This window comes from Diuraphis noxia, unplaced genomic scaffold (genome assembly GCF_037042655.1).
Source record: "Diuraphis noxia isolate RWA-SAM2 unplaced genomic scaffold, SU_Dnox_SAM2 contig0001, whole genome shotgun sequence".
In the NCBI taxonomy this organism is placed as follows: domain Eukaryota; kingdom Metazoa; phylum Arthropoda; class Insecta; order Hemiptera; family Aphididae; genus Diuraphis; species Diuraphis noxia.
Window position 1 is genome coordinate 83,439,739 of NW_028301711.1, and position 116,586 is coordinate 83,556,324.

The 116,586-nt window shown below is 28.9% G+C and overlaps 3 protein-coding genes and 2 pseudogenes across 4 annotated transcripts; 2 read left to right on the plus strand and 3 right to left on the minus strand.

The window, feature by feature from the left end:
* Positions 1 to 4,830: 4,830 nt before the first annotated feature.
* On the plus strand, positions 4,831 to 70,710 carry Hdc (histidine decarboxylase). 2 transcript variants are annotated; one of them, XM_089216416.1, is made up of 19 exons: positions 4,875 to 4,950; positions 17,375 to 17,438; positions 17,514 to 17,950; positions 26,612 to 26,686; positions 26,973 to 27,145; positions 27,269 to 27,382; positions 27,455 to 27,577; positions 40,607 to 40,741; positions 41,208 to 41,351; positions 55,137 to 55,203; positions 55,290 to 55,452; positions 60,167 to 60,237; positions 60,787 to 60,806; positions 60,882 to 60,980; positions 61,083 to 61,266; positions 63,277 to 63,429; positions 69,468 to 69,623; positions 69,694 to 69,843; positions 70,038 to 70,710. In XM_089216416.1, exons 3-19 carry the CDS (start codon positions 17,869 to 17,871, stop codon positions 70,175 to 70,177), a joined length of 2,049 nt encoding a protein of 682 aa, XP_089072542.1. In that variant the 5' UTR covers positions 4,875 to 4,950; positions 17,375 to 17,438; positions 17,514 to 17,868; the 3' UTR covers positions 70,178 to 70,710. The 2 variants fall into 2 exon arrangements, with proteins under 2 accessions (XP_015372399.1, XP_089072542.1); XM_015516913.2 differs by lacking the exons at positions 17,375 to 17,438; positions 17,514 to 17,950 and having other exon boundaries at positions 4,831 to 4,950.
* On the minus strand, positions 30,107 to 33,538 carry LOC149062129 (uncharacterized; annotated as a pseudogene).
* LOC149062130 (uncharacterized) lies at positions 51,748 to 53,569 on the minus strand. The gene has a single exon (XM_089221515.1). It carries the CDS (start codon positions 53,551 to 53,553, stop codon positions 51,748 to 51,750), a length of 1,806 nt encoding a protein of 601 aa, XP_089077641.1. The 5' UTR covers positions 53,554 to 53,569.
* Positions 70,711 to 94,358: 23,648 nt separating the features above from the next.
* LOC149062131 (uncharacterized) lies at positions 94,359 to 95,245 on the plus strand. Its single transcript, XM_089215227.1, has one exon. It carries the CDS (start codon positions 94,409 to 94,411, stop codon positions 95,243 to 95,245), a length of 837 nt encoding a protein of 278 aa, XP_089071353.1. The 5' UTR covers positions 94,359 to 94,408.
* A 683-nt stretch (positions 95,246 to 95,928) lies between these two features.
* On the minus strand, positions 95,929 to 99,413 carry LOC107167729 (solute carrier family 25 member 48-like; annotated as a pseudogene).
* Positions 99,414 to 116,586: the final 17,173 nt, after the last annotated feature.

Consider the following 116,586-nt stretch of genomic DNA (forward strand, 5'->3'; position numbering starts at 1 on the left):
TTACGTAATAATATGCTATTTTTAACTATAATCATGAAGATTTTTACAAACAATATCACCACAATCGATAGTCACCATAATCATAGATTAAATATACTATTACCTATATTTAATTTATGTCCAACCGATGAATTTTATGTATTTTTGTTTTTCGCCGCACATCTCAATATCGCATTGAGTATTTGTCATTTGAGTGTTAAACAGCTTACAAGTTAAATTTAACAACTGGAAAAGATTATGTCTCCTTAGAGGATCTAAAAACCTGTAGTGTCGTGAATGTCTACCCAAATATGTAAAAACTTCTACAGGTGGCCTTAAATTTACCAATAAGTTTAGCCACATGTGACTTGTAAGCGCTCTTTTTCTACAATGCACTGAATAAAAACTTGGATGCGATCTATAATGGTTGAAAATAGATTCAATGACCTTTCTATTATCAATATTGAAAAATATTTGGCAAAACAGATCAATAATACTGATATAGTTAATGCTTTTTCTAATAAAAACCTATGTATTGTGCTGAAATAAATATAGAAGTACACTTATTATGTTATATACTTGGCATCTTAGTTTTAACATCTTATATTAAATTGGTATAATTCGATTAATTTAATAACTTAATAATAAAATAAATTTAATGCTATTTTTGTTTAGAATAAAATGTTCAAGGTACCTATGGCACATTATTATTTTTGTACTTTATTAAGGTTAAATTGTTTAGTATGTCAAACTTTGTAAATTGTCTTGTTGAAATAAATAATTACAAGCGACTCTAGTACAGTAGTGCCTATATAGGTACAATGAGAAATAAAATGCTCAGCACCCCCCCAGTAATTTCACCAAATTTCCGCCTATGCAAAAACTGTTATGTAAAAATATCCAGATTTTGGTATAGATAATATTAAAGATAAGTAATAACACAAAGAAGTTTACCAAAATGTATATGTATGTATTACAAGTCGCTTTAGCCATACCAATCAACATAGTAACCTGTAAAAGGTCGCTTTCTTTTATATGATAAATAAAAATTTGAATGTGGAATAGCATCATGAGTGTATGACATTTCAAACCTGTCACTATTAAAAATTTAAAAAATCGAACAAGGTATCAACTAATAGATGGAACTGAAAATAGTAGGTATAATTTACTCCTGACCATACTCACGTAAGTATTAGTTTGTTTTGATGAAGTATAAAAAATGTTTAATGTAAATGTATACTTTTTACATTTTCTAATACGATTTTTTCACAATTTCTTCATTAAGCTATCATTAGTTATAACTTATAAGTTACCTATACCTAACTTATAACTTATAAGTCAACATATTATACTAATAAATAAAATATAAATATAAAATGCAATATTTACATTTTTTGAATTTCATTTAACTTTAAATGGTTTGACATCAGACATTTTGAAAAACATATACTAATAATAAAATACCATGTGACCTATGAATGTCACATATATAGTACACATGTCTCGAGACATAACAAAAGTTTCGGGTGCATGAATATTATTCATCCAGCACTTGCTTCAATGTGTCCTCTACTCGCCTCAACTTGATGACACTCGACAATCATTCGGTCTTACAAAGTCTCACAACCATGAAAACTGGTTGTTATCTTGTCAGCCGCAATATAGCACTATAGTTTATTCTCGATGAATATTGAATAATTTTCAACTATTAACAAATATTCTACGTATACATAAAAATGACAGATTGCAGAAATAAATTACCGAATTGGCACTTCAATCAAGATTTTTAATAAATATTTTTTTACAACACTACCGCCAATGTACCGTATGATGACGATCAAATTGCCATCATTTCAAGTTGGAAATTCATAGAATAGAAAAGTTTCCATGTGTATCTAAAATTAAACATTTGTATACAAGATTCCACTTTTAAAAAAGCTAACCAGAAAATCAAATTCATTTTTTCCGAGTATTTAAAGTCAGACATTCACTCATGAATCAACAAATTCTCATACAACAGGGGTTTTTTTTGTCATTAAAAAACTAGGTACTAACTAGATATTAACTGTAGGGATTAATAGTTGAAATTAATTAATAATAAAAAAAGCGGGTAAGTCGTGTATGTCGCTCTGCTGTACAGTAGGTTAGGTGGGTTACTGTAATGGATGGAATTAAATTTGAATCCAATGATATTATATCATTGTATACAAAAAACGATTCTGAGCGATAACGGTTTATCTGTCTAGGATATATTATAGATTATTAAAAATTTTCAAATCTTAGATTTAAAAAGAAAAATTTTTATGAATTTCTAGTTTGAAATAATTTGCGAATTTTCGTGATTCTTACATATGTTGTCAAAATTCAAACTTTGAATGCTTAAAAAAAAAATTGTGACTATGTATTCCTTTTATTTTGCAACTGCTATTGTAAAAATATGTTAGGAGCCTTGTATTAAATTTTCAAATCTTAGATATAAAAAGAAAATTTTTTATGAATATCTAGCTTAAAATAATTTCTGTATTTTCGTGATTTTTACATAATATGTTGTAAAAATTCAAACTTTGAATGCTTATAAAAAAAATTGTGACTATGTATTTCTTTTATTTTTCAACTTCTATTGTAAAAATATATTAGGAGCCTTGTATTAAATTTTCAAATCTTAGATATAAAAAGAAAATTTTTTATGAATTTCTAGCTTAAAATAATTTCTGTATTTTCGTGATTTTTACATAATATGTTGTCAAAACTCAAACTTTGAATGCTTGAAAAAAAATCTGTGACTATTTATTCCTTTTATTTTGCAACTGCTATTGTAAAAATATGTTAGGAGCCTTGTATTAAATTTTCAAATCTTAGAATTAAAAAGGAAAACTTTTATGAATTTCTATCTAAGATAATTTGAACATTGCCGTAATTTTTACGTATTTAGTCAAAATTTGAATTTTAAATGCTTATAAAAAAAAAAATGTGACTCTATATTTCTTTTATTTTTCAATTGCTATTGTAAAAATATATAATGAGCCTTGTATTAAATTTTCAAATCTTAGATATAAAAGGAAAATTTTTTATGAATTTCTAGCATAAAATAATTTACGAATTTTCGTGATTTTTACATAATATGTTGTAAAAATTCAAACTTTAAATCGTGCCTACGAATTTTTAATATTTTTTAACTTCTATTGTTACAATGTGTTAGAAGCCTTGTATTAAATTTTCAAGCTTTTCTACCGAACAAATAAATTTTAATCGATATTTATAGAAAAAAAAACTAAAAAAGTTGAAAAATTAAAATGTCAGTAAACAGCTCAAAACATTTTGAAAATTTTATCAAATATATAAAACGCCTATATAAACATTCAGTCAAAATTTCAAGTATCTGCGGTAATTTGTTTTAGAGTTACACTAAAATAAGGAAATCGCTAAAAGTGAAAATCCAATGTTGTCAAAATTTAAATTTCAAATGCTCATAAAAATTTAATTTGAATTTCCGGTGGAATTTTTATTTGTGATAAAGATTGAAAAACTTGTAAGGAATCTTGTATTAAATCTTAGATTTAAAAAGAAAATTTTTTATGAATTTCTAGCTTAAAATAATTTGTGAATTTTCGTGATTTTTACGTATTTTGTCGAAATTCAAACTTTGAATGCCTATAAAAAAAAACTGTGACTATGAATTTCTCTTATTTTTCAACTGCTATTGTAACAATATGTTAAGAGCTTTGTATTAAATTTTCAAGCTTTTCTGCCTAACAAATAAATTTTTATCGATATTAATTTAAAAAAAACTAATAATGATCGAAAATTTGAAATGCCTATGAATAGTTCAACTTAAGTCGAAATTTTTTGAAAATTGCATGGTGGATAGAATATACTTATATAAAGAAAATTGCATGTATCTATGGTCATTTGTTTTAAAGTTACATCAAAAACCAAAATCGATTTTGTCAAAAAATGAGTGTGCGTAAAATTTCCCGTTTTTCCCTTAATTTTTAGTTTGTTTTTCTCAATTATTTAGAAAAGTATTGTGAATTTTTTACTTTTGACCCCCCAAAGTACCAACTAGATTCACTTTCTGATCGAACGAGGTACTGAATTCAAAAATCGAAGCATTTTTACTGCCCCAAAACGTGATGACAGACACAAAAAAAAAAAAAAAAAAAAAACACACACAACATGGTAAAATCAATATATTCATCGCTCCGCTCAGAATCTAAAATAAAATATTGCTTGAAATTTTCTTCAAATGTTTATTTTATCACTTCTATGCATGATTTAATTTTCAAAATATTTTGATTCGTTGTAAGTTGCTTATAGACATCTATAATTTTAAATTTTATAATTTATGAATATTAATAATATTTTATTCTCTGCGTCAAAAACGTTGAAAATGTAATACAAAGATCTTTATAAGTTATTATTCCTGTAACCAAAAAGCAATTGATAAACACTAAATATATCCATCAGCAAGATTTTTTTGTATTATTGATGTTCAAATGTTGACAAGAATTATCAAAATTTTCAAATTATATTGGAAGTAGTCGAAAATAAGAATATAGCTAAGAATTAAAATTTTAAAGAAAAAATGTAAACAATTATTTTTTAAAGAAATTATAAATTCAAATTTAGATGAAATTACAATTAAAACCAAGAATAATGATTGTAGTTGTTTTTTAGTAGCTTAAAAATATTATTCACGGATGCTTGAAACTTTTAAAGTATATTTTTTATATTTTATACACGGTGTATATTATTATAAAATGATCAAGTTGAAACTCAATACTGGTAGATACACTCCTACAAGCGAGCTATACACCAACAAGAGCGCTAATAAAAAGTCATGCGCCAAACTTTCGACAGTGAGCACCACTATTATAGCTGGCGGACAGTAGTTTTGGACATTCTTCTTCAACGTGTGCTCAAAAGAAGTCTTGTCGGTATAAGAATACATCGTCTTACAGCGTCTCAGAGGTAATTATTATAATAATTTTAAATTAATACATTTTATTATAACCTTCAACACATTTACGGTGGTCTTTCATTGTTCAAGCGATTATAACCGTCCGTAGATTTTTATTATATGTTTTTTTTTTTTTTATATAATATCATAAATATGGCTGGAAATGAAATGCCCCAAAAACTAATATAATGCCCTAAAAATTCAAAATAACAACAAGTCCTGAACACAAAAAATATTTATTATTTAATTTTTAAAAACGTTTTGTAGGACACTCACTTTTAAGTTGTCTACGTGAACTATTAATGCAAAGAAAAAACTATTCTCATTTAGTTTTTCAATGTAACTCATTATCTTAATTTTTACAACGTACGGATCCATTAAAAAAAATTACAATCAATAATAGTCGATTAGGTAAAAACCTTGTTAGCAAGTTATAAATTGTATTTTTAAAGTAATAATATTTAAATAAAATTCAAAAAATTAACTTAAAATTGAAAGTTGTGAGCCTATGTAAAATAAAATCTTAATTCAAAATGAAATAAAATAAAAATATATATTCTATGAATGAGCTTCGCATATTTTAAGCTTTGGAAAACAATGCAAAGTACATCGAAAGCTCAATCTTAACGTAATCTTAATCTTAACAGCTATGATTTTCAGCATGTTTATAAAATCGAGAGTAGGTACCCATAAACGCCTATAGTTTTTTTATTACATTTATTAAATATTTATAGGATTTTAATGATGACTGAAAAAGTAATGTGATAAACGAGCTGGTAAACATTGTATGCAATTATGTATATTATTCTCCGTGATTAAAGTAAATTAAATATCTATTGGTTATTAAACGATTTTTTTTATCTTGTACATATAAATTTAAGATATAAGTCATATAAGTCATATAAGATTTATATTTTTTTTCAAATACTGCATCTCAACATTTAAACAAAGTTGAAAATATGGATAGAGTCCACGTATAAACAAAATATAAATATAAAATTATGTTATACACCATATTATTTACCTTTCAAACATTTTTTTTTAAGAATATTCTTTGTTTCATAGGTAGCTAATTACGATTGCTTAAATTATTGTTACTTACACTTGTACCTAATATTCATATCATTTTTGAGTTATGAAAAAATTGAAATTATTAAATTATTAAAATAAAATACCTAAATATATTATTGTATTCCGATCAAATGACTTTCAAAAGTAAAAAGTGATTTGGAGTTTATTGAAATGTAATGAACAACTCTTATTAGTTATTTCTATGTTTTTTTTTTTAACATAATAGAGTTCCAAGGATTTTATGAAAATTTATTTTACCGAAGAATAATAAAAGTCCCTGTATAGCGTATATCCGTATAGGTGACGACGGTAATTGCGACTTATGATAAGAAATCATACAGTTTCTCATTACATTACCTATATTAGTATGTACTGTATTGTATTATATGGCTTGAATTTCGTCCACCCTCTTCCAAATATCTCTTGTATCGGATATCGTTAATATTATTAGTTTATGATAATATAGCTGATTAGTTCTTGTAAAAAACGTTAATTTTTTAGTATCTATTATCGATTTCCGAATGAAACTTTTTTTAAACTGATAATATGAATTTAAAATGGAAATAACAATAAAAATATCACAATATTAGTATCTTCATCAATATTATCGTTTCTTCAAAGATGATATTTTGATAGATTATTTTATTTGTGATCTCGAAGCCTAAATTATGCGAATAAAAATATCCTTGAGTGGCCATAATAAAAGGCTAAATATCACATTTCTTATTTCTCCAGAAACCGTCATGGTTATACATTTAAAATAATTAATTAATTTCCGAGCAGTGAAATAAAATGTATTTAAATGGAAACTTAAATTTCATATGAAATCTAATGTTGAAGGTATTGTAGTCTGAACCGGAGGAAATTTCTATGATAACTCAACACATGCATTTGCACTCATTATACTTTTGGAAAAGTCAAACACTTACACTACTTACTTTTGAGTGTGTAAATTATTTTTTTACATAATTAGATAAAATACAATTATGAATAAAAATAAAAATATTTAGTAAAAGTGTGTTAAATCATTGATTTGAAAAATTATAATGGGCGGTGAAGGTCTACCATATAATTAAAATGTTACATATTTTACGTTTCTTCGGATAGGTATTAGTGATATTCAAGATATTCAACATCACTAATAATTAACAATGTATTAATAAATAATGTAGATAATTCATATAGGAAAATATAATATATAGTAAATGTAACTTAATTCTAGAATACACTTAATTGTATATTATATTGGCAACCTTAGCTTCCTCTAGATTAAAATACTCAATACCTTATTTATTTTTTACTTATTAATTTATTATTAATGCCCTATTTTTTCACTGGTTATTATTTTTTTTTTTTTGATAAATGTTTGCACATCATTTAATGAAAATAGATTTCAATTTTCAAGGTTTTTAAATAATATTGTTAATAAAACAAATGATTATAATCTTCAATTATTATTCTATTACAATGGTACGATTTTTAACATTTTATACTACACTGTCATAAATAAAATATTATGGAAAATATTATTTTTTAATAAAAAAAAATAAAATTACAAAAATGAATTAATGGATTAATAAATGACATTTATAACCTATCTATACAAACACAGAATATACATGTCCACATAGCTCAAGGCAACAAATATTTTTATATGTTTGATAAAATAATTATGTCGATATTCAAAGTTCTAGTCAGATTCTTAGATACATAATATATATATTCATGAATTTATTCTTATGTAAACTAATGTGCACTGATGTTATTGATAGCCTAACCCCGAATGACGTGAAAACGAATCGCGCGTATGTTTACCCACTATTTTTGTTGTATTTTTGTTTTAAGATAACTTAGTATGTAGGTACATGCACAAATAGTATTTTAGTTTGTAAAAATACAATAACATAATTGAAAATCATGTGTCTAGGAACACAATTATAATATACAAGTTATACTACACAACATCATCTACACTCACTTGAAATACTTATTGGGTATTATTAAGTAAAAGTCTCAAATAATAATAAAAACAATGACCGTAACACTGTAGAGGGATATTATGTAAATAAATGTATAGGTATAAATATATATTTTATTTTTATTTTTTAAGAATTTCGTTTATGTAAATGGATATATTACGTATATTTATGAAAGTTTACTACCTATTGATTTTATATATCAAATTACACGTTAAGTTTTATGGTTTCAAAGTTATGTTATTTACGTACGACTTGTATGTATCTATAACAATTTCACTGGTTTCGTTTAGTCAAGGTATAAAATAAATAGAAAACATTTAATTCTGTGATTACTACACGTCATATACATATTATATATTATAATTTGTTGACTAATTAATTAGCTTTAAAACATAAAAAAAAAATTATTTGATAAAACAGTTTAAAAACCATTGATTTATGGTTTTTAGCTATATCATTTAGGTAATTTTGTAATGCATTGCTTCTTTCTTTATCTTTATTTCGGTATATACCTACCTAATATCTGATCAATCATTATAATTATTAACTAAATATATAATTGATATACCAACGTACTATTTTAACTATAGGTACTCAATATTATGTGTGATGTATCTATGAGACGTAGTAATATAATGTACAAAAATTACTATCGTATGTAAACAAAAAACAATGTAAACTTATTGTTACAAACAAATATTATGTATTTATATTCAATGTATAAAAGAATAAACTTGAAAAAATAATAAATAATATAATTATATGATTACATATGACCAGATTGCGTTATAAATGGGTACTTACCATGCGAAAAATGCGCATCATTATACTTTCGTTAAATACGAGTTGTACATAGTTGTCAGTAATACACATAAACCAACCAATATTTAACATTCAATACACACATATATAGTTACTTAATTATTAATGAAAATTAAAGCAGATTAATGAATAATATTATTTTTCAATTTTCAATTATTATGGACTCCTATAACAAAAATAACATTTTTTTATTAAAATTGTGCATATTATTATATTATATTTTCGATATTTTTAAATTTATATAAAAACAACTTAAGAGTATGATCTTATTATATGGCGTATTCAAGCTTTTTAACTGAGAAACAAATTTAAAATGCCTTTAAAACAGTAATTAAAAATTAATCTATTTACATGATATTTAAAAAAAATTAACAATAGGTAATAATAGTATTTCATTTTTCGTTCATGTCAAAACATGATTATTCTAAAAATTAGCTATTTTACATACAATTCATAGAATAAAGCAATTTGCTTTGTAATATTGCCTATTTAAGATAATGTTTATATTCAGTTATTTATAAATTATAACTAATAAATATTAATAACAATCTTAAAAATAATAATTTTAAAAAAGTCTATGAAAAATACACGTAATATTATTATTTATACATAATTGTCTTAATTTGAATAATCTAATCAGTAATCAAAATGAGTAAAATAGGGAAAGAGGTTTATAATATTATCAAAAAACGTATGTAAATACAAAGAAAAAATTATACTGCTGTGAAAAAATAAAATATCCATCAATATCACAATGATAACAATTTCTATCATTCCGCTCAAGATCAAATTGCACATAGGTATTTTATATAAATCGAAACATTAAATTAAATTTTATACCTTCTATATTTTCATTAATACACTCTTATATTTTAAGCTAAGTTACCTAATAGTTTACATTTTTATAAAAACTTAATAACTTATTACGTTTAGTTAAAAAGTTGAATGGTCTTTCTTTCTTTTTTTTTTTTAATTGCGATAAATACATCGTCAAATTTATAATAAGCAATAAGTAATAACGAGTACCTATTTAATAAGAGTCAAATAATAATATAATGTCTACAGTATGTCTTAATACTAGAAGATTAGATACATATATTTCATACTCTTGTGCAAACGTGTAGTCATTTAATCTCTTTCATACAATTGAATCGTTTTCGAGTAAATTGTATCCATCTTAATACGGAATAACACACAAAACATTTTAGTTAGCAAAATAGTAACAGTAATAAATATCTAATTTTTCATGATTCTAATATCATAATATAATAAGTATACTGTATACACAATATGCATATAAAAAATTATAAGATAATAAAAATATATAATTCATGTAAGTAATAAGTAGGTTTAGTCTTGTTTAGATAAATAGATAAATAACGTTTTATTGAACTACGTAATTTACAAAACGTAAACAAATGACAAACGTAAAATATATTCTGTGACACATTAACTAGGATATCACTATATTAGTTATATCTTAAATATAAAATAAATTTACATGCAAATATCAGATACGTATAAATGTAGGTATAATACGCGTAATGTTAACAGAAAATTAAGGTAAACAAATCTTTATACACAGACACCTCAGAAAGATGTCTGATAAATAACAATCATAAAAAGTAATTGAGTGTTATTTGTCACTATATAGCTTTTTATATGTATTTTTATTAGAATTTATCGAACAAGGTACCAGGTGATGTCGGCACTTAACAAATTACAAATACTTATCTTAAACTAATCGTATAAGTGTTTTCATCAAACATTACATCGTTTGTTTCTTAAAACACAAAAATTTATCACCAAGTACATTTTTGCTGTATTATCAAGATAGTTAAAATTATGTAATTACTGAATTAAATTGGTTGTCAAATAAATAAAGAAATAAACTTAATTGCTTTACAACGATTTAGCAGCAGAAAATCATACAACCCTAAATAAGAGGAATGCATTTAAGTAGATGTATTTATTATTTATCAAATTATATTTGACTGTTCACTGTTTATTTGTGAATATTTATTAACTTAAATTGAGACTTCCTTTCTTATACAATATGTAATTGTCAATAATAATTAACAATTAGTATTACGTTTATGATTATACAATAATGTATTATGTATTATATTTATGACTTCATCAGAGAGAAGCAGAATGCTAGATACTTAAAAATTAGGTACTAGTACTATGTAGTAGATATGAGTATTTACCTATAGAGTCTATGATATTCAATACTAATAATGTCTACAATACTAGATATTCGATAGTCCCTCATGTTATTTTTTAAATTAAAACAAAAAGGCCAACCATTTCGATAATGTTTATTTTTTAGTATACATGTGGCTATAAATGCGTTTTATGTAAACAATCAAAATAAAACCATAATCATTAATATTTAATTATTATAATACCTATATTTATATCAGGGATAACATTATAATTGTGATTAACTTTGAGCCAATACCATCTCAGTAAATAGGTTCGTATTTTTATAGAAAATAGCAGTGGCGGCGCGTGAACAATTTTATAGGGTAGACAACAAGACAAACAAAGATATGGTGTTATATAAAATTTATTTAAAAATTAGATTATCATAAAAAAAGTAAATTACATAAAATAATTATATTTGAATATAATTTAAATCAATTCGCCGATTTTGTTTTGTTGCGAACACATGTTTATAAATGTTGGATCTTTTGATAATTCACCTAACATTTTTTTTCTATAGCTAAAGTGGACAAAGATGAAAGCCTATCATTTGTCATTGAATTTCTTAAAAAGGATTTGATACGTTTTATAGTACTCATGGATCTTTCACCTGAGGCAGTTGTTGCAGGAATAGGTAGTTAATACTAATTGAATAAGTTTCGTGACTTCTTGATATACTTCTTGAAGCTCATCTAAAATAATATTTATAATTATAATTTATTTGAAAAATTAGTAGAAATGTTTAAGAAATGTTATAGGTTCTTACTTTTAAATATATAATCAATAAATTCCAAAGGAGCGAAATATTTCAATGGATCTGCATATATTATGTAAAGCTCATTTTTTAGACGATCTTTATCAAAAATATCTGGATAGTATTTAAAAAGTTGTCTTAATTTTTCTTCTGGAAAATGAACTTTATATGATGCAAACATTTTTTCATTTATTATTTCAACAAACTCTAGTTTTTCAAAATCTTTAAATCTAATATTTATTTGAACAATTAATGAATCAATAATTTCAAACGTAAGTCGACGTAAAGTAACTTGTTCCTCATTTGTATAATTTAATTCTGTGTTTAATTCAACGGAACATTTTATGATATCGTGTATTGAAGTTTCATTTCTTAAATCTTTTAACCGCGAAGTAAGACTTTTAATTTCGTTAACACAATATTTAATATCAGTAGTTGATTTGTTTTGTAGAATACAAAATGTGCGATCAGTAAATATAAATATTTTACTAAAAAGTACCAATAATTGAACAAATTTTCGATTATTCATAATACTCAATATACCAGATGCAGTACAAACAGAAGTAGAATCCCAGCCAGGGTCATCAACTACATGAGATACGGCATTTTTTAGTTCATTGAAATGAGTTTTTATAGTTAAAGCAGCTCTTGAATGATAATTCCAACGTGTATTGCATTGGTTTGGTAATTTAAATCCTTGCTCTCTTAATAAGACACTTCTTTTAGAAGATCTACTAAAAAATGTGTGGAACATAGTGAGGTTTGCTATGAATAATTTAACATCTTTTATTGTTTTTGCGCCATGAAGAAGAACTAAATTCAATTGATGAGCGTAACAATGTATAAAAATAGCCATTGGATAAATATTTTGTATAATTGACTGCACCCCATTTTTTTTCACCATCCATAACAGAAGCACCATCATATGTTTGACACACAACTTTTTGACCAATATTCCACTTAGAAAGTTCATTTAGAATTACTTCGGATAAGCCGGCTGCAGTCTTATTTTTGGAAACATCAAAAAATCCTATAAATCTTTCTTCGATTTTATTGTCAATAATATAACGAAAAATTAAACTCATTTGAGATTGGCATGATACATCCGTATAGTTTCATCGGCTTGTATTGATATAAAATTTGTAATTTGCATTTCTTTTAAAATATGAGAATTTAATACCGTAGTTACGCAATGGATCAAGTAATTTTGTATGTCGTGTGAAGTTCCTTTAAAAACAGAATTTGTCAAAAAGTGTTCTCTTATAAATTGCTCTTCTTTAGAAAGTAAATCTAAAATTTCACAATAATTTCGTTTATTTAAAGAACCTTCATTCTCGCGATGTCCGCGGAATGCCAATTCTTGTTTCCCTAAAAAACAAACTACATCGATTAAACGAGCTAATATCTTTCTGTTTATGTCCACTTGTTTATTATGATTAATTGCAGTTAACCGACGACCCTCAGATATTGAGTGTTCAATCCTATTTTTACCCAGAATATGAAAACTTTTTTTGTTAGTTAGGTGTGTTTTTGAAATTTGGTGTTTTTCAGCTTTGCGAACTAAGTTTTTAATATTAGGAATACCATTTATACTCCACTCATCCTCTCCTCTGAACAAGATACATATGTAACAGTATCATTTCTTTCTTTCAATGCTTCCCGCTAACCAGTTAAATTTTGAATACCAAGACGATTGAAATTTTCTTAAAGTTTTTGCTTCTTTATATTCTATTGATAAATGTGGCGTTGGGCTCTTACCTTTTAAATTGTATTTTTCTTCATACGAAAAAGAACCAAGACCTTTATTTAAAATAATATCTGACATATTAAGTTTTAAATGTATATCACTCCATTAAGAAAAAATTATTAACATTAAACATGTGCTATTAACCACAGTCGGAATGTAATTAAATTATTAAAATATTACGTTGAGACATGTCTCTTCCATACATATAATTTTGGTAATATCACACTACGTCCCCCGTTTACCTTGTCATACGCCCGTCATCAATAGTGAGACACAATTCAATATGTCTCGTCCGATTTGACGGCGACAACGGAGCGATTACGGTATAGATAAGATATAAATAAAATTTTACTATATATATTTAATCATACTCGCTACTCACACAGACACTTTAGAGACGAATCAGTGTTAATAACATTTTATTTATAAAATTATGAAGAAATAAAATACATATATAGTAGGTATCATATTATAATAAACAACTAATTTTTAAAATTAAATTGTTTGATATTTTTGGGTAGACAATGTCTCATTGTCTACCCTAACGCGCTGCCACTGGAAAATAGCATTAGATTAATCAAACTTTTTTATAATTTAATTGAGTGAATAAAATCTAATATTATAAATTAACATTATTTTGAAAAGTATTGTGAATTTTTAATTTTGACCTCTAAGTCTAACTATTCTATTTAAAATTTTACCAAGTACAAAATATATCCAGTTTGGTAATTGAAACCATTTTCAAATTTGAATATAATAACATTTTTTTACTAAACGTGAGAATAAAAAAATCAGTATCGCTCTGCTGACTGTTGTACAGTAGTTTACAAGTAGTTTACTGCAATGGTTATTATTAGATTTAAATCCAATGATATATTATAATTGTATATGAAAAACGATTCTGAGCGGAGAAGTTTTGTCAGTCTATGTCTCTATGATACTTTACAATTGTATACTATATTAATTATGTTGCTATTATTTAAAAAAAGCGGGAAAGTGGTATCGCTCTGCTGTACATTAGGGGTGGACCTCTGACTAGGGTAGGTTAGATTTGAATGCAATGATAGGAATCATTGTATACGAAAAACGATTCTGAACGGAGATGATTTGTCAGTCTAGGATATATTATATTTAAATATTGTCATATATTAAATATATTATATTCTATTTTGAAACAAATATTGTGACTATGAATTTATTTTATTTTTCAACAGCTATTGTAACAATATGTTAAGAGCCTTTTATTAAATTTTCAAGATTTTCTACCCAAAACTACATTTTTATCGATTTTCATTTAAAAAAAACTAATAATGATTGAAAATTGCTTATACATATGAATAGTTCAACTTAAGTTAAACATTTTTAAAAATTTCATGGTGGATAGAATATACTTATATAAACATTCGGTGAATATTTCATGTATCAATGATCATTTGTTTTGTAGTTACATCAAAAATCAAAATCGATTTTGTCGAAAACTGATTGTACGGAAAATGTCCTGTTTTTCCCTTAATTTTTAGTTTGTTTTTCCCGATTATTTAGAAAAATATTAAGAATTTTTTACTTTTGATCCCCCAAAGTATCAACTAGATTCACTTTCTGTTTTAACAAGGTACTGAAGTTAAATGTCGAAACATTTTTACTGCCCCAAAACTTAATGACAATCAAAAAAAAAAAATATATATGGTTTTAACGAATTTTTGTCAATATTTGAACTTCGACAGGTGTTTTCGACAGATTTCGTAGAATCCTCGCCGTAGAATTGTTGCAATACAAATGTTTATAAAAATGTAATTTGACTTTCCGGTAGACATTTGTATTTGATAAAAGTAAACCAACTCATGAAGAATCATGTATTGAATTTTGAAATTAAAAAGATTTTAAATATATTATCAAGTAAAGAAAATGACGGTATAAACACATTCTGTGAAAATGTCATGTGTCTATGGTAATTTGTTTTAGAGTTATATCTAAAATAGATTTTGAGTAAAAATTTCCGTTTTTTTCCTTAATTTTTTGTTTGTTTTCCCGGTGTTTTGGAAATTTCAAAATATTGACCTCTTCAATGCACCAACTAGATTCACTTTCCAGCCGGAAAAGCTACTAAGTTGAAAATCTAAGCATTAGTTCCACAACTTATCGTATACACTCACAAAAAAAATTGATAATATTAAAAATTGAAAAAAACAAAATGAAAACAAACATCATTGTAAAATAAATACATTCATCGCTAATGTATATGCTTAGAATCTAATTTAAATGTTGTTTATTAATCATTGTAAAATCAATATATTATTTGGATAGTAGCACTCAAAATTTAAAACTTTATACCTATTTAATTCTATTCATAGCATGTCATTAACTGCAGTAATAAAATGCAACTTTTCTGGTTTGAAAGTGAATCTAGTTGATCAAAGTTTAAAATCTCTGTAATTTTCAAAAGGAAAAACAAAAAACGAGAATGCAAAATCGGTTATTGATAAAATCAATTTTAGATTTTGGTGTAACTCTAAAACAAATTACCTTAGATACATGACATTTTCACCGAAGGTTTCTATACTTGATAACATTTTCAAAATATATCAAATATTTTAAAAATATTAATATACATTTGAAAATTACAATTTTTTTCATTTAATTTTCTATTAAGGTCAATAAAAATTTATCCGTGGGGTAAAACAGCTTCAAAATTTAATACAAGGCTCCTAATATATTGTTACAATGGTAATTAAAAAATACTAAAATACATAGTCACAATTTTTTAATAAGCATTTAAAGTTCGAATTTTTACAGAATACGTAAAAATCACGAGCATTTTAAATTTATTTTGAGTTAAAGTTCATAAAATTTATCTTTTTAAAACTAAGATTTGAAAATTCAATACAAGATTCTTTATAAATTTGTCTACTTTTATCTAATAAAAAATGTCTACCGGAAAGTCAAATTAAATGTTCATGAGCATTTGAATTACAACATAGGATATTTGCTTGAATTCTCTTGAACCAATATCCTTATTTTGTTGTTATTCAAAAACTAATAACTTTAGAAACGTGAAATTTTTAGCATATGTTTATTTTATCAATTCCTATTCTTGATAACATTTTAAAAATATTTTGATTCTTTTTAAGTTATTTACAAACATTTGAAATTTCCGTTATTTTAGTTTTTTTTTCCATAAATGTCAATTAAATTGTATTCATTGGGACAAAAAACTCGGAAATTTCATAAAAGGTTCTCCATTAGATGATATAATAGTCGTTGGAAAATATTAAAAATACATATACCTATGCACGTTTTTATTTTTATAACCGTTTAAAATTCAAATTTCGATAAAATTTACAAATTATTTATTTGTTGAAAATTTTTAAAATGTTCATGTAGCTGAGGATTACAAATTTAAAGTAAGGTTTCTCATAAGTAGTTAATTCTATACAAACGCAGTTTTTATACTAGTTATTTTAAGTTCGAGTTTGGATAAAATTACATATTAAATAACCAAGAATAACAAATTTAGCTATATTGTTGTAATTTAAAATAAACTACCTAAACTGTATAGGTAGTATATTATATTCTTATTTTAATAGTTAATGCCATTAATGAGTTATATTCATACTTTATAGTATATTTTACGAGATATTATATATATTATGAATGTCTCAGTGAGCCGAGTACATAATGAATACAATTTTAATAATGTACACGGGTTTATGGTTTTCATTAGTACAACTTAAAAACAAAAACATGAAAGTATTAAGCAACTTGTAAGCAACTTACCTAAACTATCCATAAATTTTTTTGAAAAGAAATCTGTGATTTTCTGACTGGCTCTTTTATTAGAATTATTTTTTTTGCAGTTAAAGTATTAAACATTAAGAGAGAATAATAAATTGGCTAATGAGTAACTGGTGTTAAAATCAGGTGACGAAATTACGTTATTGACCCTAATTTTGTTTTTGTTTGCTTATCAGTCATCATATTCTATAAATTACTTAGGCCGGGTTCACATTGGCGAGCGACGGGCAACAGCGACGAGCGATGAGCAACAAGGAATTTCCTAAAATATATTTAATACATAGTTCCAAAGGGAAGTGTTTATAATGGTCTAAAGCGATGGGCGACGGCGACCGGCGATGCTCGAGCGACGCACTTAATATTAATCATGTTTAATATTTGTCATCATTTTCAGAGCGATATGCACTTTATTTTCATATGCAACGTGAAACCGTTCAATTGTTGTAACTTATTTTTTTCATTTAACTTTACAATTATACAATGAGTCAGTATAAATTTACTTCTGCGCAAAGGGAAAGTCTCATTTCCGAAGTTCGGTTGAGACCAATTTTGTGGGATGATCGACTACAAGATTATAAAAACGCAGAAAAAAACAAAAAAAATATGGGCTGAAGTGGGTTCAATTTGTGGTTTGACAGGTAAGTAACTAGTTATAGTAGTTAGCAATACATTTCTGCTAAGTATTTTATAAAATCTAGAGATATAATTTAATATTATATAATATTATATATAGATATATAAATTATAGACATAGGCGTGCGCAGACTTTTGGTTCCGGAGGTGCACACTAAACATTAGGGCCCACAATAATTTTGAAAATAATTATAGATACAGACAAATGATTTAAAGATATTAAATGCAATAAAAATATTTTTTTTTATTATTATTCGTTCTAAAACAAATTACATAAAACATAACAATACATAAATATATAGAGATATACAATCTTTAATCTTATGATAATCGACGTTTAAAAGGTATATCATTTTTGAATTCGTCAATAATTTCATTAAAATCTAATTTACATGCTAGTTCTTGTTCTGTGAATATTAGTAGTAATGATTCTAGTCTATCTTGGCACAAAGTACATCTGAGTTTATTTTTTACAATGCTTAATTTGGAAAATACCCTTTCACATATGCAACTTGTTACTGGTATTATGGTAAACATTTTTAATACTAAATACATATTGTTAAAAATGTCTAACCGTCCACTCTCTTTTAACCAATCTAACCACACATAAATAGATTCACTGGATGTACCAATTGGTACATCAGGCATATGTTTGAGAATTTTAATTTCAGTTTCCAGTTCATCGATTGATATATTGAATAATTTAGATAAAATATTTGAAAAACTGTTATTTAATTCTAACTTTAATAAATTTCCCACAGCACTAATAAGTCTGTTATTGGGTGTACTAGAATGTTCACAAATTGAATCAATCAGGATTAAATTGAGACAATGTGCATAACAGTGAACATAAAGAATTTTATTATTTTTTTCCTTGCACTTCGCTTGAACACCTCCTACATGACCTGACATTGATGATGCACCATCAAAACAAACTGCCAAAACAGATGACCAATCTTTATTGATCATCCCTAACACCATGTTAATAGAATCAAAAATAGACTGTCCTGTAACTGTAGTCATTTTTTTTAGAGCAGCAAATGTTTCAACCGGTCTATTTAACTCCTCATTAAAATAGCGCACAACAACAGACAATTGCTCAGAGTGGCCAACATCGCTTGTTTCGTCTGCCATCAATGATATAAAAGAGTTATCAAAATTAGATTTAATTTTTTTTATCATAACATATATACATATATATACATATATACATAACCTATGATGAAATTAGGTCATTTTGAATGCGATTACTCAAATACTGTGCATTTTTTGGGCCATTTAATAAATGTGTTTTTAAAACATCATCATACCTAGCTAACAAATCTACTATTTCTCTAAATAAGCCTTTCTGGTTACTTGAAAAACTCTCGTCATGTCCTCGAAACGGTTTACCAGCTTTACCAAGAAGAAGCACAATATCAATAAGTCGTCTCATGATATTTCTATTTTTAACACTCTCTTCTTCATTTGTTTTTAACACTACTCTTTGTGCAGAATTTAATTTACAATCAATTGATTTTGAATTAATAAAATTTTGGCATGAAGTGGTAGCATTTTGATGAACTTTTGATAGCTGATGTTTTTTTAAACGCTCATAACCACGGTACCAAGACTTAAAACCACTTACGGCAAAACAAGAATCTACATGACTACCATTATAATCATTTCCATTAAAACATCTACAATAAAAGCAAAAGGCAGCATCTATACTAGGACTATACTCTAACCACTTATAACTATTATACCAATTTTTGTTGAATGATCGTTGTTTATTTTTATTTATTATCTGAGGAAATTCGTTCAGTAATGGTTGAAACGGACCTTGTTTAAGGATTCTAGCGATGGCTTGGAAGAGGAAAAACAGAATCATTTATATCACATGTATTTATAACTGTAATAAAATATTTATATTAAAACAGATAAAAAAATCTATTACTAATTCAGTAATACCTGAAGACTTTTCAGGTGAGCCTCTAAACATTTCATTATTATCTTTATTGGATATTACTAACTCTTCATGTACAATATCGTCAGTATCGATGATATTATGTCCATATTTTATAGAACAGGCTAAAAACAAATAATATTAAGAATTTAAACTATAAAATAAAATATGAAAAATATAGGTACCTGGAGACTTTTCAGATGAATATATGAACTTATCATTATCCTCAAGTTCAAGTAGTACAGTATTGATGATATTTTCAATGAACGACTCATCTGGCTCTTTTTTGATGAAAAAACTAAGTTTTTTTGTTTTGAATCATTGTCAACTTTCATTAACTTTAATTTTTCGTTGGCTTTGCTCTTTTGGTATCCGTTTTTTATTGTTTTAGAACTCATTTTAAATTATAATTTATAAGTAAAGCTTCATTAAAGTTAAAACTAAGTGCCTAATTTAGGTAACACAAACAATACAAATACAACACTCATTACTCAAGACTCAACAATACAACCAAACGTTAAAATATCGGCACTGAAAATGTATAGTAAGAATTGATTATTGAGAATATACTGTGAACAATGAATACTGCCGACAGTGCCGACTGCCCACAAGCATAAACGCAAACCGTTGTATGTAATTTTGTCATTGGATGTTAAAAATAGACTATCGTGTATTGACGTTAAAATATCATAACAGCCTGTAAACCAACATGATGCTAGATCCATTTTTACCCGTATTCGGAAAACGTTTACTATCACAGTGACACATTGGCGGGGTACGGTACGTGGGGTCGGCTTGTTTACCACGCCACATATTTATGTACCCCGTTATCAGTAGATCACTTAACTAACAATAGTAATAATATTAGGTATTATATATATATATATATATATATATATATATATATTATTATAAAACACACGATTTTGTTCGATAAAAGTATAGAACTTCTTATCTTTTCGAAGAAATAAAACCACTACTGTTTTATAATAATTGGATTTTTCAAGATTTAAAATGTACACTTAATTAATAATCAGGGCTCTTGTCGTTTTTGGTGAAGGGTCCGGGGATGCCTGTGCGCACGCCTATGATTATAGATAGCTAAAAGCTAGTATTTTTTGTTATTCGAATACATAACCTATACGGCTATACTCCACATACGTACATCCAACATTTATCTTTTATGAATATGTAATTAATATTTTTACTTTCTGGTTTTAGAATATTATTTTTGCATTACTAAAAATACAAATTTGAACACGAATATACATGAAAACAAAATTATAATTATAACTTGTAAGTTGTAATACGAGTTATAAAGTACAAAACTATAAAATATAAATACAAGTTAAGAACATAAAACTAAATAGTTATTTTTATCGGGGACCTAAAATAAAAATTAGTACAACAATACCTATTTATTTTTAAAGTAATAATATTATATTGACTTATATAGTATAATAAAGATAAAAAAACTGATAATTTAAACTGTAGACAAATGTATTGTTAATATTAAAATATTAAATTATCAAAAATGAAATGATGTATCCTTAAATATTAATTAAAATATAAAATTAGACAAGTATAAACTAATTTTCATTGGCTAATAATAAATATGCGTATATAATTATTTAAATATTTTATTTTGTTTTATTTATTAAGGTATATTAATGTCCAATAAAAAAATTTGTGAATCTTTCTCTCACTTCTTTCGCTCGTTGTGAATAATTTGGGTTTCTTCCTTCAAAATGATTTTCTATCCCGTTTTGCTGACTTCCTTGATTTTGGGTTACGTGGTAATAGTCAATATCATTATCCCCATCTTTTGTCCTTATCAAATTATGTAAAATACAAATACATTTTATTATTACTGCAGCTCTCTTTGAATCAACCTCAATATCTTTTCCTAGAATTCTCCATTTTGCTCTCATTATTCCAAATACGCATTCTATGCATTTTCTGGCTGCCGATAATCTAATATTAAAATTTTCTTTAATTGGATTCAAATTACGACTGGGATAAGGTCTTAATAAATAAGATTTTAATGGATAAGCTTCATCTCCAATAAACACAAATGGTGCTTTAATGTTTTTTCCTGGTAGATTTTGGTTCGGTGGTATATTTAAACTATTTAATTCCAAATGTTTAAATAACGATGAAGCGGCAAATATCCCATCATCGCTTTGTACCGGAATTAGCAGGACATTTAATTTGACAATGTTTGCCATCAATAGAGCCCAAACAATTCGGAAAATTCCACCGTTTGTAATAATCAGTTGCTATTTTTTTTCAATGTTCTTCTGTGGGGACTGGCATGAACTCTTCAACCAACTCTTCCCAAATGACTTTGCACGTTTCATGAACTATCCCAGACACTGTTGTTACTCCCATTCTCATAGTTACTGCCATATTTCTAAATGATAGACCAGTTGATAAATACCTAAAAATATCAACGAGTATATTACTTATAAATAGGGCTAGGAAGTGGTTACATTTGCTGTAACTTCAAAATTAAAAACTGAAAGAACATGAAATTTTCACCAAATGTTTCTATTAGAAGCTCAAATATTTTCAAAATACTTTGAAAGTGATACCATCTATAGATATTTGATATTCAGTGCAAATAATAAAATATGAAAATATTTTTTAGTAAAATATTTATATTTATAAAAATTGTAAGAAAAAAATAAGATTTTTCTATTATAAACGTATACGCATATTTAATACCTATTAAATGCATTAAGTTCCAAGTCTTATACTTATAAATTATATACAGGGTGTCACAAAGAGATCTGATATTCTGACAAATGAAATAACTTTTGTTCTAATCAATATTTTTTAAAAATTTCTTTTAAATATAATCCATAGACACTTGCGCTACATTTTTAGAATACATTTTTTATTTTTTAGTTTTTAATACTGAAAATAAAAAACTTAAAAATTGATAAAAAAATGTTTTCGAAATATTCATATAGCCAATTTGTAAATTTGATTTTTAGAAAAATTTATATGGTAAAAACACTTATTTAAGTTAAACGGATGATTTTTTTTAAATTTTTTAAATATCAATATTTTTGTTAAGTAAATTACGATATAGTTTATGTTAGAAACATTTTAATTTCAAATAATATAAAGTTTTTTAAAAATATTTTATAAGAAAATTTTTAAATAGGTGCATGTTAAAATATAATTATTTTTTTTTATTGCATTTTTTTTTAATAATATGTGATGTATAAACTATAAATTACTATAATTAACTATAATTTACTTAACGAAAATAATATTGATATTTAAAAAATTGTAAAAAATCAGCCATTTGACTTAAATAAGTGTTTTTACCATATAAATTTTTCTAAAAATCAGATTTACAAATTGGCTATATTGAATATTTCGAAAAAAATTTTTATCAATTTTTAAGTTTTTTATTTTCAGCATTAAAAAATAAAAAATAAAAATTTTTCTAAAATTAAAAGAAATTTTTTTTAAATATTGATTACAACAAAAGTTATTTCATTTGTCAGATCTCTGTGGGACACTCTGTATAGTCCGGATCTATTTCTATAAACAAATTTGAATATTTTTTTTATTATAATATTTTTACTACTTAATAAATTTTTACCAAGTTTTTTTGTAAAAATAATAATAGGTGAAATGGCCAAGTCTAAATGGAAAAATAGTAAAGATACTTTTAGAAGGGGATTGCAGAAAGAACCGAAAAATCGTTCCGGGGCCAAATGCGATGACAACTTCGAATGGAAATCGAAGTGGCCCTTTTTCAAAATGATGCTATTCTGCAGAGAATTGCCAACTTCTACATCGGGAAATCTACCAGATCTAGAAAATGATTTGTAAAATGGCATACATCAAAATACAAGTTGGGTCGACGATACTGATGTTGAAGTTGATGTGAACTCGGAACACGCTGAATACTCTGAAAGATCACCAGCTACCTTGGACAATGAACATTTAGCTAATAATATTTTGAAACAGAAAATGAAAAAATCTCATAAAATCGACGAATCGAATATACACTCGTTTTTGGCTTTGGAACAAAAAAAAATTCAAATTTTGGAAAATGCACAAAAAAATGAAAATCAGTTGATCAATGATCCAGACTACCATTTTCTGATAAGTTTACTTTCGTATTTTAAGGATTTGAAGGCTCTGGAAAAATTAGATTTAATGCATAATATTCAAAGCATAGTAATTGACGCACATCGTCGAAAACTTATGTTTTCTAATTCAGTTCAAAGTACAATTTTTACGAATAATATACCAGTTGAAAGTCAAAATTATCTTCCACCTATGACATTGACTTCTCAAGAAAGACCACATCATATGAGTAATGACTACCATATTTCTATGCCTTTGATAACACAAGGAAATCAATACAAAAGTTATAATATTCAAACTTCTACATTATCAAGCTCACAAGACATGTAACGTGAAAATGAAGACTTCCAACTGAATTCCAACAATATTCAACGCTACTAATTTTGAACTTATTTTATATTATTATAATAATAATAATTATTATTATTAAGTATTTCCTGACCATAAGTTCTGGTTTTGATTTTATTTAGTTTATTTAAAACATTTTATGATGTTCAGTTTTATGTACAAGTATTATATAACCTAATTTTACCTATTCTTAAATGATTAATTGAGTTTGTTTTTTAATTAAAAGGTTAAATAATATAAAATATAGTGTTTATTATTTACTTTCAGAGCCGGTTTGAGTAAACTGTTTTTGGTGCACTGTACCACCAATATACAGGGTGGGGCAAATCAAACAGTGCAGTTTTGTTAGGTTGGTACTTCACGTGTGGTGGGGATATTACGATTATGGTGGTTTCATTTCGTCGGGCAGTCCATGCCGTTTTTAGTCATTACCATGGTTTGGTCTGGTGAACATCGTGGCTTTGCCGTCCGCACGTTTTTTGAAAATGGCCGATCGTTCGTCGCAACTCAGCGAGCGTTCCGGCTGCAGTTTAACCTTGCGCGTCATGATCCCGTCCCTCACCGTAATGTTATCGCGAATTGGGTGCGTACATTTGAAGAAACTGGATCTACACTAAGACTTAGAGGTTCAGGAAGACCCAAAACGGCAAGAACACCCGAAAATTTGATAAGAGTGAGTGAAGCTATTGTGCAGTCGCCTACGCGTTCTGCCCGGAAACATTCCATTGCATTGGGCATTTCTAATCGGTCAGTAAGGAGGATTTTGCACCAAGATTTATTCTTCCACCCCTACAAAATTATGATTGTCCAAGAGTTGAGTCCACTCGACTATGAAAATCGCATGAATTGCTCACAAGAAATGTTGAACCGGATCCATGCGAGGTCAACATTTTTCAGTAGTGACGAGGCTCACTTTCATCTCAGTGGGGCGTTGAATAAGCAAAATTTTCGCTATTGGGCAGAAAATAATCCACGGCAAATTCATGAGAGACCTCTTCACTCTCCAAAAGTGACCGTGTGGTGTGCGATTTCAAAATTTGGTGTGATTGGGCCTTATTTTTTTGAGGAGAATGGACAAACCGTAACTGTCAACGCTGAACGTTACGTTTCCATGTTGGACAATTTTTTTGAACCTCAATTGGAAGAGTTAATGGAAGAAACAAATATGGGGGACATCTGGTTCCAACAGGACGGGGCTACAGCGCATACTGCTCGAGTTTCAATGACGAAGCTGCGACAGATGTTCCCTACACATCTCGTCTCTCTGAGGGGTGATTTGAGATGGCCTGCGCGCTCACCAGACTTGAGCATTTGTGATTTTTTCTTGTGGGGCTACCTGAAGGAAAAGGTTTTTAAACATCGTCCTCACACCTTGGAAGAACTCAAAGACCGAATTAGGGAGGAAATTGGCGCTATACCGGTCGAAATGTGTCAAAATGCAGTAGAAAATTTCAGAAATCGCCTTCACCAATGTATCGCTGCTGGCGGCCATCATCTTTCTGATGTCATTTTTAAAACTTGATACATAAAACGGCATAATGTAATGAAAAAAATTAAATAAATATAATTTCTGTAAGTTGCGTAGTTTTTTCTTAATAGCCTTTCAAAACTGCACTGTCTGTTTCGCCTCACCCTGTATTAGTGGTGGGTGGTTAATTTTAGTTGAGCATAATATTATGCTGATTGATTTATTTGCATGTTTAAGATGAACTAAAAACTATTTATTATTGTATTTGGATCATAAAATCTGTTGAAATGTAAATAAATAAAAATAAAATATATAAATACAGTGTATCTTTGAATATTTAAAACATAAGTAAATATTCATCAAACTTAAAAAGGGGTTACCCCGCAAAATGTTTGTCCACTACTCCGCTTGTCTAAACTTAAAATACTTATAACTCATAAACTACTCGTTCAAAATTCGATTTTTACGTATCAAAATACTTAGAAAAATATTCTGCTTTGGAATATGAAATTAAAACTCTAGATTGTCATTCAAAAAAGTGAAAAACTTAAAAAATTATAAGGATAAAAATATAAAAAAAACATATTTTTTTAATAAAAACGTTGTTTTTTCAACAACATGAAACTTTGTAAAAAAATAATTTCAAAAAAATTGATACTTTTTGAAATAATGAGTGGTTCATGATAAAAAAATCACTCTGTATATTAAATCATATGCTTGACCATATAGAACATTCCGCCTTAACCAATTTTCAAATAATAATTAATTTGTCTTGTCTTGTTGATTTTCTAGAAAAATTAATTTTGATAAAGCCTAATTCAAAACACTTATCTGCACAAATGGATTTCGACGAATATAGAATGAGAGGTAAATATAATTTATTTAAGTATTAGTGTTTCATTAAACATTATAAATATTTAATAGTTTTTTCACACAAATACTATGGTATATAAAACATTTTAATTTGTTTTCATTATTTCATTCGACTGGTGAAATAGATCTTTGAGACTTCTTCAAAAATACTATATTGTAATATCGTTTAATATTTACTCTATTTTTTAACCATAGAAGAAATCACGTATGATCTGATTGCTGGCAAATTTAAAATCAATCATTTATTTGAATTGTGTTTAACCGTATCAAATGATTATAGGAAAAATAATGATAGACTATATAGCAGATTATTTAGAAAATATACGGGAAAGGCGTGTCTACCCAAACGTGCATCCGGGATACTTGAGGAACTTAACACCTGACTGTGCTCCCCTCGAACCAGAATCGTGGGACCACATAATGGACGACGTCGAGAACATCATTATGCCTGGGGTAAGCTCATGAGACTAAAATAATAATAATGATGATGATAAAATGACTTTGCAAAGGTACAATGCCTATCGTATACCAATTTTTGTGTATCGTGCATATAGTGTATTAAAATAAATTATATAGATCACGCACTGGCAATCACCTCAGATGCACGCGTATTTTCCCGCCTTGAATTCGTTCCCATCGCTACTAGGGGATATGCTGGCGGATGCAATTAACTGTCTGGGATTCACATGGGTAAAATCACTGCCTCCGAGAATGATAAAAAAAAATGTAGATACAATTAACTGATACCTGTACCTACTGTAGGCTAGCAGCCCCGCTTGCACGGAGTTGGAAATCTTAGTGATGAATTGGCTGGGAAAGATGATCGGACTGCCTGAAGCGTTTTTACATACCCACAACGAGAGCAAAGGAGGAGGCGTCATTCAGGTAAGGACTATTGATACAGCATAGGTACATACATAATACATATTACATATTATGTTAGAGCTGGCGCCTACCGTGTGCCATGTATTTTTGACTTGTCTAGACGAATACGAGTCTTATGTATTATAATCTCATATATGACGAATTCCTGTATTGTATAAGTTGGTATTTACCGATAGCTTATTGACATAATACAATTAAATGGGAATCGGATATTACGGCATGGCTATTTCGGGGCGTGGATATCTTGGCGCCGCGCGCCGCAGGTATATTAATATACTATTTTAAATATGATAAAAGTTTAAAAATATAAAATAAAATAAATTATTTTATTTTAATATAATATAATTATTTAAATATTACAATTATTTTAAAAATACAAAATAATAATCAAGTTTTATAAATATAATTAATAATACATGGTTAAATATAATATATTATAATATAATATAATATTATTATGATTTGAAAATTATCTAAAAAAAAATATGATAATAAATTTAGTAAGGAAAAAGTAATTTAAGTAAAAATGAAATAATAAAATGGTTAGTTAAACCTAAATAATTATCTTACGAAGATTTTAAGCTAGTAAATCAACTACAATATCAAGGTCAAGCTAATGAAATTATCATTTTAACTGATATAGAAAAATCAGCGTCAATATTGTACCGGATTGTGAGATTTAATACAACAACTTGTTTTTTTAAATTTTTCAATAAATGAAATAAGCCCCCATATATTTTAACCCTTTCACTGCCAGAAGTTTTTTATTCTGTAACACGTCACTGTTATCTGTTGCGTCTAGTGGCCCATTGACCAGTAGTCTTGTATTTCCAATTTTTTGTTTCTGGCCATCAACATTGTTATTGCTAAGAACACAAACATTTCTTCACAATCTACATCCATCCATTGATTGACTCTAATAAAATGAGACAAACATTTTATAATAACTAGTAAAATGTAGGTGTAACTTATAATAATATAGAATATATTTCATCTATTCAGGCCATATTTTGAAAAAGTATATCTCTTGTATATATATATATAATTTATTAAATTTCTATAATGGAAATGTAACAAAATAAAATGTAATAATTCTAATTCATAGTCTAATTACAAATTTATAATGTAATTTGCAATATTTTTTATAATAATACAATAACATTTTATTTTGTCTGAATAATATTTTTTAAATATTTACTTAGAGCCAGGTGTAACATTGTCAAATTTCTAGCAGTATCGATTGGTCTCAAAAGCAACCTTCCCCAATAAGCTCGGGGTAACAAATGCCTCAAAAAAATCTAAAATACATGACTGATCTGATAGTTCGAATTCTGCTTTGTTTATACCACTCTAAGAGTAAAATAAATAATATAAAATGTAAATGTTATACACGAATAGATCCTTAGAAGGATCAAAATCGTAAATTTTAGGTACAAAGTTTCCACGTTTTTTCCAAACAAAATTTTGTGCAGATGGTTTATTCTTTTTCTCGGGAGCAGTTGGTACAAATTGATGGACACTAGGCATACATTTGGGTTCTAAATCTAATAAATATATAAACTGTAAAATTATTATTTGTCGAGGATGAAATAATTATGTAGAATAAATAAATTACCTTGAAGTTCTGGTTCAACATCATCATCAAGAAAATCATCATCAGAATCTAAATCGTGTAAGATTTCATCAAGACTTTCTGCAATTTGGGCGTAGGAAAGCATTAATATTGTCAAATAAAAAACTATTATAACAATACTTGCGCACGAACTTTGTACGAAAATTATTCAAGATAACATTCATAATGAATAATAATTATTTAAGACCCCCATACACATCAAACAAATTTGCGCAACCTCTGTGTTTGTGCAAATACGATGTTTGTACAAAATGTTAACACACACGTTCCAATATCTTGTGCAAACTTCAGTTCAATCTTTGATTTTGTCAAAATATATTCATTAGTAAAAAGTAAAAAGTATATTTTACAAGAATATGTGAATATGTCTGACACCGATGATACTTGTGCTGCGATAGTGATTGCTTGTTTGATGGAAAAGAAAAAAGTAAAGCCAAAAAAAGCAGAGGGTGTGGATGAAGGAATGGCTGAAGAAGAGGAATCAATTTAGCCATGAACAATTAGTAACAGAGCTTAGAATAAGTTCAGCTGTTGACTATGGAAATTATCTACGAATGGATGCAGATACGTTTAATGAGCTATTAGAAAAGATAAGACCTTTAATTGAGAAACAATTTACATCTATGAGGGAACCAATTATGGCAGAACAAAGACTATTGTCCATTTTGAGATACCTTGTAAGCGATGACTCCTTTGAAGAGCTGAAATTCCAAACTGCCATCGCAGCTCTAACTCTTGGAAAAATAATTCTTGAGACCTGCGAAGCTTTGATTTACGTTTTGAATGGATGTTTCAAGGTAAGTGTTATTGGTTATATATTGTTTTCAACTGTTATAAAATGATTACATATATAGTATTATTAAATTTATAATAATAGTTATAAAAGTATTGAATATTTATTGATATTGGTTATCGTTAAATAGATCATTAATTGTATATCCTTCTGATGTGGAGGGTTGAGTTGCGACTGGAACTGTTGGATATTGCAATGCATGTGATTGTTGTTGTGGACTATACTCTATTCAGAATAAGAAACACAGCGGCGGCCGACTACTGCGCATGGGCGTGGTTTCATTCAAAACACATTACTAGAACAACGCCGCCGGCTAGAGCGTCGAATTAGTCTATTGTCGACCAGCATTGTGAGACAATAACTTAAAATATACTGTTGTACAATATTTTGATCTGTCATTGCGAGTCAACCGGTGGTTGTACCTGTACGTCGGCATGGCGCGTCGGTCGTCGTCGGTTCAGCAGACGAACAGATGTTTGATTAATTGGGGGTAACAATAGGCGTTGCCTGACTGCTGCCGACGAAAACTGGTCGCCGCCGACTGTGTTTCTAATTTTGAATAGAGTATAGGTGTAAATGATTGTAAGTATGGGTAGGGCGGTCCTGAATAATGTGAAGATGATCATTGGTGATGATCCTCAGCAAGAGGGTCTATAATAGTATGGATGCTGAATGTGACCTGTTGTATGTGTACTGATTGGTACTGGTGAATGATTTATGGTAATAGAGTTTCTATGTAGTTTGCCCAGTCGTCCTTCATAAATAATGTCGTCAATGAATTTTTTGTGTACAATTGCTTTCATTTTGTTGAACTCTATGCCCCACGCCTTTGCCAAGACTTGTGAAACGGAGGTGGGTTTTTGGAGACGTTGACAAGCCAGCGTAATAGTTTAGTCCTTTTAGTTTCTTCATCTGTGGGTGCCTTTCTTTTGGACACGAATTTTTTCTTTGGTGATGTATTCTGTGGTATTATCTGAAAAAATCAAATATCATTAAACATAGTATGTCATTAATCATAATTAATGACTGAAAAAAAATGAACGTATATGCAACGTAAACAATTTGCAAATTTCAAACGTTTAAAAGTTATCTAATAACGTATGTTTTTTTAGATTCTGAACGAAGCGACGAATGTATTGTTTAACAATGACATGTATTTTTTTTTGTGTCTATTATCGCCTTTTAAACATTAAAAATGCTTAGATTGTCTTCAAACATTTTTTTTTCTGATAGGAAAGTGATTCTAGTTGGTATGCGGGAGGGGGGGGGGGTGTGAAAAGAAATGTACGATTATAATTAGTTTTTTTTTTTTGGATTAATGTCGATAAAATAATGTTTGCTCAATCAAAAACTTTAAAAAAGGTGGTCAAGTGGGTGTCACTCTGCTGTACAGTAAATTACAAGTAGGTTACTGTATAATGGATGGTATTAAATTTGAATCCAATGATATAACATCATTGTATAAGAAAAACGATTCTGCGTAAAAATTACCGTTTTTCCTTAATTTTTAGTTTGTTTTTCCTAGAGCTTTTGAAAAATATTGTGAATTTTAAAAAATGGCCTCCCGAATGCACCAACTAGATTCACTTTCTCATCGAGCAAGATACTGAAGTTGAAAATCGAAGCATTATTTCGACTACTTATCGTGTACAGTGTACACAGACACAAAAAAAAATAAAAAATACACACATCATTATAAAATCAATACATTCATCGCTCCGCTCAGAATCTAAAATGTAATACAAGGTTCCGTTTCTTTAAACTATATTATAATGTTAATAATATTTTGTAATTGAAGGTACGAACAAATGAAAATGATTAGAAGGCTATATCAAAAGAATTTTAGAAAAGGTGTAACATTCCACATTGCATAGGTGAAATTGATGGTAAACACATTACCATCCGAAAACCACCAGGAACAGGCTCCTATTATTTCAACTACAAATCATCATTCAGCATTGTGTTAATGGTAATAGTGAATGCTAATTATGAATTCATAATGGTAGATGTTGAAACCGACGGAAGGGTCTATGACGCAGGAGTGTTTTTTTAATACTCAGTTCTATAAGCGACTTGTAAAAAATGAGCTATACATTCCTCAGACTGATAATTTACCTAATAGTGAAATAAAACAGCCATAAGTTTTGCTAGCAGATAATGCATTTTCTCTTATGGATAACTTAATGAAACCATTTAGTAGAAAAAACCTGACCACAGAAAAAGCTATATTCAATTATAGACTATCTCGTGCTAGACGTATTGTGGAAAATGCATTCGGAATATTATCATCCCGATTCCGAATATTGCTGAAAGAAATTAATTTATGTCCAGAAAAAGCCACTCTGATTGTTCTAACATGCACTCATTTACATAATTATTTACGAATGAAAAAAGTCGAGTCTTACAACTAAGGAAGTTTTGATGTTGAAGATACAACGACAGGAGAGAGATGGTAAACGCAAACTGGAAATCAGATCAAAGGTTACTTCCTCTACAACAACTTTAAGGGCGAAATATCCCTGTATCATCAAAGAAATACGCTTAAACTTCTCACACTATTTCAATAGTGAGCAAGGAGCTGTACCATGGTAGAACGACAGCATAGAGCAGCTACTTACATATGTCATTAACATAGTATTAGGTTTTGTAATATCTCTGTATTTTTTTGTTAAATTATTTGTATAATTATTAATTTGCTACACGATTTTTAATTATGTTTTAATTCACTGTGAACAATTAAGGGTTTAATAAACATACAATAAAATGCTTTGTTATTTTTATTAATTCTATAAATAAAACCCTTTAATTGTTTAAAACACTGCAACAAAATATCCATTATATTAATTTAATAATATTATTAGTGTCGCCGAGTACCTACTATTTATTTAATCTAATTGAATCATTTATTATTATAATCACTAAAATATCAATTATAATAAATTATCTTTTAATCATATTCCTAGCACGGCAGCCCTGCCACATACTATTTATTTTATTTAATCTAATAATTTATTATCGTAATCTCTAAAAATAGATCGTTGTCACTATTTAGAAACAATAAATACTAAAAATAGCAATGGGCCGTGGCCATCAACAGTGGAATAAAATATGATATTATACTTACCGCTTCATCGTTGCTTTCCTCCACTACATCGACAACTTCATCAATACATTCTAATGAGGAAGTTCCTTGCATTTGACTCCCTTGGTCCCTCAAAAAATCAATTTCATGGAAATAACACAAACTTGGTTCATAAATATCATCAGTTCCTGCACCTGATTTTTGACTGGCCTTAACTTTTTTCAATTCTCTACGGTATAATGTACGAAGATAATCTATTTTGGCACGCTCTAGGTCGCTATTCGCATTAGGATCAATTTCTTTAATTTTTTCGACTATTTTTTCGTACACCACATCTTTCATAATTCTATTCAAATAAACATCGCTTTTAATTTTCCACAATTCAAGAAACGTATGATATAGGTCGGTAAATTCAAGCCAAAATGTCTTATTGTCATCAATTTTAGTTGCCATAGTTCAAAAATAAATTTTACATTTTAGTGAATCCTATATAATATAATAATCCTAATAATAATTATAATTTAAAAACAAATTATATAATATAGATAAATATTTTATTATAATTATATTATATTAATTATTATTATTAGTAAAGTAAGTATAATAATTAATAATTAATATTACCTATTTCATACGTTTCCAATTGTTTGGAGGTTTTTGACAGTCGATGCTTGTCAAATACTGCCATACACGTACAACCGATTGTCAATCGTGAAGTGTTTGCGCAAAAAAATTAGAACTCGACCGATTTGTTTAAACAAATTTGCGCAACTAATCAAACCGGCGTGGTTACCTAACCGGCGTATACACGCTTAAAATGTTTGCACAAACACAGAGGTTGCGAAAATTTGTTTGACGTGTTTGGTGTACCTAAATAAATAAATACCTAAATACCTAAACAATAAATTTAATAGAATAATATAAATAGAACGACGGAGAATTGTTTATAATATTTCCATAGATTTAAATGATATGTGACTGTTGATAGTGCGTCACACGTGCGCGCAAAAATATTTTACCACATTTTGGGATGCACTACTTTCAATAAAAATTGAAATTTACCATAACAACCAGAAAAATGAAGGTAGAAACGAGATTTTGGTATCATTAAATTTGTGATCGCCGCGGACGCGTGGTTATCACATAACTTGTTCCCCATATCTCGAGCCGTGAACTTTGTACTTTTGTACCTCATCGTATATTATAATGTCGTACCAATTATTTAATTCTTTTGTCATATTATCGTATCACAGCTGTCGTGAATTATTTTTATGTTTTCCCTTGAGCTGTCGGCTTCGACGCCAACGGCGAACGAGAGTAACGCGCTCTATGCTCCCGACTTTTTACCGGTACGCACGCCCGTCGGTCGAGCATTCTTTGGTTACCGTACCAAACCGTAAGTCGACGCGTTCCCTTCGTGACGAAACTCATGCGTAGCGTTTAAGCTATACCGTTAGCCCTTTTTGGTTCTATAACTTTGTCTCTTTTTGTCGAGAATAAAAGCCAATCGGCTCTACCTAACAAATAGAGCTTGTGTTATTTTTTCCTTCCTGAGGAGTCGAATAGTTGTCGTGCCTGTTCAGACGTGCTGACTGTAAATAGTTCTTCATAACATGCATTTCTGATTGAACAATTTTAGTTTTTACATCCAATAAATACTAGAAAATAAACAATTACAATTTTCTTTCATTAGAAATAGAATAATAAGAATAATTTACAACATATAACATTTTGAATCTACGTGTCATATTATGTATTAATTCAATAATATTAAATTTTGACAGCAAGTTTTTATTATGATATTACCTTATAATAATTAATAAATAATTTACTCTTTTTTAAATCTAATTTTATAAAATTATCTACAGCTTCAGCCATTTGAAGACTTTCAGTTGAAAACCTTTTCTTTAAATTGACAATTATACAATCCAATATTTTAAAATAGCCATTTACACAATAGTATTTTTCAACTGATGTACTTACTATTTGTTTCAGTACTATTAAATGATTTTGCGGCTGTAGCAGTTATAAGAATGAAATCTTCAAAAATATTGGGTTCACGTCTTATTCGCTTAGATGCTAATAATAAACATATTTAATAACAGTGTCGGTCTAATATTCCAAAGGACCATGGATCAGTTTTTTTAAGGGGCCCCCAAAAAATGTACACTATATTTTGTTGAAACAACATATTAAGATACTTCTTTAAGTATATTATGTGCTTTACATTTTTACCAATACGGATCATAATATATAATATACGAGTATATCATAATCATGATTTATGAGTTAACTTAAATATAAAAGCAATTTTTTTAATTCATTAGATGAATAAGCTATTGTCTCTATCAATTTTTGAATATAAATAGCTATATTTTTTTCTATAGCCATCAACATTAATGGGATCAGGTGATTTTGGTAAAGCGTTGAGCGAAGTTTTGTTTTTATACATTTAAGCTTTGAAAATATCTTTTCACAAGTCGTTTGTGTTGATGGCATCAACAAAGCAAACTTATTATGACAAATAAATTTGACTGGCATGATAATTCTCGTACAATTAAAAATGCGCAGTGAATACATTTGTAACATTTCTTGAAATTTACTGATTTTGATATTTCATCATTATCTATGGTTAAAAATGTTAATAAAGTGGTAAATTTGGCGTTAGGTTAGGTTAGGTCGACTACTTTATCAATTTCAACTACGTTCAGTTGATAAAGGTTTATCATTACTCCACCACCTAATTGCACCGATTTTTTGGAGTCAATAAAGTTTATCGTGACCAGTTTTACACTAGTAATAGATGTTCAAGTTTCCATTCATTTGTGGGAATCTAATAAAAAAACAGCGGATTGCTCTACTAATCCAAATATGTCTTCAGCCAAATTAATATCATTACTACATTCACTCATTATCAAATTTAATACATGCCCCATACAGTGTGTGTATACAACATTTGGATTTACACTTATTAAATGAGCCTGTAAACCATTATAAATACCTTTCATGTTGGCGGCACCATCCAATGAATTTAACATTAATCCTAGTTTTTTTGTTTCTTCTTTTAATAAGTTAAAAAGGCCAATACCACTAGAGTTATGGCAAACAACCAAACTTAATAGTCGTTCTTGCACAACACCGTTGAAAATATACCGGACACATATTGCTAATTAATCCATAACACTTACATCCAGAGTTCTATTAATCATTATAGTAAACTTAATACACTCTTTAATTTCTTTAACAATATTGTACCTTGAATTGCTACTCCAATTGGTATAATAAATTATGTTATTATTTATAAAAATTTTGGACATAAATGTAATCATAGATCCACGACCTTTTTTAGTCTTAGGTTTTTCACTACGAGTTATTGACATTTTAACATGTTGATTTAAAATAGTATCATATTTTGAAATTAACATGACTAGTTCCAAAAAATTACCATGGTTTACTTAAATATTTTTCAAAGAATTTGCTGCTTCATGTTTACCTCGATATGGGATGCCTTGACAACCAATAAAAATAACAATATCTATTTCAAGTACTTGTCTTCGATTTTGTACTTCTTAAGACCATTTTCCTAAGACATCACGATTGTTAATGCACTCAATATCTTTATTTAATTGAAAACATGCTGCAGTACATGATGAATTCTGATGAAATATTGAATTTTCATGTTTCACTATATCACGATAATGGCATTTTTGTAATCAGATTCATACCCACTTATTTTTCTCCAAAATTAACTGACTTTCCATAAGCCGTACAATTAGAACTATATAAACAATTTCTTTCTATACAGTAAGATATCAATTTTCTTTGAAACACTTCGCCATTTGGCGACTCTTTATAATGAACTCTTTTAAAATTAAGGTTACCTTTAGTAGTCATTATAGGTTGTATTGGATGCGTAGAGAAGAAATTATTTTTATAGCAATGAAATCATTTCTTGAAGGGTGAATAACATTTATAATATTAAAATTTTCATCGGTGTAATCTGCATTGTTTTCATTAAAATCATTGTTATCCATACTAATATGTTCAGGCATTTCATCAGTTTTAGTATCTATTAACAAAATTATTTATTATAATTTCAAATTTGAAGTAAATTGTTTTAATAAGTAGGTACTAAAGGTACTTACCATTGTTTTCATTAAAAACATTGGAATCCATACTAGTATTTCCAGGCATTTCATCAGTTTTAATATCTATTAATAAAATTATTTATTACAGTTTTAGTTTTCAATTTTCAATATTAATTTGCTTCGGCATCTGTCTACCACCCACACCTCCCCACAATATTCATCTAGGTCCAAGATAGGTATGTATCATGACAAACCAAATTATATAAACTTAGCAAGTAATTTATAATTATATTTTATATATAGTGCAGATTAAGATTAAGTATAATTTTAAGTTTACATTGTTTTATTATCCCATGAATGTTAATTGTGAAATATATTTAAATTTGAGTTTTTTTTATTTGCTAACTTCACCAACTTTGATTTGTTATTTGTAATACTGTTTTTAACACTTAAAATTACTTTAGAATATCTACATAATATATATTATTTAGAAGTTATGTTAAAGTTCTTATCTGTATACCTACTAAAGATTGCAATTACCTACCTTTATTTACCTAATTCATTAATTTTGTTTTTAAATTCAACATTTAAATTTGGATCTGGATTTGCTCTATTTACTTGTGTTTAGATATTCTTTTAGTACTCAAGTTTATATCTATAATTATTGACACCTCCTATTACAAATGTCAAATATTAACATAATTCTTTTCATATATATATATATATATATATATATATATATATATATATCATATAATAATATACTTTATTTTAGTATACTTACTTTTGCAAGCAAAACTAATTTTTGAAATTCAGTATCACAATTTAATCTGACATTTTTCTCTCAAATCAATTTGTTTTTTTTGTAGCAACTTACACAATGGTAATCCAAAAGAAAAAAACAACTGGAAAAATATCTTACTATAAAATAAAATAAATTATATTTATTAATTGCTATTTACTTGTAGCTTTTAATAGTATATTGGCTTCCGTTGCAGTGGAATTATTCCAATTAGAAATATTTTCTAATGTTTCAACTACAAATGAAAATAGTTCAATGAAATCTGTTACCGCATTATAACGCTGCACCCATCGTGTAGCACATAATCTTTTTAAAGTTTTAACCTTAGGATCCTCATTATTATTTTCAATGTTGGTTAAAATAACATTTTAACGTTTTGGTGTATTAAAGAAAACATAGTATTTTTCGATAATACCTAAGCAGTTTCTAATTGGTTTAATTTCACTTGCAGTTGATAATGCTGATTTCATGGAGTGTGCTGCACAGTGCACATATATACAGTGTGATTACGATAATTGGAAACACTCAAAACTATGTGTAGGCTTCATATATTTCAATTCTGCTTTTTCGGCTAACTAATAAACATTATTATACACATTTTCAAATAATTAGGCTATTTTTTTGACAGTTAATTTTGCGCATGCGCACAAAAATTTTTTTTTAATAGCATGATCGATTTTTGACCACAAATTATTTTTTTTGGTATTTTTTTAATGAATTTTAGTGGTTGAATTTCTTTTCTAAGTCAAAAAATGACCGGGTTATAGCAATTTGGTTTTATGTTATTTGCATGGGTATAATAGATTATAAAATACGTAGTTTGTAATAAATAATAATAATCTGTTATGCCCATGCAAATAACATAAAATCTAATTGCTATAACTCGGTCATTTTTTGATTTAGAAAAGAAATTCAACCACTAAAATTCATTAAAAAATACCAAAAAAAAATAATTTGTAGTCAAAAATGAATCATGATATTTAAAAAAAAAAATTGTTGTGCGCATGTTCAAAATTAACTGTCAAACAAATAGTCTAATTATTTGAAAATGGACATACAGTAGAACCTCATTAATCGGGACTAATTGGGGCTCTAGGTTGTCCGAATTAATGAAAGTCCGGATTAAACAAAATAACCAAAAATCGTAAATTATAAACTTATAAAAATGTTATTGCATATTTTATCCATCATCAAGGGATTGATCTAGTGGCAACCGCATTCTCTTCACAACACTTGTTTCTTTTTCTACATTAAATTTCAGAATAAATTTTCTTATCTCGTCTTTTTTCTTTCTTATGTCTGAGACGGTTTGTAATTGCAGACTTAAGCTGATAAATAATTAAATACCTATCTGTATTCAGTCTTTATACTTGTTGGTTCTTTTTTTAAATATATTTTTAAAAATTCATCAGATTACAAAGCAGAAAATGTGTGGTATGCTAATGCAGAATGATATCGAAATACCTATCATTTAATTAGAATTATAACAATATAATAACATGTATTCACAGGGAAATAAAATTAAAATGAAAAAAATATTAAAATGTAAGGAATTAAAACATTAATATATTCAATAATTTTTCCAACTATCAAATACTTCAGTAACTAAATATTTTAAAGGTTGATTTCCTATTCCACCGGTTTTTTGCAAATTCAACACAATGCTTACAAAAAGCTATTACTTTTAACCACCCTTAACTTCCAAATAAATAAGCCAATTTAATTCGTTAAGCTGAAATTTTAAACCTCTTTTTTGGTTTTTTTCATTTAATGGAAATACGTAATTATGATTTGGTAACCATAAATTGGTAATTACCTACAGATTTTTAACAAAAAATAATAAAAAAAATTACAATGTAATTTATATTATATTATGATATGTTGGTAGGTATTAACTATACATAGTTCAGACTAAATCCTACATAAGGCATTAGCCTTACGGAAAAGCTTACGGTATTTTTTTCTTCGTCTGATAACAAATCACGTCTAATAAACAAAGCCTTTAAATCTTGCGTGCGCATTCCCACTTTTTCCTATGTATTAGGTTCTCCGATCTTAACGCTTTGGTATATGCAACCAATGAGAAGCGGAGAACGTAACACATAGTAAAAAGTGGGAAATATGCGGATAAGAATGTTGCTGACATACCTATTTATTTTGTCATGAATGTACCTAGATACTTGGTGTCAGCGCGCGTTCATAGTACCTACTATCTAGGTATTCGTTCTACGAAATGTAAATCTTGAAGTTACATTTTTATTATTATATAATGTTTAGGAATGGTGGATTTTCCCATTATCGGATTAATAACCATCTATAATCTATTCAAAATTATGTACAAGGTGCAGAGTGTGGCAAGGCACCCAATGTTTATTAATAAATCAAAATTAAAATGAATAGGACCATTTATTTTGAAATCATGCTTATCGTTAACGGTAAATATTTATAACCTGGTAATATTTAAGTATACACAACTTACTAAACATTTTTTTTTTTTAGTTTAGTAATAATTAGGTATAAGACAATATATAAATACAGCTCATGGGGGGAATAGGGCTATCCCCCATATCCCCCCATAATTACGCCCCTGATTCCATTATCAACCTAACCGCTTTCATTATTTTCTTTCAGACTACATCAAGTGAAGCTACATTTGTTTGCTTGTTAGCTGCCAGGACTCAAGCGATCCGTCGGATACAGGAGATAAATCCAGAACTAGAAGATGTAGAAATAAACAGTAGACTAGTTGCTTACTGTTCAGATCAGGTACCTAAATGTCCTAAATCGCCTGCTATGGTTATATTCTTTATTTTAAATCGGAAGGATGTTTAAAATATTAAACTTTATTATACTACAGTAGGTAGTCAGTGAAAATTTAATTTTTGGGGTATTTTTTGAATTTAAATTAAATAGATGAAAATATTTTCGGTTAGCATTTATATTTATTTAAACAAATGATGTAGTGTCAATCGACTGCAGACAATTAATGTTATCAATGTGCAATGTGTTGTTTTGATCAAAATTTATTAAAATTCACTGAATATTTATACTATATATTGTAATTAATTACTATTTCATCAAGTTATTTAAATAGGTTTAAATATCTATTAGATATTTATCTAATCTAACACCATGCCAAATCAAATTGCGTAGTAGCAATAATTATTTTAAAGTATACACATTCTACATACTTACACATACTTGACAACTTGTCAAAATGTATTTGTTACAGGCTCATTCATCAGTTGAAAAAGCGGGTCTCATTGGGCTCGTTAAAATGCGATTTATCGAAAGTGATGATTCTTTATCACTAAGGGGAGCTCAAGTAATGGAAGCTATAGCCACTGATAAAAAACAAAATTTGATACCATTTTTTGTAAGTATAAGCACAAAAAAATGTAATATAGACACTCGATCAGCTGATAGGGTCACTGTTTCCCGGTATCCCGTCATTTAGTCGCGGTCATTTGGGCGCATATACTTATATATTATATATTCTAAATAATAATAATAATTTTAGTTTATTATTATATGTTTATATTTTATTTATTACATACCAGTTATTTCAGTTTATTATTGTATATTATACATATATTTTTATTTATAAAATACACAAAAAAAAAATAAAATAAAGCGATAAAATTTTATTATTTATAAAAATAAAAATTATGAGCAACACCTTTCAAAACCTCGCGTATTGTATTATTATTTACATTTTTACATTTCCGCATTAATCTAATAGATGAATCATTAAATTTTTTTTTACATGGTACATGTCCAACAATTATTTGTTTTATTATCATTTTATTTAAACTTTCTTATTTTTTTAATGACTTAATAAATTTCCAAATAATTGGTTGTGTATGACTTATCATTGCTGGAAATCCATTATGCCAGCCCTCTATCTTATTGTTTGTCCTAGGTAAACTTTCTTGTAACCTATTATAACAGTTCCAAATTTCAATGGAAAATAATGGAGTTCGACGATTACCTCTCCTATACAAAATGCCAATCCACGTTTCTTAGAAGTGGCATTTCTTCGTTTTCAATATAATATTATGTGCTTTCTAATAATAATTCAAAAGATTCTATTACTTTATCGACAGGTACAAATGCAAAAGCAAATTGTACATCGTCACTATATTGTTTCGCAAGACCATGGTATTGTATTTGTCTCCAAACAGCTTGATTTAAGTGAAAGAAGCATCCATGAATCTTCGTATTGGGAAATGCGTTTTTAATTGCATTCATCACTGCATCTTCGTAGTCTACCATAAAATATTTGGTGACCCGTCAAAATATCTTCATTAAAAATATATCCATAAAAATTACCTTCAATACAAAATATCTCTATAAATAAATAAATAATTTTTATTTATATTATTTCACTTCATAATCATAAAAAATTATGTTTTAAAATGTAATGTTTTAAGTAAAGAAGGGTTGGAGTTTCATCGAAGTTTTTCACAACGTTCAATATCATTTCATCGTGGTTCTTATATATATATTTTTTTTTTGATTAGGCTCTCCAGAAATTAATTTTTCTAACCGAACCTGTAAAATATATATATTTAATTTTAAATATAATTTATTATATTCAATATTTTAAATTTGTATGATACAAATATACAATACCTCTTGTAAAGCTTGTTTTAAAAATGCTTTGTCAAAATCTATTATGATAGAATAATGGTTTAAATTCGGGTTATTATGTTTTAGCATATTTTGTAACATTTCGTTATATGAATTGGTCGTTCTGCTTTGTATACAATTGAGAAAATAATTTCGGAACTGCTCGAAATGTTCCATCTGCCATTCAATTTTTAAATGTATGAAGTGTATCCAAATGCTTGAAATAATTTTATATATGTTATTACTTTTTTGTCCGATAATAAAACGTATACGTATAGTTTAGTATACTTAAGGTATTATATCACTATGAAATACTGAATGAATGGTTTAAAATTGGTAAAATAAGTTTGGACAGGATGAAAATGTTCCAACAGAAAACCAATGTTCTGAATATTTTAATAAATTTAAATTTCTCTCAGTCGAAAATAATATAATCCAGTCTTCTTATACACCACAATCACTACTGTTGTACAACAACAAATTGTTTTAGTCTAAAATTAAACAGAATTGATCTGGAATTTCAAAATTTAATGTTTGTGGATTTGCAGGAACAACTTCAAAAATACAACCCGATGTATTGTTATTTTTTAAACATTTTGGATTCGGCATTTAATCTGCCATTTCAGATGGTAACTAAAATAATATAATAATATATTATAATATTTATAATATAAATATCACAAAATCAAAATTATTGAAATAGTTTGTTAACCCTGATAAGTGTATCTAGCTCGCAGCATATTATTGCACTATCGTCTCGATCGATAACGTGAAAAATAAGAAAACAAACAATAAAACTACTCACACGAAACAATCTAATGAAACAACATTCCACTGTTATATATTTAATTTAATTTAACCTAATTTATACCTCTAAAATATATTAAAACTATATTTAATTACCGTTGAAGATGTCTCTGTTAATATACTTCGTGTAGGCATAATAAAATTGTCGTGATCGTATTTTCTTTAATTTTATTGATAGTTTTTTACTTCGATTTTTGCCCTATTTTATACATAGTTAAGTTCCTTGTATTTTATGACGCTATCTATTTAATAAATAGGTATATAATAAATAATCCATTAGAATACCAATACTAAACAATTTTAAATTTTACCTTGCATTGTATGAGCACGGCTAGTACAATTTTTAGACTCGTTACATCTCCAAATAATTTTATCACCAATAGTTGTTTCTCGTTTATGAATAAAACCACCATGAATTAAAAGATCATGCCTTCGTTGACTTTTTATAAATTGTAAAGACATCATTTTTATAATTTGTAAAATATAATTATAAAATAAAAATAAATGATAAAGTAGGCATTACACCACTACCACTAAATTATAAAAATAATATAGCATTACCTATTATATATTATATTATATTATTAAATATACCTACCCAAAAAAAGACTAGGCACATAATCTATTTTATCTAATATTATGATATAATATATTATATTTTGAAATACATTAATATATTAAAATTAAAATTGCATTTAAATATATATGCGACAAAATGACGCGCTGCTGAATGTAGCATGCATCCAATTGTCGTGGCCCCAAATGACTGCAACGAAATGATGAATATACCCGTTTCCTTATGATATGAAGTATTTTACTCTAAAATATGAACCGTTTCCGTAATCTGATAGAATATTGGCAATGTGTATTTCTATTTGTTACGAAATGTAAACGGAAAAAACGCAATGGCCAATCGGCATTTTATAATAATATATTGCTCTGTGATAATATTGATATGATTTATTTAAGTGATAACGTATGCCACGTTCCCCTTGAGGCCGTGTCAAGGCCTCAGCAAATCATATGAATTATATTATTATTATTATTATTGTGTATAGATACTATATACTATATACTATATACTATATACTATATACTAAATGCTCAATAGTAGTTATAACGTATTTGTCGTTAATGACTCAAGTATCAACTATTAAGAATATCATAATTAGGTAACTAATTTAATGACGTCGTGTACTCGACGAGTACTACTCGTGCATTTATAAATAAAGATAATTTACTGAAAAAAAAAACATAAATTAATAATTTAGGAACATCGCACGAATCAGCTATTTAAAAATATCTTTGAATTGCCACCTCAACGTTTAAACAATATTGTTTAAATCTTAAAAGGTGGTTGCCCATTCGGCCTATTCTCTCAACGGCTCCCATTTTTCAAAAAGGTCAATCTTCAAACGGCTCCCGTCAGCGTATTTACATATCCCACTTGATTTGAGCACCATAGTGCTAAATTCAGGTACGATTTGGAAACCAATAAATTAAATACATTCCCTACTGGTATTCAGCACTCTTATTTTATTGTCAATAATCTTTTAACTACATTATAAACTTAATAAGTATTTTACTGAAAATTTTCAATGAGTTACTTTAGAACAATGATAACTGATTTAAGAAAAAAAAATTGTTCACAAATTGTTACTTTTATTAGGTACCTAGGTATATTTTAACAGTATTTGATTGTCAAACATTATTTTTTCTTCTTCTTTATTTGTGTTTATGTATAGGTAACTAATAACAGTAATAACTATTGTATAATATTTTAGTAATCTAATTACTTAATGCTATTTTAATTATTCATAAGTATTTAGTACAGCAATGGTTTGAAATAAATAAATTCAAACAAAATTAATTATTATTATTATAGTTGAATTATTAGGTTTTGTTATTGAAATTAATAGTTTATTTTAAAAAGATATTTATGGGTTAACTTAATAAGTTAAAAAGAATTAAATATATTTACTTTTATTTTTTCTAATATATATATATATATAACAATAGGTTATATCATCATTGTATAATAATAAAATAAATAGGTATATCATAGATATATGAGGTTGGGTAAGTTACATTATATGGTTATAAACAAAATACTGAAAAATTAAATATATTTAATGAGTTTTTGCGTTTGGAGTATTTTCATCAATATTTATTGCCAAGCATCTTTTCTTTTTCCTTTTAACTTGAAAGTTTGCTTCTGTTTTTGAAGGACGGCCAGCTTGTATGCGTTTAGCACCGCTTGAAATAATAGACTTGCGTCTAGAACGTGATGTAGGTTGTGTTCCAATAATTTTTCCATGTCGTTTACGGACTAAATGTTTTGAAAATTCAGATAATTGTTCAACTGAAGTAATGCGACTCAAGTAATTATTTATATTTTTAAAATTTTTAATGACAAATTTATCATTTTTATTTTTTTCCACTAAACATTTAATATTGTCCATATTAGCTTGAAATTGTTGAATTTCTGAATCAATTATGACCCCAAGTGTCTCATCAACCTCTGAAGTACTCGTTTTCTGAAAACTACTGTTACATGCTTCATTGCCTTCGTTCATAGAGCTTATAAATTCAGATCTTGCTTCAGTTAAATTCAATTGTTCTTGTATAATATGATCCTCATGTTCTTTATTCATTTTATTAAAAAAGCTGTGATCAAATTCTTCACCTACAGCTAGTATCCCAAGTTGAATTCGATCTGAAGTAGTTAAAACTGGACAATTTACTGTTGAATAACCATTTAAATGCACAGCACAAATGTGTTTGCAAAATGACCCACATTGACCTGCTGGACAATCACAAAACTCATAATCATCTTTTATGAAAACCGTATATTTATAGTTGCTATCTACTGAAGATGTTACATTAAATGATTTTTCATCAATTTGAGATACCATAAGATCATGTGCCTTGGTGCAAAATGATTTGTATAGTAGTTCTGGTTTTGAAACTCTATATGAAGAAAATTTAATCAAACGTCTCTTATGATAATTTTCTAAAACATCAAAAACAAAATCAACTAAGGCAGCAGCATTAAACGCTTTGCATCGTTCTAACACAATATCTTTGAATATCCTAATGGATGCTTCTACTATGTTGTTAGTATTATGTCCATGAATTTGTAAGTTTTTTCGGTAACAAACTGCCCATTCTTCCATTCTACTTTTTAATTTACTCATATGATTTGCAAATAATCTGTTGTCGTTGTCACACAATTCATTCATTGTATTATTAGCATTTTCTTCACTATACTCAAATACAATATTTCTAAATTTTACCATTAAACTTTGTCTTTCATTTTTTTCAACGCCGTGCTTACTTTCACATAGCCATCGCCATAAGGCTTGGCACAAATGAAACGCACAAAGTAGTAATGTTGACTTTGGAAAAACTATTTTCAGTGCTTGACGTTCAGCTATACTGTCATCAGTCATAAAAACCAAAGGCTGTTGTTCTCCACAAAATGCTATTTCACCCAAACATTTTTTTAATAAATTAAATGCTTGTATATAACTTTCCGATGTTGAATATTTATGGATAACCACTCCAAGAGGAATACCACCAACTTTGGACACACCAAAAAAGAAAGTAACACATGATCCTTCTTGATCACAAGATCCGCTTGAATCAACGAAAACTATATTTTTTGAGAATGGCATAGTATGTGCTCTAAGCATCAAAGGTGTTACAATAGCTATGCATAAAGGGTTTTCTTCAATATCTAATCTGCCTCCAGCTTCCAAATACAATTGCTTTTTGTCATTCAGTACAGTAATAAGTCCTTTATCAGAACGGTCTCCATAATTTAGTGCTCTGTAATAATTGTTTTTTATTTTTATTAGTTATTATGATTATTTGAGAAAACCTACCAGTATAGGATACAAGGGCAAACCCACAACTTTTTTGGGAGGAAAAAATGAAATAATTTTTAGGTAGTTATGCAGAATAATAATAAAAATTTACCTCCAGTTGTCATAAAGCTTATACACCTGCCTTTCAGTTGGGTTATTATGAGCATCAGCCAATATTTTAATACATTCCATACTATTAGATGCATTGGCTGTAAGTTTGACTTCATGATAATTTTTAGATACTGAGGGGGTCATACCATCTGAAAAGTAGTTGCTAAATTCTTTTGAAACATCTTCAGTCACCCTCAAGTAACTGAAAGCCTCGGCATTATGTATTTTGTGACTATGTACATATGAAATCTAAAAAATAATGTTGTATGTAAAACAAAGTTGGTAAATTGATTTACAGTTGGCATTAATTGTTAAAAAAACATGTATCAGATCCTAAATAATATAAGTTATTGTTTAAAGAGAAATAGTAAGAAAGTTCATGATTAAATTAGAAGTTATGCATAAATTAATTTTACTTAATTAATAAAAACAATTTTAAATACCTACTATAATTAAATTAAATTGTGTATTAAATTATAATATTTTCTAATATTTATTAGAAAAAATAAAAAACCACTGTTAATTTCAAAAATAAACCTATTAATGCAACAAAAATTAATTTTGTTTGAATTTATTGAATTCAAACCATTGCTATAGTTACGAATAATTAAAATAACATTAGGTAATAAGATTTATAAAATATTATATAAGTAACAGTTATTGGTTACCTATACATAAACACAATTAAAGAAGAAAAAATAAATAATAATGTTTAGCAATCAAATTACTGTTAAAATATATCTACCTACCTAATAAAAGTAAAAATATGTGAATACATTTTTTTTTCTTAAATCAGTCATCATTATTCTAAAGTAACTCATTAAATATATTTTAATATTTATATTCATATTTGTCAAATCTAACTAACCCAACATTAAGATTATATTATAGGTAAAAAAATAAAAATGGAAAACAACAGTGTAGGTACCTACCTAAGCTGTAAGCATTGCACTATAAAAACAAGAAAGCACATAGCCCATAAGTAACACATTGACACTTACTTTTATTTCAGTATTTAATCCTTGTCTTATATATTTATCTTTTTTTCTTGTATCGACAGTATCTTTCTTCACAATCATTTTGATGATAGCATTGCAATTCATATTTCTTAGTCGAGTTCTGTTGCTATTACTTAAATTCAATAAAGTTTTATTTCTCGAAGAGTGTTGACACACAAAGTCTTTGCGATACAAATATCTTTGTTTCTTTGGATAAGTAGATTTAACAATCCAATTCGTTTTAGTTTCTAGAGAATATTTCTGAATCCATTCATCACAAGAAATACTATAAGATTCATGACTGTACTCCAGTTTGGTTTTCAAAAATATTTCAGAAACTGTTTTACTTATAACCTGACAGTAATTGTCAAATTGAAAATTTGCCATCTTGTAAATTACTTATTAAGCATATAAATTTATAATGAAGTTAAAAATTAAAAACTTAAAACAGTAAAATAATGATTAGTTAAAAGATTATTTTTGTTTGTAATGGTCGAGCCCTAATAGTAAATACTAAAGGCTAATAAAAAAAAAAAAGATTATTGATAACATGATAACATTATGAAAATGCATGAAAATATATGTATAAAATATTTGTATGACCGTGCTAAAAATAGATTTATTCAAACAAAATATGATAATTCATTGATAAAGATATTATAAACATGATAACATTATGATTTATGATATAAACGAAAAAGAAAAGATGCTTGACAATAAATATTGATGAAAATACTCCAAACGCAAAAACTCATTAAATATATTTAATTTTTCAGTATTTTGTTTATAACCATATAATGTAACTTACCCAACCTCATATATCTATGATATACCTATTTATTTTATTATTATACAATGATGATATAACCTATTGTTATATATATATATATATTAGAAAAAATAAAAGTAAATATATTTAATTCTTTTTAACTTATTAAGTTAACCCATAAATGTCTTTTTAAAATAAACTATTAATTTCAATAACAAAACCTAATAATTCAACTATAATAATAATAATTAATTTTGTTTGAATTTATTTATTTCAAACCATTGCTGTACTAAATACTTATGAATAATTAAAATAGCATTAAGTAATTAGATTACTAAAATATTATACAATAGTTATTACTGTTATTAGTTACCTATACATAAACACAAATAAAGAAGAAGAAAAAATAATGTTTGACAATCAAATACTGTTAAAATATACCTAGGTACCTAATAAAAGTAACAATTTGTGAACAATTTTTTTTTCTTAAATCAGTTATCATTGTTCTAAAGTAACTCATTGAAAATTTTCAGTAAAATACTTATTAAGTTTATAATGTAGTTAAAAGATTATTGACAATAAAATAAGAGTGCTGAATACCAGTAGGGAATGTATTTAATTTATTGGTTTCCAAATCATACCTGAATTTAGCACTATGGTGCTCAAATCAAGTGGGATATGTAAATACGCCTCCCGTCAAAAAAGGTCTAACGAACAGGAAAATTTCTAAACGGCTTTGACGGTTTTTTACAGTACTGTACTTTTTTTAGGACTGTCTCAAAAGAGGTGTGTTAAAAATGTCTTCTGTACAGTATACAGTGTTTATTGTAAATTATTAAATAAAAGGCACAATTTTTTTTTACATAGCCCAAGTGTGCTATTTTATTCGACAAAAATTCGTTAATGATTTTTTCGGTGTAGTAAAATGATTTCGAGCTTCTATTTACGTTTCAAATTGTATATTGGTTAGTATGTCATTATGTCAATAACCTTAAAAATATTTTGATGAGTAATATTGAATTCTTTGTTAAATTTACTGTGGAACGCTTCACATCCATTTGTGGTATGTAATAATTTAAACCTATTTTTAGTATGTAGGTTGTTTTGTAAGACAGGAGTGCATATGTCCAATAATTATTCTAGAGTTAACTATTATACAGTTATACCAGTTTGTACATTTAGTTTCGACGGTAGGTATTCGTTTGGGAATTTACCTGTTCGTAAGATCTTTTTTGACGTTAGCCGTTTGGAAACAATAAACTGGAGTCGATTGGGATCAGAAGTCTTAAAAGTGAAAGTCAATCAAGTAATAGCAGCTAACGGGCAATAAAGATTGTGTTTCTTGAACCGTTCGAGAATCTAAGACTTAATAATAAATTTTACGTGTCACTGTGTCTGCGTGTTGCTTTAAATAGGCTTGAAAGCAATGTTAAACTTCAACACTTGTATTTTTAATTGAATAATTATTTTATTATAATATGACTTATATCCAAATAGTTATCTATTGTATTATTATATATTTAACAAACAAGTGTATATGTTACGTATAAAGGAGGAAGTCGGGCGTTGTGCTCAATGTCTGATTTTCAAGGGCAAAGTTGGAATAAGTTAACATTACCCGGGCATTGTATACAGTGTCCAATTAGATTTTGGCTCCGTATATTAAATATATAAAAAATTAAATAAAACATGTAACAGAGTACTTAAAAAAGTTGTATTTCACAGACTTTATCTCTTACAGTTTTTCAGCCTAGAGCTTTTATTAAGTCTTCTTTTGATTTTAAAGTATAAATACAAAATATGAACACAGAGAATACTTTTCAATTTTATAAGAGTTCAAATTCACATTAATTTTTAAACTAATGGAGCTGAGCTAAACGTGATCTACTGAGCGTAAATTTTCCATGTTACGCACTTGTAAGACGGAGACAACACATGAGGATATGCTCTGGCGTTCTCTTAAGGGGCCTCACTATACCATATATTTAAGGAGCAAGATTTAGGCAATTTCCAATCTTTTCGTCGCCGCCCGGGATCTATGTGTTAGTCGTTAATGAATATTAGTGTGCGTGTGGCTCAATGCGGGTACCGCTTCCTTCCGCACCATCCACCAAATAGACGTAATCATTATCGTAAATCGTAATCGTTATCGCAATATTGCATATCGAATAGTTATCGGAAATTATGTTTTCTCGTACGAAAAGTAGTTGCAAATAGTCTGCAGTGTGTAACGTAATTATAGTATTATTTATTAGGTAGGTTATAGTAGGAAAAAAATGATTCTACCCTTTTTTACTATAAAGTATTTAACTCCGCAAGTCTCGCCCAAGCCTCGGTTACCTTTAAACTTACGATCAAAATATATGGAACATAATATAGGTTGTACATTAAAAAAAAATATGGCTGAAAAGGGAAAAAACGAAGCATAAACATCTGCTTTATTAATTTTATTATAAGCATTATAAATTATTACATTATTATTTATTTTGTAATAAAAACACATCTTAAATTTTTGATAAAGGTATTTTTATAATACATAATAGAATAATAATTGTGATAAAATAGTATTAAATTATTTAGATAAAACTATAACAAAATATGTACAATGTGAAATAGTATATAATTCAAAGAAGTATTAGTGTAGTTTATCCCCTTTTTTCCTTTCTTCGTTTTTGCTTCCATAATATAACTAGGGTTTCTTATTGACATACTTCTGGTATGTCTGGGATCAACCAATTCAGGAAGAAGACAGTTGAAGAAAAACATTTTTAGTTTTGGAAACATTTTGTTATCCCAAAATATATCATCGCGTTCTATTGTTTCATATTTTATACCTTTATTTGTCCAATATGCTATTATACCAAATCTTCGGCCAGTGACGTGTAGTTGTTCCTGTACCTGGTAGTAATATTTGTGGTTGGTATTTATTCCTATGATATCTTTATTTTTATTGATTTTCCATAGTGTAATTTTTCTTTGAAATATTCCTTCTTCGGGCGTTATATTTGCTGCTGATAAAGGACATTTGAGTTCAACTAGTGTATCATCGCCGATTAAACCATCAGGCGTTGCTCCTAAAAAATAATCCTTGGAATCTATAAATAAACCACATTTTGATATTTGCACACCTAAAACTTTTTCCAATTCCAATCTAGCTTCTTCTTCGTGTTCACGCCCATACTCCATTGCTTTACAGTCTATATCAGATTTATATAGCATACTTTTAACTACACTATCACATGATGTGTCACTGCGTAAGCAAATAATGCGTCCAAAATTCGAAGCAGTAATAACATTTCTTCTGTAATCAAGCCATTCTTTAGATCCCGATTGTTCAATAGTTTCTCTTTCAATAATTTTCCGATTAGCTGACATTTCTTTTAATAATTGTAAAACGTTATTTTTTTCTTCTTCGTATTGTTCTTCTGTCATATCTGGTTTTTGAGAGTTTTCGCCATACGATGGATCTATGTTATCACTTCGAAATTTTAATTTTTTTCTATAAGTTTTATGTCTTACTTCATTTTGTCGATTTTGTTTATTTTGACGTTTCAATTCCAACTTCATTGATAGACATTTTGTGCCAGGGCTACGCTTGAGTAAAGCTTTATGTAATAAATAAAGCGGGCGTTTTGTATTTTTAATTACTGTAGCTGCAGAAACACGGCCTTGGTATGATCTATTCATGGCAAAATTAACTCTTTTTCCTCCGATTAATTTAGCGATAATACCGTTCAACGATTCGACGACGTTACTATCAACATTGTGCATTAGACTGCGGCTATGTCTGGCCAAATAACGAACAGGTTGCATTAAATTATAATAAAATAGTGAATCTGTAGCTTTAATTTTTTCTAAATAATTAATGGTATTTTCTTTGTTGCAAAAATAAGACGAGCATTTATTATGTTGTCCAAAAATGTGATCAATTGAGTTCAAAATATCATTTCGTAAATCATTATCGTTATCTTTATTTTTTATTATATATTGTATCGCTGAAACTATTCCTTTACGCAATCTTAAAATATTATTTTGTAGTAATTTTCTATTTTCCAATTTCCCTGCTTGTTTTTTTGTAGCGATTTCCCTCATTTTCTTACAAAAATTCCTTAATAAATGATTTTTACATTCAATTTTTTCAACGGTACGATTTTTGTAAGGTCGTGCTTCCAAAATTTGTTTATAAACACTACTATCGCCGTCAGCAATTAACTTGTGGTATCTAATCCCATACATACTTTCACTTTCTCTAAATCCGTTAACAATAACTGCAGCCTCCATTGATGAGGATCCATCAGACGATTTCCAATTTTTATAGCACTCGTGAATTTTAACTTTGTCTCCAATTTTCATTCTAGCACAAGTTGAGCAAAATTTATTTTTTACACCCATATACAATACTTTTTTTGTACGGTATCCAACGATTGCAGCCTAAAAATATATATGATTCAGAAGGGATTCTATTTTTGTAAATAATAATAAAATATAAAATAATAATAATAATTTAATATTTATTTTTATTTTTTAAAAACTTACTGTATTGCATCTGTATTATTTTTTTGGTTCGTGGTATGACAGCCTCTTACAGCATTAATGAAACCTTTGTGTTTTTTTCTTTTAGATAATGGAATTTTAGTTTTTACTTTATACTTGGAATTCATTTTTCTAATTACAATAATTATTTAGTCTTTACAGAAAGAAAGCTAAATAGTGACTAAAATACTAAATAATAAATTCAAAGCGATCGGAAATTATAAATTTATAAAATAAGTACCTATTAGAATTCAAGAAAATAATAATAGCATCTTAATGTGTATAAATTATTATCAGGGCACGGATTTTATAGTTTTTGCTAATATTGTTATAGAATAGTTAGAATACTAAGAATTATACGTATCTAATCATATTACATTGTGTCATTATACAGGTTCATTATTAGATGTATGCGTGGCACGGAGGTAGCGGTACGGAGGGGCTACGTCGCACGCACTCGCACGCGCATTTCAATACGTAATATTGTCATCACGAAAATTTTTTTTTTTTCACTCTAACATACGATTCTAATTCTAACGATGCGTCGCAACGGTTACCTCGATTTGCATTCTGACAAAATATTCTTTTTTTTCACAACATGTAAAAGGGATCGACCTAAGCACATTTTTAAAATTTTACTTGGTTGGTTAAATAATTAAGCTTGAAGATTTGCAATTGTTTTAATTTTTTACAATATTTATTGTAATTAAAATTAAAAAAACTTAAAAATGTATCGAGGTCATTCCCTCGTACATATTGTGGAGAATCCGAATATTTTTCCAGAATGAGAATCGTGATAATTGTCGACACGCATCGTTAGAATTAGAAACAGTAGTTTTTGAAAAAAAACATGTGGTGACGAGGCCCCTTAACTAATAACATACTACGTGACATCTGCGTCGTGATAATAAACATTAGAAAATATTGAATATTTTTGATTCCTTTTTGAAATATTATCTAGATAGCCATTATGTTCGAGTTTTATATACTATGTGATCACTTTATTGTTAAGATTATGGATAGGTTCGTATTATCGGCCACTGTCATGTTGTCGTGTACGAATAAAATATCTAAGTATAGCTTTTTAGTGATATTGTTACATATAAATGCAATTTGATATACATTTTTGCAGCGAGCTGTATTTAATTTACTTTGCCCACTTGAATCTGGGCAAGGTACACTTTGACCGTGCAATCCAGAACATTACCCGGACAATGTATGAACAATTTGAGTAGGTATTAAAATGATGATTCTTACATAGCCCAAAATATTTGTGTACAGTGCCCGGATTTCCTACTTTACTCGTATAATATATAACAAATAAATAGGTAACTATATAAATAGGTATGATATGTGTTAGATTTATATGAAATTGTCTGCTATGATATCTAATATAACCTACAGCATAATAATACAAACTTTCATATGGTGGTGCTTTACAGCTATGTGCGACGTTGGGTACAACTGGAGCTTGTGCGTTTGACAAACTTGAAGAACTTGGACCGATATGTAATTATTATTCATAATAAATTTAAATTTCTAATTGTTGTAAACTTTTCTGGATCTCTTGTAATTTGATAAATAACTTATTTTAGGCCACGCGGAAGACATGTGGTTTCATGTTGACGCAGCGTACGCTGGTACAGCGTTCATTTGTCCGGAATTTCGTCATTGGCTATCGGGTGTCGCATACGCCGACTCGATTGCATTCAACCCAAGCAAATGGATGATGGTTCATTTTGATTGCACGGCTATGTGGTAAATGCTCTTACAGTGGTGACAACAGTCAAAAGCTTATACATATACACTTACGTATTGATTACTTCGTCACTTAATATGGGGAATGATATAAAATATAATATTTGACGGCGGTCTAGCACACAGATGTAGCAAGAAATATTTACCAAACTGTTCAGGACAAAAGTATTTGAAAATTTAATATCAATAAATCTGGAAATGACCAATAATTTTTGATTTACTTCAATAATTTTCTATTAGTTTTCTAGTCTTAACTAGGGCCCGAATTTATATGCTCTAAAAACCTAAGAAATATCCACTCAAAAATATGCATTTATACTCTTGTTTTGTAGGAATATGCCCGATAAAATAAAAAATATGCAAACAAATCGATTAAAAAAGTATTTTATTTACATTTATATAGGTATTTACATAAAATTATATTATTTTTATATTATATTTTTTTGAAGTTATTTGAACATATTTTTATTTCAATCTGAGAAATTAATATTAAAAATATTCGTCTAAAATATTTAACTTAACATAAATAAATACATACCAAAAGCATTCGCATTACATTGTAATACGAATGTTTTTTTTTCAGATTTTCGAATGTGAAAGTTCGTCGATTATTAGCCAGTACATTTTTGAACCTCGAAAAACTTCTTTCTACGTCGACGGATGTGACAGGAGCATATTTAAAAAGAGATACGTCGCTGGGACTGAATATTTTTTCTATATTATCCAAAGTTCCATTTATTCCGTCAGTACAAGCAGAGATTTTTTTCAAGGTTTCATAGCCATTAGTTTTCTTTATAACAGCTTGAAATTTTTCTTGAATTGCTTTTCCGACGTTTCCTGGTATTTTGGAAATATTATTTTCAACACTTTTCAGGAAATCAATTCAATCGTTTAAAGATGTATTTTTTTGTAATAGAGTGATGATTTAGGAGAAAAAATTAAAGTGCGATTTTATAAAAGCAAGATTTATAGGTAAATTTGAATCTTGAATTAAATTTTGGTTAATTTATATGGAAACCGACTCATTTTTATTAAACGTATTTACTACGTGACTAAAATCTTGAAAATGATTAGAATAATACATAGCAGTGTCTAACCAAGTACCCCACCTACTAATTATTGGTTGAGGTGGTAATGGAGTATCAGGTAACTTAGTTTTAAACAATAATACACGTGACGATGCTTTCAGAAAAATTTTTTCCACATTAAAAATTAAATTATCTACCTTTGGAAAATATTTACATATCTCTTCAGCGATACGATGTAGTCCATGAGCCAGGCATGTTAAATTATCCATATTTATATAAAATATATCTAGAGATTTGACTGCTTTGGCCATGTATGGTGCAGCATCAGTGATAAAAAGCAAAACATCATCTCTGCGTAACCCATCCAGCCAAAGTAAAATTAAAGAATTATCGAATAACTTATAAATCGTTTGATGATTTGCTTTATCTAATATATCACATTGGGTATATTATGACCTTCAACGTCTGTAGTTTCATTGATACTTTCCATATTTTTTGGTTCAAAATATCATTGCGGATGTTGATGGTTTGGTCGTATACATATAGTTTTTTCTTAATGTTGACTCATTTAGAATAGTTTCTTTAGTGTATTTTTCTAGGAATTCACGAAATCACTTGTTATTTAATTTATTAAAAGGTATATCGGCTGAAATTATTGTATTTCACAGGTCTTGAAAAAAATAATATTTTGAAGTTGCATATTTTGAAATTAATATTTGATGTTTTCTAGTAAATTCGTATGTGTAACTGTACTTTTGTGTTTTATATTTGACAAATGTTGGATGACTGTAAAACGTCTTTCGCCATTTACTTTTACATTACATTTTAAACAGAACAAAAATAAGCAATCTGTAAAAAAAATATATTTATATATTTTGCAACAAATTTGTTAAAATTTTATATTTCAGATCTACTGACTTTAACTCAAACTTGTAGCTTACCTAGCAATTTTTTGGACAATTCAAAAAAAAAACATGCAAATGTATAAAAATCCAGGCCCTAATTATGTCTTATAACATATTTGAACTCAACTATTGCATGAATAATATACTTAGTTTTATACATATCATATGTACTTACCACATTTTGTTTTTAGTATAATTTACAGTTGTAACACATTATTATTGCAAAAATAATAAAACAATTAAATTGAGACTTCCTATATTTTTAACAATCAATTAAAAGAAAATTTTCAATATTGTTAAAAAATGTTTTACAAAAACATTTTTGGAATAATTTTATAAAAATTTAATTCATCATTTATTCTATTGGACGATGTAGCCTTTTGGCTGATGGTAGTTCATCGAAGAAACTTTTATAATCAGATGAAATTATTTTAAGTTCTAGTAAAGTGTTTAAATCTTTTCTTGTCTTTATTGATAGATTGATTGATTGGGTACTTACAACATAATAAACCAACGGAACTTCAATCTTTTTCTTAACTGCAGTTTTTTTTTACTTTGTGTCTTGTAATCCATATTTATACTGCATAATATTAGGTTCACTTTTATCAAACATTATCCATTTAACTTTTTCTTTTTCAGTATTTACAGTAGTATTAACTAGTTTCTCTAAGTTATAAAAATCATCATGGTTCAAAGTTGTTACTTTATATGGACATGAATGTCTTCTTACACACGAAAATAATAAAGCACATTATAATTATTTATAATTTTTTCTTTCCTTTTAACTCATTCTATGGTTGCATGCTGAGTCTGCTTCAAGATACGAGTGTCCAGGTTTCATAAACTTTAAATCAATTATCAATGTTTTCATCCTAGTGTTTACTGCATACAAAACAGCAGTCATAATATTTTTATTTCGATTTTTTTCCAACACATGTGTCTGAAAACATGGGCAACAGTTTTGGGCAATTGAGAATTTCTATGCAACAAAATAATAACCATCCTTATGATGTCCATTGAAAATTGAAAAATTTTAACATTTATATTACATTTGTTGTATACTGATTATCACCAATAAATGGAAGAGATAAATAGCCTGTAAATCAAATGTTAAGGATCTAAATGAATTTACTCCATCAATAACTGCTTTTTGTTTTTCAGTACACTTAATTTCTAAACTCTCTTTTTCAATTTATTGTATTATGTCTAGTCCAATCTTTTTCTAAATCTTGGTTATCAGTAGCCCCATAATATGTATTGCTATGAAAATGCTGGTGCTTTTTCGGTACAAAAGTTCTAATTTAAATTCAAATGCATGAAAGACTTTTTGATAGATAAAAAAAGATCCAGTTGTCATATTGTTTTCGATTTGTTCTTTATACAAACGGTATAGGGTTGACAAATTTAATTCAGATAATAAGTATAACTTAGAAGAATCACGTCTACAGTTATGTAATTCTTCAACAGTTGGAAAACTGCTCATGTAATTTTTAACTATATTTAAATTTTCTTGGGAGGTGTAATTTGAAGGCTTATTTTTCTTTTATCTTCATAATTTGTTCCAATGCTTTCCATACAGGTTTCATCTACTTTATGGGATATAGAAAATATTGCATAAAATAATTTTAAACACACCCTTCTTCATTCATTAATTAATACTTTAATAAATACCTTATTGAAACTGTTTATTGTTAGTTAGTGTTGATTTATCTGTACATTATAAGCTACCAATATTCTTGACAATGAATCTCTCGAATATGATATGGGAAGTGGAAATTACATTTGTCCTTATTTTAACATATTTTATAAATTTAACAGTGTTATAATTATAAATTACATATTTAAAAATAACATTAAAATAAATAGTTATAATTTTACCAGCATATGACACAAGCAACTGGTTTAAGCGCTTTTTTTCATATTGCTTGCCTTTACGGTTAAAATATTCTTTTCCAGAAAATATTTTTGTTTAGTTCCACTCCTCTTCCAAAGATTAGTATTTGCTTTTCTTTTTCTTTTCTTTTTTTCCCTTGAACTTCAGTTAGGTCATTATCTTAAATGTAATATTTAAGTATAAACATTTTGTTAAGACTAAAATTTATAAATTATTAAGATAATTAAACTTAATTTAAACAATGTATCAATTCTATTTTGTTTTTAATATTTACGTTTGTTGCACATCCATTCACCATCTCTTACATTTTAAACCATCAGCAATAACAATAAAATATTAAAAATTTTACAATTTACATACCTATTTCTTACTCCAAAATAATTTGAGAAATTCTAACTTCAGACTAAAAATCGTATGTGAATTCATACTCAACTTTTTTTAAATTACTCTTATATCAATTTATGAGGAACCTTCAAAACATTTTCTAGCTTTTAGATATTTAAATTTAATTACTATTTTAGAAATTATATACTAATTTTAGTAGTATTTTATCTACAATAGTTTAAAAACTAGCAAAAATCAAAATTTTCTTGTGCCGATAAATTACTCAAAAGATAAAAATAAATTAGAATCCAAAATAATTTGTAATATTATTTTTATTAAATGAAAAAATATCATGTAGGTAATATTGTGACTTACCAATATTTATGTTAAACGATTCTAATATATTAGAAAAGCAAATTATGTATAGTAGTTTTCATTTTAGAATTATAAAAAATGTTGTATTCATAATAATAATGCATAAAACTATACCATGTGTCACAAATAACCCCAATTCACCACATGCATGATACATACGGCATAATTTATGTTTTTATTTTTGTTAGGGTCAAAAACAGTGAATGTCTTCATCGTACATTCAACGTCGATCCATTATATTTACAGCATGAAAATTCAGGTGTGTATAGAGTAAACAATTTATTTTTCGTATCACTCTAAATCAGAGTATATATATATATATATATATATATATATATATGTGTGTGTGTGTGAGTGTGTGTGTGTATCTAATATATAATGTAGGGGTGGATATGTAGCGATAGTATTTTTTCTACTTGTAACTACCTAAATATTTTTAAAAGGCCAATAAAATAAAATAGTCGTTTGCATTCGAACTGCAATTTATCATAAGAACAAAAAAAAAAATATGTGGTTTAGAATTTTAGATGTTTAATTTCTTCTGGCCTTACATTGGTGTAACAAGAAGTAAGATTTAAAGTGCTTTAACCTAGATCTTGAAAGTCAAATCACTTAATGCGATTTTGTATTTTATTTTTATAATTCTTATGCGTATTTAAAGATAAAAATTATTATGGCCTATATGGAGTAAGGGATTTAGGTACCTATGCCTATCTAATATTCAATAGTTTAACACCTAATTAAGTATATAATACAATATTCAAAAGATATTAAAAATAAAATCTTAACTTGCAACTATCATTTTTAGGCCTCGCTATCGACTATATGGTATGTATTTTTAAATTATTATATTATTTATTATTATATTGAATGCTCTCAACAAAATAATTTTTGTTTTTGAAGCATTGGCAAATACCATTGAGTAAACGATTTAGAGCTTTGAAACTTTGGTTTGTAATTCGTTGTTTTGGAATAAAAGGTCTTCAAAAACATATAAGAGGAGTAAGTATCATGTTGTATCTATGTACAAGTATACAAATAACAAAAATGTTTTTATGGAAATTGAACAAATACATGAAATAGATAATAAATGTTTTATATTAGGGTGTACAGTTGGCAAACAAATTTGAACTTCTAGTGTTGAATGATAAAAGATTCGAAATACCTGCAGCTAGACACTTAGGCCTAGTCGTTTTTCGTTTACGTGGAGAAAATCATTTAACTGAAAGACTGTTAAAGCGCTTAAATTCTAGAGGAAGAATTCATTGTGTTCCTGCATCACTTAAAGGTAATACATTCTATTGTTGTAAATTGAATACGTAACTATTTCTGAGGATCGCAATTTCAAATTGTAATTAATCATTTAAATTTGTTTTGAATTTCAAACAAACTAAATCAATTTAAGTATGCTACGTTTACTTATTACGTCAGACCAAAACTATTTTCTGAAATCATAAGAATTGAATGTAGCGATTTACCTACTTATATTAGTGACAGAGACGTATTCAGAAATTTGGCGCCCGGGTGCCAATGTTTTTCCGCCCCCCCCCACACAAATTTTTTTTTGACTTTTTCAACCTACCGAGCGCGTTGGAGCTTACTTTCCGGTGACAACCCGTTATTGTTATCCTTTTTAGAACAAAAGTTAGAAAAAATCTATTGCGGATGGTTGTTCAATCCACTTATAATTTACTCGAATATCCTCAAGAAAATATTGATTAAATAATTTTTCTAAGTTTGTCAAATGCTCGTTAACTAATTCAGAAGCAAGTATTGCAAGTAAGTTTGAAGTTGAAAAATTATAAAATGTTTTGCGTTTATAACTAAGGATTAAAAATACAACACTAAATTTTCCATAAGTTTTTCTTCAAGTAGCCATAGAGAAAACTTGAAGCATCATTATAGGAACAATTTTAAGTGCGTTTGAATTTTAAATTTTTACGAATTAGATTTTAAATATTTGTTATTGTTCAAAAAGTATAAAGTCGTAGATACTTGAAAATTTTATCAGTTATTTAGATTGGCATTTTCTTTACATGATTTAATTTTCAAAATATTTTGACTTTTTTTGAGATATTTATAGACGACTGAAATTTCAATTTGTCTGAAAATTTTTTTTTTAATTTTTTGTGTTTATAACTAAGGATTAAAAATACAACACTAAGTTTCCCATAAGTTTTCCTTTAAATATCTATAGAGAAAACGAACATTTTATGAAAATAAGAAAATCGTTGAATCAGACTTCAGTATTTTACAAGTGAATTTCTAACTTCACATACACAAAAAGAATAACTTTGACTTTTCAATAAACTTTTTTAGATGTAGAAAAGCTTAAGGGGAATCGTGTATAAGAATTTTAGAGCTAAAAAATACACAGAAAATTTGTTACGAATTTCTCACTCGAAATAATTTGCTAATTTCATAATTGAAATTTTAACTTCAGACGCTCATAAAATGATTGTAAACTTACGCTGAACTTTTTTTAAACTATCATTAACAACAACTCACGGTTTTTTTTGAATTAATAATAACTAAAATAATAAAAAATAATAACTTGAATTACATTTAAACATTTTTTTATTGAAAATAGTTTTAAAAATATACATATTATTACTATTTATTACAATATATTACAAACTAATAAAACTTGAAAATATCTTATGTTCATAAATAATTCAAAAAGAATCGCAATATTCCAAATATTGTATAATAATTAGAATTTGTTTACATAAATAATTAGTGAAAATTGCATGTGTATCTAAAATTATTTTTTTTGAGTTACACTAAAAAATAAAATCACAAGCTTTTCAAAAACAGGTTTGATTTAAAAATTTGTTTTTCTTAACGTTTTGTTCGTTTTTCCTGATACTTTTGAAAAATATTAGGATTTTTTTACTTTTTACTCTTCAAAGCACCAACTAGATTCACTTTACTTCTAAAACTTGTTGCTGAAGAAAAATCGAATCATTTTTACTGTCCCAAAAAATGATGAAACAAAAAAAATTTAAAAAAAAAACACAAATTATAAAATCAAAACAATTATTGATCCGTGCAGAATCTAAAATAATAAATTATAAAAATATATTTTGTGTTAATCTTTTTTCTTTTTAATTTACTATTTGTGGATGGATTGAAATATTCAGTTAAAATAAAAAGAAAATATCAGTTATTTTTTTGTCTATTTAATTCAAAACATTTACAGTTAAAAAAAGAAAAAATAACTTTTAACTTGTTATATTTTTCTATTTTAAGTTAACTTAATTGTTTATGTAAATATTATATAAGTTTATTTTTATAGGCAAATATGTTATACGTTTTACTGTAACGTCACAATATACTACGATTTCGGACATCACAAGAGATTGGGCTGAAATTAAAGCGACAGCTACTGAAATCATCAATGACGATAAAGCAGACTCTACCTACAATAAATCAAAAGTTTCATTGGCTGGTAAACCTGGGATTTAATTAAATACATATTATTTTATTTAGTAATAGAAATAATACTGATTGAAGTGCTAAGTTTCATAATCCCATACACATTTATATAGAGGTCATATACGGCATCTGATTATTTTATAGTTTAATTCGGTTAGACACTAGAGACCTTTAATCATTTTACAAAATAAAAATCATCTATAGAATCGAAGTGATTTACGATTGGCTAACCGATTATACAGTAGGTATAAAAAACTCTGCCTGGTTCTAGAATAAACAGTTAATTGAGCTCAAAAATGGCGGGTCTTCTTTTGTATATCCACTTAAAAAAAATCTATAAGAAAATTAGCGGCTGTAGTCGATGGTGCACACCACGATGAGCCTAAATCCGTTTTATACAAGTTAGACTTAATATATAAACTACTTGTTAAAGAAAAATATTATTAAAATTCATATTCCAAATAAATAAACTGTAAATATAGTTTTATAGGTATATATTATATCAGTATGAATTCATAAACAACCAACATCATATTATAGTAGTTAAAAGTAAGTCGTAATCAAAGAGCAAATCTAATATAGCTACTACAACATATTATATACTTAAGGAAATTGTTTTAATAACATTGTGTTAAACATAGGTAAGTAGTTAGCTTACTATACTTACAAATAATAATTGATGATTATTAAATGCTTTAGTTATTATTATTTTTCCACACTGTTGTACCTATAATATTTCATTTCCATGCATTATAGAATATTATAAATGATACTTACTAAAATTTAAATGCGTATCACTCGTTAGTCTAAATTGTCAGTATCAATATTTTCTTAGTGAATACATACATTATACATATTTACCCAACCATACTACAATGTTGTCTTCTTCTGGAGGTGACAATAATATACCTCCAAATCGTAAACCACCTTATCCAGAACTGGTTAGCATTCAAGCACGAGAATAATGCAAAACAGATTTTTCCAAACGTCGATTATCGATAATCCGCCACAATTACATTTAGCTGAATTTGAGTTGAATTCCGAATCAAAAATTGTTATACTATAGTGGTGTCCGGGATTTTTATAGATACTATACTAAATGAGTCCCGGTTTATTTTAGGTACTACACTAGTTGGGTCCAAATTTTATTTTTTATTTTTCGTTAAGTACTACACTAATAACATTTTCCATCAATTTCAACATAATATATAGATAGGACTGTCTAATGTCTATGATCTATTTAGACTAAAGATATGGTTAAAAATATTATTTTTCGATTTACCTTTTTTTGTTTCTTTGCCGTTAAAAATATGAATTATTAGAATTGTACAACACATGTTATAATAAAAATGTAAGTGCGTTATTAAAAAAAAAAAAACATATTACAAATGAATGTTATAAATAAATTACAAAAAAAATCTATAGCATAAATAAATAAAATATTGTTAAAAAACCACAAATGATGATAAAAATGTAAAAGACATTAATTTTACAAAATCTAATCAATTATTTAATCCTGCATATTTTCAATTCTTTTTGTCATTAATACATTATTATTTTTGTAAAATGTGGTTTTTTTTTCATTATTTCCGAAATTCATATTTCAATATATGTTTCAATTTGTACGTTTTTAAAAACATTTATGAACTGGTAAATATTTGGTAAATACAGTGGTCGCCGCTTATAGTGATCAGTGATCAATTTGTTATCGTATATGTTTATCAATTTATCATTTATTAATTATTACAATAAAAGCAGCTACGATTATTTTCTATTAATAGTTTTCTAGGAAAATAATTTAATGATTATTTCGGTATTACTATAAACCTATCCATGGGTTGTAAATATTATTTCAGTTCCGACTAATACATCCGTGTTGACAGTATTTCTGTACTTTTGTACTACTTGTGTGTTTAGATTATACATTTTTATTTTTATTTCATTATGTCAAACGCTAAACAATCTGCGACATATCGTTTAAGAAGTTTTGTGTCAGAATATGGTACTTATGTATTTAAAACTGATGAACTATTCTATGTTGCAAGTTATGTGAAGTAAAGATTAACAGTGATAGAAAATTTGTAGTGACTCAACCTGTTAACACTGAAAAACACAAACGAGCGGCTATTAGAAAAAACAAAAAGAACACTGATGTTCAACAGCTAGTAATTATTTCTCCAAAAAATGTTTATTTTCACACGATTTGTGTAAAGCTTTATTGTCAGCAAATATACCTCTTTACAAAATAAGTAACCCTGAATTAAAATTATTTTTGTAAAAGTATACATTAAGAGAAAATCCGAGTGACTCGGCACTACGCAAAACTTACTTCAATGATATATATATATGAAGAAACTATGAAAAATATAAGGAAAGAAATTAAAGGAAATAAAATATGGGTGTCAGGAAACAACGTAGATGATCTGTGGAATGAGATTGAAAAATCGGTCAAAACGTTGGTTACAGAAGTCCTGGGATTTGAAGAAAGAAGAACAAGGAAAAAATGGTTAGATGAAAAATGTAAAGAAGCAAGTAAGAAAAAGATTTTGCACGAACAAAAAATGTTACAAGACCCAAGTTAGGAGAATAAAAGATAACTAGCAATTAAGCAACGAGAAATCAAACAAATCTTTAGAAGAAAGAAAAAAGCATAGGAAAACTCTAGACTTGAAGTAAAAGAAAACAGTTACAAGATCAATGTATAACTCTTTTTTGAAAAAGCTAATGAGATCATGGTTGGATTTAAGGCAAAATCAATAATTATAATGGATGGAGAGGGATTACTAATTATTGATATGAAAAAGGTAGCAAATGAATTTAAGAATATGTTTGATAAAATGCTGAATCAACCTTTTCAGGTAGACATGGAAGAAAACCTCAGCACAGCCGAACAAAGATTAGAAGGACCCACAATAGAAGTGGAAAGGGCAGTAGATATTTTGAAAAATGGGGAGGTGCCAGGGGAAGATGCAATTGTTGCTGAACTACTGAAAGAAGAAGGAAAAAAACTAATAAAACAGCTAAAATGGCTAGTAGATAATATTTGAAAACAAGAAAAGATACCAACAAGATGGCACGTGTCATTGTTATGCCCGATTTAGAAGATGGGAGACGCTATGGTTTGCCAGAATTACAGAGGATATCCCTACTAATCACATCTTACAAAATAGTATCGAACATAATATTGAACCGAATTAAACCATACTCAAGGGACATAATAGGAGAATATCAGTAAGAATTTATGCCAGGGAAATCTACAGTTAAATACATACATTCAGAAAATAGTAGAGAAAAGCCACGAGTACAACATAGATGTGTACCTACTATTTGTTGATTTCAAGCATGCGTATGACTCCATATATCGATATAGGCTCTGGAAAGCAATGATTCAGTTTGGAATCCTTGCAAAACTGGCGAGAATGATAAAGGCATGCATGCAGCACTCTAAATGTAAAGTTAAGTTTAACGGAGAGTTATCTGATGATTTTTCAGTAGAAACAGGTCTTAGACAGGGAGATGCTTTGTTCCCTACAATATTTAACATAACCCTAGAGTTAGTAGTGAGAGAAGTTCTTGTTGATGCCGTGGGTCTGAGCCCTATGCCCTATTCTCCTATAGAAGGACATCAAATAACACTAGCAGCATATGCTGGACGACGTAATAATTATTGGAGAAACCGAAGAAGATATATTACGGACGGCAGAAAAACTAATAAGTAAGGGGAAAGATATTGGTCTACAAGTTAATGAGCAAAAATCGAAGTATTTAATAATATCACAAAGAGAACATGTACAAGATTCGTTAGTAGTTGGAGACTTTACCTTCGAAAGGGTATCAACTTTAAATAACTAGGAGTAAATATCAACCAACAAGCAAATAGCCACGAAGAAATTAACAGGAGAATTACGGCAGGAAATAAGTGCTATTTTGCGCTTTTACCATTATTCAAGTCAAAATTACTTTCCAGAAATACAAAATTAAGATTTTATAATGTGATTATTAGACCTATAGTCTTATATGCCTGTGGAGCATGGGCATCAACAAATTTGGACGAAAAAGACTGCTACTATTTGAAAGAAAAATATTGCGTAGAATTTATGGGCCCCAAAAAAACACGAAAACACGAAGAACTAATGAAGAGTTGAGGGCAATATGCAATGAAACAAATATAGTAGGAATTCTTAAAAACAGACGGATAAGCTGGGATGGACACGTTTGGATAGCGGAGGGCCAAACAGTGCATAATATCACATTATGGAAACCAGACAAGAAACGACCGAGAGGAAATTCGGTTAGGTTAATAATTTAGTTATTAATTTAGTTAACCTAACCAAGACAACGATGGTCTGAAGAGTCAGAGACAACCTCAAGCTCCTGGGAACACGAGAGGGAGAACAACTGGCGAAGAATAGAGAAGTATGGAGAGATGTAGTAGAAGCGACGATGTACCTACAAGGCCCGGAATAAGCAAAAAAAAAAAATATATATATATATATTTTTTTTTTTAAATATAATAGGAAAAGCATCTATATAATATATTATCTAATTATTTACAAAATATATCATTTTATTTAACAACTGCATTTAGCATAATTATAGATTGTTCAGAAAATATTAAATCCATGAAAACAAATAAATATTTTTATAAAGTCAAAAAAATGCAATCGCGTTGTGTCAAAAATAAAAAACAATTTTTTTATGAAATTGGTATAGACATAGAGGTTAATTTAAATAATAAATCACAGCTGATCAAAGTTTTAAAATTAATCCATACTTTGTCATTTGTTTGATTCACTTATGAATGTTATAAATCACAGGTTTGAAGATTTTTCAAATACTGGTCAGAAATTTGAATGTTTTGATCTGAAAAGTATTTTTTTGAAAAAAAATAATGACAAATCTGTTTATGGACTTAAAAAACTCTCTGAAATTTACAAAATTTATATTGATAAAGATGATATTAAATTAGAATATGAATCATTTAAATGAGGACTGTGAAAATATTTCAACAAATGATGTTTTGAAATTGATGATAATTAATGATATGATTTGATTATAGGTACCAATTATTTATCTACTTTGTATACGATTTTTATACACTTCCTGTGAGTAAAGCTACAGTTGAAAAAAATTTTAGTCGTCTCAAATTAATTAAGACGTTACTTTGCTCTAATATAACTGAAGACAAATTGTAAAACCTTGTGATATTTGTTATTGAAAAATTTTCAGCTTAAAAAAATAAGTTTAGTAGTCTTTGAAACTTTTTGCAAAGATAAAAAAACTATTTTAATTTAAATAATGGGATAAATACCTAAACTTTCAGTATTTATGCATTTTTAAACTATATCTAGTACAAAAGATTTCTAATCTAATTTTTATAGGTATCCTCTAGAATTGTCTTGACCCACAGTTTCCTAACGCTGGATGCTCCCCTGCATAGACTAATTGCCCTTAAAACAGAATTTGAATTTTATGGTCAATATACGTTGTACTTCTTAAATTTTATGGAGTGTACCAATTGCGCTCTTAATATTTTACTGTTATAATTTTACGCTTGTATTCAAATTTGCCTACCAGCTACTTTTAGATATGAAAATGTTGTTCGATAGAATTTCATCAGTATAGACACAAACAATCTACACACCAAAATGCTTGAAAATTAATAACTTATGCAGTGGCGTCCGCATAGGGGGGGGGGGGGCTAACGGACTGAAGACCCCCCCCTCCATTGCCCTCATAAGTATTACTTAAAAAAAATGTATCAAACTTCAACTTCTTATCGGTTTCTTGTGCTATTTCTCCAATCTATGCCTATATAGTATCCGATGATAGCCAAAGTAATTTATTTTGAATAGCCTTAACTCTTAAATTAGAATTCAATTAGAATTTTGAAATAATCTTATACACTCAGTAAAAAATTACTAAATTCAATCAAATTTAATGTCTTTATATACAAACTCTTTTCAATAATATGTTTAAGATTTTTAAGTTAACATGTAAAAAAAATAACCATTTTACTTGTTAATTTTTTTTATTTGTATAATACTATAGAGACGCGTAATTGGAATAATAACTTCGGTGCCAGTTTGCTATTAGCAAATTCACCTATGTCACCAAAAGTAGTAAACGGGAGCTTTGCCGCATTGTTTGATAACGGAGACGATTGGTCACGGAAACTATTAAGAAGTGAAATGAAAGACAGCTCTTGTAAATATAGTAGTACTGAAATTCTTGTTAATAAGAACAATAATATTATTTTTCATTTGTATTTTACAAGCAATGAGAAGAAGAATTCGCGGGATTCTGATGTCAGGAAAACAGTTTTCTTTGGATTCGCGTATGGATCTTGTCCAAGGAATGGTTCCAACTGCATCGAAAAAGGCTATTATGTCGGAGTGCACCACAAATCTATCGGAAGAAACATCAGGTGATGCCTAAATCCGAGGAAACTAATATTACATATATATTTATGACGAGTGTATATTACAAATCGTTTGAGAATTACAAATTTTAAAGCTAGATTAGGAATTATTATTTAATTAAATTCCATTGTATAATTTTGATGTACTTAGATTTAGAAAATTTTAAATTTATTTTCAAACTTTGATTTTTGATATATAGAAAATAAAAATACTGAGAGTGATGAAAAAGAAAAAAACGGAGAACCGAAAAATCAAAAATCTCGTATTTTTCGTCTTCCACAACATGAAACCAACCTAACTCCTTTGATTGAAGGCAACAACGCAGATCTTATAGATTAGTAAAGTCACAATATTATGGTAAATTATTTCAATATTTATTTCTAGCTGTCACTACTTTTTATTCGGATAAATAGGTATCTATAAAAAAAATTTAAAGTTTTTAAAAATAATAGCATTATTTGTTGTAGAATATTAGGTATATATATTATTCCATTTTTTACAAATAACATACAATACAAATTTCTAAATTATATTATTTAATTTAGTATTTATCAGCTATTCAATTACAATATAAACTTAAAATTGCTATTTAACAACTTTCGTTTAAATTTTATCACCTAGGTATATTTTTTGCGCATGGTTTTTAGATATTACGTAATTAAAATCGAAATGATTTCAAATAAAAAAATTCAAATTTATTTAATAATCAAACCCTATTATTAAGAATACATTTTATTGTATTAAACTATAAATACTAACTATGATTATAAATTCGTAACTATTGTAGTTTTATGCCTATGTTCACTAATCAATGCACTAAACAGTTATTGTCAACGTTAATTTATTTGTATTAAACAAATAATAGCCACGTATAAAATATATATAAATATATAATTAATCTACAAAAAATACAATAGTCATTACCTATTTAATATAATTTAATAAAAATGTTCAATATTATTATTATTTTAACGTAAGCATATTGTATTATATTATACATATTTATATAAATATAACAAAAAAATTAACAAAAATTATGAGTTTATACTAATACGTATCCCTTTAGATATTAAGACATTCAGATACGCAAAATCTAACACTGTTTCCTGGCAACATTGGCACTTCTAGAGTAACACTTTGGGAGGGCTACAATCTTTATTTATTTATTTTATACTAAAGTGCGCCATGACTTTATCCCCAAAATTAAATAACTTAATTTTACAATTAACATTTCTATTTAATATATTTTTTTAAATCAATTAATTTACCGATTTTTCACTTAAATTTACCAAAAAAATGTCATTAAAAATATTAAATGTAGATAGTATAACTCAAGATATACATTATTTTATCAAGTACTCGTATTTAATAGATGGAATAAGATATTTAAATCTTTTTATCAAGAAAAAATATGTGATTATAAATAGATACATGTCTTATTTATTAAATAACTAAATAGGAAGGTAGGTTAATGAAAAAGTATTAGGTAATTGTTCTGTTTTCATACATTTTTAAATAAAGTATTCAAATATTGGTCTTAAATGTTACTCCTATCATTAATAATGTGTGATGTTTATTATATAAATAACATATGGTTAATTAATTTAATTATAATATGGGACGTAGGTTTAGATATCATATGAGGTTATTCATGTCGTATGCGGTCTACCGCCTGTTTCTACACGTTACAATATTATGCGGTCAACCGCACATTTGTCGTCTACCACATAGTTAAAAATATGAATGAATTCATAAATGTAGGATTACAATATATTATTTATTAATGTAGAATTTCAATATAATATTTAATAATACAAAAAAATATATAAAAATATGTAGATAAATTTAATAAGTATATGTATTAAAAACTAACTGACAAAAAATGTAAAATTATATAGAGATATGCATTAATCAATTTATATTAGGTACAATATAATTTCACATCTCTTAAAAAACAATCAAATGTGTTGTCATTCTTGTTTTTTAGACGGCACCATTGTACCACCAAATACGAGGGCAGCAATGATGGAGATGTTGTAGATACCATGCATTTTTTTAATAATTCGAAGTTTTAAACCAAAATAATGACAAAAAAAATATATATATATAGGTACGTAGATACGCGGAAGTAGACCGCATAATATGACGTGTAGAAACATATGTGGTAGACGAAAAGTGTGCGGTAGACCGCATAATATGACATGAATACCTAGTCATCGTCATCATCTTCTAAACGTTTTTTAGAAACATTATTACTTTTACTATTCTTAGGTATACTTGACATCTTATAAAATGGCACGTCTCTATTTCATAATCTAACAATTAACACAAAATATAATTCGATTAGTTAAAAGTAAAAACACTTAACAATTGACATGTGTATTTTAAAATGAATTATAAAATGTTCATAATTAGTCTATAGACATTATTTTGTTATCTATGATCAAATGAATATGATAAAATTATAAACCATGACCATGGTTTTAAACATATGATAGTTTATTATGGTACCATTAAAATATTATTTTAAGGTCGTATATAGAAATAGCCAATATGTATCTAAGTTATAAACTTTATTTTGTAACAGTCCATAATTATTTATTACACATACCGATTTACAGAAAAATACTGATGTATCAGATAATGTCGATTAAAACCACCTATAAAATTGTTGGGGTTTGTGACTGTCGTAGAGAATATAATTTATTGCACTGATTATATAAAACCAGATGGTGAACTTTTTATCCAAGCCATATAATTCTCAAAAAAGTAAACAAGTCTCAAATAAGTATCACCACTAATAGAAAAATAGTTTTTTTTTTTATAAATGTTTGATTATTAACTACGCATCGCTGATATTTACCACTCGTACCAAGTGTCTTGACATTGTCATATTATTTAATACAATTACTATAGTAAATATATTGTACAATAATTTATTTCGCATAATTGTGATCCTACTGCATAGAGATAGGTTGGATTTGTCAGTTAATTCATCTGGTTTTACATAATCCGTGTTTATAACTCCCTCAAACAAATTTTAATATATAAGTTAGTCTTCGTAGAGGGGTGTGTACGAGATAGGATAAATGCTTCAGATAATTGTTCTTATAACAGTTAATAATATACTTTGATTTATAATTTATCATTATAATACTGAAAATGTTCATTTTGAAAAACTGTCAAGAAATGTGCTAATTCGAATTTTTTTGGTTAAGTAGAACATTGTAAACGTTATCAAGTTTAGTACCTATAAATCTTTAAATAATCTAGTGGGTTTCAATAATTAATGTTTCTAAATATTTTAATTTCGTTTTGATGAAATAAAATTCTAGGGGGCTAAGCTCACACAGTCCCTTCTCAAATATGACTATTTTCCTAATATATTTAACATAAATTGTAGTATATACAATATAGAGTTAAACAAAAAAAAAAAAATAACCTGGTAAATTATATATTTTTTGTATTATTATGGATAATATATTTAGTCAACATTTCAAGTAGTTAATACTGATAAGTCCTAACCTAGCTATAGGTAATAAAAATAAAAACGATTTTAAAATACTTTTATAATACGCCTGTAGTCTATATGTTAATAACTTGGAAGTGGGTAATGACCTAAGAATTAATTAATAAGACAAAGACACGTTTTTATAATATGAAAAACGTATATTTTAATAAGACGGCTTACAGACACACACACACTCTGAGATCATGAGGCACGACTGCCGTGTGTGACACCGCGACAATGGTGCCAACATCATATACTATAATATATAATATCATATAATATGTTATCATTACATCCTCCCTATTACAAATTACGATTGACAAGACTTAGTTATAATCAGGGCTTGGAACCGAAATTAAAAATACCGGTATTTTAACCGGAACCCATTGAAAATATTGGAACCGGAACCTTACCGGAACCCTTTTTCGATTTTCCTAGGAACCGGAACCGGAACCGATATTAATCGGAAGAGAATTTTTCGGTTAATTTCGGTTTTTTTCGGTTATAGTTTTATTTAATTATTTAATATATTTAGGCAGGTAATACAATATATTATTAAATAATAGTTGATTCTTAAAATTTGGTTGTACTTTATACGGGTAATTATAATTGTACATTTCTATAATCTAACAGTTCCAGGAAATAATAAAATATGAGCATCTACCAAAATAAATATATAAATATTGTTATTTGCCCGTTGGTTTGTAAAGCATGTAGTTATGATTATTTCCATATATTTTATAACTTATAAATAGTTTTGTATACAATTTTATTGTAATGTAAGTTGATGAATGATGTCTAAAAATATAAAATGATTATTAAAACGATCAAAATACACACCCGTATAAATTGTTATCAGATTGTGACAAGGACTAATAATTAATATTATATAATGGTATACATATACATATTAAATATAATTTCTGAACAGTTTCTTATAATAATAAAATAGGACTGATGGGCGGATAACCAATAATTTTTAATATCGCAATATGCAATGTTCGTTTATTCTTAATTTCTTATTATAAGCTATCGATTAAAGTGCACAATTGAATATTTGAATTTTGAATACCTTTATTTTTATTGACCATTCGAATAACACTATCGAATTATTCGATAGTCGTTATTTGGCAGTGTCCACCACTAAAAATAGCATATCATAGTACCTATCATACAAAACAAAGTAACAACCAATCAATTAATGTTTTGGATGTTTTTAAAACAAAATAGTAAATTTACTAAGTCCTTTAAGTTTTAACCCAATAAGCCTACTATAATTTGATTTTATCATTTTCGATAATTATAGGTAAATGCGTAGGCACAATTTCAACTTTTGACTTGGGGGGCTGAATATATTAAAGGCAAGCTGATGACCATTGCAATATAGCATTTTAAAATTGTATGTCATAGGATTTTGGGGGAGCTGCGGCCCCCTACCCCTAGTTTGCGCCTATGGGTATATGAATTAAGTTTATACTTGGTGTTTTTTACTTTTTGAAAAAAAAAATTAACCTCTAAATACCGGTATTAACCGGTACCAGAACCGAAACCTTAATTCTGTAATTTTAAGAACCGAAACCGAAACCGGTACCGAATTTTTATTTTTTTGAAGAACCGAATTGGAACCGAAACCGAAAAAATCATAAAGGTTCCAAGCCCTGGTTATAATAACATACTTAGTATTAATAATTGATAATACTTAACACATGTATATGTATTTTTTAATAACAACATAAGATCATAAAACATAATATTCTCTTAAAAATAATAAACATAGTAAAGACTAAATAGTAATAACATTTTTAAAATCACACAACTTAGTAAGTTTGGTAATATTCTAAATAGTAATTACATAATTATTATTTTTTGTTTTTATATAATTAAACAATTTAATACTCTAACGCATAGTATTCACTCTTTTTTTTTACAACAGTTTAATAATATAATAAAAATATAATAAGCAGATTCACATTTTTTTTTTTAAACAATTTAATAATATTCTCTTTTAAAAAAAACCACAAACAAAGTAAAAGTAGCAATATTTTTTTTTTAAAACCTAATTAGTAAATAGGTATATCAGTTATACATCAACCTATCTGGTTTTTTCCTTTGTCTCTCTATTCTTCTCACTTTTTTCACAGTTATTATTTTTTCATCATTCATCTCTCTCTCTCTTCACTATATCTTCTATCATCTTCCACATCAACTTCCAAACTTAACGTTTTTTTTTTTCTAAGGAAAAAAATATTTCTCCTTAACAACTTACCTTTCTCATCTCTTACCAAGTAACATCTTGGTAACTCAAGTTTTTTTACTATGATTGCCACACTCCATGTTTTGTTAAATTTGTCCTGTAACCAAACCTTTTCACCTTCTTCAAACAACACTTCTTTCACCGTACCTTTTTGACCAAAAAATCTTTTTTGAGTATATTGATTTTCTATCATCTTTTCTTATATTAAATTATTTTTATCTACCTGCATGGTCATAATAGGTAATTTTGTTTTCAAGACTCTATTTTGCTCTAAATTAGCAAGAGACTGACCAATATTTACTAGTGGTGTATTTCTGTAGGTAAGCAAATAATCTTCTAACTCATCATTTGTTTCTTTACATTTTTTAATCATTTTCTTAACTAGACCAACATATTTTTCTGACAATCCATTACTCATGGGATGATTAGGACTAGTATTAATTATTTGAAACCCCCATTGTTTAGCAAATGATCTAAACTGAACACTATTAAACGGCATGTAATCAGCTATCATTATACTAGGAATACCAAACGGCAGTTTTCCACTTTAGTTGACTAACTTTCACCCATCTAGAAAAATAATCCACAATCACCAAATAGTCCTTACCACCATACTGTGCTAATCCGCTCCCACTTTATCAAACGGTATATTTGGTATCTCATGACTCAATAGTTCATTTCTCTTATTACTTCTATTGTATTTATTACAAATAGGCACGTTAGCACTAAATTAGTAATGTAAGACATTATACCTAGCCAATAAACATGTTGTTTTGCTAACTCTTTCGTTTTGGACACTCCTTGATGACTGTCATGCAGTTTTTAAAGCATATCACTTCTCAATGTTTTTGGCATAATTACTCTATTTTCAAAGTATACCAGTCCATCCTCAATCGACAAATCTGATTTCAACTTGTAAAAGTGATTTATTTCATTGTTCTCTTTTATTTTGTTTGGCCACCCATTTGTATAATACTCGATAACTTTTTGTAAGACCTCATCTCTATTTGTTTCTAATTTTAATTAATTTAGTTTTTCTGTGCTGTATTTTATTTCTGCTAACTTCACCGTATGTACTAAATCTTTCAATGATTCATCATCTTTCTCTGCTTTATGTATTACATTTCTAGTTAACAAATCTGCTATGTACATATATCTCCCAGGCAAATACTCTAATGTAAAGTTATAATTTATTAATTTTAATGTTAATCGTTTTAATCTATTGTTCTCTATTTTCTCTAATTTTTTTTTGCAATTGACACTAACGGCTGGTGATCGGTATATATTTTAACCTCATTGTGCCCATAGATGTAGTAATGAAACTTCTTTACAGCAAATGTAATAGCTAATAGCTCTTTCTCAATTACTGCATACATCTGTTCAGTCTCTGTTAAGGATCTCGAAGCGAACCACACTGGTTTATTTGCTTGTAATAAACAGCATGCAATAGCATCTTTGGACGCATCACACTGTATTTGCACTGCTTCTTTGGCATTAAAATGTACTAATAATGAATTTTCACCAATTAAACTTTTAATTATTTCTAATATCTCTTTGTGCTCATCTGTCCAATTCCTCGCTGTATCTTTCTTTAACAAATCTCTCAACGGGCTAATTATTTCAGACATGTTAGGTATGAATTGTCTCAAAAAATTCACAACACCTAATAACTGCTGTAATTCTTTTTTATTACCTACTAGGATTTTTCAACTTCTTAATGACTATTCTTTCATTATCTGGACTCATGCCTTTCTCATTAAAAATTAAACCCATGAATTTTACTTCTTTTTGTTTATATTGAAGTTTTGTAATATTAAACCTAATGTTATATTTTCTAGCTCTTTCTACAACTTTATTCATAATTCTTTCATGTTGCTCTACTGACTCCGCAGCAATTAATAAGTCATCAAAATATATATAACTACCCCTTCTGTCTCCAAAATATTTCTCATTCTGCTTCATGAAAAGTTCTAGTGCTACATTTAATTCAAATGCTAACCTTAAAAATCTGTAATTTCCAAAGGGTGTACTAAACGTACAGTACTTACTTGATTTCTCATCTAGTTTAATATGATAATACCCATCTTTCAAGTCAAGAACACTGTAATATTTTTTATTAATCAATTTTGGGGTAATCTCTTCTAATGTTGGTACTGTGAACTGTTCTCTTACTAAACCATTATTTAGTTCTTTTGGGTCTAGACAAATTCTCAACGATAAATCTTGTTTTTGGACTACTACTAAATTGTTTACCCATTCACTAGATTCATCCATTGGAATTATTATTTCTTTTCTTACAAGCTCATCTAATTTAAATTTCAACCTATCTCTGATTTTGATTGGGACTCTCCTTGCCACACTAGCTTTAGGTACCACTCCTTATTTTAATTTCAGTTTACAAACATCTGGGAAACAACCTATACCTTCAAAAACATCAATGTTTCTCTTAATAGATCTTAATTATCTTTACCAAACTCCTCATTCTTTGTTGTAATCAAATCTACATTTTTTAATAACTTAAATTCTGTCAGCATTGGAAGACCAATTATTGATTTACTATTATAAGCTTTATCATTTATAATGAATTCTGTATCTACATTCTTATCGCCTAACGTTAACACAGTCTTAATCTCACCTATGGGCTTCATCTTAAATCCACCATATACTTCTAATGTAACCCTTGTCGTTCTGATTAGTTCTTTTAAACCAAGATTTATACAATCCATTTCTGACAATGTATTTATCTCAGCTCCACTATCCAATTTAAAATTCATTTCTTTCCCATTAATTTTAAACGTTTTACACCATTATAACATTACCAAAAAATATTTGAAATCATTAATCGTCTAACTTATAATAATAAAACATACCACCCACTTTGCACAAGCGTGGTTTATTTTTACTATCTATACATATAAGTATCTGTTGGGTATGTATTTTATCAACCAGGAATTTACTGGAATTGCATAAACCTATTAACTTTCTAACTTCATCACAATTTATAACAAATAACATACATGTAATTAGATATATTATGATACAATAATATTTATACCATTATTCTACAATTTTTTTGATTATTATGACCTATATCAACAGGGCTGACATTAAAGGAGGGGGCAAAGCGGGACATTTGTTCAGGGTCTTGTGTATTCAAGATGCCTCGCGCTTAAAATTTACCATTGAAAAATATTTTATTTAAAAATCGCTTAGGAGCGTCGGCTTTGCTATCAATACACCATATGTTTGGAATTTTATTTTTGTAGCATAATATAATTTTAGTACTAGTTAAAATAAAGCTACTTGTTGTTATGTGGATTTGTAATGCTATTAAAATATTAAATAATATCTTAGACTAATCATATTTATATTTCAGATTATTATATACTCTCATAATCTAAAGAAAACTATTGTACCTATGTTAAATTAACCAACGTCCTTCGAGGTGTATAATTATCAAATGATACGTAGTTCTATGATGTCCATAAAGGATTTGATCTTGAATTCTTAAATTACATTATTAACTGGTAATAAATTAAATAAATACATACCAATTTTTTTATCACTTGTCTAAACAAATTTCTCTATAATAGCTAACTATCTAGATGCATTGTGCTATCAAAAATATAATTTGATAGGTAACTTGTATTTAGTAATTCGTATAAGTTATTTTTTAACATAACAATAATATTAAACATTTTAATAAAAAATAAATATAGAATACGTTTATATTATAATCGAACCGAAAATCATAGTTGTTTATACGGTTCAGTAAAATACTAAAATAGTCAATAACCAGATACGAGATAAATAAATTCTAGTAAAGGAGATTGGGGTAAGTTTACGCACTCCAAATTAAAGGTCGAATTAGAATTTAAAATTATAAAATGACATTTGAGAGTATATAACCCAACTACCCAACAAATAACATATGTTTAGAAGTGATAGTTCAATATTTGTATCAATAAAAATCACATATGAGGCGTAGTACTTGGTATGTTACACGGACCAAGATACCTAGTAGGTATATCTAAAAATCTTAATAGGAGTTTGAAAATCAAGTTTTAAAAACCTAACCTTAAATAAAATTGAAACCTAGTATCGTAAACTTATCTCACTCTCTTCTATATACCTACATAAACTTAATAGGTTGTAGGAATAAGCATGGCATTCAAATCAATAATCCAGATGAAAAATATGAGTGAGTAGGCTATTACTGTTAAGTTGTTAAATGCTTATCTTGAAGTAAAAAATGTTAGTATCCTAAAAAATTTAAAAACGGCATTTCTATTACATAACCTAACCTGGTTATATGCCTGATTTAATCATAGTTGTTTCGATTTATTATATTTACCTAACAACTTTGTTGAGTTTATTAAAACTGCCCATACCTAATAAATAACACTATTATCAAACTTTACTTTAATAAAAAATGTATGTATATTTATTATTACTATGTATTTTTGTATCCACGAGGAAATGCTTTTAAATGTTAAGAACTATGTTAACGGCAATTATGTAAATTCAGATATTGTCATTTACCAACGATAATTCGGCAAAATAAATACAGAATAAACATCTTAGAAAATGGTGGAAATCCTAATAACTTACATAAGGATGTTTTGAGTGTTGTATAATATGTTTATTATGCTTATTTCTTAATACAGAGGGTATTTAAAATGGATAAGAAATATTGTTATTGAAATAGGAAGTCATTGTCATTAGGTATTGACTAATAATTCAACAAAATGACTAAATATCAACATTGCCGCTAACATATATATTATATTGCTTATTTATAGCGGCTTACATATATGTATTTTAATTTAAAATAATCTTAAAATTTATTCTGTATTCTGTAGATAATCACTGTAATTTGTTTAAAAATGTATAATTCACATAAATAAATATTAGTTATGCGTCTTAGAATTTTAGTACCTAATATTCATTATTTCATTAATATATATTTATATTAGTTCACTGCTATAATGATAATATTATATTGTCGGTACATTCCTATGTATTACATATCAATTTATCTAAAGCTTAATTAAATATACTGCATTTACATATAATATAGTTTAATTTTCCTCGTTAGTTATACATAACCTACAGTTAATATTTATCTACTTACATATTTACTACCTTCTTCTTCTTCTTCTTCTTCTTCTTCTTCCTCAGCTTGTCCTAAATGACTAACAAAGTAGGTACTAGTAGCAAGGTCTCTATTGCTACAATAACAACAATAATGTGAATCTGCCAATTTCACAAAAATAATGTTTATGCACCCAAATGTTTATAATTTCCCTGTGCATCTCTGGTTTGGTATGAAATTTGTTGTGTAATCCTTTTTTCATGAGATAATTGTGTTAAAGTATCAATATGTATCTAAATGATGACATGACAACACGTACCTAACTGCGTAAATTAAATCTGTAAGAATCTACTCGTCCAAATTGTAATACATTTTCAAGTGTGAATTAGAATAGGATTCTGATGAAATGTTTAAGCCTAGACGCTTAGATATCGATACTATACTAGATTGATAACTGATCTTATCGGTTATTGGAAGATTTGAAGCCGGAAGCTGCAACGGGCAGCTAAACGTTAATAACACAGAGTAGGTACAATTTCATAATATGATATATTAATAATATTTATTGATATATTTTAGGTAATTATTCTTAAATATTTATTACAACATATGAACTATATATATTCGATCAGATAAGTAGGTAGGAAAAAATTGCACCTTGTCTCGCCTACCTCAAGGAGAACAACCAAAAGCACAACATGAAACTGGCATTTTATTTATATTTTATAGTATAATATAACATTGTTGGTGCCCTTTCTAAAGATGGTGGTCTAATAAATTGTTGACCTCAATTTATATCTCAGTTAGCAATCTAGTTCATTATCTATATCTGTGCTTAGACGGACCATGATAATATAATAAACTAAGCATGATGTCAAGAGTTGTATATCAGTCTTTTGTTGCGCAAATATGGCGCTGATCTTTCACCACTTCTCATTGGTTCACATATTATCGTGACTTTAAACTCTTTTGGCGGTAATCGATTATCTCGTTTTTATCAAAATTTTTTTTAACAATTTGAACATTTTCTACGTTTTACAATATGAATTATGAAATAATTCAACACTTTTTAGTTCACGATCGACAATAACACCATTGATATAATAAATTAAAATGTACTAATCACATTAATATATGTATACAACCAATGAAAAACGGCGAAAGTCCAGCACATTATTGTAGTGTTATAGTGAATGGTGTTGGAAAAGGAGTGTATGCGTATCATAAAATGTGCATTATACCTAGTTTATTATATCATGAGACAGACGAGATTTTGCAGTGAAGTCATTTGAAAAATTAAAAATACTTTAGCATACATTTTTATAACTATATTAATATAATAATAAAAAAAAATTGTTGTTCAAGTCAATTAATAAATAAATTTCCCTTAAACATTGAATTACAAAGTTTTTTTATGTATCTATTTTTTTTTTTTTACAAGAAATTTACAATCTATACATTTAATAACAATAATTATATGTGAGATGAAAATAATAAAAACATATGAGGTTGAGTGAATTAGGCGTTACCCATTAGTAGCACTTAGCTTGGAAGTTACGTTATTATAGGATTAAGTTAAATGATCTCTACACCAACTTCTTTTAAATATCCGACGGGGATTTCCAGGAAGTGATGGGATATGTAATCCCTTCATTAGACGATTTTCATGGTTTTCTAATTTAATATAATAACGTTTATAAAAGCAGCAGCTTCTTCTTCTACTGTTTATACATTTACAGTACGTTTCATGAAACTAGCGACACCGCAATGGCACTCACAGTGGCGAAATTTCGGTATTCCGCGGCTACTCAAACTTGCACACAATACGCGGCATCGTCCATCGCCGTCATCCTCGCTTTCGCAGCTGTCTTCCGGGTCAGTTGTCAAAACTATTGGTTCTTAAATCTGGTCCCTAAATCTTTCTTTAATGAAATCTTCATCTAGAAAACGTTCGCTATGATCAACATAACGTTTCCAATTGCTTACAGCAACGGATTTTATGGCAATATTTGCCAAGTTTTCAACATCTGTGATTTTAAAACTGTTGTTTTTATTTACGATTTCACCTTTAACTTAAGCCCATATTAACTGTATCGGGTTGTATTGACAACGATATGGGGGTAGCCATATGACTTCATGTCCCATTTACAAAGTAATTTTATCAAATTCATATCTTTTGTCTTTCGGTTTTAAAAGTTTTACCCGTTCTCGCATATCACTGAGTGTTTCAAATGAAGTGAATTCCACACCATTTTCTGTAAGACACTTTTGAAAAGTAGCTTTACTGCCATTTTATTTAGGACAATTTTAAACGAGAATGGTAATTGGCAGTTGTCTATTACAATGACACAAGGTCCTTCCAAGTTTTGCATCATTTCAATGAACCATTTTTTTAAAACTGTTGAGTTCATTTGAGTATGACAATCAATATTTGCCCTTGATTTACATAGGAATATTAATTTTGCTTATTTTACAAACCCAAATGCACTCAACCCAGCATGGCAAATTATAATTCTACTGCCCTTGCTAGTTGGTACTTTTAATCCTTCTGTATTCTCCAAATTTTGCCAAATTGTTCCACATGAATGATTTTGAATTATCCAAGTTTCGTCTAGATATACGACCAGATGAATATTATTATTTTTCGTGCATTTTCTTTAAAAACTTGGTATGCAAGGCAACTATATCGTTTCGTTCCGTAAGAAAACGACACCCGTCGTAAAATTTCCTGTACTTGAAATGTAAGGATTTTAGAATGCGCCACATGGAAATCCTAGATCCTTAATAATTGTTCACTTTTTGTTGATACGCAGTTAAAACTTTTCGTGATCTGTGTGGGAAACTGACCTTTATCATAAAATTCGTATACTGTTCTTCGAACAATATCTGCGTCAGAATTATAAATATCAGTTGCATATTTCATTCGTTTGTATGATTTTGGAGGAGATGTAAATTACATGGCCTCTTCAGAAGTTATCCGTTGCACTATATCGACACTAACACCACATGCTTTTGCAATCATTTCCTAACTTTTCGAAAAAATTAAGCTACAACGGGATTATTTTTATCATTTGCTAATTTTTTTTTAAATAAGGCATATATTAAAAATAGTGTTTTTTAGTCTGAGTATGTACGTTAGATCAAATTGACATTTTGTTCAAAATTTTTTTCGCGCTTTTTCTCGGACACGTATAGGTATGCAATGCAACCACAGACACAATAAAAACTCATTGATAAGTCGTAGAGTTATAAATTTGTCAATAAAAACAATCGTTTAGATAACTCGAACGAAGAAAACATATCAACAAAATAATGTGGTTGTTATGTTATCAAAAGTAATACCCCGAGTAGCAGTGACGTCGAACTCAGAATTTTTTTGTGAAGCGATAGATTCGTGAAATCTAATATTTTTTACCCATCCACCCGAACTTTTCAGCCATCTAATTCTAATATGATATAAAAATACACTTTACACACAATTTTTTGTTTTAATATTATTTTATATGAGTTTCTACATGATTACACATGGGTTATAAAATTATTATTATCATAAGATATTATAATTGCAAGACTATTGTCTATTTATTTAAATCTAATTAGCTCTATTATTTATTTTATGTTTATCACATAAAATATACTTGTTTAGTTATGCATATAATACAATGAGTTATTAATATATACATAATTAATTATACAATTAAGTAAGCAGCTTATCAAGAAATGAACTATTGGAAGCTAAGTATTTAATCACACATTCTGTGTCAATTTGTATATCTAATTCATATGTCATTATCATAAGTGCTTCCAATCAATCTTTTGACATAGTGCTTCTTAAACGGGTTTTCACTAATTTTAATTTTGAAAACGTTCGTTCAGGGGAAGAACTAGATACTGGTAGGGTAACAGCAATACTCAGTGTACATGATTAGAAATATATGTTTTAATCCTGATAAATGACAAACTTTAAAAATTGTATTAATAGTTTCATTATTATTTTTTTTTACTATTTTGAACTGATCTATCTTATTGTATTGAAATCATCACCACCATCATCGCTATAATAAGAATCTAAGAAATAATTTTTTATTCAATGGAAAAGAAGTATTAGTCAAAGATCTAAAGGATACTCATGGAAAAGACAAAAAAAGCTCTACAAGTCATTCTTTGCTGCATATAACTGATGCTCATATACACACCGGACCATTCCAAAATATGTCATGCAAACTGGCAATGCAGTTATTTAGTCATATGGTACCTAGCCACTGCTATGAAGACTTGCATTATGACTCAACAACTACAATCTAGAACAGCTTCTCAAACTGTTGAAATGATTAAACAGTTTAATAATTTACTGGATTTTCATAATTCACTTTATAATTCAAATCCTTTTAAATGTGCTTTATCTAATAAAAATCTAGGTCAACTTGAATTTTTACTTGAAGCTGAGAGTTGTTAACGGTTGTTTTGTTGTAAGTACAATAATATAACTAAGTTGGTACCTATGAAATAAGGACTCGTTGAAATATTTTTAAGTACCTACCTATTGACTGAAATGACTTTTAAAGGTGATATTAATATTATTTTGATTTTATAAATTGTTTAATTTTATATTAACTGTTATATAATACATAAAAAGGTTTCTTAAAAAATAAAGAATCGTTCATTTTTCTCACATTTATATAAAACATAAGTTTTTTTTTTCATTTCCAATTGCCCCTGCAGTATATGGATGTAAAAATTATAATGGTTCTCATTTGCCCCAGCTCAAGTATTGATATTGGGGCAAATGTAAAAATGAATGATGATTAATTGGCAATGCAAAATAATAAATTTATGAGAACTGAAGAATAATTGCCTCAGTGTTTTATCATATCCAATGAATACAAACTAAAGTATTCATTTACATTTGCCTCAAAAATATCGGGGTAAATGTAAATGGATGGGGCAATTGTAAATCCGCTATATTTAATAAAATAATTGAAATTTTTTAAGTGTAGAAATCAAGTTATAGTCCTCTGATGTGCAACTCAATATTAACTCTAAAAGACCAAAAAAAAAAAATGTATCCTATAAGCCATAGGCCTTAAGGCCATGTACAAAACTTGTAAATTTAGTTTACAATCACCCCACTATATATTTAATTCTTTTATACAAGTAATGAGTTTTATTAAATTATTAAATTAATATTTATTTATAATGTCAAAAGTAATTGAATCCATGGAAGAACGATATGTTTTAGTGAACAATGGTTATATGTATTTATTTGATGCATTAAGTAGTGATGGGAAACGTCATTATTGGCGTTGCCGAAATAAAAATGAATGCAAAGCTCAGGTATACACAACAGTAGACGATATTGAAATAATAAAATCAATAAATGAAGATACTTATGATTCTGAAGCACCAAAAATCGAAGTAGCAGTTAACCCATAGGCTCTTAACCTTTTCTGGTCAATGGATCCCTTTAAAGTATAAAATATAATCACGGACCCCCCCCCCCCCCCAAAAAAAAAAAAAAAAAAAAAAACAAAATAAATATATAAATAAATAAATGAAATTTTTGTTTTAATTATTTTTTAATGATTAATCTAATACGTAATACTACTAATTACTAAAACTATAATAAACATTTTTAAAGTGACACTTGCTGTTGTCTTGATTGCAATATTGCTTTGAAATCTGGGACCGTATTGGACAGAGCAACGCGCATATCATCATTAATGTCCAATCGATTTCTTGCTTTATTTTTAATTATGACCATTGTGGAAAATCCAGACTCACAAAGATAGGTAGTAGCGAATGGAATCAAATATGTCATTGCCCTGGATACAGCTCTCGGATAAGCTTTCGTAAACGAACACCGCAGTCGTATTAGATTGGTTGGTAGAGTTTTTGATGTCAAAGCGTGCCGATGAAGAAACAATGAGTGATGATGATCACTTATTTTTCAAGTGGCCAAATGCGGGCAAGACATTATTATTGTTATTTTAAAAACGCTATCGAAACAAATTTATTTTTGGGTTATTTAAAAAAAATTCACAGCTACTCCGTGGGCCCCCGAGTTACCATCTATTGACCCCCGGTTAAGAACCTATGAGTTAACCGTATAAAACGATGTGCAGATGAAACCACGGAATCCACATCAAATGTCATAAATTAATGTCTGGCCGGATTATCAGAAGCAGCTAAAGTAGGTGTAATTCTAATATAGTACCTAATATATATAGGTATCTACTACTAATATATTTAATATAAATTTCAATATTGATATTGATAATATTATCGAATACGGTAGCTCAGGTTGAAATTTAAATTAAATTAAATAAGTCGTAATTATTATTAATATTATTTTTACTTTATTTTGCTTTATTTCGCCGGTCACCGAAAACCACTGATCGGACCTTTCTTATCTCACATAAAATTTTATGCACATAATCATTATATTTCCTAATTATATAGGTACAAACTATCTTACGTACGAAACAATTATCTAGTAAAATATTTTACAATTCGCTATTTAAGATAATATGATACATTCTATAAGGAAATTAATTGTGATAGTTCGAGATTTATTGAATATTTATTAGTACTATTTATAATTAACATAATAATATTATTATAGATTAAATTATTATCCCTATTAATTATATACAAACCGTACTTGAAGCACCGAAGGATCTTATAACTTTAGAAATACCTGAAGTGTATAAAATGTATTCACCTTCTGAAGGGCATGAAGAACAATTTTTATTAGCTGATAGTGGACCTGGGGCAGAAAGAATTTTAATCTTTGAAAGACGTTGATATTTGGATACTCTACGAAACTCTAAGACATGGTTAGGAGATGGGACTTTTAAAATTTCACCCCCACTTTTTACTCAAGTGTATGTCATACTCACCGAATATTTAAATGGTGTACACCCTATTATATATGCATTACTGATAAATATACAAAAACGTATGAAAAACTTTTTCAAATGTTAATAAATCTATGTCCAGGGTTAAATCCTACATCAATTTCATTAGACTTTGAATTAGCTGTTATAAATGTTATACTTATAATTATAAAATAAATTATAAATAAAAAACATTTCCCAAATATTATTATTTATTTATTTTTTTATTGAATAAATAATAAATTATTTTATTTTATACTATAAAATATAACCTGAGACATTTACGCCAAAACGGCTTCACGCCAAAATGGCTTCATGCAAAAACGGCTACGGCAAAACGGCCACGCCAAAATGAGCATGGACTAGTTGCGCCTAAAACAATATTTGTATTTTAGGTCAGTATACCAATTGCCACGCTTAAATTTTAGGTCAGTACACCAATTGTACCGCTTAAATTTTAGGTCAGTACACCAATTGCGCCGCTTAAATTTTAGGTCAGTACACAAATTGCGCTACTTATATTTGAGGTTCCTTATTTTTACACGGACATAATATGTAAGTTACTACATGGCGGAAAAAGTTACATATGTATATACACAATTAAATATAACTAACTAATATACATTCAAATATACTTAATTCAAAACAAAATGTATACGACATTACGGGAAAATACGACAAGCTACAAGCTGAGGTTAGGTAACCTACCTATAACGTTATCAGTATTATAGTAGTTTAGTATAGTGAGTGAGTGTCGGTGAATGAATGAATCTGCGGTATACCGTATACACCATAAACTAATAACACAATACTAGTACTAATGTCTGTCTGTCTGCCCATTGGCGTGCTCGCGATAGAAGGCGGGTAGGAAGCGGCCTCTGGCTTTTCTGATAAATGCACAGATATCTATACTATACTAGATTATTTTAATATTTGCGTATCGAATTAAATAAATAGGTGGGTTAGGTAGGTTTATACAATTTACAATATAATATTTAACTAATATGTTAGTAGTCATTAGTACGAGAAGTCGAGAATCTTGGGTAATTGGTTCATACCTTTTTAATGTGCTCCCCTGTGGACAATGCTTGCGCATGCATTACGCCTATATGTATGTGCCTCATTCCAGTGGCGGTTTTGATAAAACATTAAGGTTGAAGCCGGTGGAGGTGCTATTTGAAAAAACATGTGACGTTCGCGTATCATTCACTAACTATGAACGTGAACGTGTGAATGTGCTTTCATGAATAACGTTATTCTTTCCAAACACTAGATAATTCTATTGTAATGCTCCTAATTTTCCAATCTTTTGGAGTGTACGTACATCAACAATAAGTTATTACTTGTTTTGTTATCACTTGAATATTTAATCTGTTTTAAAGTTGTATTGAATGAAACATAAGGCGGATGATATAATGAATATCAAGTGCTGGCGTATAATAAATCTATGGTTCATGACTTGAGGGTAAGTTATGTTTTTCACAATTATTGTGATTATAATTTAGTTTATATTAGGCATGTTTATTTTTGATACGCATGAATAACTTTTAGTCAAGACTCATGTTAATAACATGTAATAAAAGTATTATTGCAGTGGAAGATGCACATAGCTGACTAAAAAAATGTATTATTTGTAAAAATCACTAATATTAACTAACAGCACAATAGTGACTGTGCTTGTCAAATTTCTACATTTACTAAGGGCTGGTTCTACCATCTATAGATAAAATATGAGTTAACTATCTATTAGCATTGATTAAATATATTATATATATTATATCATACAATATATTTAATCAATGCTATTAGATACCGTTATCCAAGACATTTATCTTATTGATAATCAAAGTTTGTTCTACCACAGAATAACCAGAAGAGACACTTTTTCAGTTTAACATAGGTTCTTATGGGGTACAGATTTGCAATACCTGATGGAATTTCAGTGCTGCCGGTAGAAAGATAATTCTCATTATTCTTTGTTTCTAGCGTGACTGTTATTCCCCGAACAGAGGCAACCTAACCTAACCTTTAGTCTAATAAGTAATAAAGTCGTAAATTGCAATATACATGGATAGGTACACTGATATTATTGAAGTTTTATTTTTTTCTCTATAGCTACTTCAAGGAAAACTAATAAAAAACTTAGTGTTGTATTTTTAATCTTTAGTTTTAAACGCAAAAAATTTTATGATTTTTCAACTTCAAACTTACTTACAAATTTTCGCGTTTTCGACAGATTTCGTAAAATTTTGAACTATAAACGCTTATTAAAAAAAAATGTTAATTACGATTTTTAATTTTTTTTAGCTACAATAAGAACAACTCATAAGGAACCTTGTATTAAATTTTCAAGTTTTGGTCATTCAACATTTTTTTACCGGCACTTTAAAAAAAAATTCTCAAAAAATCGAAAATTTCAGTGGTCTATAAATAACTCAAAAAAAGTCAAAAATGTTTGAAAATTAAACTGTATATATAGAAATCACTAACATAAACATTTGGTGAAAATTTCAAGTATTTACAGTGATAAGTTTTTGAATTACAACCATATAAAAAAATTGATTTGGTCGAAAACTGGTTTTGCGTAAAAATTCCCGTTTTTCTAAAATTTTTTTTTTGTATTTCTCGATTTTTTTGAAAACTATTGGAAAATGTTAACTTTTGACCTCTATAATGCATCAAGGATATTCACTTTTACATCAGAAGCCACCCCCAAAATTGGAAATTTAAGCATTATTTCGACTAGTTATGCTGTACACAGACACAAAAACAAAAAAAACACACATCATTGTAAAATCAATACATTCATCACTCCGTTCAGAATCTAAAATGTTCAATCGAGCTAATTTAGAATTAATTGTATCTATAGTTTCGCCTTTTTCATTCATTGAGCATCCAGCATTTATCAAGTACTGCAAAGATGTTGTTAACATGACTCCAGTTTCACGCAGAACACTTATGTGAGATGTTGACACATGCTTTATTAATATGAAGGAAGTAATTATTGAAACGTTAAATTGTGTAGAATATGTATGTGTTACTGCTGATTGTTGGACGTCTTTCAAAAGGTTGGATATATAAGCTTAAAAATAGGTTTTTGTATAACTATATATTATAAAATAACTATGCATGTATGCACTAACCAATGTCTGATTCTCTGTATCTGCCACCTGGTATTAGAAGAATTATTTTTTAACATACAATACCTATATATTTTTAGAGCATTTATAGGATTCACAGTACATTGGATACATCTACAAACTATGCAGCGGAAATCAAATGCACTAGCATGTAGAAGAATCATGGGAAGTCATTCATATGATAAGCTGGCCGAAGTAATAGAGCAAGTTCTAGTTGAATTTAATATTCAATCAAAAATAACCCGTCTTGTATCTGATAATGCTTCTAATTTTGCTAAAGCTTTTAGTTATTTTTTTTAGCTGTAGAAATATGCTTTGAGTTGGTAATTATTTTAAATAAACTTTATTTTAGGATATTTGGTGTTTCTGAACTTGATAATGATTCTGAAAATAGAGAAAACATTAATGATAATGAAAATCAAGTTGCAATAGAAATGTTAGAATCAGAGTATACTGATGATATTTTTGACACTTAACTGATGGTGAACTATTCAATGGAGTGCAAGCAATAATAAAACAATCTTATCCATTAGCTTTATATATACACTGCTGTAGTCATTCATTAAACTTAGCTATATCTGATGCATGTGATGTAAAATCAATTCGTAATGCTGTTGGAATTATTCAGAAAGTTTGTAGTTATTTTAATACGCCTAAAAGACAGGCTGTTTTGCAAAATTCTGTGGAAAAAATTGCTCCGGATTCAAAAAAAACTAAATTAAAAATGTTATGCCCAACAAGATGGGTCGAACGACATGAAGCGATAATAGTATTTTTAGAACTTTTTGATTCAATAATTGACTCTTTAGAAACGATTTCAACATAGATTGATAGAGAAACATCTTCAAAAGCAAGCAGAATACTTTTTTCTCTAAAACAAGGAGAACCTCTACTTTCCATACACATTCTTGCGAAAGTGTTTTCATTAAGTATGCCTTTAACTCGTCAACTTCAAAAAGAAGATATAGATTTGTCCATATCAATGGAACTTGCAGATAATGTTATGAGTGCAGTATGTTAGTTGTGTACTAATGCTGCAGAAGAATTTAAAATAATATATGGTGATGTTGAAAAAAAACAGGGACTTGTGGAGCAAAGCACATCACCATGGGCCGCACCCGTCGTCTTAGCAAAAAAGAAAGACGGATCGCCCCGACTGTGCATCGACTACAGACGACTCAATGACGTCACTGAGTCCGACGCTTACCCAATGCCGGACCTCAATACGTTGATACGTCAAATGCGAGGCGCAAAAATATTTAGCATTTTGGACCTTAAGTCGGGATACTGGCAAGTACCACTTAACCAAAACGCTCGAAAATACACGGCATTCCGGACGCGTCGGGGTCTGTATCAATTCCGAGTCCTTCCCTTTGGCCTTAAGAACAGCCCCATGACCTTTGTACGTTTAATGAACGAAGTACTGAGAGGGTACTTGGATGAGTTCGTCCGCGTATATCTTGATGATATAGTGGTGTTTTCAAACACTACGGACGAACACCAGTGCCACTTGGACAAAGTTCTGGAGCGTCTACACATGCAACACCGAAAAATGCAGTTTCGGATCTACCGAAATATCATTTCTCGGACACCTAGTCACCTCCGACGGCATAGACAAACAACCGGAGAAACTAGAAGGCATCATGCGGTTCCCAACACCAACCAAAGCTAGGGACCTACGGAAGTTCCTGGGTGTCTGCAACTGGTACAGCCAATTTGTCGACAACTACGCGGACACCGTAGCGCCACTAACAGACCGGCTCAAACAGGGTACCAAATGGTCATGGAGCGAGACCGAACAGGCGGCATTCGATACAATAAAACGCGCCTTGTGCGACTCGCCAAAACTGTCGACACCGGATTACGGAAAACCGTTCTGCCTACAAACGGATGCTAGCGAAATAGGAGCAGGTGCCGTCCTTTTCCAACGGGGTGACAGACCGGACGAAAGACGGATAATCGCCTACGCAAGCAGGAAGTTTAGTGACACACAGAAACGGTACGCCGCGGTTGAACGCGAGTGTCTCGCGATAATTTGGGCAATCGACAAATTCAGACCATATTTGGAAGCTCGCCGTTTTGATCTTTACACGGACAACGCAGCACTAACGTGGCTCCACCGAGCAAAGAACACAAACTCCAAGTTAACCAGGTGGGCACTACAACTGGCTAACCTGGACTACCACACCACGCATGTACCCGGCGTACAGAACGAGGCGCCGGATATGCTATCACGGAACCCGGCACCCGGGCCACCGGTAGACGAGGAACACCTCGAGGAGCGACTAGTAGGGGTACCCACACCACCACACAACACCACTACTAGCGCACCGGCCGACAATCTGTTCGCCACTACGGACCCGGACAAACCAAACAACGACCACACCATCACACACACTATGCTCGCAACTTGGCAGGCCAACGACCACAAAACACGAGACATAGTGGACAACGGGACACCGGACGAGCCGGCGCACAGCACCAGAAACGCCACGAGAAAGAATAGCCAATACATTTTTACCGACGGCCTTCTGCGGAAAAAGCTGGGCGAACACACACCCGTAGTCGTACCAAACGACAAAGCACAAAAGGTGATTTGGATATACCACAACCACGTCCTCGCAAACCACCCAGGTTGGAAAGAAACATACAGGGCGGTAAGACAGCGTTTTTTTTGGAACGGCCAGAAAAACGACGTCCGACTGTATGTCAAGTCGTGCCACATTTGCGCGTGTACAAAACCACTGAACGCGCGCGCAGATGACCCGATCGCCGCCAGAACACCGCGACACCACTGGGAGGTAATCAGCATAGATCTCATGGGCCCCTACCCGCGTACGAGTAGGGGAAAACAATATTTACTGGTTGCCACGGATTTGTTTAGTAGATGGACCGAAGCATACCCGCTCGGGACAGCCACTACGAAGACAATAACCGAAACGCTTGAAAGAGAATTCTTTTCACGTTTCGGATATCCCCGTGTGTGTTTAAGCGACAACGGCCCACAGTTCGTATCGAATGACATGTGCAAAGCAATCGAACGATGGGGGGCCGAGGGCTGGACAACTCCGGTATATCATCCGAGGGCCAACCCAGTCGAGCGCCGCAACCAGGAAATAAAAAAAGGTCTACGCGCGCTACTCATCGACGGGAACCACAACACCTGGGACACCAAGTTAGCCCCCATACTGTTCTCTATCAGGAATAGACGCAACGACCAGACAGGATACCCACCGTCGGTACTTGTCCTCGGCAGAGAGGGCAAGCGACCCGGGGACTGGGCACTGACTCGGACAGCGGACAACCAGATAGAGCACACAGATAGGAACAGAGCGAAACGGGAAAGTGCCGTACTGGACGTACCACCTGTAACAGGGGGCCAGACGGACACAAAATACCGAATCGGTGACATGGTGTACTACAAAGCACACCACCTGTCGAGCGCGCACAAAAAATTTCACGCCGGCTTCGCACCGAAATGGTGGGGACCGGTGAAGTTACACAGACGCGTGGGCAAAGGCGTGTTCCTCACGGACCAACAACCCGCACGCAAAATCCACGTGTCCTGTCTCAAACAGGCGACGATCACAGCATAACCCCACCCTACACCACCCCACCCACCAACAAACCCATAACTAAATCTAACAAATTTTAGTCGGAACAACAGCCCTACCATGGACCAACAACGGCCGACCACACCGCCAACCGCCATCCAACAAGCGGCCGAGTTGCTGGAACGTAGCCAGCAACTACTGAAGGCGGCCAGCATGGAGGAGGCGACCAACACCACCACGGCGGCACGGGTACGGCGGATGTCAACGGCGCAGCTGCAGCGGGATCCGGTGTTGTGGCCCGCATACACACGGTGGTGGGAGGACCGCACCGAGGTATTCAAGAGAGCAACAAGCGGCGCTCCCACAACCGTGCTACGGCCAAACAGGTCACGCAGCCCCCGACGGGCGGCAGTACCGGCAACGACGCGAACGACAACCACGTCACGACCGGCAACAACTTCACGACCAATCAGGCCGCTGCTGCAGCACCCGGTACCCGTACCACGGCTGTCCAAACAACCAACGGCCGACGTAGGCAGCCGTCTCGCGCCAACCACGCAGACGCCAACTGCCGTCACCTCCACGTCAACACCCGTACCAGCCTTCAACGCCCGTCAACGCCGGAACCAGCAGCGCCTGCGGGACCATCGGGCGAAAAAACAACAAGAGTCCCAGCAGTTCCGCCTGGAAAAACCGGCACCAATCACGGCCCCCCCAACCAACTACCCGGCCCGCACCGTGACCACGGTACCGGAGGTAGTGATACCTGCCGGAACAGCCGGGACCACGGAGCAACCGACCACCGCCTTCTCACAACCCGTTGATATGGAAATATCAGCGGAAGAGGAGGCGGAACTGTTGGACGGGCCGGACACGCACCTTGGTGACGAGGAAGACATGGAGACCGTGTTCGATAACACGTTCCATAGTCTCCCGGCGTCACCTCGGCGGCAGTAGACACGCCGGGGCCACGTGCGCTATCACCAGCCGGAAACACGTGCCGGAACCCCGGAAAAGTGCCCACAGCCGACATCGGCAATCACTCCCCAGACACCGCCGGGTCACGTCCGCTGTAATCAGCCGGAAAACGTGCCCGCGGACAAGGTGTCCACCACAACCACACTCCAACACCCACACCACCGCACCACCGATACTGGCTGGCACACCGCCGTCGTTGGCGGTTTGGGGGGGGGGAGTATGACGCGGTCCCGCGTAATAGCCGTTTGAATTCAAACGGCCTGTGCGCGGAAATCCGCGCCGTCTATTCTCTCTGTCAACCGCCAATCGACGGCGGTCGACACCGACACGCGATAAGCGCGCCTGGAGATGTCGACCGCCGGTACCGCGAACCGGCTTGTAGCAAGTCAGTTTTACGACCGCGTTTTGAGTGACAACTACCCACCGCACCATCACCGTCCTCGCGCGTATCGTCTCTCATACTATTATATCTGTGATTTGTTCTTTTTTTTTTTTTCTACCGACAATATCCAAAATAAAATATACACCACCGCACTTCTGCGACTTAAACAAAAAGTGTTTTTTTTCTTTTCCTTCGGTGTAAAACCGATCCATCGCATACGTATTTGTGGTATCCGTCCAGGACCGCCACAATTGATGGGTGTTGTTTTTTATTCATAAAATCACATCCACTTAGATTCAACCGTATTTTTCTCGAGTTGGTCAATTCTATTCCTCTTTCACTACAACTGCTTTTAATCGTTTCGTATGTGGCAAACGCTATCTCATTAACTGGAAAAGCCCGTATACAGAGTAATCAAAATCCTCGCCAAAAACTTATCGCGCCGCCATTATTGTACGTTTTCTTTGCACAGTCCCACGCACCTTTATACAATGGCTGAATGATGCTGTCTGTGATGATTTTGGATTTTATCACGTCAAATGGCAGCACCATAACCCAACTTAGTACGCCTAAAATAAAATCATACAAAAATTGATTATAATAATATATTATTTTCATAGATGAAATTCAATACATTAAATATTTTTGTTAGTTACGTCCTTCTTAGTATAATTTATTCAAATTTTTATTTGTTTTACCTGCTACACCTCCAGATAAAATTTGCACATATTTTGGCATACACTCTATGTTAGTTTCAGAACATGATAGTTTTACTAACATACTACATAGATGTTCATAAGAGAGCATATAAATTCCCATACTAGGAACATCTCTAAAAAAATATGATACTATTAAAAAAATATTTTCTTTTGAATTTTACTCTCATAATTTAATATAGTAAACCTAATAAACAATAATGTTCCTCCTCGATATAGTGAACGTATACTATTGACCTTATAAAGTTCGATCATTAATTTAAATGCACGGGTCGTTTTTAATGGATAAGCTTTTTTTGAATTTTCCACATTTTCTTGCTTCAAAGTTACATCTAAAACCTTGTTATTTATGGGCATTGTGGAAGCGAATAGTATTAGAATGTTTACTTCTTGTTTGTAACAATGTTTTTATAACTTCTATTGGTGTGTTTATCAATGCAAAAGAAAGACCGGCAATACAACCCGATAAAAATACATCCAAATGCCAATACTTATGTAAATGTTCAGCATCATTGCAAAACCTGACATAAATATTCTTACTTGTTTGATTGTCACGTTGTATTTGGATTAATTTCAGCGTGTTACCATAAGTTCCAAAAAATACCGAATTCTCAATACCCACGCTTAAGATCGGAAACATCATTCCTCTAAAATATCCTTTGAACTATTTAATATAGAAGATTTATTATCAGTAATTAAGGAATATTTGTTGTATATTTTATAAGTACTTATTGCATTTTATAAAAATTAAATTTTGTTTAGTTCTACTATTAATATTCTATTTAATATTTTTTTTCACTCACTTTATCTTGAATGTAAATATCTAACGGTTTTTTTTTATAGTACTATTATTCACTAATTGTTGTACGATCTTTACTGTATCTATTGGATATCCAATTAATGTAGAAATAATATCTAAGAATAATAATGTATAATATATAAAATGCAATCGTAGTATCTACAAATGATAATAAATAATAAATACAAGTATTTAAACTACAATTTAACAAACCAGCTGTCCATCCAGATACAAAATCACAAATGGAAAAAAGCCTTTTATAGGAAACTGATGGAAGACTTGGATTTTCCGTTAAATATTTTCGATAAAATGATTTGTACAACTCTACAGTGAGTAGCAAAACTCCTCTGACCGGTACAGTTTTCATCATTGTTGTTAATAGACCAGAGTACAATACTTGTGAACCATTACTTAGAATTACATTTTGAATCATCTGGAATTTACTCTTTTTACTGTCATCTGCATACAGGTTTTTATGACATCGATTGAGTACATGGCTAATAATGAGCATATCCCGGCTAAAGATCCCGCCACTATTGCAGTTACAGCATCATAGTATTCTTTTTGTTTACCGAATGGTATTAGTATAAAACGATATAGACCTTTAAACCCTTTAGATTTGCAGATGTTTTTAAAAACTTGATCTGCTGATTGACCTTGAAAATGTGTGTCATCGCTTGTTTCTTGCATACGTATTTTTACCAATTCGGTCGGATAAAGTATTGAAGACAAAAAAAACTGAAAAATTATATATATAATAATGTTTCTGTAAATATCAATTGAAAAATTACAACATGCTATTATTGTACTAATTTTAGTTATAGGTTTATTTTTCCATAATGCATATGTTTGTCATTTAACGATACACTCTTCTACATACACTAATACTTGCTTGATATTATTATTATAATGAATTTATAGTCATATTGTTTGAGCGACTCCTCTAAATATCCACATTTAAATAACATTATACTTACTGATGTAAAATTTCCTCAAAATTTCCCCAACAGTCCTTTAATAACCATATTATATCTATAACCAACTGGGTCTATTTTCTCTACAGGAAACTAAATATTAAAATTAGGCCCCACTTACTATTTATTAATGAAAATAAGACTCATTTATAACATGCATACCTATAATATCAATTATTTACCAAGTTATCTACTTAATTCATACACCAAGACAAAACTATACTGCAAGTCACAAACACTGTTTAGCTGTAAAATAAGTTAACTGTTATTGAATTTCTGTTCAGATAAATAATAATCTTGATTTTGATCTATTATATTATGTATTACAATAATAATAATAATAATAATAATAATAATAATAACAATAATAGAATATAGTCTAATATATTTGAAAAAAAATTTCTGACCAGTTGGTAAGTGTGTAATCACTAACCCCTACAATAGCTAATAATCATAGTAGCCAGGCTTAAAATCAATAAAAAAAAAAAAATATTAATACAGCGGCATCACAAACGCCAAATATTAAGCGTAATATCTAACCGATGACGAGCGTCTTAAATTCTTTATGACCAATGCCATAAATAAATAGATAGCATACTATTAATAATAGTTTTTCATAATTTATTATTCATTATACATGAAATGGGTATACATGCAATAGGTTACTTCTTACGTAAAATATAATTTTAAAAAAATATCATGAAATGTCAATTAATAACAGATGAAAAAAAAATGTTCTATTTTTAGTTCTAATTCTTTAATATTATAATTATTAAAATAAATAATTGGAATGACACCTATGTTTAGTTATGGTATAGAAAATTAATAGATGTTTGTGAAAATTCTTACTACAAGGTAAATAAAATACTCAATTATTTGTTTATTTCTGATAGTTTTTACTGTTGGATTTTGAAACATTTTATGAAGGCATTATATAAAAAGCTATGCTGAATATTTACATTGGATATTTGGAATGATTTAATTAAATTTTAAAGAAGTTCACAATTTGATACCATAGGCCAAGTGGTTTTATAGAACCTGTGTTATTATTGTGCACACGATTAGAAAGCATCAGGGTGAAAGGATTTACGCCTGCCAACACTGTAACATTGGTTTTGGGTGTTGAAGTAACTACGTGCCATAAGCGCATTTCCATCAACTGCAGGCTGTTGAGTTTTAATGGTCTTTGTAAAAAACTTATATCCTTAATTGTAGCCGTGCTTACATCTTCATCATTCGTATTTGACTGCAAACCATTAGAATTGGCGAGGTCCATTACCGCACTATATCTGCCATCTCCATCACTCGTTTGAAGGTCATGTCGTCGACTAATTTCAAGTAAACAAAAAATTCAATGTTATTTTTTAAATAATTACCACCCACCTTTTATAAGTATAGTTTATTATCCAATAACGAAATCTGTAATTTGTACTACCATTATTATTTAATAAATGCTTTTTAGTACCTATACATATTATTTCCTATTGGCTAATTCTTTAAATTTCCGCCCGTTGTATTGAAATGTTATTAAAAATATATAGGTACATAACTAATAATTTGGGTAACACCATTAATTGTGATAGGTTTTTGATTTTTCTTCCATTAGATAGACAATTCAAAAATCTATAGTGCGTTATATAATTTATTCTTTTATGATGTTTCAAATAATTTTAATTGATAAAAACGTGTATACACGTCCACAGCACACGCAGTTCCGTATTTCCCAGTAAACACTATAAGCAAATAATTTTTAATATTACATTTTAGATTCTGAGCGGAGCGATGAATATATTGATTTTACCATGATGTGTGTTTTTATTTTTTATTTATTTTTTTTTGTGTCTGTCATCACGTTTTGGGACAGTAAAAATGCTTCGATTTTTGACTTCAGTACCTCGTTCGATCAGAAAGTGAATCTAGTTGATACTTAGGGAGGGGGGGGGGTGAAAAGTAAAAAAAATCTTAATACTTTTCTAAATAATCGAGAAAAACAAATTTTACGCACACTCATTTTTCGACAAAATCGATTTTGGTTTTTGATGTGCCTTTAAAACGAATGACCATAGATACATGTAATTTTCACCGAATGTTTATATAAGTACATTCTATCCACCATGCAATTTTCAAAAAATTCGACTTAATTTAAACTATTCATAGGCATTTGAAATTTTCGATCATTATTAGTTTTTTTTAAATTAATATCGATAAAAATTTATTTGTTTGGCAGAAAAGCTTGAGAATTTAATACAAGGCTCTTAGCATATTGTTACAATAGCAGTTGAAAAATAAAAGAAATTCATAGTCACCATTTTTTTTTATAAGCATTCAAAGTTTGAATTTTGACAAAATACGTAAAAATCACGAAAATTCAAAAAATTTTCTTTTTAAATCAAAGATTTCAAAATTTAATACAATATTGCTTACAAGTTTTTCAATCTTTATCACAAATAAAAGGCCACCGGAAATTCAAATTAAATTTTTATGAGCATTTGAAATTTAAATTTTTACAATATTGGATTTTCACTTTTAGCGATTTCCTTATTTTGGTGTAACTCTAAAACAAACGACCGCAGATACTTGAAATTTTTACTGAATGTTTATACAGGCATTTTATATATTTGATAAAATTTTCAAAATATTTAGATTTGTTTTGAGCTGTTTACTGACATTTTTATTTTTAAACTTTTTTAGTTTTTTTTTCTATAAATATCGATAAAAATTTATCTATTCGGTAGAAAAGATTGAAAATTTAATACAAGGCTTCTAACACATTTTAACAATAGCAGTTGAAAAAATAGAATAAATTCATGGTCACAATTTTTTTTTACAAGCATTCAAAGTTTGAATTTTGACAATATATGTAAAAATCACGAAAATTCGCAAATTATTTCAAACTAGAAATTCATAAAAAATTTTCTTTTTAAATCTAAGATTTGATAATTTTTAATAATCTATAATATATCCTAGACAGATAAACCGTCTTCGCTCAGAATCGTTTTTCGTATACAATGATATAATATCATTGGATTCAAATTTAATTCCATCCATTACAGTAACCCACTTGTAACCTACTGTACAGCAGAGCGACATCTACGACTTACCCGCCTTTTTACTATATGCAAATAGAACTAAAATAAATGCAACTAATTATAAAATGTTTTTAGATCAACGGGATTGTGGTAATATTTATATTTTATGTTTTCCAATTTTATAATCGTAGAGTTTATTCTCCCTATTATATAGCATTGCTGCATTATTTGTAAATTTTTCGTTATCATGTTGTAAATCTATGACTTGACAACAGACAAGACAATTGGATACGACGATCGTAAAATAAGTTATTTATATAACATGGGTTAACGATTGTGTGTTTATCTGTACCTAATAGCATTGATTATAAATACTATAGATCGCTCACTGCCGTGTAAAAGCCCCTGCGCGTTCAGCTGCGTTTGCCACTATAAGCCGCTGTAGTCGGATATGAGTACCGGCGTTTCACGTTTGAATAGCTAGTGCGCTTTATTAGTCCCACCTCCCAAAATAAATTAATGTATTGTAAAATCGTGTTTTTGAAAATTGTTTTGAATTTTAAACTAATAACTATATATTACTACAGAACAGTGTAATATTTAATCAGTTGAGTCGATTCAGTCATGTTGTCGATGATAAAATATATTTATTATAGCAGGCGCGGATCTATTAGAAAAAAATATGAAATAAAATAAGGGGTGGTGAGGCTAAAAGAAAAAATTTACTTTTAAATTATTTTATTTTACTCCAGGAAACATTGGACCTAACCTAACCTAAAAAAATAACACTTTCTTATCATTGCTTTCCCATTCAGTTTTAATACATTTTGATAATTTAAAGTAAAACCCTTTATAACCGTTTTGAATTTATTATCATTTGTTTTATAATAATAACTTTTAGAACCTGTAGATGCCCAATCTGTTATATGTACATTTTCACCTAATTCATCAGTCCATTCTCTCAACATTGATCCTGTTTTAATTTTAATAATGCCATTATCTATATAGAAAATAGAGTTGATAGCATAATAAACTACAGCTCTACCTAATTTATCTAACATTGTACATAATCTTAATCTTGCACTAGATGTTGTAAATAAAGTTATTAAAATATTAATTTGTATTATGAAAATTTTCAAAGAAATTCAACAAGCGGATAAATTGAAGATATTCCGAAACAATTAAAACATGTTTCATACTTAGAAATAGTAGACTTAATGATATTTTTATAATTAAAAAAATCTAAAATCCCATACATTTTCTTTCCGAGTACCTTTTTAATTATTGTACCAATATATTATTGTACTGTGTCATTACGATTAAAATGTTGTTATCCTAAATTTGTGTTTATTATAAAATAAAAAAAAAAAGGTGATAAATAATAATATGTTGTATAACCTTCTCAAATAAAACCCAAAATAAATACAGTCATGTAAAATAATAATATAAATATAAAATGCTGATATACCGACCTTATAACTATAATTTTTTTGATTTTGTTGAATTCCAGTGTTGCCGCGCTTAGTATGCGCGATGCGAGCGCAAATAATATTGTTAGTACGAGAGTGCGGGTCGCGGGTCGACGAGCAACGGAGGTTGACGATGATGTGCGACGGCAGTCGGCGATTATGATGATCCGGCGGGTGATTAGAAAATATAATATATATTTTATTGTTGACAAAAATAATACCTTATCGCGCTCTATCGGAAATAATTTCCGCGTAGAGCATATTTTATATTGCAGTGAGCGATCTATAGTATTAATAATCAATTCTAATAGCAATAAAAAAAAAAAACCCAATCATTAGTCAATGCAATCGCGAACGAGCTTATATTGTGACTATAGCATTATAGTAACGTACGTGTTCGGTGTTATTTTCTTTTAGTGCAGACCACGGTTATAATTAGTATTATTAGTGTTATTATTATTATTAGTGTTATTATTAGTAGATAACCGTGGTGCAGACGAAGTTTACACTTTCCTTGTTTGTATGAATATTTGATTTTTTTTTAAATTTTCATTTGTAACTTTTTTAATGAAACTAGTAAAATGAGTAACGGGCGATCATGTTTAACTGACTATAAGTATAAAAAAATCGCGGAAAAAAATCAACTAAATAACTTAGTGCAAAAAATTAAGTTTTTTCATATGAATTTAGGTATATTATGTATATGTTACGGGCAAAGTAGGAAATCCGGGCATTGTATAACAATGGCCGGGCACTGTGCACAATGCCCGAATATATGAAAGAATGTAAGAATGATCATTTTAATACTCAAATTTGTCATACATTGACAGGGCATCGTACTAGATTGCCCGGGCAAAGTGTACCCTGCCCAGATTCAAATGGGCAAAGTTAATTATACAGTGTGCTGTACACTTTTATATCAAATTGCATTTATACGTAATAATATCACTATAAAACTATAATTATATATTTTATTCGTACACGACAATGCCACAGCTGCGATAGTGCGAACCGAACCGTGATCTAAACGATAAGTGATCACACAGTATTGTAGATTTGTAGATAATATTTTATAATCGAATCGTTAAATTCCTATTCGATATTTTTTAATGATTATTTTCACGATGGAGACGTCGCGTAGTCTGACATTTTAGTGTAGGTAGTGCAGTTGCGTGTAGTGTTATTTTTTCTTTTGGTCAACGTTTTTAACTTTTTCCTAAGTATTTGTGTACTATTTTCCAACATAAAATGGAAAAAAAGTTTAATAAGAAGTTTAACAATTTACTTCTTAATTTTTATATTAATAATTTTTTTAATAGTAAATGATAATTTATATGAAATTGGAACAAACGAGGGCAGACTACATCAAGTCTACAGTCGGAACCAATTCACAATATGCAAAGAGGTGTTTATCCAGGCTGATGATGCACCACCAGAACAAATTTCATTAAGAGAAGTAGCAAGAAAATTTTCTAATTTGGGTGGCCAAGGGTACGATAGGTGTACTTGCAATTCATTGTGTAAGACTAACCGATGTAAACATAGATAATACATAATGGATAGGCCCTGTGTATACTAGTTACATTGCGGGAAGCGTTCCCGAATAAAGAAGAGAGACAGCAATATAAAAAACGTATCTTCTACCTTACTCAGCAAAAAAGTTATCTTTTCTTCCATGGTTTGTGTGTTTTTCCATGCTTGTTTTAGCACAGAACACTGATAAGTGATAACCGATATTCTATATCACTTGCATTGTGGGATTTGAATCGTGCGTTTAACGCATTGAACTATATGATATAGTTCAATGGTTAACTTTCGTTAATAACCAGTCCATCGATTTAATAGTATTTTAGTTAATTAGTAATTACCTATATATATTTATGATTTAATTTTTAAAACAATTGTATCAATGTGCACGAACTTAAATATATTTCATATACCTATGAAATTTACATATTAATAAATAATACATAGATTTTTTTATATACATAAAATAGCAATAAATAATTAATAGAAAATACAGTTAAATGTTTAAAAACATTAAAATAATACAAAATGAATCATTTTTAATATTTGCCTGACTTTAAATAGGTATTTAGTTAAATGCCTAGTCATTTTATTAAATTACTAGGCATTTGGCTAAGAGTCTATGCGGATAGTGAAATTGCATAAAAATTAAATTCTTTGACTATATGCCTTGTAACGGGAAATCGTTATTCGGTATTTAGTGTTTCATACGATTTCACATACACCGCATACCAATACTGCTATTGCGCCCAGCCGTAAGCGCACAAACTATACAGTAGAATCCGCTTATTTGGGACACCGCATAAAGGGGACAACCGCTTAATGGGGACAAATTGTCATAGTCCCGAACGGATGTATAAGCTTAATACAATTTAACTTCGTTTATCCGGGACAAACCATCGGTTATAAGGGACAAAAAAAAAAGCGTTTAACAAGATATTTTGGCCTAAATTATCTGATTTCTTATCGAAACTGTAATTATCTAATCTTTATGGCTCTATTATATTTTATATACGCACGTATATGTACAGGCAATGCACGTATATCTTACGTCAATTATGTCAATCATTTTTTTTCCATTTCCACAATAAGAGTCAACTAGCCTACGTACAAAATCGAAAACCTTTAGTTCAAGTGCGTTCGTCGATGTGCATTAATGTATGTGCGTTTTTATTATTCCCAGTTTGTGATAGTACGTAATAATATTATGTCTCGTAAAGATTTAACATTGATTGAAAACATTTCTATACTGGATAAAATTAAGGCTCAACCTCATAATACTAGTCTTCGTGAGTTAGAGAAATTAATAGGCACGTCTAAATCGGTACTAAGCCGATTGAAAAATAATGAAATAGCTATTCGTGAACAATAAGAAAAACTAAACGACAACAAAAGTGCACCTGTAAACAGAAAAAGAAAACGAGAAGGCAAAGATCCCGAAGTAGACAAAGCTATGAACGAATAGTTTTCTGCTGTTACAGAACGTGGTGTTCGTATTTCGGGCCCCATGTTACAGCAGAAAGCTGAATTTTTAGCTGAAAAAATTGGACATAGTGAATGGCCACAGAAGGTTGGATAAGTCGATGGAAGGATAGGAATAACATTAAATTCAAGCGATTTCACGGAGAAAAATCTAGTGCTGATACAAACGGTGCTAATGAATGGTCTTTAGCTAAATTACCGGAAATTCTTAAAAAAATTTCTCCTCAGGACATTTATAACGCCAATGAAACTGGGTTATTCTACCGAGCGACTCCGGATGGTTCTTTGTGCTATAAACGCGAAACACTTGAAGGATCAAAAAAAGCTATGGATCGTATAACAGTTTTATGTTGTTGTAATATGGCAGGCACATATAAAAAAAAACTGTTGATAATTGGAAAATCCGCAAAGCCAAGATGTTTTAAAAATATAAAAATAACAAACTTACCTGTTTCTTATTTAGCGAATAAAAATGCATGGATGACAGCAGAAATATTTACATCGTATTTGAAAGACTGGGACAAAGAGCTCGGAAAACAATCAAGGAAAATTATATTAATTGTTGATAATGCTGGACCACATCCAAACTTGATAGATTTAAAAAATATCACACTTGAGTTTCTGCCTCCAAATACTACTTCTCTCATTCAACCACTCGATATGGGGATCATTAAGAATTTAAAAACTCATTACCGTGGACTATTGGTAACATACATTTTAAAGGCTATTGAAGATAATTTAGTAACTCCTACTACGTGTGCTATAGATATCAGTTCTAAAATAAACATTCTACAAGCAATACAATTTGTCGCTGATAGCTGGAGAAAAGTGTCGTCGGTTACGATTCAGAATTGTTTTGCACATTGCGGTTTCAGACCACTGATTGATCTACCTATTCCTCCTATTGTTTCTATTGAAAATGACGTAGGTTGTGTTGGTACGTGTGTTGTAGTTTTATTCCTCAACAATCCTTGAATGACAGCTTCTCTAAATTCCACAAGTTTCATTCTATTTCCAGTTACACCAGTATACAATGATAGAGCATTGATCATAGATGTGTTACATATTATATCAAACATTATTTTTCTATACCATTTGAGAGATTTCCTTAGGCAAGAGTGATAAGAGCCCATTTGATCTGTCAAATCGATATACGATTTCCCTGTATTATAATCTGTAATAACTTTAGGTTTTTCAATTACGGTTCTTCTTTGGTTAACATTTATCATTAAATTTGTATGCATTGTGCTTAACATCAAAACATCACGTCGGTCTCTCCACTTCAGTACCATAATACCACGTCGATTTTGTTTTGAAATTACTCCTCCTCTAACTAGTTTTTTGGCTATCACCTCTTTTGGATTCCGTTTTCGGTTGGATCTTAGCGTTCCCACTAAATGTGTTTGTCTATCAAGTAATTTTTCTGCAAGATCAATACTGGTGTACCAATTATCCGCGTATTAACACCTTCCACTGTCCAAGTAAGGCTGCATAAGTTCCATAACAAATTTACAAGATACAAGTTGCCCAGGAACAGCTTCTTTTCCGGCATATATTTTGTACTGTGATGTATAAAAGTCTCGAGTACATAGTTTAAAAATTTTTACTCCATAGCGATGTCTTTTATTGGCTATATATTGGCGGAAAGAAAGACGACCCAAAAATGGAACCATCGATTCATCAATACACAAGTTTTTTTCTGGTATTAGGGCATTGTTATACTTATCTACTAAGATGTCAACTAATGGCTGAATTTTGTATAGACGATTGTTTGGAGGTGCTTTGCTATTATCTGACACGTGGAGGACAGAAAGTATCAACTCAAACCTATTTCGTGACATGTATTTTGGGATTTCACACTTATATAAAAAATTATCAGATTTCCAGTAATGAGCAATACTTGGCTTTTTATTCAAACCCATCCACATTACTATTCCAAAAAAACATTTAAGTTCTTCTTTATCAATATTGGTCCATTTTGTTATTCTTGAACTACGACTATTTCCTTGTTTCTTCAATTTATCCTGAGCATATTTATTTGTTTCCACCACTAGGAGATTTATTACTTCGTCATCAAAAAATAGAGAAAAAAAATCAAAAGGGCTTAACGAAACCATAGTTTCTATAATGTCTGGGTTTATACCAACGTCATCATTATTTGGATTAAAAACTATATTTGAATTCATATTTGGTTGTTCAAAAATATCTATCCACTCACGTGTTACTTCATTTTCTTCTTCAGATCTATAGTTTTCTCCTTGATTGTCAATATCATCATTTTCCCAATTAGGATCGTCGTCTGTGTCGTCGAAAGATGAAAGCGAGCTATTTGAATTGGTATCACTCTCATCAAGTAAATCCGAAATTTGACACTGATTCATTTTGAGGTAATATTGTATAAAATAAGCTACACTTTTTACAAACACCTAATACAAATTTATGAATATGACACACACGACACACATCGAACTATACAAATGACACTGAACGACTGAACTGCTTTAAAGCATTACACAATAATATTATATTTTTGAAGTAGATAAGAAAATTGTATCGAATAAAATGAATTGTAAAAGTACAAAAATAGATTCTAACATAAATCAACACATATGAAAGCGATAGTGTGGTGGCAGACTATCGGTGCCGCGATAAAATAGAAATATAATAAAATAGAATAGTAAAATTTAAAAATACCTGTAGCAATGAATAATATATATATATATACGAATTAAAACGAAAAAATATTATTACGTAAGTTCTTCGTATTATTTTAGTTTATATATAAGTAAAATAATACCATTAATAATTATTCAACTGTATATTATAAGAATAATGTCTAGATACAATAAAGACTAAAAAATATAATAAAGCTTAACTATAATAAAGCTAAAGACGCCTATACAAATTGTCGACTACCCGTCGACCGCGGCATTTAACGTGTTGATGGTCTGGTAGGCCACGTGTACATTTATCTGACACAACATTATTTTTTAAAATATTAACTAAAAAAGGACTTGCAAGTAATAAACAAAAAAACAAAATTATAAAAAAAAGAAGTTTTTGCAAATTATCGTTTAAAATTTGTTGGACAGTATAAAAATATTTGCATATACAAGTATGGAGATTTGTTAGTGTACAAAAAAATGTACACGTGGCAGTCAACCTGTTAATTTACGATATAATATAATACTAAATTGTAAATATAATGTACAACTGCTAATAATAATAATAATAATATGTAATTTTTAAATAAAGTATGAATTAAGTGTGTATGTATGTATGTATTTTTTAAATAAAGTTATTATGTATGGATATATGCACTTTAATAGTTTCGGTTTATTAGTTATCCGGTTAATCGGGACAGTCGGATAATGGGGACAAATAGGTCACCGCCCAATGTGTCCCAATTAAGCGGATTCTACTGTATTTCAGTAGAACAGTGAGTATAATGCTAAACACGAAACATAGAGAGCGCTGAACAGTGACACCTACTAATTAATGTAGTGTGGCCGGCAGCATTTTACGCATCAAAAGTTGGATGTCACGATCGGAACGTGTATGATTCCAAAGTACAACACAAACACAGTTTATCAAGATTCAGAGTAGCACGCAGAGGTAAAACGGGGTCAATAAATACGACGAAATTAAAGTGTAGCCAGCACATAAAACTACAACGAGCGTGAACAACCGCAAGTGCATAAATACAACCGGCCAGCAGTCAGTCTACACATCCCGCTCCTTGCCGTGGTATCGAGGAGACGATACAGTGGAATACAGTATATCATGTGTGTGAAGTTGGGGTAACAAAGCCAGGGGACTATTTCTAGTGATAAGAAACCTTGTGTGTTGTCTTGCATTTCATTTAATTTCAGGGGTGACGTACTATTGCAGCGAAACCGTAAAATAGATGTCGCCCTATGTTACACAATAATTTTTCAAAATTGATTCAAAAGTATATAAATAAACTCTGTTGACGTCAAATAATAATGGAAAGTTAGGTTATAAATTCAAAATACCACGATAATATATTGTCATCATAATAATATAATGACAAATAAATAATAACGAAAAGTTAGGTTATAAATTCAAAATCCAATATACGTTGTTCAGTTTTCAGTTTATAATTTACATTAGCTAATAATTAATAAGAGTTTAAAGATGTCATTTGGCTTGAAGTATTTAAAATATCACATTTTACGGAAAGAAAGAAACAGGTATGTATAATACTACCTGTCTACTATACTTATGGTGACCTGATGTACTTATTTTATAAGAACAGTACTTCTTTTTGAAGACATGTCCTATTGTCCTTAATAAATTGCTGACGTACACCAAAAAGTACTTATTTTAAATGATGTAAAACTTGCAAATGGAAATTAGAAATAGAAACACATGGTTCTTAAAAATATTGATATTGATATTTGTTCCTTTTATAATTTAGGTGTTAATTATATTAAATTGTATTTTTTATATAGTAGGTAAGTCAAATGTTTGGGTAGATAGATTATATTATGTAAAAAAGTTTTTGAATGTTTTCTTTATTAAATGTTAATTAATTTTTAAATTGTTTTGTTACAAAAGTGAAGTCATATAATTAAAGTCGAATAATAAATATGTATCTACATTTTTTTAACTAATAGTAAGATTACAAATTTATGATAGTTATGTCAGTTATGTTTCAAAATGAATAAAGGCTGTTTAATTTTTATTGTATTTTATATTTATATATAACATAATAATATGTTATACTGTAAAACCTACAGGCTGTGTACTTTTTTTTTTTTGAAATATCTGGTCACCACAACTATACTGTATAGTTTAGCTGGAAATGTAAGTGTTTTGTTATGTAAATAATAATATGTCATATTCTGTTTGCCCACCCACACAGTCGTGAGTAGTTGTAGGCACTAATACTATATTAAATTATGATGTTTCTATGGTGTGTTTACATCACAGTTTATAGAATATTATCTAAAGTACCTATTGTGTAAGTTATAATGAACATTAATAAAAAATAATAATAATAATAACAAAAAAGTAATAAAATAAAATAAAATAATAAAATAATAATATAATTATTATAATAAAATAGTGAAGTGACCGCGAATGTGTTAATATATATATATATATTTGTAATAAATATAAAAATGTAATTTGTTGTGGTGTTGTAAAGTGTTTGAATGTCATTTTTTTTATAAACTATTATCTTTATATAATTATGTGTGTATCAGTAAGGATAATCTTTATTTATTTATTTATTTTTTATTTTAAGTCGAAATATACAATCTACATCGCAAATCATAATACGTATATATGATAAAAGACAAATAGAGCAGTATACACAAAAAAGAAAATAAGAGTGAGTAAAGAAGCCACCCAATGATGACACTTTTAATTTGATTTTTTAGTTATGAAAGTACCTATTTAGTTATGCAGGCTTTTTTTTTCTCTCTCTTCTTTTAGATTAAAATTTGTAAAAGGTCTCTGCAGTCTGCACCATTCTATGTTTTAAGCGTCTAGGAGGACTGCCAGGGATCTTGAGGGAGTAAGTATAATATACCAAGAAGTTTTTTGCATACAATATTATCATCATTGTCAATTGTACAGTTATATTTCATCGAATAATTTCTAATAAGGTTTACTTATTAAATGATTATTTGATGCTGTAACTGTACTGTAAAATATGATAAGTAACGATAAAAACATATTTTTATAGCTTATAGAAATGTATATTTTGTAATTGAGTTTCAGCGAGATTAGCGGATTTCAATGCAAATGCTGTTACAAAATGAATCTTATAACAAAAATAAATCATTTATCCATTCCAGCCCTGCCATCTACATTTAGTGTTAAAGCGTTATTATCTATGACAAGAAATCATCGTTGAATCTGTTATTAAACACAATACTGTTGTATCCTTTTCACATTTTAGATTTAATATATAAGATTATAAAATTATGAATCAAATTTGTATTGTTCAAGGAAACCCATTTGTATGTGTTGTTACCCAAGGTTAATAAGATGTTATTATTAAAGCATATTAGGTACATATAATGGTAATTACTAGGGCTCGGATTTATATGTATTTATATAACCAAAGTACATATTTATACAACAAAAATATTTAGGTACATAAATATATGCTAAAGAATTCAAAATATGTATTATCTAAAAAAAAAAAATGTTTATTTATCTAGTTATCTAATTAACTTGATTACAACTAATAATAACATGCATATTATTGAATATAATATACACATTTTTAAATTCAAAAGATCGTCGATATAATACATAGACATGATAACCTTTCAATCACTCTAAACTCTGAAGAAAAGACATTAAAACAGTATAATTGTCCAAATGTGTGAGAAAAAATTGAACAATTGTGAAATATTTAAAAAACATTTCCTTATGACAAAACATGTGAAATCAAATGTTCATTTTATCAAAAATCTTGTGAAACGAATTTATCACTTGCCAAAATTAGTTTAACATGTCGCATAGAAAATATCTATTTAGATTTAAAATCTGAGCCTAATAATTAGTAATTACCTACTAATTCAACTACAATAACATTTGAATTCAAATGTATTACCTATGTAGTATGCTAGTGAGACCAGACAACTGTTGTAGACCGGAATTTAGTATTAATTATTATAATATCAACACTTACTAGTTTAAACATTATATGCTTTAGACACACTGGGTTTATGACTGGTTATTGTTCAATATTCATGTTAAAATATCAGTTGTTATATGTATTTATTTTTATTTATGTATGTATTGAATCTCTGTTTTTTAGGCCCAAGTTGTAAGCTAAAATATAAAATATAATTTTTATAAACATAAAGTTAATAGTCATTCCTCTCACCTAAAACTTTAATTAATCATAACCTATCATTACAAGTGTTGCGGCGCAACAATATGTATTTGAGTAATAGCTGGACACACACACACAGAGCACATACCTAGTAGTTATTTTTGTATTGTTTTATTTTTGTATTGTTTTATTCTTGTTAATTGCATCGTGAATTATTATATAATATGTAGATAACCGCGGCTGCCGCCGCATCGGCTGCGCGATTATTATTAGTTAACACAGCCGTCGTTTAATTACAGGCATATATTATTATATTATATTTTATTCACGCCAGTATATTTATGTGAGTTGCAATAAAACCTCCGGGCTGTTCCGTTTCGTCTTTGACGACGTTTATAATATGGTTTTTTTATGTGCGCGAATCGCCACTGTTACCTTACTTATAATATAATATTGTTATTTATTTTGTGGGCGCAAATCGCCACTTATATTCTATATTGTGCGGCGCAAATCGCCACTTATTTTATTTTGTGTGGGCGCAAATCGCCACTTATTTTATTTTGTGAGGCGCAAATCGCCACTTTTATATAGTTTATTGTAAGTCGCGAATCGACATCTTTATTTTTGTGCGGCGCTAATCGCCGCTTATATTATATATTTTTTTTTGTTTCTGTGTGTGTGTGAGTTTTTATTATATAGCTAGGTAGCGGCTGGCCAGCAGTGCACCGACAACCTGTGAGTTATTTATTTTATATTATTATTATATTCGTTATACTTATTATTATATATTCTATCGTGCCACAAGGGCCGTACACAGCTTATATTATTATTTATTGTTATATTCCATTGCGCCAGAAGGGCTGTATATTTTGCATTACTCTGTTGAGCCAGAAGGGCTAGCATTTTTGTATTTTCACGTAGCTCTAATAGCTACCGTGAGTTATACTTTTATTTTTACCATCAATTTTGCTGTGAATTGTATTATACATATTATTTAGTATCATTTATACTTGATAATATACTGAATTATACGGGCTACAGCTCTTATAGCTGCCGTCATATTATTGTCATTTGCTTGGCCAGAAGGGCCGTCATATATTATATACTGTTGCCATAAGGGCTTTAATTTATTATACATACCTATTATATTTTTATACATTTGTGTTGCTGTGATTTTATTATTATTTGTATTATACAGCAACTACATATTTACCAGCAATTGTGTTACCCTTTATTTTTTATTTTAGTTTAATTAATTATACACACATCCACATATAAACACACTCGTACACAAAAACACACCTTTCGCACAACACGCATTACGTAGTTCTACAGTATTCAGTGTTGCCAGGTAAAAAATTGTAAATTACCCAAAAATGCGTGATAAAAGTTTCCTAAATCTCCAACAATCTTTTTTTTATCCCCAGATTTTTAATTAAAATCCTCAAAAAAATTTTCAGCAAACATTTTTAGTTAAATAACAGCATTATTGCTATATTACCTAATATCCTACTCACTAAACTTCTTACCTTCAATAGTGTGACTGTACATAAATAATCATTTATGAAATTGTTTAAGAATCAGTTAACATAAATAGATAACAGTAAAACAAATTGTGATAACATATTGTAACTTGGTTTTAAATAATATTAGAACCTAAGAAATTATTAATTATATATATAAATTAAACGATATATTATTTTATCATATATATATATATATATTATTTAAGTTAACAATTTTGTCCTTGGCTTAATTATGGGAGATACTTAGTTTAGATTTGGGATTTTAGAGGTTAATTAGACACAATAACAATTATTATAATCCATAAGAATTAATTTTAAGATAAATATAACAAAAAATTAATCCTTTTTTCACATTTTGTTAAGTTATAACAGCATAAACTTTTATTCCAACAAATAAATATAAAATAAATAAATCACAATTTATTAAAGTAAGAGTTGAGTATTTATAAAACAAACAATATAAATGAAATCATACCATAAAAATAAATGTCAGTCCTTTTTGATCACATGATTCTAAAATATAAAATAATTACTTTTATGTTAACAAATATAAATATATAAAAGCATTAACTTTTTTACTAACAAATAAATCTTAATATATAAAAACAATTTATCAAGTAAGAGTTCAATACTCATAAAACAAACAATATAATTGAAATCATATAAAAATAAATGTCACTCCTTTTTGTTCACATTAATTATGTATAATTCTAAAATATAAAAGCAGATAATTACTTTTATATTAGCAAATAACAATTTATAATTAACAACTAATAAAGTTGATAATATCTACTTATATAAAAACTTGTAATTAATTAATGCTGTATATTTATAACATGTACCTATGCATACAAATAAATACCTAGGAATACATATTGTTAGAATGTAACTTTAATAGTTCGTCTGTAACATTAAAGTCATAGCAATTTTTATTTTGATCAGAAATTAATTGTTTTGTAAGTAGTATACCTTGTAATGTTTCAGAGGATAACCTGTTTCTTGTTTTTGTCTTATTATTATTTATTGCACTAAATACTCGTTCCACGCAAGCACTACTGTGTGGAAGAGTTAACAAATTTGTTACAAAATTAGATAGCTGTGGATAAAGTGGAGTGTCATCACCCTTAACTTGTTTAAGATATTTGACCCAAAATTCATTTGCACTCAAATTAATATCTATATCACTTGAGATCAGTAGGCGCCATTCTCTGTCTAATTCATTGACATTCTCAATAAAGTTTGAAAAATAAGAAGCAACAATTCCTAATGATTGTACATTAGATATTTTTTTAGGGTCTAAAAAAGATAAATGTTTTAATCCAAGAACATATCTACTATTAAATGGAAAACGTAGATAAAGTTGGTGGGCACATTCCAAATAAAAATCAAGACAACACTTTACAAACTGCTTTTTATCTGAAGAATTAAAAATATTTTGTGAAATGGCTATAGCTACTTTTGGTCCTAAATATATTTGGTCATCTGGTAAGAAATTGCAAGGGTTACGGTATTGTAATAGCGAAATGTCAGTATTATTTAATTCACTTGATTTTATATAACATTGTAGAATAAATTTATAAGCATTTGCCATACGGTCATATAGAAGATATATTTTAGGAAGTTCAGACTGGAATTCAAGATTTAAATCATTTAAAGTAGGTAAGATAAATTCTAAGAAATCTAGATATAACTTATTTATTGGATTATTCAAACCATTTGTAATGTTGTAAGATTTGTCTATGTTGTCAAACGTTTGTGCATTAAAATAGGCTTTTAATGCTGGATATTGTTCATTAATACGCTTCACCACTGCTAATAAACTTAACCATCTTGTTGAACTGAGTTGAAGCATTTTATGAGATTTTAAATTAAATAATTGTTGAATTTCTTTAAGTTCTTGTTGTCTTTTAAAACTATGTTGCACATAATTATAAATATTCCTGATTAATATTTCTATATCATCGGGTAATTTACGGCAGGCATACTCTGCGCACAAAGCAAGAGAATGACAGATGCATTTCATGATAAAAATATTTGGTATATCTTTTCTGAACAGAGCTTGCACAGAATTCTTACTTCCCTGCATGACATTGCAACCATCAGCAGCAAAACCAATACAGTTTTTGATAAATGGTACGTCATTGCTGTTAAAAAATTCTACAATGACACTATAAATATTTTTAGCAGAACCATCACTTAAAGGTAGTAAACAAATAAAACTGTCAGTAATTTAAAATCAATGCATGTTCGAACAACTAATGCTAAATGTTTTGTAGCACTCAGATCTGTTGACTCATCAATTAAAAGAGAAAATGAATTTAATTTCAAAGATTCAATTAACAATTCAAACCCAGATTTACCAATCACATTATTAATTATACTTGTACATTTTGTACGATCGCATGTCAACTTTTTTAATTAATTTGTATCTAATTTAATAGATTTTATTAATGTCACTAAATGATCAGTGGAACTTATTGGTATATTGTGGTATCCGGCCAAAATAGCGAAACAATTACCGCGAATGTAAAAATCGCGAATTGATAATAGCGAAAATAAAAATAGCGAATTGTAAAAAAAAGCGAAAATACATAAT

Coding starts and splice junctions, on each gene's coding strand:
- LOC149062130 (XM_089221515.1), bottom strand. CDS start 53,553: ATGGGTGTAAAAAATAAATTTTGCTCAACTTGTGCTAGAATGAAAATT.
- LOC149062131 (XM_089215227.1), top strand. CDS start 94,409: ATGGACCAACAACGGCCGACCACACCGCCAACCGCCATCCAACAAGCG.
- Hdc (XM_089216416.1), top strand. CDS start 17,869: ATGATCGACTACAAGATTATAAAAACGCAGAAAAAAACAAAAAAAATA. Junction 55,453..60,166: donor TTTGATTGCACGGCTATGTG/GTAAATGCTCTT, acceptor TATTTTTGTTAG/GGTCAAAAACAGTGAATGTC. Junction 61,267..63,276: donor TGTTCCTGCATCACTTAAAG/GTAATACATTCT, acceptor TTATTTTTATAG/GCAAATATGTTATACGTTTT.